The sequence below is a fragment of the Maniola hyperantus genome, chromosome 17, assembly GCF_902806685.2.
Source record: "Maniola hyperantus chromosome 17, iAphHyp1.2, whole genome shotgun sequence".
Lineage (NCBI taxonomy): Eukaryota > Metazoa > Arthropoda > Insecta > Lepidoptera > Nymphalidae > Maniola > Maniola hyperantus.
Genome location: NC_048552.1, coordinates 8188303 through 8326395, shown reverse-complemented (window position 1 = coordinate 8326395; position 138093 = coordinate 8188303). Strand labels below are relative to the sequence as shown.

At 36.5% G+C, this 138093-nt stretch overlaps 1 protein-coding gene across 3 annotated transcripts; it reads right to left on the bottom strand.

Moving 5' to 3' along the window:
* Nucleotides 1–33686: 33686 nt before the first annotated feature.
* Nucleotides 33687–78612, bottom strand: LOC117989989 (zwei Ig domain protein zig-8-like). Of its 3 annotated transcripts, none has more exons than XM_069504057.1 (7): nt 78333–78612; nt 68724–68907; nt 63242–63378; nt 54411–54621; nt 51736–51835; nt 46719–46876; nt 33687–37349 (listed from the first exon to the last, which is right to left on the bottom strand). In XM_069504057.1, exons 2-7 carry the CDS (start codon nt 68761–68763, stop codon nt 37078–37080), a joined length of 918 nt encoding a protein of 305 aa, XP_069360158.1. In that variant the 5' UTR covers nt 68764–68907; nt 78333–78612; the 3' UTR covers nt 33687–37077. The 3 variants fall into 3 exon arrangements, with proteins under 3 accessions (XP_069360158.1, XP_034833295.1, XP_069360159.1); XM_034977404.2 differs by having other exon boundaries at nt 78348–78612; XM_069504058.1 differs by having other exon boundaries at nt 68724–68899; nt 78348–78612.
* Between the last annotated feature and the right edge of the window lie 59481 nt (nt 78613–138093).

The following is a 138093-nucleotide window of genomic DNA, read 5'->3' as shown; positions in this document are numbered from 1 at the left end:
CGTGCTGGGGAGGGCGTGTTTGGTATGCCCAGACGATGCCGCTAACGGTTGCCCATCAGGAACAGCCAAGCTATGATAGTCGAACCCAAAGGTAAGACGATATGTATATATATATGTTGTCACTATACCAAATGCCATTCGCCCCGTTATGTACTTAGACTCAGATGAAAAGTATGTTTACTTAGCACTTTCAACTCATTGAAGTCCCCAACAGCAGCTAGATCCTCCTCTCGTTTCAATGTCGTTGTATCGTACTAAAGCTAGCAATTTAAATTATGTGCTAGTACAGTATTTGCAAACGGTAGCTTACTAAGGTGGTAGCATTCTATCTTGTCTAGATTAAGATATCTAGAGAGACCTATTCCTGTATTAACTAGCTATGGAAGGTATTGGAAATAGCTCTTTGTCCTCGAGTTAGTATGAGGTTAAGTTCATCAATAATTCTAAGAAAGAATGAACCTTGCGTGGCAAAGAGGTAGTTAGTTCCTCTCGTCTATTGTTTCACACTGTCTATTGTCTCTATAATGCTAGGTAGGGTAACTCATTTCACGAAAGCGTCAAGCGGTAAGGGCTCATATCACATAGATAGGTAGTAATAATATTATTACATTGAGCTATAATTTAATCTCTTGTTTGACTCAGACCATAGATCGATGTAGCCCCTTATCTCTTGACCTCTTTTGAAAAACAGACTAATATTATAATAAATGAAAGAGGTTGGTTAATTCAAAATCTATTTATTGTACTTTACTTTGTTAAATGTATTAGTCAAATCTCTGATGGAGCAAAACTCTACTCTGACCACTGGAAGAAAAGTCCTTTATGTTTCTTTTCCCAGTGGTCGGGCACTCTATTCAAAAGCCATGCTATATTTTCAAGGGAAAAATAGAATGCCCTGACCAAAAAACCCTTGGGCTGATGTTATATACACATTTTATATTTAAATTACAATTATGTACATTAATCTTAGAAGTACAGTCTATAAGCTACAGTCCTACGAACCTTTTACATATGGAGACACGAAATACAGACAACATGTGTTATTACAGCGAACATAATAATCATATCCGAGGACATCGTAAAAGCAACCTATCTTGGCTTTCACAAATTTAACATTTCTATGTTAAGTATTTTCGGATCGCGGCTAGGTCTGTAACCACTAACCCATTGGGTGCACTTGACCCATGCTTCCTTGAACATTATACAAGCCAGCAGTATTAAGAAGATTAGAAATAAGCTCAGACAAATTTGATCTAAGCCATTCCAGACTTGAAGAGGTAATTTATTATCCATGTCGATAGTATACTCGCTTCTATTACTTTGAAAATCACGTTCTATATTTAATTCCGGCAAGCAATTATATGTTGTAATTTTAAGAGATCCTCGGATATTACATAATAAGACAGTTTAAGTTGTACATTACCCATAGACTGGAAAGTGTAGACCGTCTTGCTTAACACTGGCTTTAATTAATTTCCACTTATCGACTTTATACAGATATTAAGGATAAAAGGTACCCGGACAAACTCGTTAAACAAAGAGATTTTAAGGAAGGAAGGCCGCTCGGAAACGTAGAGCTTCGTCGTGGCACTCCCGCGTCACACTTCTGTCCCCTTTGCGAGGTTGATTCCAACTGCCCTGTCCGACTCCTGCGCTTCCCCTTGCCTGTCGTCTCCCCCGCTTCCGAGTTTGTCCCCTCTCGCTTCCTCCAAACTATCGCCTTCTCTGTCAACAAAAGTCACTCGGCAGAAAAAATTCTCTAGTTGCAATGGTTAAAATCTGAACCACATCTGTTTCGCATTTTCGTACCCTCGAGCGTAAAAACTGTATTCAGAACTATCGCTTTATGGCGCCTTGCCTATTATTTATTGCTATGAGAACGACTCACTTTGGTCGTTTCTTATTTTTTGTTTGTCCGCGTATAGAGTACTAAAAATGTTTTTTGTTCATTAGGATTTCTAGAAGGCGGCGAAAAAAAAAAAGTTATTGCCGACAGCATTATACGAATGCCTTTCTAGGAACTCAGTAAAATAATAAAATAATGTTTCTATTTTGGCGATGCCGAGAAGGTGCCTACAACACACTCCCCCGAAATAAGTTTATTTTTCCTTTTGTACTATATTCCATACCTTGTATTTTGCAAGGGGTCAAAAAAAAAGAAACTCTATTTCACTAACTATATTTAATTACCTACTTTTTTTTTTTTTTTTTTTTCAAAAGTCAATTCTATGTACTGTTCGCCCCGGCAGACGTGACAGGTATTCTTTCGTGCGCACAAGTCTCAAAAAAAAGCCTCACTCCTTTCTTTCCTATAGTTGTGCTTTTATTTTAAGTGTCTCTGAAGGCTACCTATTTCTTTCCATTGATCTCGTATTACTCGTTCTAACGATGCCCTAAGCAAATTCATTTCAGGACCCGATGCTTTGTTTGTTAAGACATCGGTGGTGCCTGCTATGTGTCGCGATAACACATCCGCCACCGTGTTTAGCTTCCCTTTCACGTGCTCCACAGTGTAATCAAAACGTCCTATGTAATGCACCCAGCGTATCATCCGTGCGCTCAATAACTTACACGTTTGTAGAAATACTAAGCTCTTATGGTCTGTTCTTATCACTAATTTCGCGCCTCACAAGTATGTTTCGAATTTAGACAAGCTAAATATGATAGCCCATAACTCTAATTCCGTCACTGTCCATTTACTCTCCGCTAACGTAAGTGCCTTGCTACAGAAACCTAACACTCTCTCTTCTCCCTCATTATCTAGTTGGAAAACATATCCCGAGACACCTAGGTTACTACTATCAGTTTGTAAATAATAGGTATCCTTCGGATTTGGATGCGTTAAAAGTATCGTATCTATAAATAGACCCTTGACCTTCTCAAAACAATCATTTATTTCTTTCGTCCACGTCCATTTCGTACCGAGTTTCAAAAGATTACAAAGCGGCCTAACTACTTCGCTATACTTGGAAATGAACCTTCTATAATAGTTAATTACACCCAAAAACCCCTTAATTGTTTTATGGTTCGAGGTATGGGAAATTTTAATATGGCATCTACCCGTTCAGGGTCCATACCCACTCCGTTCGTGTTCACTATATGGCCTAACAGCTTCACCTCGTCACATAAGAACCGACATTTATTTAGTCTACCTGTTAACCCTGCTGCTTCTATTCTATCTAGTACCCGATCTAGGTGCTCTAGATGTAAATTGATGTCGCCTTTCGTGAATATTACAATGTCATCTAGGTAATTCACACAGAATTCACGCACGCCTTCCAATATGATATCCATGGCTCTAGAAAAGCCCGCTACAGATGTTTTCAAACCTTGAGGTAACACTTGATAAGTGTAGGTACGTCCCAAAAATAAAAATCCGGTATATTTCCTCGAATCTTTATGTAACGGTATTTGAAAGTAAGCATTGTTTAGATCGATTAATCTAATGTAATTCACCCCGTGAAAAGATTGTAAAATCTCAGAAGTAAGAGGCGGGGTCTCTGCGTCTCCTATCATTTTCTTATTCAACTCGCGAGCGTCTAACAAGAGTCTTATTGACCCGTCGCGCTTCCTAGTAAAGGTGAGTGGGCTGCAATACGGTGTGACATCCTGCTTTGTCACTCCCAAACTTTCTAACTCGTCTAATTCCGTCTTAACCTGTTCCCTATAGGCCAAAGGCACTGGATAACTATGCCTTGTAAAGGGTTCCTCATCTGTTAGTTTGATAATGTGTTCGTATCTGTCTGTTAGTCCTAACTTCTCTACAAATATTTTACAGTGTTTGTTCAACACAGGCAATAAGAATTTCCTATGTTCATTACTTATGTTCGATTTTTCCAATTGGGATTCTATAATTTTCTCACTACCTATGTCTCTACTCAATACTCTCTGATCTATTGTTCCGGAATCTTGATCTAGAATCAAGTTAATTGTGGCTGCATTCGACTCTCCCCCTAACCTTTCAATCTCGCAATCAGAATTTAGCCTAACACAAGACCTAACTCCTAAATGTTCTATGGTCATCGTCCGTTCACTCCCACAGTTAATTATCCCTTTTACTCTTTCTAACCAATCATAACCTAGTATTAACGATCTAGGCAACCGTCGCATTATTAAAATGGGTGCCTCGACTAAAGTGTTTCCCAATTGGAATTCTATCAAAACCAATCGGTTGGTACTCTCGCTTCTAGAACCAAAAGCTCCCTGAATCTGTAAGGATGGAATTGCGATTTCAGGTAGCGTTCCTCTCTCTCTAACAATCGAATCGTATAATTCTCTAGTCATTCCACTAATCTGACTTCCTGTATCTATGAGGGCCCTTACAAAGTTGCCGTATATCTTAACACATACCTCGGGTAATTTAGGCAAGGAATAATCGATACCTACATCGGTAGACTCACTATCGAGGTCGTGGAACATTGTATACAGTTTCACACTATTCCTTACGTCATGCTCACACTTGGCTCCTCTCTCATAACATTCCAATACATTGTTAAACTGATTTTCCAATAAGATTGCTATGCCTCTGTTTTCCTGTTGGGAATCGAACCCGTCGGAAATCGCACTAACTCTCAAGCGTCGTTGAATGCCATTCAACTTGCCCCCCAGACTATGCCCTGGTTTCCAGCCGTTGTTAATTAGAATATTGTAAGCTACGTAAGCCGCATCGCGCCTCGTGGTCCGTTCGCCCCTTTCGTCACAAAACGTCAAAACATTGGACCGCGTGGGTGTGGGGAAATCTAGTTTTTTGCTAGTGTGTTTTCCTCCACTGGTTTCGGTCCGATACCGCTACCGCTTTCCTTCACAAACGCAACAGCCGGTCTGTTGTTTACATTCTCGTTTTTGTTGAATGTAGGTTTACCGTAATACGATCTGTTACCTGCATACCCCCGACGGTATCCACGTCCTCTACCTGCATTAGAGTTACCTACTCGCCCGCTAGTTGATATCGTTGCAACGACGGGTTGTGCCGGGATCGACCTACCGTATTGTCTATCTCTATACGTTCTACCTGACGCGGCCCGCGCAATACCTTTCGACTTCTCGCTAATGTTTTGTTCAAGACTTCGTAAGAAATTTATACCATCCATTATGGTTACCTCGCCCTGTCGTGTAAACCACAAGCGTTGCATGTCTATCGGAAAATGTCTCATGATGGAGTTAACTAAATCTCTTTCACTGAATGCGATTGTTAGTGATTGCATTGACTCAGCATAATTTGCGAAATGTTCCGACATAGACATCCCAGACTCACTAGTATAAGTCGCATTAATCAGTTTATACCTAACTGACTCCTGGATTTGTTCCGTCCAGTAAACGCGTCTAAAATCCGTTTCAAAATCGGTGAAAGTTACCCAATTTTTTGAGTAAAGATCCATGACCTTTCGTGCATGACCCGTAATGCACCCTAACGCGATGTCTACCCCCCGATCAGACCCATTTACTGCCTTAATATATCTATTCAACTTCTTCAAAAAGGTTATAGGATTAGTCAATGGCTTACCATCAAAGTTAGGTTTATTTATAGATGGTTGTACCACATAGACGTTTCTTGTCTCAGTGGATGACGCGTTAGGCGCGTTCGAACCTGAGCTGGTAGATTCTTGCCTATCTAGACTACAATTATCCGATATATTGTTAGCCTCGCTCGATAGAACACTCGTATTATCTACTGATGCTAGGGTTTGCAATTTTTTTTTCAAATTCGCCTAATTTTTTCAAAATCAACTCTAAAGTCGAGTTGGTTACGGTCTCATTTCGCGTATTCGTTCCTATCTCGCCGAGCTCCGATGTTTGGCTAGTGGACGGTCCGGTTTCTACGAATGTCCCTACCTGGACTTGGGTTTGCGAGACCTCTGGTTTTTTTTCTAGTATTACGTTTTACCTTGCTTGGCGGCATAACTATTTGTTATTATATTCTCTTTAAAATTGCTCTACTGTTGCCCGGCGGTTCCGTTACTCCGACAAAGTTCGTTTTGTCCGTTTACGCACGCCTACTTTGTTAGTAGTTAGGTAAGTTGAGTACAGTGTTTACGCTTGGAGTTGGCGAAGTTACAGATGTAATAATAATCTTAAGTATAGATAAAGCTTAGTCTAGGGTTAAGCAAGGAAACAGGTTCCTGGGTACCGCCGCTCCTTAATGATCCTGTAATAGATACATCTTATATAAGATATGCAGCTTCTTTATGCTCCCCCTATATCCTAGGATAGCTTGTAAATGTTATAATACATTATAATTAAAATGACAAGTACACCAGCTTGTTGGAAATTCCTGTAAATTGTACATTTCTAAGCATAATCATTATATATGTAATAACATGCAATCTGTATTTCGTCTCTCCATATGTTGTTTGCAAATGGTCCCTACTGTTTCTACGTTGTGTATATCATATATATATATTTTTTTTTCTTTTTATTTATATCCAGTCGTATCGTTATTTCGAGTACGTATCTGGATCCTGGTCTTGCGGTACCATTTTCTGTGGTGGCCCGGATGCGTGATCGTCAAATTTTCTTTTCAAACAATAAAATGGAAGGACATGTACTTCGTTCAAAGTTAATCAAGTGGCTAATCAATCTAGTCAGTATGATAGATAGTAACTAAATCCCCTCTTTCGTAAAATAATAGGTCGGTGCTCGGTAGTGTACCGGTCATGTCACAGTACAATAACAGTGAGCGAATGCATTCAGGTACCTTGGCGGTACTTTCCTTTGTGAATTCGTTAGAATTCCTTTTCAAAATAGCTGGGTTCCTGGGGTAAACAGTGGTTGGCTTTTTTCGTCCCGTCCCATTATAGGTACTCGCGATGTTATTTAATGAATTTTGCCAATTAGATCTCGCGCAAGCGTAAGACTAAGGCTGATCGAACAAGTATGAAATTAGGGTTTTCCGAAACGGGATGAGGGAGATAATTATGCCGCCCAAGTGCTAGACTAGAAATTCTAGTCTCTAGCCCATTCTAACCATCGTCCCGTAGCATTGAGATTATCCCTACGCTGTTAAAACAGCCTTGATATCAAGTTATGGGGGCTGCACAGAGTTGGTCCTTTTATCACGCTGAGAAGCGGTTATATCCTCGACTGACAACTAGTGCCAGGAGCTAACTATGTGGGCTTAGAGCCCGCCCCATGTACCATGGATTTGATATATATAAATTGTTATGGTATGTTTTTGACTTGGCCAAGTCAGGTCGAACCAACTCATTCGTGCTGGGGAGGGCGTGTTTGGTATGCCCAGACGATGCCGCTAACGGTTGCCCATCAGGAACAGCCAAGCTATGATAGTCGAACCCAAAGGTAAGACGATATGTATATATATATGTTGTCACTATACCAAATGCCATTCGCCCCGTTATGTACTTAGACTCAGATGAAAAGTATGTTTACTTAGCACTTTCAACTCATTGAAGTCCCCAACAGCAGCTAGATCCTCCTCTCGTTTCAATGTCGTTGTATCGTACTAAAGCTAGCAATTTAAATTATGTGCTAGTACAGTATTTGCAAACGGTAGCTTACTAAGGTGGTAGCATTCTATCTTGTCTAGATTAAGATATCTAGAGAGACCTATTCCTGTATTAACTAGCTATGGAAGGTATTGGAAATAGCTCTTTGTCCTCGAGTTAGTATGAGGTTAAGTTCATCAATAATTCTAAGAAAGAATGAACCTTGCGTGGCAAAGAGGTAGTTAGTTCCTCTCGTCTATTGTTTCACACTGTCTATTGTCTCTATAATGCTAGGTAGGGTAACTCATTTCACGAAAGCGTCAAGCGGTAAGGGCTCATATCACATAGATAGGTAGTAATAATATTATTACATTGAGCTATAATTTAATCTCTTGTTTGACTCAGACCATAGATCGATGTAGCCCCTTATCTCTTGACCTCTTTTGAAAAACAGACTAATATTATAATAAATGAAAGAGGTTGGTTAATTCAAAATCTATTTATTGTACTTTACTTTGTTAAATGTATTAGTCAAATCTCTGATGGAGCAAAACTCTACTCTGACCACTGGAAGAAAAGTCCTTTATGTTTCTTTTCCCAGTGGTCGGGCACTCTATTCAAAAGCCATGCTATATTTTCAAGGGAAAAATAGAATGCCCTGACCAAAAAACCCTTGGGCTGATGTTATATACACATTTTATATTTAAATTACAATTATGTACATTAATCTTAGAAGTACAGTCTATAAGCTACAGTCCTACGAACCTTTTACATATGGAGACACGAAATACAGACAACATGTGTTATTACAGCGAACATAATAATCATATCCGAGGACATCGTAAAAGCAACCTATCTTGGCTTTCACAAATTTAACATTTCTATGTTAAGTATTTTCGGATCGCGGCTAGGTCTGTAACCACTAACCCATTGGGTGCACTTGACCCATGCTTCCTTGAACATTATACAAGCCAGCAGTATTAAGAAGATTAGAAATAAGCTCAGACAAATTTGATCTAAGCCATTCCAGACTTGAAGAGGTAATTTATTATCCATGTCGATAGTATACTCGCTTCTATTACTTTGAAAATCACGTTCTATATTTAATTCCGGCAAGCAATTATATGTTGTAATTTTAAGAGATCCTCGGATATTACATAATAAGACAGTTTAAGTTGTACATTACCCATAGACTGGAAAGTGTAGACCGTCTTGCTTAACACTGGCTTTAATTAATTTCCACTTATCGACTTTATACAGATATTAAGGATAAAAGGTACCCGGACAAACTCGTTAAACAAAGAGATTTTAAGGAAGGAAGGCCGCTCGGAAACGTAGAGCTTCGTCGTGGCACTCCCGCGTCACACTTCTGTCCCCTTTGCGAGGTTGATTCCAACTGCCCTGTCCGACTCCTGCGCTTCCCCTTGCCTGTCGTCTCCCCCGCTTCCGAGTTTGTCCCCTCTCGCTTCCTCCAAACTATCGCCTTCTCTGTCAACAAAAGTCACTCGGCAGAAAAAATTCTCTAGTTGCAATGGTTAAAATCTGAACCACATCTGTTTCGCATTTTCGTACCCTCGAGCGTAAAAACTGTATTCAGAACTATCGCTTTATGGCGCCTTGCCTATTATTTATTGCTATGAGAACGACTCACTTTGGTCGTTTCTTATTTTTTGTTTGTCCGCGTATAGAGTACTAAAAATGTTTTTTGTTCATTAGGATTTCTAGAAGGCGGCGAAAAAAAAAAAGTTATTGCCGACAGCATTATACGAATGCCTTTCTAGGAACTCAGTAAAATAATAAAATAATGTTTCTATTTTGGCGATGCCGAGAAGGTGCCTACAACAAGCTTTTAGGCTATAGTCCACTACGCCGCGCTGGTCACATGCGGATCAGCAGACTTCACACACTTTTGAGAACATTATGGAAAACTCTCAGGCATGCAGGTTTTCTCACGATGTTTTCCTTCAACGTTAAAATCAGCGATATTTAATTTAAAGCACACAGTTTCCCTCGTTGATTTTAGCATTATTGACTTTTAAAAGAGATCTTACTCGTGTAGGTACGTACTTAACTATCAATTTTTCGATTTTCGTTGTTTCTATTCAAGTACGAAACTATATGAAAAAAGTATAGTCTAATAACTTAGAGTAACGATAGTGGCCGAGCAATTTACATAACCCTACATATTATATACAGAGAGCAAATAAATATGCGGAAAATACGACGTAGGTAATAACTTTTAACGAGGACCGGGCCTAGATTGACGTATTGTAAGTCGGTGACCCATTTGCTGAATGGAACTCTAAAGTGGGACTAGAGAAGAAAGCTTTCTTTGCTGTATGAACTTATAATGGACGTGACAGCTGGCACAATAATGGAAATTGACTGCAATCATACTAAATTTAAAGACGATTTTCCTGCGGCAGTTCTTTTAGTGAAATTTTTGGCCCCTAATAAGCTTAGATATTATTACTTAAATGCTACTTATCGTCACGTTTTTTGTCGAGTTTTGTGAATATGGTGGAAAAGTAGCTGCAGGGGGTCCACCGTAACCAGCTAAAACGCCTGGAAACCTCTGCTCTACACGCACAGTCTACACGCTACGATTTGTATGTAGCGTCACGGCAACGCTGATAATATAGATACGCTAACAATCACTTCCCCTATCACTACCCCTATTATAAATGTGAAAGAGTGTTTGTTTGTTGGTTTGTTTGTTTGTTGGTTTGTTCTTCAATCACGTCGCAACGGAGCAACGGATCGACGTGATTTTTTGCATGGGTATAATTTAAGACCTTTTTAAAAATCTAAATCCACGCGTAGGAAGTCGCAGGCATCAGCTAGTATTTTGATAAATTATTATTGCAATTTTTATGAATATTTTATTTTAACTCAATGTTTTTTTAAACTGCATAGATGTGTCCAGGTACCTATCGATAGTTGAATGCCGACTGAGTAGAATTTTTGTATGGTAATTAAAATTTAGTGGTATATTTATACGGAAATCCATTTTTATTTACCAACAGAAAACGTATTTACATCCAGAGTGCGAGAGATTTCTATACCGCATTCCATTTTATTGAACTGTGGAAATGAAAATGAGGCTGTATTTTATGCGTAAAATTAGTATTTATTTTAGCATTTAATATCAAATCACTAAAACTCTTCATTCAGTAAAACTTTTCTACATTTAGCTGACCCTTAAAAGTTTCCTATGTACGGAAAAATAAAAAACGCGAAACGTTTTATAAAAGTTTCACTAACGAGTACTATGCGATGTACCTTACCTACTGTTTATTCCTTTTTCATTTATGCAATCACATTTCTCTCCAATTTGTTATGATTTCCTTGCAATAGACCAAATGAATAATGATTTTAGAGGAGTTTATTCGTAGCGCGCTCTAAACAACCATAGCTTGGTTCTCATGATATTTGAATATTAACCAATCAAACTCTCAATGAATTTTGTAGATACGTTCTATATAACGTGTCTGTAGTTTTCCAGATTTCTGATTTACATACATAGCTTTGAGCCCTTGTAACATTCGGTAGCAAATAGCAATACTACTAAGTGATATAAGTCCCGCAAATTGCTAATGCGCGTGGCCGTCATTTTGGTGACGTCAGCACTAGACTGAAGTTTCCAGCTGATGGTATATTTTTACTTAAATATACGTCAAATGACGTCAAAATGACGTCGTTTCGATGTTAATAAGACATGGTTCCAGCGCAATAGCAATTTGCGGGACTTGTACCCGCGCAACTGCCCGTCTGTCGAGGGACAAACACAGGTTTTAGTGGGTGCAAGTCCCAAATAACCCCTCCGTTTCCCTGCCGAGGGGTATTCGTCAGGCATTTCCTGTGCATAAAAAGCCCTTGTAACTTTGAAACTACATACTTTATTTTTGCGGAAATCTGTCAAACCACTGAGATACAGCGCTCTCCATGCAAACCACGTTGGTTTGTAGAGTTCTATGGAAATAATTTTTGATATTTAGGTATCGAATTCTATGGAAATAATATGCAGCACTTTATAAATATGTATAAGAAAAAGCATCAGAAATATCTGAACGAGATTTATTTAGATTTGTTCCGATGAGTACCTACTGGAAACTCATAAATATTCATCAAGGGATGAACATAAATATATAGGGTCCCTGCATGAGAAAGGTAACTCAACGTATGCCATAAATCCAAAAGAGTTTTTGCCTTGCAAGCTATATTAGTAGCCGGAGCCATAACTTACGCTAAACTTATGTGGCTCTGTGTATTTCCTGTTGTTTACTGGGGTTTCCTATAGTATGGACTAAAAGCATGCGCGTGCCAGACCTTCGTTATTTTTTGAAGAAAAAAGCTTATCTATGCGTACTGTCCCCAACACAGGGAGTAACGATCAGCGACTATGAAGTTTGGATCATGGTGGCTTTTCTAATACTATTCCGAAGAAAATATTTAAAAAAAAAGTATTTATACTTTGGCGTAACATTTTTAGACCTTTTTACCTGTAACCTCTTAAGACACCAAACTTAATAGTCGCTAAACGTTCCTCCCTGTTTTAGGGACAATAAGCAGATTAACTTTCAGCTTTTATAAAATAATGAAGGCACGCTCTGTCTCTCTCTATAAAAGTTTCAACTATTAGTATCATAACTAACTATGTGCCATGTGCATGTATTACAAAACTAGCTGATGCCCGCGACTTCATCCGCGTGGAATAAGGTTATTTAATTTATGATGGTTTTTTTTATTGTAGGTTATGATTTTCCGGGATAAAAAGTCAGCCTATGTCACTCTCCGGGTTTTTATCTATACCTACCCATGCAAAAAATCACGTCAATCCGTAGCACCGTTGCGACGTGATCGAAGGACAAGCCAACAAACCAATAAACCAACAAACAAACACACTTTCGCATTTATAATAAAGGTACTGATTATACCAATATCCATCATAGTAATTAATTAGTCTCCAATATTTGAAGACATGCTCACCGAGCCTTGCGTACCGGTAATCGATTTCCCTACTAATATCGCTCACGGCTGACGAGCTATTTATATCGATTAATTGCTCATATCCCGTGTTGGTATAATTAAAACAGTGAACATTATGCAAGATTTATTAGTACAAGTTCGGTCATTAATTCTAGGTGAAATTATTTTGTCTCGTTGCAACTAAACATTATGTGCAGTAGGTACCCTCCAGGAAAGATTACACTTATAGCTTATAGGTATAAACCTAATTTATGTGAAGTTTTGTCAGTCTTAACGACAGAGACAACGCTCTACAAACCAAAGCTGTTGATATCTCTTTCTAAAGTTCCATGTATAATATTATCTGCCTACCTACCTAGGGTACCTACTATAGTTATTAGAGTTGCATGGCCAAAAGAAGCCTAAAAGCTGCACGATTTGTGGCCGCAAGCGGAACGTGTTAAGGCACATACTGAAAATATGTACCTACAGCATCGAAGGTGCCTTAAAAATGTGTGAGCATGCCTTAAAAATGTGTCCCAGTGCCAACCTTTGTATGATTTCTTCAATGTGACTGATGCGGCTGAATTTTGCTGTTGGCGTCACACGCATTTCCATTTGCGCTTCCTGCGGCTCTTACGGCTCTTTAGTCGTCTCGTGAAGCACCTTAAACTAAATACAGAATAGAATAGAATAGAAATAATATTTCTTATTCAAGTAAACTTTCACAAGAAATGTGGATCCTTAAAATATGCATTTACCACTGGTTAGCAAAGCTCAAACTACTGAACGGATCGGGCTGAAATTTGGCATGCAGATAGCTATTATGACGTAGGCATCCGCTAAGAAAGGATTTTTGAAAATTCAACTCTAAGGGGGTGAAATAGGGGTTTGAAATTTGTGTAGTCCACGCGGACGAAGTCGCGAGCATGAGCTAGTAGTCTATAAAAGACTGATTCTGCCTTTTCTATTTCACAGTCCTTAAACTCTGTCAATATAGATGGAATACCTGCAGCCCAAGAGCATTGCCAAACCTCGAGAGAGATCTGACGCACTGATTACACTCGGGCACCTAAACTCTTAGCTGGTTATATTTAACCTCTGTTGATCTACAGGGACAAGTCACTGAACTAAATAGTTGGCTTCATTAGAGCTTATTAATTTTGTAACCATATCACATTCAACATGCCGCGCTGCTCCTATATGTCATGGTTTTGTCAGCTTAAATTCCGTTCACGTTCCTCTAATAGGATTATTAAAGTTGCGTTTGAGACTTAGTCTTTGTTATATTAATAAAGTAAATCATTTCATTTTACCGAAAACGACGTATATTATATTAGCAATTTCTCACGTACTTGACTAAAATTAATTTAACCCAGCAATATTCTCGTGTTAGATAAGTAAGTTAGATTACAAATATTGTAATTGTTGTAACGTAACAGATAAAAAATAAAAAAAATAAAATAAAAATATCTTTATTTAACAAAAACACGTTATTTTGGCGTCGGTTACTAGTGGTCTCCACACTAGGTTAAACCTGTGACGTGGAGACCATATATGATTTCCTAGTGGGTTTTACTGAGGACTAGGAAAGTTTAGCGGTTAGAATATTTTATATAATATTACTAATTACAGTTACAAAGATACAAACAAATATAATATGATGATGAATGAGAGGAGTGATAAATAAATAAACAAATATCTATTTATAATATTATATGTATAATAAACAAATAAACATTTATAATATTATATTTATTGCACATTAGGTATTTAGGTAGGTTACAAAGCATAAGTAGTATAGTTTTAAATAACATATTATATTATAGCTTTTTTGCCGAAATTATTTCTTCTGTGTCCTTGTATGTCAAAGATTTTAACCATTTTGTGATAATGTCAGTTGTCTGTTTTATCGTAAGGTTTTTAAGATGACAAGACTTCGCAACAGAGTTGTAAATTTTAGCTTCAACATATGGTGAAAATCGTCTGGCATAAGCTGTTCTCGCTCCTGGAAGATCGACTTTAAGTACTCTTTTTTTAAAGATTTTGTCCACATTTGAGGATTGGAGTAGCTGACGGTGTCTCATTAAGGCAGCTTTTAGATTGAAGATCTATGTATAGATAAGTGGTATGCTCAGTATTAAATTGCTTACAGTACGCAGCCAAAAGTGATGAACATAAATCGTAATCGTAAATACGTGCTTAAAAAGTTCGCAAAGCACCACAATTAAATTTCGAGTAATTACAGCATTTTTGCCAACCCTCATCATTCTTTGTGTAGTAGATAATAAGGTAAAGCTCTCTGAATGGAACGAAAAAATGAATGTTGTTTGTAGGTTAATTTTTCACCTAGTAAAACAAGGAAATTATAAAACTCCAGATAGACGAAACTCAAACAACTGTATTTTAAAAAAGTGAAAAAAAAACTCGTACAGTTCACAGTTCACACATACCCGTAATGACACAGACTGCATAGGATTCGTTACATAATAACAGAGGGGTGCAGCTTCCCTACATTGGCACATGAAAAATTTTTGCATAGAAAGTGCTGCCATCTATTTTTTCAGGTACACCGTAACTCAAACTGGATGACGATCACTTTACATATATGCTGGATAGATGGAGCTAGTGATAGCAAAAAATAAACATGGACTAATAAACTAAAATTCATTTACTTATTATTCATTCTAGTATATTATTTATAATTCATAAAATAAAATATTACTGATACCATAAAAATATTTTTCACTTTTTCAGTTCTGAAACGGAACGTACATAAAGTATGCGTGAAACGATTTGTCATAAAGTAATGGCGATTCGTTGTTTTTCAAATTGTCAAATAAAATATTTCTTTTCGTTCGTGGGTGCTTCGTGGTTTCATAGTGTTCTTTGCTGTTCTCCGACTAAATTTAACGGATTGTGCTTGTTTTATTGACTTGATATCTGCTATAAACGATTGACCAACGCTGTGTATACTGGACCTTGCTATTGCTTTAACGATTGACCAACGCTGTGCATACTGGAACCTGGAACTTTTACGATTTGGATTTTAGATTTCTCACATAATTAACTTTCAAAATGCCTAGGAAGTCTGCCTTTAAGTGCTATTTTGGATGTATTCCGTATAAAGGTATAGTTTTTATAATTCAATTAAGTACGAAATTCTTTTGGTGAAACAGATTGTCTGATTGCTGATGAAGTTTAATATACCTACTTTAATATTGTTTCTCAGGAAGAGTGCATAACTTTCCACCACCGAAATACCCAAATTTGGAAAAATTTGTTCAATGGAAAATGGTGTTAAATGAATTGGACAAGGAAAAGAGTGATACTTTCATACACGACAACATTCGTTTGTGCGATCATCATTTTGAAGGAAAATACCAAACAGCCAGTGGACGTCTCACTAAAAATGCTGTTCCAACATTGAATTTGAATTTTGGTAAGAATCTATACTAAAATAAAAATCTTCCTCTGTATAGGTACCTACCTATAATATAATTTTCACTTCTCATGATCCCTGTCTTACGAATCTTCGGAACATCATTTTTACAAATTTCTCAAAACTTTAAATACCTATATTTTGAATAACTGTTCAGATGGTGCTTGCTACACAGAGGATTGCTACTTGATGGCTGAGATGAGGTGATGATGAGAGATGAGGCTTGCTACAAGATGACAGTAAGGCATTATTTAAACCATTAAAAACCTTGCTAAATTATAAAGAAAACGAAGCAAGCAAAGAAGACACTGATAATGTTAATGTGGATTCCGTCATAAACCGTTTCATGCAAACATCGGAAACAGAATCAATTAATAATAACGCTACCAGTAAAGAGGCAAAAAAATATGTTACTGGTTACAAAAAAAATAATGAAAAAGATCTGTAAAAAATGCCATACTTGCCGAATGCATTTAATAAGCACAGTGCCTCCGAGTAATCAAGATTACATTTTAGAAAGAGACGTTACAAAAAGATCACTAAATTATCCATCGGAGGCATTGTGCGAGTTTGTAGACGATGTTTGCATTATTATCCAAGCACAACTAAATGACGGACCCCAACAAAAAGGTATAAAGAGTAGAATTAAGCAAATTGCTAATGTTTTTTGTAATTTGTCACCATTCTCTTGCGTGACGCATAAAAGAGATGTGCAGAATTTTCTAATGGATACAGTGATCAATATTATTATAGTTAGCTGGTGCACGAATGTCAACAGATTACTAAAGGGCAAAACAAATATCTGTAATAATAATGGGACAAAAATACAAGCTTTAAATTATTATAAAAAACATAATAGGAGGAAATAAACTTTTCAAATAATAAATATTATTTCATTTCACTTATACATAGGTAGGTACTAGGTACCTACTTAAGTATCACTTTTTTCATTTTGCATTAGAAGATTTCGTTCTAGAATCTACTTTAATTTATTTATAAAATATGTTGATTTCATTTTGATTTGTAGTTTATTTATTTGTGGATTATGTAAATCTTAAGTGTATGGTCCTATTCAAAGTTACTTATTAAAACAAGACTTGACTATCGTGTTGTAATCATAGTATGCCTAGTCTTATTTTATCGAACATAACGCACGAATAAAAATTTCCATCCACAAATAAATAACAAATTACAATGTGGCCAATTCTCTTGTACACAATTTCTAAATTAAACTAAAATTGCACGTCTAAATCTATTGCTATCCCTTTCATAATGTTGCTTGCGAAAAAGGATAGCACTAGATTTATTCCTGTTAATTTAGTTTAGTTTAGAGATTGTGTACAAGAGAATCGGCCCATTAATGCAATCAATGCGATCTACAATAGTATAAATATAATAAGCGACATCTAGCGTCGTAGGCGTACATAAAAAACGGCGCCATCTAGCGACGGTACGCAAAGGGAGTAAAAATAATGCAGCGCCATCTCTTAAACTAGGTACGCCTAATTTACAAAATAAAAACAGCAGTGGCACATCTATCTCTGGTATATAGTGTGTTATCTATGCATAATAATATGTTGCCAGGATTCGTAAAACATTATAATATTTTGAACATAGAGGTCGTTGATATTTTATCTTTATTACATTTTCATCAGCCACATTCTTTTATCGTCTTTTCACTTTTGATAGACTGGTCGTCAGACAGAAACAATCGTTATATAATATTATCTAGAAGCACATAGCTGATTCTTTATACACTTTTCTAAAGTAAAGACAAAACTATCTCTCTACTATCTCTTTCACTCTTGAGCTTTTATCTTCTGTCTATTTGTCAGCGTGCACGAATTTTATACGTACTATATTATCTAATATTATGTAAGTGATATGTCTATGGTATAATGTCACAAGAAAGAAGGCATATAGAGAAAAAGTAACATTACAACAGTATTTAAAGCTTAGATGAATGATTTTAAAGACTGAAAACATCTGAACATCATCAACTGAAAAAGACTAAAAATTTGTCTAAAAATATGATATACTTAAATAAATTATCTCTTTTAAATGCGGCTTCAAAATAAAAACACATTATTTTTAACTTAAAATTGTTTTATTCAAAATCTTGATAGGAATATTTACCGTGTTGTGGAACAAATAAACGGTCATTACTCTGCGGGACAGCAACCGGACATGCCAACAGACGTGCGCCGAGAAGCCATCTATCATTCGCTAGATAATACTAGCATGCCGCTCAAAAGCTAGCTCTGTTTACATCAAGTTTACATTATATATTTTTGTATTGGTAAACTAGACGTTACTCGCGACTTCATCCTCGTAGATTTAGGTTTTTGAAAATCCCGGGGAAACTTTTTAATTTTTCGGGATAAAAAGAAGCCTTGTCCGTCTAATGCAGGTTATCGCTATACCAAGCATTAAAATCAATTAATGTGCCTCTAAATATGCCATAGAAATTTTTAATTTTTCGGGATAAAAGTACCTATCCTTCCTTCTCCGGGATGCAAGCTATCGTTGCATAAAACGTCAAACGGATCGGTGAAAAGGTAACAGACAGACAATTTACGCAAGTTACAGTTTATGTGAGTAAAACTTACATGTGTAATCGCGGCCTAATGCTACGGTGTTGCTACGAGTTCGTAGCATATTCGTATATTGCACAGATTTTCCTAAAAGGTCTCGCTACGAAATCTGAAATTAGGCATTATGTAGATTTTGTAATTGTGATAGTATAAAACTGCTTACTGCTATAGCAGCAATGATGAAGGATCAGGTAGCTTGGAGGGCAGTGGTCTTTGTATAGCTTGTTACAGTGTAACTGTGATGCTGAAGAAATAGACCGTTGCGTTCAATGAAGAGCAGCGCTTTTCCTCCTAAAATGTAGGATTTGACGAAGATTAAGCGGGTAGAACTCCCTTAATATAATAACCAGATCACTCCCTCAAAGATTTCTCCCCTATCAATAAAAATAGATTTTTTTTTGGGATTACATTCTAAGGCTTCTAGGGAGTGCACCTTACATTAACGATCATAATATATGGTCGATTTTCATTCATAGTTTATTGATTGTACTTTTGTTATAGTTCTATATAAGTTTGCATACAAAACTAATTTTATGAGAAAATTCGTCTAGTAGTTCTGCAAAACAAATAAACGGCCAATTCTCTGCGCGGGACGTGTGACGTTGGCGGAAAGTCATTTGTCATCCGAGATATGTCGCTCAGCTAACTTGGTATACCTTGCTCCGATCTACGTTCATGTCTGTACGTACCATCCCATTGAAATAGGATTTTAAAATGCATCTCACTTTTCAGTGTTGGACGTAATTTTATAAGAGACTAGCTTATGCTCGCGACTTCGTCTGCGTGGACTACACAAATTTCAAACCTTTATTTCACACCCTTAGGGGTTGAGTTTTCAAAAATCCTTTCTTAGCGTATGCCTACGTCATAATAGCTATCTGCATGCCAAATTTCAGCCCGATCCGTCCAGTAGTTTGAGCTGTGCATTGATAGATCAGTCCGTCATTCAGTCACCTTTTCCTTTTATATATTTAGATGAAATAGGATTTTAAAATGCATCTCACTTTTCAGTGTTGGACGTAATTTTATAAGAGATTAGCTGATGCTCGCGACTTCGTCCGCGTGGAATTAGGTTTTTAAAAAATCACGTGGGAACTCTTTGATTTTCCGGGATAAAAATTAGCCTATGTCACTCTCCAGGTCTTTATCTATTACACACATAATGTTATGAGTAGACCGACACTTTTGGTACCTATAGTAGGCGACAGGTCGAGATGACAATCAGTGTATGAGGCGTGGGGACGCCCCGCACACTTGCAAGTCACCCGCGCTCGCCCGCACCGCAGTTAGCGTTAGGGCTGTGCGGGTGTGCGGGGCGTTCCCTCCCCGATTGTCATCTCAACCTGTCGTGTACCTACTATACTTACCTATCTTCAGATAGGTAAGTATAGTAGGCACACCTTCAGATAAGTGCCAAGTGAGTCGGGCGTCGTAGTTTCCATAATACTGCTTACATTACATGCCTAGTGCATTATCAATAGCTAAAGAACAATCAGTAAAACAAATCGCTCTCGCGATTTTTATTGCAAAAATTATATCAATAAAAAAACCGGTCAAGTTCGAGTCAGACTCGCACGCGAAGGGTTCCGTACCATCGTACAAGATATACCAAACACTGTTTTCTAGACTGCGCCATCTATATGTGATTTAGTAAATTTTTTTTTCGTAAACATATTTTAATATTTTTTGTGATGTAACCACAAATTCACTGTTTTAGGATTTTTCCCTTTACTTGTGCTTTAAGACCTACCTACCACTGCCAAACATGATTCTAGGTCAACGGGAAGTACTCGTTACATTTTCTTGACAGACACGACAGAAAGATGGGCAGAAGGACGGACGGACAGATAGATAGACGGACAGATGGATAGACGGACAGACGGACAGGCGGACAGACGAACAGACGGGTAGACAGACAGACAACGAAATGATTAACGAATGAACAAGGGTTCTTTTTTTCCTTTTGAGGTACGGAACCCTAAAAACTGTGAACGGTTGTCGCACTGATTGTGCTTGGGCTGCAGGCGATATAGTTGTTCAGCGTAAACTATTATGAATATAAATCACTGCCACTGTTTAATGTTTAACAATAAATTGGAAATATAGAGTGTATTGATAGTTGCTCATCCTTTCATATTGTTTGTCGTTGAGTCGGTAAGTTATCGGACGGTGAACATTTCGATATGTATTTAAATGCTGTTATCGTTTTGCATTCTATATTTCACGTAAACTTGACGGGAAAATCTGAAAAAAAACGTTTTTCCATTCGTTTTCGTGATACATGCACCCCTTGTCCGAATGCATATTGGCTGCAAGCTGAATTTAATATAGGTACATTTTTTCGAGTGTGAAAATACTTTGTGGTGAGTTGACTTTTCTCTATCAACGTAAAGAAAAATGTTGATAGTATAATGGAATCATCTTCCTAAAGGATTTTATTTATTTATTAATAATTAACTGACCCGCCGAAACTGTGGAATTTTAGAATATTGGTGAGGTGGTGGAAATTCCAACCCCTCGGTGGAATTTCCAAAAACCGTGAAACACGTATTTCTTAATTTTTACCATTTTTATATATGTAACTTGAAAAATGGCGGACTTTACTAGACTACTAGATGATGCCCACGACTTCGTCCGCGTGGATTACGGTTTTTTAGGTTTTTTTAAGGTTGGAAGGCCGCTGTGCCTACAACCTTATAAGTCTACGCCTACAACCACGGCCTTCCAACATCAATGCCTACAACGAATAGTAGCCCGCTAGAAACATTGTACATCGACCTTTACAATGAGATTTCGGCTTTGTAGAGCGTTGTATCTGTCAATCATTTCTAAATTCTATGTAACCCCTCCCTGACCTTGACGACCTCCCTGGCGCAGTGGTGAGCGCTGTGGTCTTAATAGTGGGAGGTCCCGGGTTCGATTCCTGGCAGGGGTTTGGAATTTTATCATTTTCTAAATTTCTGGTCTGGTCTGGTGGGAGGCTTCGGCCGTGGCACCCTACCGGCAAAGCCGTGCCGCCAAGCGATTTAGCGTTCCGGTACGATGCCGTGTAGAAACCAAAGGGGTATGGGTTTAATAAAAACTGCCATACCCCTTCCAGGTTAGCCCGCTATCATCTTAGACTGCATCATCACTTACCACCAGGTGAGATTGCAGTCAACGGCTATCTTGTATCTGAATAAAAAAAAAAAACCTTTTGTCGGTCTCAACAACAGAGACAATGCTGTACGAAACCGCTATCTCTTTCTAAAGGTCGATGTATAATATTTTCTGTCGCTTACTGTACCTACCAATTAAGAGTGTAATATTAAGTTACATGAATAAAATTAGAATAGGTAACTCATTGCTATAAATATTTTTATAACGTTAAATGAATATTATCGAATTAATAAGTAAAGTCCTTGGACATAAATCAAAGTTGCACGCCCTGGCTCAGAACACTTAATTTTTACTTCAAACTAAGTAGTTTTATATCTCGGGCTTAAAATTTAAGCCGAGTTTCTGAAGTTAGTTATGAAGTAGAATTTTACGTGGAAGGACAAAAATTAAGCTGGCCATAATACTAACATAATAGCTGATTAATGGCTTAGCTTTGTTATATACCTAATATTTGTAAATATTAAAAAAAACTGATGTCGGTGACTTCGTCCCCATGAGTTAAGATTTTTAAAATCCCATGAGTTATTTTTATTTTCCGAAATAAAAAGTCTGTGTTTTTCCAGGTCTTTAACTGTATCCATGCAAAAAATCACGTGAAACCGTTGCTTCGTTGCGGCGTGATTGTAGGACAAACCAATAAACACACTTTTGAAATTAAAAACGGGTAGTGATGTACAAAGAAAGCACACTTTCTTTTCATAAAAGGAATTTTATGTAAAACGTTGATGGTTTTAAGTAATGACTGTAATCAAGTTGGTATGCTCATTAATAACCATATGAAATACCATTTTTTATTGATTCAGAATAATGGCGCATACAATAATATAATAGCGACAAGTTAAAAGAGATCCCACATGGGCCCTACATAAACTGTACCTTCAGGAACCACCAGAACCTTGACAAGTGTAAAAGACGTAGGTGCTTTCGAACGTAGGAGTACTGTAGGGTTAGTATAAAATTTTACATTTCATTAACGTTGATAGAATACGAGTGTCGAAACATTTCATGCCTTAAAGTAAAATAAAACAGAACTGCCTTGTTTCAAAGCTCAAGTTCGTCTACATACAGTCAGAGCTTCAAGCAAAAATCTTGCGAATGTATAATGGTAGTGAATTTTTGACTTTAAATCAAAGATTGAAGTCAATTTTACTCTAACGCTATTTTATTTCGACATTCGAATTCCATCATCCATCGTTGTGAAATATAATAACTCATACTAAGTACCTGAAAATTCCGGTCACGTTACCAACCTCTGTTAACATAATTAGTTTTTTTCGATACGCGGTAAGTAATGTGTGTCACCTGCTTAATATTATAACTCTCAATAAAAAGTAGGTAGGCCTCCCAGGCTCCGCATTTTTCATGCTTCAATATGTCGTAGATTTTCGCGTCCTCGATTTTGGTATGCCAGATACGAGTAAATATCGATATTGCTTCACAATCTAACACATAATATTAATAGGTTGTACAGAGATAATTAGCTATGTAATTTTTTTCACACCACTCGTTTGACAATGCCTTATTTATTACCTGTTATCTTAACGGTAAAGTACGTTATAACATTCCTATTAGTCCAGTCATTTGGTAGTTTTATCTGGAAAGTTTTCCGGGAGTTTTGAAAATTGGATGATTTTATAGATTTTGACGTGTTCTTTCCGAATTTGTATTTTGCCACCTCGTATCTTCGCTGCTCACGCCGCCATCTTGGAAAAATGGCGCACAAAAACAGTTCATGGACGATAAATTCTTTCCGACTCATTATACGATGAAAATGGTTACAAAATAAATTAAATTAGAGACAAATATGAAGTCTCCTTTTCTTGTAGAATCAATAGTTTTAACGTACGAGCGCCGCAAAGTCCATCATATTCTATCATATCATATATTTTTTGCGTGTCTACAATTAAACTGAATCGCCCATACATTGCGTCTAGCACCCGACGATATTAAGTATACCCTGGTAAGCGTTGGATTGGAATCTGCAAGGCCAAAGAAAGCGCGGACCGCCAGAACAAAGTACAAACACGGCGGCGTACTATTTTGGACGATGCAAAAAAAGATGAGGCAACAAAATCAGTCTCACTTGGTGTGAGCTGAATCATAAGGCGTCAGATAGTTTGACTTGGAGAAGAATATAGCGCGTGCCTCTTGCTGTGAAGGGGAGGACATAGCAATAATGATAGCGTATCTACTTTTGATAGCCTAATATTCAAATAAGAGTCAAACATCGTTTGTATCGGATGCGCTCCAAGAACAGTCCTGTTCATTTTACGTAAGTAGGCTGACTTGCTTACGTCTCTATTTAAGAAACTTCTCTTTAAAAAGCGCTACATTGCTAAATCGCGTTTGCTGCACCTTTATAATCCTATTAACACATCGTGAACATTTAAGCTTACCACATCAGGGAATAAAAATACGATAATATGGTAAGCAGAGTAATATTTATGCGGCTTTGTTCCACCAAATTAAATACTTCCAAATATAGGAAGGTCTATTAGTTTTTAGTGAGTTAAAATCGTTTTGGAATGGAGAGTCCGTACAAAATAAAAAAGTTTACGGCTTTGTATGTGGTTATTCAATCTCAGTTTACTAGATTCATCTATCCTTAATATTATAAAAAGTATGTGAGTTTTTATGTACTTAAAGGGCAAAGGGGGTAATCTCCGGAACTAATGATCCATCCAACAATTAAATATCACTTACTTTAACGGTACAAAAAAACATCGTGAGGAAACCTGCATGCCTGTGAGTTCTCCGACCATAGTGTTCTCAAAGGTGTGTGAAGTCTACCAATCTGTACTTGGCCAGCGTGGTAGACTATGACCTAAATCTTTCTTATTCTGAGACGAGAGTCATGCTCAGGTGGTCCGGTACTGGGTTGAGTTGATGATGACAAGGAAAAGAAGTGTAGGTACAGAGGACAACTACGGGAGAAATTTATCAATTAGCCCAAAATGTCGGAAAATTAAATTAAATATTTACTAAGCTTTAAACTGGAAAAACGCTACATTGCTAAATCGCGTACGAAACCATAATAATCCTATTAGCAAAACGTGATCGTTTAAGCTTACAAAATCACGAAACAAAAAGGAAACACCCTAAGGGAAAATCAATACTAAAAGGAAAGTAATACAGACTTGTTACGTAAATTCGTGGAAATTTAACTGTTTTGAATATAGGCACCCACTCAATTAATTTGCGGAGAAGGTTGTAGAACAAATTGTAAGCTATTACTTTAATAAAAATAAACAAAGCCTTATTGATCACAATGCAAAGTTGAAACAGAAAATTTGAACGAACTTTGTAAAATAACAAGATATTATGCTTATGGAAGTGTACCTGAAAGTATCTGATTTATACTTTAATTGAATTTGAATAAGGTAAATTTTTACAATGCAATGATATTAAGTACTTACGTAGTAGGTACGTACCTACTTTTTTGTTCTGCGGTAAACAAAATAAAGCCGAAGCGACTCTTTTTACTTCTTAAATTACTTAGTTCTGATTCACTTCAGACCAAGCCAAGGCTCTAAATTACTGATCCATTACTGTGGTAGTTTGAAACCGAAGATAAGGTTGGAAAAGATTGAAAAGAATTTTTCTAGCAAAAGCGCTAGGAAACTAAATCGTGTACGAGGTCATAATCACCCTATAAGCAAAACGTGAACAAAATTTAAGCTTGCACAGTCACGGAACAAAAACGGAATACGATACGGAACGGAAATGATATATTGTGAGCCATTTTCGCGGAAATTTAATAGTTCCGGATATTGGCTCGTCGGTAAAACTTTTTTAGTTTTATCGAAAGTGCTACTGTGGCTTTTATTTTCTTTATTCAGTTTCAAATTAACTTTTGAATAATATCTGATCAGGATTTGGGTGACGATATAGATGGAAAAGGCCTAATCTGGAAGGGGCCTTAGCAGATTCTATGAGGCATCGTTCCATAACGCTAAATCGCGTGGCGAATGATAGAATGGTAACTTTCTAAATTTTTCAGAAAAAGAACTGGCTAATTCACTGAATCTAGACCGTCGTATATTATATGAAATACCTACTAGTATTTGATATTATGCCTATACGCTCATGTAAAAGGTTTAATATTGATTGATGAGTCTGCTACCGCGCCCTCCTACGCTTCGCAGAGCTTTTAGAAATACAAGCTTCAATTAAAGCTCGTTTTCACGAAAGGCTTGCTGGTGTATATCGTAATCGATGTTATCGAAATTGTTTTATTATTTTGAACTACAAACTTTGAGCTATAAATTCGTTTTATAGGCATCACGTAAGACTCCACACTGACCGGATAATCAAAAAATTTAATGTGTGGAATGCACAGTAGGTACACGAAGAATAAATACCTCGTACAGTACACCTGTGCGAGGAAGATGCGTGACGCAAGCTAAACATACATAAGTCTTTACTTTTCCATCAAAAAAATTGAAATTTGACTTTGACTTTGAAAATTTTAGAAAACCAGTCTCTTAGCGTGGACACTCGTTTAGATATTATATACCTACATTTCAGTATTGGCTGTAAAATTATTAAAGAATGTTTAAATTCAGTTGAGTTGAGTTTCGTAATAATTCATATAGCGTACAACACTTCGTATTTCCAGTTTTTATTTAAATATTCACTGGTTTTAAAATGTAAATCGTAAAAAATGTAGAAAAAAATGTTGTGTAGTGAAAATAAAAATCCACTGCAACATAGCTAATTGTTCTGAGCTTACAAATCGGCTGTAGCTAATAATATAAAAAGTACATTGTTACGTTCGAGCTATTCGTGTTTCGGCACTGCAGTTAGCGTTGCGGTTTCTAATTAGAGACACCAGTAGAATAATGGCTTTACGAACATTTTCAATCAACTTTCATAAAATTATAAAAGATTCGTCTCTTTCTGTATTGGCGTTTTAATTGCGTATTTAATGAAAAAAAAAACCCGTCTGTATACAGCTCGTCCGCAGCTTGGTATAACTTGAATTATGCTTATGATAATAGACCAAATCAGAATGCCTAATCTCTCATCAATTTTGCGTTTATTACATAGATAAACACAATATTATTTTGTACTTGAAGTAGAATAAACTATATTTTTAAAGTGAAAGCTCGAAGTACCCTGGGGTCTACCGTTTTATTAGCTATACCAAGACAATCCTCATCATTATATGATACAACACACACACACACACACACACAGAGAGAGAGAGAGAGAGAGAGAGAGAGAGAGAGAGAGAGAGAGAGAGAGGGGCGACGGAGAGACGGCGTGGAGTACAGCAGCTAACCGGACCGAGTATATCTAGTAATATCTGAGCTGTTTCGTGTATTTCAATTTCAAGTGTGTGGTAACGCAAAAATATAAAATTTATTACTTGTACAACAGACAAAACATCTAAAGGTAACTGCTTAGCTGCGTCCCCCGGCTTATACCCTGATTACCATCTCGACCTGTCGCGGACTACGTTCAATACCGATAGTATAAGTATACAAAATCTAACAATTGTCCAGGGAAATGGCATGAGCAGGTTTTTATTAACCTTACAGTTGAAGCTAAACTGAAGATATCATATTTCACAGAAACTTTACGATAAACGACGTGTGAGACAGATGCCCGATGATTTTTACTCACACGTCTTTCCATTTTCTCGTGGGAAATGACCGTGTCCATTCTTGTTTATCTAACCTAAGACCAAGTATCCACTAGCAATACAACTTGCAGAAGCCAATTTGCTATCTATAGTATGCTATGTATATATATATATGTGCTATAGAGCCCATTATGTGAGATTGTTCTTACGCAACACCTATACCGTCGATAAAATAAAATCACTCTTTAAACTAAGCAAAGAAAATCACAAAATAAGTCCTGGCGCGAAATAACGCAGGTGAAAATGCAAAGATATTGTGAAATAAGGCACGATGTTTACGCCATAAATATCAGAAAGATTACCTATGAAACTACTACCTATGGTAAAAATAAAGCGCTTTCAAGTCGAAGCGCATTTTGATTTATGCCCAGGCAGTTGCTTGTTAATGCGAAAGTATTATCGAAATTATGGCCCCGTTGCTGTTTATGGCGTTTAATTAATCTCAATGGCGAAAGAAAATTGTTCGGATACGATGTCGTATATTATTTTTAGCTCAGGGACTGTTTGTTACACGTGTTTTTTTTCTTTTTCCTAACTACGAAAATTGGTTCAGAGAATTTTTTTACGGTTTATTAATTGAACTAATGTAAGTACTTCTTTGAATATATCTAACGATAACACGATCTGTCCTAATATTAGATTTATTATTCAATAAGTATTAACTGAGCCAACTCTTTCTTGTCAAAAATATTACATAATTATAAGCTTGGCTTTATGGAATTAAAGCAACAGGTGACCCGCCTGCTCATTTGCTCACTATCTTTATTTTAAAAAAAACAAAGGAAGTATTACAATTGTGTAGGCGACCGAAACACAAAAGTAACATCTTCCTATGATATCAGCGGAAAATTTAGAGTTCAGATTTGGAATAGTATTTGTATTTATATTTATCACGTCCGGGGGCGGACAATGCCCCGGGGAAAACGAGTTACGATCGTATGTGGCAAAAGATTTTTTAGCATTCGCTTTTTGTCAATATATGGATACCTTGTTTCTAATTTGGTTAACACTATTTTTAGGCATACAAAGCGAAAGGTATATTTTTTAGCAAGAATATATTCAGATAGTTTTATTTGTATTTTACCTGAATTCACATACTTAATAATACATTACATAACGAGACAGTAATTTAGATTAGTATCAAGTGAAACTCCATTCCTTATCTATGGATAATAAAAATTTAAATATAAAATAACACTTTTGTCTTTAGTTGCTGTAACATAAATTGAAAATATTTTCTTAAAATTGGTTTACTTTTGTTTAGATTTATTTTTGTTGAAAACATTTCACTTGCTCAACCCAAAAGTTTTGGTCAGTTTAAAATAACGATAGCCAGCGTGATCTTTAATTTAAAAAACTAGATTATAAATCACAAATTGGCCAATTTAAATATGGATTAGCATGTCCGACTGCAGATGAGGAGCTCCTGGGTTCGGTTCTAGGGTCGGGTCAAAAGTATTCACGGGTTTTTCCTCCTAAGAATTTCTCACCTCTAGTCTGGAGTTAGGAAGTTGACAGTGTGTCACCCCTGTGTTTCGGAGAACACGTAAAGCCGTCGGTCCTGTGCCTGATCTCCTGCCGATCGTGTTGGATTGCCGTCCTACCATGAGAGTAAAGGAATAGAGAGTGCATCTGTAGTTGCACACACGCTTGAGCACTATAATTATTATCTCCCGCGCAGATGGCTAATCTCTGTGAACATTGGGCGCCGTGGCAGAAATTCGGTTCATCATCATCATCATCATCATTATCAACCGATAGACGTCCACAGCTGGACATAGGTATCTTGTAGAGACTTCCACACGCCACGGTCTTGCGCCGCCTGAATTTCGGTTGGGAGGACATTATTACCAGAAGCCCAAGTACAGTCAGAGAAACAATGCTTTCTCATAGCTGCCTTAGGAGAGCCATAAGAAATCAAACTAATATTAAGTATACCTAATCAGAGTTGCATGTTAATTTTCACTTTGAATTCACGTTGCGCGTTGTATACATTTTACAGTGGAACCGACGTGTAGGAGTAAACAAAAGAGATATAAACGAATAAACTTCCGTGAAGTGAGCTAGTTAGGCATTGAAAGGTTACTAAAGAGGAAAACGTATTCTGTATATTTAAATACCTATGTTTTATGCAGCGAGCTTGCTTATTCAATCAGGTGTGTTCAAAGCAAATTCTACACTGAAATTGACATAATATTATACAAGTACGCTAGAAGACGTGTGCCATTAAAAATGGCATTAATTATTTTTATGCCGGTCCGAAGCGCCTCACCGAGAGTGTACCGACGAGTGAACTAGAGTGAAGAAATTCTTTGTTTTATCCTGAATCGACAATCTTTCAAATATAAAGCTAGGGGGTGATGTGAAATCAAAGATACCTAGTCATTTCATAGCCTAGCGTCAAATGTAGGTAGCGTTTGAAGCTTCACCTATACTTACAGTATAGGTGAAGCTTCGACGTTTTGTTACAAGTCTCATACTTAACTGTCGTGAACTGTGGTACCGGGAATTATAATAATTATTGATACTTTGTGTCAAATAGTCTTCGTATTGACACTTTGTTGAAAGATGTCTCATTCACATGACGCTCACTGCTGTTATCAGCGCCAAAATGGCGAAATTCAAGTTGCTTCAAAAACAGGTCGCAATCGCCAGTCCAGCATGTATTAATACAGGTCAGTAAAATTCTATCTCTAACGACACTTTTTTGTCAGACTTCGATAAGAGGAAAAGGTTTACCTCAGCTTTGATCTTGTTATAGCAAAGTAGATATTAAGTTCTAACATTTAAGGCTTTGTAATAAAATATTATGCATACAATTTTTCATTGGGGATCATTGAAATATGACACGATACTATATCGAATTGCCTTGGGGAAATCAACCCAAAATCCCGACCGACATACAATATTAGTATTAAATTCATGATTCAGTGCCAAGATTCAATGTAGCATCACTCGGTTCACACACACACACACACACACACGGTTTCACGGACACACAACACACGGTTCGGTCACATTGAATTAACATTAATTATTTCCATCTCAAATTAATGAGTAATATTATTTGGTAGGTACTATGGTCTACATAGATAATTAGCATACTGGAAATTCAAAAAGTTCCTACTGATTTAAAAATAATCTAAGTCAACGCGGGCGGAGTCGTGGGCATCATCTAGTATTACATAAGCGTTACTTTCAAAACATTTTTGTTTGCGGGCCAAAGGCAGGTAATACCATGTTTCCTTTCCCGCTTTTCATTTAGATACGCTTCGATTTCTTTTATCCTCTTTCCTCAATTCCTTCTCCGCCTTTTACCCCAATTCCGACCTACATTACTTAATATAATGATTTTCTTTTGTCTTTGTGTTTCTCTAATGACTGAGATTTGAATTCGTCTTTGTTTGATTTTGCTCACAATAATTTTAATGAGACCGAATATAGGTTTGTATTAAATTTGAGAAGAACCTAACGGCCTTAAGCTTTTGAATTAATAATACCTACAGCACCATCATCCGCCGGTACTCCCGATTCCTTTCAATCTCATATTAAAGGTATGATTCCGAACCACGCTGCACGCAGCAGCGCTGCGCAACAGTGCTGTCACCAGCTGTCACAGTCCTGTCGCGGCACTACTGGTCCCTTGGATGAATGATCTGGTCCCCATACAATCTTTATAAGCTTATATGACATTACATTCCGAGCTAGGCAGCAATGTCGCGGCAGCAATGTAGCGGAACATTACTGCCTAGCTCGGAATGTAATGTCATATAAGCTTATAGAGATTGTATGGGGACCAGTTGTGCCGCGACAGGACTGTGACAGCTGGTGACAGCACTATTGCGGCAGCCCTGCTGCGTGCAGTGTGGTTCGGAATCATACCTTAGGATAGAAAAACAAAAGAGAGGCGTTTGTTATAAGCCCGCAGTAGGTACTATGAGACCTGAATTGCACTTTGTTGCGTCGTGACAAGAGTCGCTATTTATATGTATTAAATATGTTTTTGTGGAGTGAACCTTTTGTACCCCCAAAGGTACAATTAAATTATTCTGTGTCTATGACAAAATAGTAAAATACCTCCATTTAATCTTCTTCTTCAGATGCCTCTCTAATTAGCAAACTTTGACGGGGAGAAGTTATATTTTAGCCTTATCCCCGCGAGGCTAAAAGTTGAGAGTTGCGTAGCACTTGATTCATATCACTGCCATGTTGGACGCAGAATTCTTCTTGCGGCCAATGTGTTTCCTCCCAGCTATTTCGCTCGGCATTGTGAGTTGCAAAAAGGAGAATAAGAACAAGACATTTATTTATTAGATACTAGCTGATGCCGGCGACTTCATTCGCATGGATTTCGGTTTTTAAAAATCTCGTAGGGTTCCCACGGGATTTTTGGGACGGGATTTGGATTTTCCGAGATAAAAAGTAGCTTTAGTCACTCTCCATGTCTTTAACTATACATATGCAAAAAATCGCTTTGCTCCGTTGCAACGTTATTAAAGGAAAAACCAATAAACAAACACACTTTCACATATTTTATAATATGGGTAGCGAAGTGATAGAATAAAATATGCTCAAATTTATATTGAGCTTAAGTATATTATGCTGAAAATAAAATAAAAAAACTTGTTCAGAAAACGTTAGTTTTGTATGCTTAAAATATTTTCTGACTTATATGAAAGGAATCACATCCAGAGCTTTCAAAGTGAACGGTAAAATATATTTTCCAAAATATGAGGCAAATTGTTGTGCGCCTCTAGGGAGCGGCCACTCGGACTTGGCAAATATAAACGAAAATGCTATTCTAAACTAGAAAAATTCAGAACGGCTTTGTGCCAACAGAAATCACTACGCTGTTATAAAACTTTCAAGGCGAGTATTATACCTATTTTGAAAACTAGCTGATCTGCCTGCCAGCTTCACTCGTATGGAACTTCTGATGGGTAATTTTTCTGATGGTTTCATTTCTTGGAGGTCTACGTTAGGACCTACATGCAAAATCTAAAGTTTCTCGACCTATCTGATTAAGCTGTAGATAGGTACGTTTATAAAAATAGAGTTGGTTTTTTAATTTATTCAGAGTTTATTTTTAGTTATATCGATACACACTTATGTCTATGTCTTAAATCTGTGTCGTCTTAACTTTGTTTTAAGTCTGAGCAGAGTCAAAGTACGCTCTATAAATCTCGAGAAATAGATAGTTTTCCAGTAGGTCGTGAGCAAGGAGAGATAGATAGAAGAAAATGTAGGTACTGAACCAGTCGAAAGTTTAAGAATCGTTGTACCTATTTACCAGTTCCTTATTTTTTCTGTATTCCCATAGAAACTTTTAATACCAAGATCTAGATTCAGCGTTAGTATTGGTTTTTAATAATACACTTTTAAAATTTCGATAGGTAGATAATTATTCTAATCCATTTGTAAATCACTACCCCTATTATAAATGTGAAAGTGTGTTTGTTTGTTGGTTTGTTGGTTTATTGGTTTGTTGGTTTGTTGGTTTGTTGGTTTGTCCTTCAATCACGTCGCAACGGAGCAACGGATTGACGTGATTTGTTGCATGGGTATAGTCAAAGACCTGGAGAGTGACATAGGCTACGTTTTATCCCGGAAAATCAAAGAGTTCCCACGGGATTTTTGAAAATCTAAATCCACGCGTACGAAGTCGCGGGCATCAGCTAGTGTATTATATTTTACCAAGTAGTTTATAAACACGAACACATTCATTTCTTATTAAAATACGACGTATAGATAACATCATAAAGTACCTGACCTGCGTGAAAAAGGAAATTTTGTTTTAATTTAAAAGTTTATGGACACTGAGCTGAACAAAGGGTACTAAATTATTTTGTGCGGTTTATTTAAGAACTGCTATTAGACTAGGAAGGTAATGAATGTCACAAACAAAAGTTTAGTCCCAACTCAATTTATTTATATTAAAGGAACCCAAATTACGCTTATATTTTTGTAAAATTATAGGTAGCAGTTTTAATTATTGCTCATGACTCAACTCCAGTGTTATAATATACGCGTATGTCACAAATGATGAATTTGTGCTTCACATTTTTCTCAGGAAGGAAGTGAATGTTTAACTAGGACAACCCCACTCATCGCGTTCTACAGTGGCATGTGAATGTGGGAAACGATTGAGGTTCGCTCAAGTCAACTGCATCCTCAACTGTATCTTACAGCCGTTTTCAGTTATTTTTCTTATTATTATTAAGTAGTTATAAGAAAGTTTGTTTCCACGGACAAAGATAGCTTGCATTCTGAGGACACCCATAGACTACTTTTTGTCCCGGAGAATCAAAGAGTCTGCACAGGGTTATTAAAGAATCATCCGTTTCAAAAATATGATTTTAGTGAAAGACACAGCTTTGATGTACGGAGACAGCTTGCATCTTAGTATGAGTATTAAATAAAACGAAATAATAATTATTATTATCAATAATTTATTTCTATCAATATCCTTAAAAACAATAAGTAACATAGTTAAGTACTTCTACATTTTGATAGTTTAGTACACAACCCTTTTTTCTACTTACTTGTATTTAAAGACAGCGTCATTTTAACACTGAACAATAATATTAGAGCCATAGTACACAGAATATTATAATATAGTACTCATCATTGTTACGTAGTATTATACTCTATCCGCGGAGAGATGTTAGTAGGTATAGCGCTCTCTCTGTTACATAATGCCATACAAATGATAGAGACAAAAATCACAGTGGGTGCCAACCATTTTGTGTCACCAACCTTTCACAAACGAAACTGTGTTTTCTAATTGAATTTAGAATGTTTTTTGAAAACATTTTCGAATCGAATTTCAAATGTTTTTGAAAACGCGTTTGTTATTGGTTGGTGATAACTAATTTATATTTAAGTGAATGTTTATAACATAAACGCTTTTTATGTAGACAACTGTACTTATACGATACAACGTATCTGTGTACCATTAGCTCTGTTGTGTAAAGAAATGATTTTGTAAAACTTTACATAATAATATTAAATAGCTGTCTAAAATTATATAAAATAATTTTTAAGCTTATTTACATTCCAATATTTACATTGTCATTATTTACATTTAATAGAATCTAGAATTTACTGTAAAGATTATGATTAAATCTATTCACAATGTTTCTATTTATTACAATACATAATAAACATTTTTTATAAATAAAATTAGGTTACTATTATTTGTCTTTGACAATTCCAACAATCTTTCTATACTGAAATTTTACAAACTTTCGATTTCTGTACGTCGTAACTTATCAATTTATAATTCCCAAATGTATTTCATAATAATTATTTTTGGTCAAATAAAAAAAATGGCTTATACTTACTTGGTTAAGTACCTAAATAATTAAAATATACAATTTAGTAAAACAAGTAAATAAGAGTTAAAAAAAGAACGGAATATTACTATACTTTATAGTATTATGTTCGAAAAACCATTCGGGAAATTGTAGATCTTCGTTATGACACGTCAGTTAATTGAACCTTAATAAGCTCATTGAGTTTGCATTAAAACTTAAAGTAGCAAAAGCTAGTTCGATGATATCTAGTTCATAAGAACTAGATATTATCGACAATATACAAGAAACATAAAAAAATATTGCTAAAACTTTCATAATAAAATTTACTACTTAAAACTCGCAGCTTCAGAGAAAAATAAAACAAAACATTTTTATGGACTGCCGACTAAGATTTGCAGATGTGTTTTTGTTCTTTTTCCAAGTCGTTTACATTGTCTCGTAAATTTGCTCGCCGATAGCAAAAGGCATGGATAAATAAAAGAAAAATAAAAGAGAGAGCTCGGCTTTTGAGAAAATTTCTAAACAACTGGACTAGTTCGACTCGATGTACCGTACCCTCAGTATCTTTGCAGAGCACTCGGGGGCTGCATACTCAGTGTAGGTTTGTTGAGAATAGTCTCAAAGTATAGACTTTACTGGGAATGTAACGGCCTACACTGTACAAATTGACATCAGACGAGTAGCTTTATTTTTATACAAAACAAAATGTGGTGCAATTTAAACTTAAATTTTGTATGACTTGTAGAAAATACTTGATAGATTATAAAAACTAGCTTATGCTCGTGACTTCGTCCGCGTGGACTACCTACAAAAAATTTAAACCCCTATTTTACTGCCTTAGGGGTTGAATTTTCAAAAATTCCTTCTTAGCGGACGTCGACGTCATAATAGCTATGTATATGCATGCCAATTTTCAGCCCGAACCGTCCAGTAGTTCGAGCTGTGCGTTGATAGATCAGACAGTCAGTCAGTCACCTTTTCGTTTTATATATTTAGATTAAAGATGCAAAAGTAGGTCTGTCTGTCTGTCCGTCTGTCTGTCTGCTAGTTTTAACGGCCCATCCGTTTAACCGATTTGGATGCAATTTGGTAGGTAGGTACTAGGTAGGTATATAATACTTTTGCAAGAAATCATAATATTATTCACATTAAAGTCTGAAACACGAAGTGTCTGCCAACTTTATACGTCACGACTCGTACTTATATAGGTCTGAAATAGATATAGGTACATTTTGTATTAAACTATGTTCAAGTTAAGTAATTATTTAAATTTTTTTACCGAGCCCTCTGTATATTTTCGTCATTATCACTACTATAAATTCTGTTTAACTCAATGGGATACTCGTAGGAAATAATATTAACTTACACCAACTCGGTACCTATTGAAATTATATCATTAGCAAAGCTTACAAAAAATATTTTCATTTTAATTTACCCACGAAAGAGAATTATCAAAAACGAAAGTTCAAATCAATGTCATTATCTTTCAACTTTGAAACAAATTAAAGCTACAAATAAATGAAAATCGAAATTTAATCTAATTGCTTTTGGCTATTTCAATTTAGCCGGTTTAAGCTGATCAAATTGTCTAAATAAATCCTATAAGCGTAGGTATAATTTTTATATTAATTCAGTAATGCCAGTCCAAACAGAACGTGATGATTCCGTATTTTTACTAAGGATTATGCCCAGTCAGTTGTTTCTCGTCCATGCCGTTTACTCAATTTGATAGAAAGGTAAACAACGTGGTAAAGGAGACCGGCCAAGCGATGGCTTAAATACATAACACATAGACTAAGCTTCTTATATTGAATCTCTGCTCATGCCAGATTGGAATAACCAAATCGATTTTCTCTTAATCTTGCTACAGGATTAAGATCGGCGTAGTTGGCTGGAAAAACGAAAGAGAATAAGCAGCGAATAATCGCGTAAAGACTTAGCCTCCAAAGTAAATGCGTAACGTTAATCTTCTTAAAGACACTTATTATCAAAGTTAATACCTCAAGCTTTCGCTTTTTTAAGGCGCTTTTTGCGCTATTATTAAACCCAATTAGACAGCGATAGGTAAACTTCTCATCCCGAAAATAGATTCTTTCAAAATTAGAATCATCATCATCATCAGCAACCGATAGACGTCCACTGCTGGGCATAGGTCTCTTGTAGGTACTTCTACATGCCACGCTCTTGCACCGCCTAAATCCAGTGGCTCCCTGTGACTCGCCTAATGTCGTCCGTCCACCTAGTGGGGGGTCTTCCAGTCTTCCAACGAAATAAGAAAGCAATGCTAAAAATATAATCAAAACCAAACCTGTATAATTAAACTTCAAGTTAGATATAACAAACTTTACCTTTTAAAGGTTGATATTCACTAGCTATTGAGTCGTTGTATTTCAAATACATATCGTTACAAAGATATACCTCGATTGTTTCAGTTGCACTATACATAAAGCAGCTTAAAATTATGCTATCATTACATTTCCAATTAACCAAGAATTTATTCCGTAGTTGGTCATCTCCAAGACCACATGTCTAAATTGTCCATGTACCTTAAAACAGCTTGAAGAATTACAGTGATATAGCTGGCACCGTGGGTGAAAACTGACATAGAGTATAAAATAAAGGAAGTACTTAAATGGGACCAGCTATGTTGTCTATGGTATGAGGACACGGTGGCAATGGTGGCCCAAAGTGTTGGGTTGAAACGTAGAGGTGGCGGACTGGAGCTCTGCATGGCAGCCGGCCGCTCCCCGCTCAATACATGCACGATCACTGACGCAGACTCTGTATAAAACATTTTTAATATTAAAATTCTGATAGAATACCTTCAAGTACATTGAAAAATATCAAGTAAAAAGCGGTGATATTAATAATACACTAGATGCGGCGCTTCATAGTACATAATTAATAGATTACGACTGACAGGAGTGCGGACACCGCGCGATGTTCGTTGGAACATGTTGTTACTATGAAACGCCGCATCTATGGAATATCGCTGGTAAAAAGTAACTTCCAATAACGCGAAGTAAGGCTTAAAGCATAATTTAAGTCTCACGTAAGAACTGCTTAGGTGGCATGTACGGATTATAATCTGTATAACACAATACTAATAAAGCAGTTTTTAATGGCTTCAAAGTTACTAAAAGTTTTTATTTTTATTTTGAAAGTAGACCAATGTTCACAAGTTAGCAAAAAAGGCCAAGTCAGGCTAAGTTACCCCCAAACATAATTAAAAAATAAACCTTCTAATGTGCGAAAAAGTTTTTAATGACTCCAAAGCTCTTAAAAGTTACTCTTCAACAATTCTTTAATATGAAAGTTGATCACTTTCTACTTTAAAAATTGGCAAAAATAACCTACCTAACTTAAATTTTATGTCTAAATGCGTTAAGGTCTCAGGTGGCCAAGTTTCTACTTTTTTATTACTTTTACCTTAGCCACTCTAACAAATTTGATGGACCTCTGAAATTCTCGCAAACGGTACACCTGCGTAAGACGAATTTACTCTAAATTGAACACGGGTAATTTTCAACTTTCAACTACTTTACATCTATTTTCGAAATTTTAAGAAAGGCATATCACCAGAGCATATTATAAATAGAGCATATTCTTAACATTGGCTGACCTTGGCTGAAATTAAAATCATTAAGGTAGTCATTCATCATCATCATCATGATTTACCCATCGCCGGCTCACTACAGAGCTCGGGTTTCCTCCCAGAGTGATAAGAGTTTTGGCCATAGTCTTCCACGCTGGCACGCAAGTGAGGATTGGCAGACTTCACATTCCTTTGAGAACATTATGGAGAACTATCAGGCATACAAGTTTCCTCTCGATGTTTTCCTTTATCGTTAACGCAAGTGATATTTAATTACTTAAAACGCATATAGCTCTAAAAAGTTAGAGGTGCGTGCCCGGGATGCCCTGACCTCCGATTAGGAGGCGGACATCCTAACCAGTAAGCTATCACAGCTTTTTTTTCGGTTTTACAGCATAAAGGTAGTAGCCCTTTGATAATGCGTGAAATGTACTTTAGATTCAAAAGGGAAGTACGAGGACTTTCCATCCATTCTTCAATACTGTAAGAAGTTATTAAGTTTAATAGCTATTCGTGTTTGAACTTGCGTAAGGTCAAGTGCCTGAAGATTTTAAATACTACTTCAAAAATGATCCTCTTATTTTAAGAGGTGACTAATTTCAATAGGTAGGTATTATAAACTTCTCAGAGTATCTGTTAAGCTATATGGTCAATAATACTTGGATGTTTTAAAAATGCGGGCATTATTAAGGCAGAAAAAAGATTATAGTGACAAAGCTTCAGAAAATATTTTATTAAGAAACTCTTATAGATGTGTGAAGCTCAGATTGAGTCTCAAGCACCGATAGCGTAGATGAGATAGGGCACGTAAGCTCCCTACGTATGCTCAAAACAGTTATAACAATGCCCTTATTGTCACACAAGTGTTTGGGGAAAATATTATATTTACGAGTATCTTTAGAAACAAGAAATAATTTTCGACACAGAATAGGGGTTTGTTTGTTATTGTGTTTAATATGCTCTATAACTGTATTTTTTCTGTTTTGTATCAGAAAAGTGTATTTATTTATTGTTTCTTCTCTACTTCGTTGTTTTACTAGTCATAATCATCATCATCATCATCAACACACCGTGCATTGCCGGCCCACAACTGAGCACAGGTCTCCTCTTAGAATAAGAAGGCTTTAGGCCATAGTCCACCACGCTGGCCAGGTGCGGCATGGCAGACTACACACACCTTTGAGAATCCATCCAAAGCCACTGGGCACAAGCAGCTCAAGGCCGTGGTTTGTGGCAATCTCTAAGAAATCTATGTGGGCTATCTATCTATTCTATCTGATGAGATAACTGCCATGAAAATGTTATTTTATTTAAATGTAAGATTTTCGGAAATAACCCCTATTGTACGATGAAGCTAGAATAATAATTCTCAATGAGGTTGTACAATGTATAATTTTAAACTACGCCAGCGATTTTGCTGCAGCCATACTGCAGTAACTAAAAAGCACGTGCGGGGATACTCATAACACATTTCTCTTCTCTCAGTAACCGTTCAGTTAAGCTAAACGCACATTGCCGGAGACGTAAAATCTGCAGAAACGCAAAAGCCTCACTTAACGCATTATTCAGTGCCGCGACTGCGGATAACGCGTTTTCTGCTGTAGCCTCATCCATATTTCTTTACCACGTCTAAACGCCTGACTTGCTAATGTTTTTGCAGTTTTAGGACCAAATGAAAACTGTGTTTATGTTTTGCGCCAATTGTGTATTAACTCGTAATCTACAATCAGTTTTAGTTCATCATCTAAATATGTAAAAGGAAAAGGTGACTGACTATCTGACTGACTGACTGATCTATCAACGCACAGCTCAAACTACTGGACGGCATGCAGATAGCTATTATGACGTAGGCATCCGCTAAGAAAGGTTTTTTGAAAATTCAACCACTAAAGGGCTGAAATAGGGGTTTGAAATTTATGTAGTCCACGCGGACGAAGTCGCAAGCATAAGCTAGTCAACCGATAAATGTTCAGTGCTGGACAAAAGTATCTTGTAGACTTGTAGAGACTTCCACAGGCCACGGTCTTGCGCCCTGTTGCTCTCTGCAAATCGGTTGATGTCGTCTGTCTACCAAGTAGGGGGGCTTTTGACAGTACGAGGTCTCCATACCGACACCTTCGGACTATAGTGCCACTTTTCGTTTCGCAACCAATTCTTCGCAACGTTGGGCAATGTCGGTTATACTAGTTCTTCAACGGATCTACCCATTTGTGATTCTGTTATGTAGCGAAACCCCGAGCACAGCTCTCTAGCTGTCTATACCTCCTATAGTGAAGTCTATAGAATTTGATATTCGCTAACCGTATCCGTATTGCGTTTCCAACATTTACTCACACAAAGGGTTAATTTCCCGAAAGATGCAAATTGTGTTCCTGAAAACTCGTCGGATGTACGTAAATTGATATTGTCAAAGAGTGAAGAATGAAGACTGTCTATAAATAAAATGGGATGAACACTTTATTGCGCTCTTAGATATCTTAGAACGACAATGTAGATACCATAAAAATGTAATTTGAAAAATCAAAAGTTCCCACGGGAACACGTGACAAAACTCAATCCATGCGCCAGAAATCGCAGGCATCGCTTATAGTGTACTAATAATAATTAATCTAAGCTAAATTAGTGCCCCTCTCTTTTCACAGTGAATATTATGGAAGGGACGATATTATTGTAAGTATAGTGCGCGTCAGGTTGAGATGGCAATAAGGGTATGAGGCGCGGGGACGCCCCGCACACCTGCACGTCACCTGCGCTCGCCCACACTGTGTTAGCGCGGGGGCTGTGCGGGTGTTTCCTCCCCGATCTCCATTTCAAAATGTCCGTACATACCTACTATAAGTACATTTATATAGGTACATTTTTTTAGTTTGCGTATTACCGAATAGCACTGGTATGTGAACCTACAATATATAAAATACTAGATGACCCACGACTACGTCCGTGTGGATTTAGTTTTTTTTTAAATCTAAATATGGAACTCTTTAACTTTCCGGGATGTCCTTCCCCGGGATATAAGCTAACTCTGTACCAAATTTCATCGAAATCGGTTAAGCTGTTGGGCCGTGAAAAGCTAGCAGACAGACTGACAGACAGATAGACAGACACACTTTCGCATTTATAACATTAAGTATGGATATGGATAGTATGGATATAAGTACAAAATGACAGTAAATCTAAAAGTAAATACATGCAACCGTACTCATGATTAGTTTCTCTGCATGAAAGGCCAACTAGTTACCGACGTCGGGCAGTAAAGTTGACCGAACTCGCTCTGTGCACGTTGTATCCGCAATGCGTTGCAAGGTTTCAATTTACTAACAGACTAGGTCAAGTTTTCGTCACATGCAAATTGTGTTTCCAAATTCCTGTCCTTTCAGAAGTTAAAATATATCTAACTGATAGACCCATCTATTTGATGATCATGATCTATTTCTAAGATGAATAAATCGCAAAAACCCTCTCGGAGAAATGCGAATGCGATGCAATTTGCTCGGTGCTTTAGACCTTCTGGAGTTAGGTTTTCACTCGTATCATGATTTTATTGTCAATTCGTAGTAACAAGGTCATATGGGCCATGTTTTTTTTTAATTTATAGACTAGCTCTTGGCTGCTATCAGACCTGGTGGCAAGTGATGATGCAGCCTAAGATAGAGCGCGCTTGCCACAAGATGGCTATTCACTCTTGACTTGAAGGTACCCATTTGAAGGGGAAAACTATACTAAAGTATCCGTGGATTTTCGACTACGTAACGAGTGCAGATCTTGGTAATGCCGTGCGGTACGATAGCAGAAAGGTAAAGGAGGAACCAGGCCGAAAAGTTCTTCGACACACTTTGAAATATATCCTGTAAAATACCGATATACAGGCAACTTTGTGCCGATGTTCCAAACTGAAGTTTAGAATTGACCAGCGTTTCGTCACCAATGAGTCTTCTAGCGTGACGGTCTACCGAATGAATGTATAGTGTACCTCTTACGCGTTTCAGTGAGAAACTACTTATTTACATTTTCTTCAAGATTAGGAAAACGGACTATAGATAAAATATATTATTATTATTGTGTAAATGTTATAATACTGATACACCTTAATTTTAGGGATTACCTGTCATAATAATACATTTCAGAGATTTTTAGAAACCATCGCTAGCTAAGCATTCAATTTGTTTTAGCCATCCCATTGAAACCGCGGTTTCAAAGTTATTTATTTTTGTTTATAGGTAAGTACTAGTATAATATGTATTTGATTACGACTACGCTAAACTTTGCTTAAACTTGTTAATTGCAAAAGATATTGAATAACGTTATTAAAGGCCCACAAACATTAAACAATATTGAGTATACGATTACTAACTAAAAGGTACGTGTTATGTTTCTGCGGTTTCCCTGTAAATTTTCCCTAGTTCGGCCTCGAAATTTAGTGTTCGTAAAAGCTTTCAATCTACCAACTACACAGGTCAATTTCGTATTGGTTACAAATAGAATTCTTATACCGTCCAAACGGATGCACAAAGTTGGAATAGTTTCTTGTAGGCAATGTCAGAGAGTGATGGAGAGTAAGCATATTTGATTCGCATTCTCAGTTATTGATTTAGGTTTGTTTATTTGCTAAAATTAGTGGAGGTAGAGCAATAATGTTTCTATTGTATCTATTGAAATGAAATCTAATAATAAAAAATCTAAATGGAACTATTCAAGATACATCGTATTTATTGATATTTATCTGAATTTAAAATCAATGTTTTAGACAAAAAACCTATTGTGGCTTATATTAGATTTGGATAGCTTTCATATAATATATATAGGTAATATATATAGGTATAAATAAGGTAATTTTTTGTTGAACTAAAATATTATTTTAGTTCAACAAAAAATTACCTTATTTATACCTATATTTATGGTATCATTGAATGACAATATAATTATTTGAGTTTAATTAAGCCTCAATAATGAAAAGTTACATCTGTATAAGTACGTAAGTATGGTATGTGCTACCTATCACTGAATTTAAAGTAAACTAACATTAGGTACCTATATTAAAAAAATTGTTGGAAATTCCCAAAAAAATTGCCAAAACCTTTCTTCTGGACAAGTTAGAGATAATTGACATGCACGCCCAACGATTTGAGTTGTAATTTGATTATGTCAGTAAAGTTAGTTTATCTATTAACGGAGCACTCTGCGCTCAGCTTGCATGCATTTGAAATATTCATTGCATAATAATTGTGTGGCACTGGGTAATACTCTATTGTAGTAGTCCAGGGTAAATTAAACGTGCTGTACGGACACAATGCCGAGCTACGATTCGTGGTGAATTTCGAGGCTTTATACCGTTTGTCACATTAAGTAATCTTGCAATTAGAATGCAGCGGAAAAATCACAACTTTGAATTATTATCATCACAATGTACCTACACTACATTATTTCTGTCGAGTCATATCAGTAAGCACATAGCTACACAACAAATTAATAATATAATTTTTAAATATATATCAAAAATTGCAAATACGCACCCGGACGCCAAGATGCCTAGGCCGCGATTCGAATCCTGCTGGTTACGTAATTTTGATATGTATAGTATATGAAAAATATTTAGCCTTGAAGTGTAGGCAAAAACATCATAAAATGTATAAATTAATAATATCTTGATACCCATTTAATATTTTTTTTATATTTTATTAGTAAAGAGGCAAAAATAACGCTGTTTAAAGCATATTGCCAAAATTTCTACTCGGGAGGCCTGTGGGTCAACTATTCGAAGAAGGCCATAGACACCCTAAGAGTGCAATATAATAATGGGTTTAGGATGCTGTTGGGCGTGCCGCGGTTTTTTTCAGCGTCAGGTATGTTCGCAGAGGAGCGCACTGATGACTTATTTGCCGTAATGTGGAAGAAGTCATCATCACTGCTGACAAGGCTGTGCTCAAGTACCAACCGCATCCTCAACATGTTTGCGAGTAAGATGGACTCACCAATGCTTGAACACATTATTCAAGTGTTGGTGAGGCCACAATAGTAATTGTTGTAAATGTTTAAATCGTTTCTTTATCCCCTACTTTATTACTAACAATAGTTATTTAAGAATTAAAATTGTCTACTAACAACTGAGCCCTAGTTGCTTTAAATAAAAATTTATTTATTAATATTTACGTGCATCAGATAATGAATAGGCATTTTCTAGGCAAGCGCGCAGGCTCGATCATTATTTGCCAGCAAGTCTGATTGCAGCCTAGCGCAAGTGCAAGATACGCCACAATCGTCACAAGTAAAGTCTGTTTACTGACATAGTCTCGCTACACCCACAGGCGCACTTATTATTTTGCTTTTATTATAAAATTAAATAAAAGCTATCTATCTATTTTAAAAAATAAAATATAATTCTATATAATTCTTATGGTTATTGTAATAAAATACGAATAGAAATAATAAACACAAGTTGGGTAGCAATACTAGGTTAGTGAACAGACTTTTACGTCACTTGTAATAACAAGGATATAAAATAAACTCTGGCTACAACACTATGAAAGTGACCACAATTCTATTTTATTAGTTAGAAGAAAATACGGATACTTGTTTTCGGCGATACCAGAAATAAAAGGCCACATAAATAGTTGTAGATACCTACACTTTCTATGATTGTAACAAATCAATTCAATTCAGACTTTGTGCCTACATACAGTTTGTTCCCTGTTCCGTGAGCAAAGTTGAACAGTTACCCGCCTTTGTTACTGACTTCTGCTTCATTTAATTCCCCTCTACTGTACCCTGCCTAGAAAATGAAGCTATTTTAACATCACGTACTGAACTTTAGTATCAAATACTGTGACTTTAAATCACAGGGAAATCGATGGTAAGGAGATATTTTGTGAGCGATTTTTTTTCTAATACATTGGCGCACCACTGTGATAGGTATCTAATCAGGTATATTGAATATTATTATAAGTATTGATAATCAATACTTATAATAAAACTGTAACAGGTCAAATTCTGTACATTGAAGATATTTTGAAAATTTTTATTCGAGGGCACTCTATAATCGATACTGAACCCAAAACTGTAATTTTTTTCATTTTTGTCTGTATGTCTGTCTGTCTATCTGTCTGTCTGTCTGTCTGTCTGTCTGTCTGTCTGTCTGTCTGTATCACGGCCGCGCATCACGCTGAAACTACTGAATGGATTCCAATGAAACTTGGTACGATTTGAGGTCATACTATGAGGAAGAATATAGGATACTTTTATCCCGAAATTCAGCATGGTTCCCGTAGGAGAGGGGATGAAAGTTAAAATGTATACTGAGTTGTAATTCATTAACGCGTAGTCCGATTTCATTCATTCTTTTTTTGTTAGAAAGGGGATATTTTAAAAATTATTCCGTAAATATTTCAAGGTCATTGGTTTTTAACCAACTGTCAAAAAGGAGGTGGTTCTTTTTTCTACATCGATTTTTTCGAGGTTTCTGGACCGATTTGCAAATATTTTTTTTAAATCAACAAAAAAAGTTTTCGTGGTGGTCACATAAAAAATTCTGGATTCAACTCCTTAATCCTGATGCTGCAGGGTTACTGCCCGCCTGAGTTACCAAGATTCAGGAAGTGTTCATAGTGAATTCGTATTGTAGGTACCAAGCAACGACTTTATTCTCAGACTTCAAGTCTCAACTCCTCAACCCTGATGATGTAGGGTACAGCACTCCTAAACTATAATGTTTCAGGAACTGCGGATGATGCAAAATTATTTTAGGTACCAAGCATAGGCTACATCATTGAATTTCGGATCCTAACTCCTCAATCCTGATGCTGCAAAGTACTGAAGTCCTAAATCGTGGGGATTTTAGAATTTATGATAGTGAATTGATATTTAAAAAAAAAAAATTTTAATCGACTGTTAGGCGGAACGAAGTTCGCCGGATCAGCTAGTCAGGAAATATGTTTAAAAAATTCAACACTAAGTATTTAGCATCTTTTTTAGTGTTTTTTACTCAAACATTATTTTAAAATCGTGAAATATCAGAGCAGATATGTTGCCGGAATCGTGAGGTAAAACAACCTCTATGAGCAGTCTTTCAGTACAGATGGTTCGTTGTTCATTTTCTAGGCTGCTGTGCCTAGTTGAAGCCTTGCTCACTTGATTCCAGAGTTTAAGTATAGTCGGCGACAGGTTGAAATAGCAACCGGGGAGGGAACGCCCCCCACACCCACACAGCCCCTGCGCTTGCCCGGTGCGGGCGAGCGCGGATGACGTACGGGTGTGCGGGGCGTCCCCCCACCTCATACCCTGATTGCCATCTCAACCTATCGCGTACTATATACCTTAAAACCTTTGAGTTGTAGTGAATACTCACCAGAGAAGCCTTGCTCACTCGAATCCAAAGTCGTCCGTGAATAGTCACCAGAACTTCTCAGAGCGCGATTCTAATTACCGGGATCGTAAAGTGAAGCGCAACGAACAGTTCGCTGTTCAGTTTCTAGGCTGAGCGCACTGATACCCCTAGTTGAAACCTGGCTCACCTTGATTTCAGAACTTTCCTTAGAACCTTTGAGTTGTACGTGAATACTCACCAGAACTGCTCGGCGCGCAAGTATAGTTGCCGGAATCGTGAGGTGAAGCGCGCGCTATGAGCAGTCTACTCGTTCGAGTTCTCTGCTCAGTCTCCACGCTGATGCCACCACGCTGTGCGTAGTTCACCACTTGTTCACCCCGATACCAGTATATAAAACTGCAAAAAAGTGATAACTTTTATAGGCTTACTGTTAATAGAGCCGGTTTCTAACGTACGTGCGTGGTGAGGGAGGGGTGACGGCGAATTAATTGCTTGAATCCTTCACCCCTTTCACACTGCACACAACTATCTCAGACCATAATTTAAATAATTTTAAAATAAATAAATTAATTAAATGAAATAATTTATTTTGTATGAAAATAGTTATTTTGAGGCTGACGTCAAGTTGTTCGAATCAAATTCAAAAAAACTAAACTAATCTCCTCTTAAATTTTTGAATTTGTTTCGAACAACTCAGCGTTAATGAATTAAATATCCCCAATTGAATCAATTGGCTTTTATTATGTACACTACCGTAACAATACTCAAATTATTAATTGACTAATGAAATTCGAGATTACTAGAACAATCGCACAAAGGACAGCCGTAACCTCCTGTCTAACAAGATTTAATGTAGTACACTAACCGTAATTTACTTGGTCATCATCAAAATTTCAACCGTAAAGTGGGTTTAGCAGTAAAACGCCTAAATGTCGAGATTACTCTGATGGGAGATCTTAATACCTACGTCGCAATCGTATATTAGGGAGGCTGCGTAGGTACTGGGTACTTAAAATTTAAGTAGACGTCGTTTTAAGTACACCTCTGAAAAGCTTCAGAAAGACTTTAAATACATCTTAGGTATCGTATGAGGCTTAAGACTTTTACTTTACGAGGTTTGAAAGCTGTAAAAGTCACGTGATAAAATATTTTTATAAAATCTTTGAAGAAACTCTTTGCTTCTTATTATGCACATAAAGTTTGAAACTCAATATCTGCACCACAAAACTGAATAGCTATACCTACCTTACTTTTGTTGGCACATGTACTTTGTACCTCTAAAAGCATTAAAAGACAAGAATATTGTGCTTGAATAGCGATTCAAATTTGAACAAATTTGAAGAGACAAAGAGGCACGGCAAACAGTTCTTGTTGAAGCACTCCCATAATCTCATTCATATGAACATCCTTTGTCTGAAGCCTTTCAACTCATTTGCCTATACATACGTTTAACCTCATTCCAAATACGCAAATGAATCTCGGATGAGACCATTTTCATAATATGAAGCTTAACAAAAAGATTTTTAATATTTTAGTTATAATGTAGGTTTTAGGTTTTCTGAAGAAATATAGAACTCAAGTTTTCAACGTTTCTTAATGTTATCATGAACTAGATGATGCCCTCGACTTTTATGTGAATTTAGGTTTTTAAAAATCCCATCAGAACTCTTTGATTTTCCTGCATAAAAAGTAGCCTGTGTCCTCCCCCATCCCTCCATCTCTGTACCAATTGACCATGAAAGCTAGCAGACAGGCAGATAGAAAGATATACATACTTTTACATGGCGAAATGAGACTCTAAAATTTACTTGGGAGAATTTGTACTTTGTCTGTCTGTCATCTATATTTTTTTGTTATAATTTTATTCCAAAAGCGTATGTTCATTTCAGTAATCTTGTACGTACTAAAACAACAAACGTAAGTAAATTATAAAGTGAAAATAAATAACACTCTTAGGAAGCAAAGTTTTAAGGCAATATACACGAAAATCACCAGCTTAAATATTGTATGCAATGGTATTCAGCAAACGAGTAAAACTTCGTTGATTTAATATCCAATAAATTATCATTTCGGTTTTATTGGACAAATAAACTGATATTTGCACTCAGTTGGATACAACAAGTCTCTATGGAATTCCTCGTTAATTCATATTAAAACATCAGATGCAATTACGGGAAACAACATTGCGGTTTTTATTTTTATCGTTATCGTAACAATCGATATCATCATTACACAATAGTATCACATAATAGTTATTTTAAGCTGAATATTAATTTGTAATACCTGCTATTATAGAATTCCGGCTTTCATTTCATTATAAATGAAATCAATAATAAAACAGTTTTAAGAGGGATTAATAACTTAAGCACTATCCACGATATCAATTCATAATTATTACAGTTTTCCCGTCTTCATGGTTTGTCTAGAGATGACCACATCTACATCACGATTGAAGAGTTGGAACTCGAAATTCAAAATTGAAGTCTAACCTTGGTATATAAAATATCAACTCACAATCAGTCACGGTGGACAGTACCTACCGCTGCAGCATCAGGATCAGAAAATTCCATAAGCATCGATTCAAGGTACCCCTTATTGGTTTCTATACGGTATCGTACCTGCCGGAACGCTGAGTCACTTGGTTGCACGGCTTTGCCGACATCTACTCATGCGTTGCCGGTAGGTTGGTTACTGGCCATAGCCGTAGCTTCCTACTAGCCCAGACTAGATGCCCCTGCCAGGAATCGAACCTGGGACCTCCCATTTATAAGACCACAGTATTCACCACTGCACCAGGGAGGCCGTCAAAAGCAAGATATATTTTTCATAATATGAATCAAAAATAAATCCTGCCCGCCATCAATATCGTGAACATTTTCATTTTACTAAAACCCAATATATTTTTTCACGCAACCTATTTATTCTCGCATCCATAAACATGATAAGCTTATTTTCTGATAAAAGGGTCGGTCGAGGTCCCTAAGTGAGGCATTCTTTGCCTATCAGCATTTAATGGCACCATGTGCCCGGGATCTTTCAGCGGAGGGACCTTCAATTTGAATATTGATGGGGTGCTACGCTCCGTGAGAAACTCTGTTTCTTTTTATTTAAGGAAGCTCATTAGTTATGTATGAGTAAACATAGGATTTTTCTCAATACATTTACCATAGAGTAAATGAGTTAAGGAAGAAATCTTTCGAAGTCTTTGAACACTGCATGTTACCACTTAGGTATACCAGTGGGTCTATTATAAATTCCATGGTAGACATTAAATTTCGTGGTTCATGTTGATTCTACCGTATACTAGTATACGATATTAGTTATTAGTGTTTGTAAAAACAAAATCAAAAGAGTATCTAATAAAGTTTCACTTACGTATACCTACAATCTATTGTTTCAAATCTTGCGACGGGTTTTCAGTTACTTTAGTGAATCGATTCTAGTGAAATTCGCACAGGAATACGAATTTCCTTGGTACGTTGGTTGGTTGGTTTCCTTGGTTGGTTGGACGGTTGATATGGTTGGTACCCATTACCAACGATACAAAAATATAATGTAAATTCCAGTTTCCATAATGTTGTATTGTCAATCGTCGTCAATAACATCAGGAATCTCTCAATCCTGATGTTGTAGGGGTACCTACTGCGAGTACTGTATCCATCAATATAATGAATTGATACTTAGGTAACTTAAAAGAATTAGTTAATTTACTATTTTTAAACTATTTACCTGAAACAGGTTTCGTAAGTAATTTAAATTCGAAATAATTTTAACTGGGATTTGTTTTTTCATTTCGCGATTGCAAAGATGCTCCCAAAGGCAATACTTCATTTAAAGTTGGTCTCGTCCTTTCATTACGGGAAAGCTCTATCTGATGCAGGCGTACCCTTTTAGAGTGATGAGATAATTCAACTCATGGATATGTAATCCAATGAGAGGATACGGGAATTTTTCATTAAATACTCGTAGCGTGTGATACCTACGAGTATATCCAATATAAATTCCACATTTTTAAAAGTTTTAATTTAATATCTTGGATTACCAATTGATATATCGCGATTGAAATAGCCGGGTCCACATAAAGCGCGTCAGTGATGCTCGTATGGATTAGCTTCTACCGAGGCAAAAGCATGCCCGTCGATTGAGGCAGCACGGCGGCCCGTAGACGCTAACTGGGATTCCGGATATAGCCTTATTATGAATAGAATTAAGGTTTTTTATTCATATATTTGTGTAATGTAAACCCAAATCCGACATTTTTCCTTTTCTCCTTTTTCTAAATTTCCTGGAAGAGGTCGCTTCTTAAGGATAACTATTGTACAGTAAATTAAAGTGCATTTCAAAGAAATCTTGTTGCAAACTAGCCTCGCTATGTTGCCTCGCTTAGTGAGGACCCTGCTATAGGTACGTCTGAAATGACTAGCTTTTATTTACTTACTACAAATTTTTTAAGGGTGAATACAGGAATGGTTTAAGTATTGTTTTAAATGTGCGATCGGATTTTTTTTACTTTTTATCAAAATTATTAAATTTCGTTTTGTAATGAAAATATTAATAAATATTACGGCGACAGTAATATTTTGGCCAATCGTTGCTATTTTTTGCGTCTTGGCAGATTTTATTTTACGGTAGGTATGGTATACCTACCTTTTTACCTAATTAAAAATGAGTGCTGTATCATAATCATCATCAACCGATAGACACCCACTGCTGGACATAGGTCTCTTGTAAGAACTTCCACACGTCATGGTTAGCGCCGCCTGAATCCAGCGGCTCCCAGCGACTCGTCTGATGTCATCTATCCACCTAGTGGGGGATCTTCCAGCGCTGCGCCCGCTATGCAAGGTCGCCATTCCAGCACCTTGAGACCCCAACGGCTGTTTTTCCGAACTACGTGCCCTGCCCATAGAGTACTTACCTACTTATTTATAAAAAAATGTTTGTAACTAGGTAAGTTCGTTAGCACAAGATCCCTTCGACATCAATACTCGCAGGTAGATAACCTTTTTACGTAGGTACCTACGTATTTGTCTAATTAGACTAGTCTAGACATAGATTTTTTATCACCTTGACCTTTCAGATCTGATTGTCACGATTATGCTCTTTTGCAACTTAAGTCACTATTTAAGAAATATTTAATGCAGCGCTACTAGATTTGAATGCACCTGAAGTTTTTCACTAGCTTCTCATTATTGTAATGGAAAAGTGGAGTAGGTATGCTTTTATGCTCTTACATAAATGAAATCTAAACTCACCTTGGCGGGTCTGGGGCGTGCTTCGCGACGCAAGTGAGATTGATATCCGAGCCCGCTCGTACGAACAGCTCTGGCCCGGATAAAATTTCAGCCTTCGAAACTGTTGACAAGAACACACTTTATTGATATAAACTACCTTTACGTTTATATTAAGATTGAGCAGCTCTTGTGAAAGGATATACGTGTTTTGTTTTTACAGCTGAAGTTTTAAAGTTCATGCGAAGTCTATAAGAAAGATCGAAGTGATCAATTTTAGTCATAGCACAGCTAAAGTACGCGATAGGTAAAGATAGCAATCGGGGTATCAGGCCAGGGCCGCACACCTGTCACCCGCGCTATCCCACACCGCGTTAGTGCGGGGCCGTGCGGGTGTGCGGAGTTGCCCGATTGCCATCTCGACCACTGTCGCGCACTATACTAAAGCCCGGCGCGGTGCCCACTGGCGGCACGGCACGGCAAGGGAGTTTTCATGAAATATTTTTATTTTATTTTATTTATTACTAGCTGCCCCGGCGAACTTCGTACCGCCTAACAGTCGATTCAAATTTTTAAAACTTTTCTCTCCGTAAGAACCATCCTCGTACTTCAAGAAATATTATAAAAAAAGAATTAGCGAAATCGGTTTAGATGTTCTCGAGATTTGCGATCAGCAACACATTTAGCGATTCATTTTTATATCTATATATATAAAAGGAGAAGGTGACTGACTGACTGACTGACTGACTGACTGACTGATCTATCAACGCACAGCTCAAACTACTGGACGGATCGGGCTGAAATTTGGCATGCAGATAGCTATTATGACGTAGGCATCCGCTAAGAAAGGATTTTTGAAAATTCAACTCCTAAGGGGGTTAAATAGGGGTTTGAAATTTTGTAGTCCACGCGGACGAAGTCGCGAGCATAAGCTAGTTAGAGAATAAGAAGAATGTGTAGAAAAAGAAGATACACAACTTTTTTTTGGTTTAAATAAAAATGGCAACATAGCAACCTTACTACATATTATAGAACACATGTTTAAAACATTGATAATATAAACGTGGTGTTATTTATACCTACGTGCTTGTGTTTAAATACGCAACCACGTAAAATTCACTTTAATTTAAAGACAGATCTGTAGTCTGTACGGATCCAAACAAAATATTAAAATAAAATCACCCTTGGCCGAAACTTTACACACACTCATTAATTATTCCCTTTTTATATATTTTTTAAATGAACAAATATATAATTAAACATCAGTTTGCTTTGCGAGTTAATATACTTTAAATAAATATACATTTTACCCCAAAATTTCATCAAAGAGACTTGTAATTACCTCTCAACATATAGGAAAATATACGGTTTCAATAGGCTTTTTGGGCTGTAATCAACGATTTCAATGTAATAATAATGCCTACGTACCTATTATATCCAAACCAAAAAAATACTGATTAAAATAAAACGTATATTATGTTTTATTATTTAAATATTATGAACTTTATCTCTACCTTTAGATACCGATAGTACGCGACAGGTTGAGATCGCAATCGGGGAGAGAACGCCCCGCACACCCGCACAGCCCCCGCGCTAAACCGGTGCGGGCGAGCATGGGTGCCGTGCGGATATGCGGGACGTCCCCCCAAAAGCTGTCTAGGACATGATTGAAAAGTTAGCGTATATAAATGAAAAAAAATGTGAGCGCCTTTTTAAATAAATTATTTTGGGATTGCTGTTTTATGTTTTCAATATGCAAATACGATTACAACGACACGCCTCGACTGACACGACAATACTAAACAAGTAAACACTACGAAAATGTATGGCATCGGCTTCACGCATTGACGCGGGGTGCTCGAAAGTGACTCCATTTTTTTAAAAATAAAGATAGCGAGCAAACGAGCAGGCGCGCGGGCGGGTCACCTGATGCTAAGTGATTACTGCCGCCCATGAACATTTGCAGCACCAGAGGAACCGCCGATGCGTTGCCGGCCTTTTAGGAATTTGTTGGTCCGCCCCTTGAATAACCCCATGTTGTAATCTAGTGCGAACACCGCCGATGGGAGTTGGTTCCACAGTTTGCGTGGAAAGGAGGATCTGGCACAGCGGACGGACATTATACTTTCGTAGTGCTTAGACGTACGCTAAGACGTCAGTCTGTGCCTCATGCAAGTCTACCATGGCTGTCTTTCCACCATATGTGAGCTAAGTGATGAGCGAAGGTGAAACTAAGCTGCGAAACTAGATAGGTAGGTATGTATCTATTTCCACCAAAGCTAAGTGGTGCAGCGGAATGGGTAAGATATTGACTTCAACGAGTACGTAAAAAACTTAGTTTCGTTGAACTCTTGTATACCAGAGCTATGCTATGAAAATCAAATATCATATTAGTTGATATCATGATATAATATGTACATTGTACAGTACGCGACAGGTAATAATGCCAATCGGAAAGGGAACGCCCCGCACACCCGCACAACTCCTGAGCTAACCTGATGTGGACAAGCGCAGGTGACGTGCGGGTGTGCGGGACGTCCCCCCGCCTCATACCCTGATTGCCATCTCAACCTGTCGCGGGCTATAAATCCCTTCGCTAGGTACACGGCTTAGTACATCTCTGGTGGAAAGATGGCTTTACGCTAAGGTTAAAGTTTCCCTAACTTTATATCTCGTAGCTTAATCAATTTGATACTAACCGACAACAGTGAGTCGGAACGACAAACTAATCTTGGGCTCTGTGGATACTTGGCACTCGTAAACCCCCGAGTCGCGCGGTTGGGCGGGCGCCACCCGCAGCGTCCACTCGTCCGACCCGTCCGCGTGGAGTGCCGCAAACCGCGCGTCGCTGCTGTACGTGTGCACCCCCACAGTTAGTATGTGCAAGTCTCGCTTACGGATCCAGGATACCTAGAAAGATAAAAATAATTAATTACTTTGCCATTACGAGCACATAAACTCTAAAATCCATACTAATATACTAATATAATATCCATATAAATGCGAAAGTGTGTCTGTCTGTCTGTCTGTCTGTCTGTCTGCTAGCTTTTCACGGCTCAACCGTTCAACCGATTTTGACGAAATTTGGTACAGAGATAGCTTACATCCTGGGGAAGGACATAGGCTACTTTTTATCCCGGAAAATTAAAGAGTTCCCACGGGATTAAAAAAAACCTAAATCCACGTGGACGAAGTCGCGGGCATCATCTAGTATTATTATAAATGCAAAAGTGTGTTTCTTTGTTTGTTTATTGATTTGTTGGTTCTTTGTTTTGAAACCTAAATCTACGTGGACGAAGTCGCAGGCATCAGCTAGTGCTTCATATTTAAAACAATAAAATAAGTAGGTACATTTAGTATTTTGGTTTAAATACCTATATGAAATTTATTTTCAAGAAATAGCATTATTTGCAAGATGTAAAAAAAGTTCAGCTTTCCAAATGTAATATTGGTTTTTACAGAATATTAAAATGTATAGGTAATAAAACCCCAGGTAGACTAATAATATGAATTTTATAATTTAGAAGTGAAACAACTTAACTACGTACAAAAACCAAAAAGTAAAAACCAATTAGCCGTAATTGTAAAGTTGTTTAAAATCTCGCGCGTTGTGCCCTAAAAGCACCTTAAAATCTGGAACACTTAAGACGCGACTTGGACAGCGTACAATGGAATTAGTCCTCGGATTGAAACTTTCTCGTGAAACGATAAAGAGAGCTCTAAATGTTTTAATTGGATAAAATCCGATAAAACGAATTTGACAAGAAAGCAGATTAAACAGCCAAGTTAATTGAAAATTTGTTAGAACCAGTCTATTTTTATGTTAATAAGAGCTAGATCACTAGTTGCAAGTAGTTACTGTTGCGATTTGAACAAGAAAATAACTATAGGTAATTTCATTGCAGCGAATTTTCAGATCCGCTGGCTATACACGATCAAGTTCACCGGTCAAGTTTGCAGCAGACTTCTAATAACTTGACGGTGTATGGTTATCACTTGACTGGAAACCGCTTAAAGCAAACTTGATCGTGTATAACCAGCGTAATATCTATTGCATTTAAGGAAAGAAGCTATGAGCTGCAGGAAGGTACGACGATCGATTAGCAATTAAAAAAGCGAAAAGGCATCGGCTATAACTAAGCTCAACAAGAACATCAGCTACAGTTAGGAAGGATAACTAAAACTTTGGAAAGGTATCCTTTTTTTTAGAGTTATACCTAAGTGTAACAGATATGTACAAGGCATAGGTAAATTAGTATCTTGTGTTAAAATGGCGCCTAAAGGTCGTTTTGTTTACTCAGCCGAGTAAAAGGATTACATTGAATAAGCATGATTGATTCGCAGAAGAACAAATACATGTTAGAAATGTGTCTGAATTGGCAATACAGACGAGTCATGCGGCGCAAAGCTGATCAGCCAAAGAGCAAATAAATGTATTTTACCAGGCATCAGACAATTACGAGATATACGGGCATATTTTATTCAACATAAATTATTATGCTACTTTGAGACATAAACGTAAAAGGAATATTATTTTATTACACGCTAAAACGTATTTCTTGTAATGAAAGATTATTCTACCGTTATATAGATCACACGAGCTTCGAGTTTGATTAAGTTTTCTAATAAAAAACCTTAATATCTTGTCATTTTAATGTTTTAAAATCATATAACGTCATATCATTGTACATAATATCGCCGATTCACTACTGAGCACGGGTCTCGTCTACGAATGAGAAGGGTTTGGCCATAGCTTAAAACGCACATAGCTACGAAAAGTTAGAGGTGCGTGCCCGCGATCGAACACTGGGCCCCTCGATTAGCTTTTTATAAGAAGATATACCTACACGATTTGTCAAATCATTAGATTCTAGCACTCTTTCGACGTTGGGGTCCCAAGGTGCTGGAGTGGCGACCTCGCACCGAAAAGCGCAGTGTTTGGAAGACCTCCTAGTAGGTGGACAGACGACATCAAAAGAGTCGCATGCTGGATTCAGGCGGCAGCAAGACCGTGGCGTGTGGAAGTCCCTACAAGAGAACTATTTCCAGCACTAGAATATTTATCGGTTGATATGATGATGATGACTCTTTCGACATAACATCGTGTAGAAATGGCAAGTCTCTTGTCGATGCAGTTTTCCTAATATCGACGTACGACGCGGCAGTTTAAATTTCGCACATCAGGAAAACTATTTTCATAAACTGACCCACCCGGGATACGCTGCAGCATTCTAAAAGCTACGCCTAAAACCAACGAGGTCGGTAACTCATTGAAATGCAAAATAAAAATAGCAGTAGCGGCATAACATTTTTATTTTATTACCGAAAAAAATTGTGTTTTATATTCTCTGACGGATAAAATTGGGCAGATAGCTAAAAATTCTACCAAGCGGACCATATGCACATAACTTGTAATATCAAATTTTCACGTTTCAGGTTCGGTATACGATGTAAATAAAATTATACATTTGGAACGAAAAGTTGTATCTATTTTACGGGCTGTGCCACTAAAGAATTTCTAGCCTATTTTTAAGTCTTACACAATGACGATTTCAAAAATACTTGAGTAAATAACGCAGTGCGAGCACTATTTCACGATTCTTAGCCTTTTTTTTAAATAAAATAGGTCTTTTTAAAATTTATAGACTAGGGATTGGTTGCAATCAGACCTGCGGCATGTAATGATGCAGCCTAAGATGGAGTGCACTTGCCTTGAAGATGCCTATTCACTCTTCTTCACTGCCACTGCATTTAATTTTTGCCTACCAGCATCAACATACTTCAAGGCTACAGAGCGGAGCGAGACCAATAATTAATCTATGGTTACTGATAAAATTTAATGTCACAAAAACTTAATAACTATTTTCTTGGTACCAACCTGGAACTTATGTCTTTATGATCGGCAGTCAAATAACCTAGCCATCACTGTTATGCTAGACAAACATCTTCATAATAACACTAGCTAACCCGCCCCGGCCTCGCTCGGGTAAAATTTAGAAAATCGAGGTGGGGGTTGAATTTCCAAAAATCCTGGAACACGTATTTCTTCATTTGTGACCGAATTAGCAATTTTCATGCAAATAACTTGAAAAACGACGAATTTTCATACAAACTTTCATCCCCAATTTAACCCACTTAGGGGAGGAATTTCGAAAAATCCTTTCTTAGTGAATGCCTACTCTTATAAACGTGTACACCCTCAGAATTTCATGTCTCTAGGACCAGCGGTTTAGGCTGTGCGTTGATATATAAGCCAGTCAGTCAGCCAGGACTTTGAATCTACACTAATATTATAAAGAGGAAAACTTTGTTTGTTTGTTTGTTTGTTTGTTTGTTTGTTTGTTTGTTTGTTTGATTGTACTGAATAGGCTCAAAAACTACTGGACCGATTTTAAAAATTCTTTCACCATTCGAAAGCTACATTATCCACGAGTAACATAGGCTATATTTTATTTTGGAAAAAAATAGGGTTCCGTAAGATATTTGGGTTTTTCGGACACAAGGTGTAAAAAATCAACCAGAAAAGTTACTTATTTTGCGTACGCTGCCTAAACTATAAAAGATAGAACCATAAAATGTTCTAATTAATTGTAGATCTTATAAATATCTACAAAAAAGTCCGCGACACACTATACCCATCTATGTCGAGTGAGGCACAGCAACCATTTTTTTATTTAAAAATCTTGAATTTTTTTTGGACTACATTTAAACGCGTTTATTTTACTCATGCTATTAATCCTTATCAAAATAAATGATTTCATCACTAAGAACAGTTTATGGAGATAATATTTGGTCTTTGAATGATTAAAATTGGACGTTTGGTTTTGAAGTTATGGCGAAATTAAAATATTACGATTTCTGCTGCACGGCCCGTTGTATTATATAAAGAGGTAATGTCGTTAAGTTTGTTTGTAGGGGGTAATCTTTAGAACTACTGAACCGATTTTAAAAATTCTTTCACCAGTAGAAAGCTACATTATTCCTGAGTGACATAGGCTATACGGGATCTTTAAAAACCTAAATCTACGCGGGCGAAGCCGCGGGGATCAGCTAGTTTTATATATAAAGATAAGTACCTCGACCGTATAATTATTTTCAACCCCGACGTATGCGTCCACACATTAGTTTGTTTGAATACCAAGACCTAGCATTAAAGGTACACAAATTATAGTTTGTCATTTCACAAATACATACATTTCGTTTCTAATATCGTTGATATTTAGATTTGCTTATTTAGGGTAAGGATGGAATATTTTAACACTTGTTTACTGTGACTTAATAATTGGGTTGACATGAAGTAGTACACATCGACCTTTAGATGGAGATAGCAGGTTTGTAGAGCATTGTCTCTGTCGTTAAGATCGACAAAACGTCATGGTATGAGTGACAGAGATAATACGCTCTTACATAGCCGAAATGTCATTATAAATACCGATGTACATTACTTTCTGCCGCGTACTACATCTCCTTGAAAAGAAAATGGAATCTTTTACGTGATTGCTCAATCGCAAAGTGATTCTCTGTATTGTTCTAGATTTGCAGAAAAACTTTTTACGCTAATATGTATATTGTATATGTATATATAGGTAACCCGGACTCATGTTAGATCTTCAAACACGTATATATAGCTGCTGCAGATGTAGATTGTAGAAGCTCCCGGCATCTGCATATGCCCCATGCGTATAATTGTACTAATACTGGTACGATATTATAAGCACCTTGGCCATATGGAATGTACGGACCTAACGTTTTTTAGGTTTTACGATAAATGTAATATTATAAATGTCAACTTATAAAATATCTTACTCTTTGTATTATTGCCTATACTATAAACGTCATAAATACAACCCTATTGGGAATTTAATTCGAATTATATATGCGGCACGTTGCACCCCACGGTTTTAAAACTTTCTTCGCGCCGCGTTTAAAAGCATCGCGGCGACGGAATTCAACTAACTATAACTGCATATTCACAAACTATTCTTTCGCTGTTAAAGTTTTTATAGGTCAAGCCCGGATCAAGTGGCATTAAAACTCTCTTTGGAAAAAACGCAATAGTGACGATGTTTTATTGCAATTTATTTTGCAGTCTCTATAGGGAGTAAAAGATGGCTTTTATAGTTTGACATAATATTTTAATACTGGTTATACCATAACTCCTATTTCTTCTTTCTACCGTTGGTACCGGCTTATACGCCAGGATCTGGTGATCCAATTCAACGTCGATCTCGGGCAGTTTACATTACCACGCCTCTGATAGGTAAGTATAGTTCTAATCTATCTTTGTCTTACTATTCTTGGTTTTAGTTTTATGAGGATTCCTCCAAAACGTGCCAATATTTACTTCCTACGTCTACGCTCAATTAGGTCCTAAATATATAAAACACTAGCTTATTCCAGCGACTTCGTCCGTGTGGACTATACAATTTCAAACCTATATTTTACCCCCTAAACGGTTGAATTTTTAAAAATCTTTTCTTAGCGCATGTCTACGCCACAATAGCTATCTGCATGCCAAATTTCCTGTAAAATAAAATAAAAGTCCTGTAGTTTGAGCTGTGCGTTGATAGTCAGTCAGTCAGTCAGCCACGTTTTCCTTTTATATTATACTAGCTTATGCCTGCGACTTCGTCCGCGTGGACTACAAAAAATTTAAACCCCTATTTTATACCCATATTAGATAAGATAGATAAGTGTAAATTACAAACTTTCGCGATTCTAACTTCAAAACTGACAAACTTTCATACAAACTTCAAACCCCTATTTTACCCCTTTAGGCGTTGAATTTTGAAAAATCCTTTCTTAGCGGATGCCTACGTCACAATAGCTATCTGCATGCCGAATTTCAGCGTGATCCGTCTAGTAGTTTGAGCAGTGCGTTGATGGATCAGTCAGTCAGTCAGTCAGTCAGTCACCTTTTCCTTTTATATATTTAGAAGATAGAAGATTCTTGGCATTTTGACGGACCTGTTTGAAAACATGAACAGCACTGCACTGCTGTGAATCGAAGCAATCTGCGACCCGAATGAGTCAGCCCGCTAAAGCCCTTCAATAGACAATTTGGCTACCATTCACTCGCCGCTCACACCGGAAACCATGTAAGAGATTATCCATTCCACTGAATTTATTCCGGCCTCGTTTAGTGCTAAAGCCGAAATACATAAGTAAAAAACATTTACGTAAGCGCACTTTTCGTTGAGTATACTTGAAAATCAGAAATTTACTACCAACGGAATAGAACATGTAGTTTTTTAACTTCTTTTCAATAGTACGCTCAGCATTCAAGAACTCTCAGATCTGCAAGATCTTTCAAGATCTGCGGCACGTTATCAGTACCCTTATTATCAATGCGAAAGTGTGTTTGTTTGTTGGTTTGTTAATTTGTCATTCAATCACGTCGCAACGGTGCAACGGAATGACGTGATTTTTTGCATGGGTATAAGATAGGTATAAGAAAGACCTGGAGAGTGACATAGGCTACTTTTTTGCCCAGAAATTCAAAGAGTTCCCCCGGGATTTTTAAAAACCTAATTCCATGCGGACGAAGTCGCGGGCATCAGCTAGTTATTAATATTTCAGCAGTAAAAGTGATAAAATCTTTACCTTAATTAATTGAATTAATTGTAGATAATTAGTTAAATTAAGTGTATTGGAGACAGTTATGTAGTGAATAAATTACAAAACGCATAGCAGCTATATAACATACGCTGTAATGTAAAGCTTAATATACCTATAGCGGGTTAAAAAGCCATTCCATTTGCAGAAACGGTATCTCTGCGGACAACAACCTCATTTTGTTAGTGACCCCAATTTAGAGCGAGGGGATATGTATTAACAGACTAATTTTGTTTTACTTGTAAAGTAAAAGTTTGTTTTTAACTTGTTCACATGCGTGTAAGTAGAGTTCGGCAATACAACTCATTTTAAATTGGTTTCTTTATCTAAACATTTAATAGGCATAAATATTAAAAGTTATGGTGCCTATAATTTAGGTTAGTGTTAATTCTATTTTGGACTTAAACGAATGGCTAAGAATCGTGACTTTCAGTGCTTAATTTCAAGCTTTCAACGTTTTTTTGTTGATAATCGCGCTAGGAATAAAGTTTTGCTTTTACGATGTGTTATTTTGCACGAATTCACTTAGCGATTCAGCGATGATTCCTTTTAATAAAAACGTTACGTGTTCATTTGGAATAAACCTTGGGGCTGACAATCGATATGATTACATAAACGTTTAATTGAACAACGTTTTTGATTGCTGCTATTTTAGGACAATAGTTATAGGTTAACGTAATAGGTTGAGGTTTTTAGTTTATTGACTGGGTAAGAAATAATTAAAGCTATAAATGAATGAATGAACCTTCCATAACTCAACTTTTTTATTTATTTATTTGTATTTAGATACAAGTTAGCCCTTGACTGCAATATCACCTGGTGGTAAGGGATGATGCAGTCTAAGATGGAGCGGGCTAACCTGGAAGGGGTATGACAGTTGGTATTAAAACCCTTTGGTTTATACACGGCATCGTATCGGAACGCCAAATCGCTTGGCGGCACGGCTTTGCCAGTAGGGTGGTAACTAGCCACGGCCGAAGCCAGACCAGACCAGAAATTTAGAAATTATAAAATTCCAAACCCTGCCAGGAATCGAACCCGGGACCTCCCACTAATAAGACCACAGGGCTTACCACTGCGCCAGGGTAAGTCTTTGTCTCCGGGTGGACAAGAATCCGAAACCCGTAGCTCGTAGGTTCATACCCCAACCATTGCACGATTACCGTATCTACTTCTAGCACAAGCTTTACGTTTGGTGAGAAGGGAAAGAAGGGTAAGTCTAGTAACTGGTATCTTGGTGGTTTGCTAAATTTTCGTAAAAATATCTAAATAGTTTTTAAAGTTTAAAGATTTGTATGTAAATCCTTGGCCGAATTTAGCTTTTTCATTTCCTCCGTGCTTCGGAGTGTGTTCGTCCGAATTATTATCGCTAATATCTGATAATAACTGTAAAACCATAGTCAAAATCTCGTTCTTCAAGTCATATTGTACCTATGTAGAACGATCCACAATATCATTCCAAGAAAACTCCTACCCGACACGACAGTGGCGTTCATAGGGTTCTAAGCAAGGGTAGTCATTAGTTCCTATTTATGTCCCTATGACCTGCACACCACTAGTAATATTGAAAAACTAGCTAATGCTTGCAACTTCGTCTGCCTAGACTACACAAATTTCAAACCCTTATTTCGCCCCCTTATGAGTTGAATTTTCAAAAATCCTTTCTTAGCGGATGCCTACGTCATAAATTTTAATAGCTATCTTCGTACCAAATTTCAGTCCGATCCGTTCAGTAGTTTGAGTTGTGCGTTGTTAGATCCATCAGTCACATTTTCCTTTTATATATTTAGATGATTTTTGTGCTATTCCAATTAGGGTAAGCAGTGCTTTTATGCTTCTATGATCTGCACACCACTGACACGACCCTAAACAATGAAGAATACGATGCGAGAGAGAATAACTTTATAGTACTGACCGCTCTATCAGCTAAGTTTCTGACTCTGCAGTGGAGGTACGCAGGCTGGCCCACGGCGGCGGTGGCCTCGCGCTTCGTGCTGTTATCGAAGTACGGCTGCCCCAGAGGCTCCCAGCCTCCGCCGCCGGCTGTTACACCTGCAACAAATACAAATCTTAGCTTTAGGGAATAGAGTTCAAAATTGTAATTTACAGATCGAACCGCCCGATAGACTCTACAGTTACTCTTTTCCAATGACATTATTCCATTGATGTGCTACAGCACCCGGCAGGAAATAATAATGTACACGACCTTTAGAAAGAGGTTTCGGCTTCGTAGAGCGTTGTCTCTGTCACTCATATCTTTGTGACGTTTTGTCGGTCTCAACGACAGAGACAACGCTCTACAAAACCGCTAGCTCTTTTTAAAGGTCGAGGTACAAAAAAAGATGACGATACGTGACGTAGTGCTCGACAAATGTGAACCATTTAGATGCTTTAGTAACATATAAACTTCTCTTTTACATAATGTAACAACATCTTTTCTCAATACAATAACATGATATAGTCATTCGTCATCGAATTCCCTCCATATAGCGGCTAGTCTCATCGGGGAATAGCAAACTACGTAGGAGATATTAATTATGTACATTAAGTATGTAAGTATGAACATTAAGTGTGTGCGCGAACATAGATGCGCTTTCTATTCCCTCGCTCTCATACTCCGAAGAAAAAATCTAGTAAGTAGGTAAATGAATAGTCGAAATGTAGGACCATAAAACCTTTATTTCATTACTGTACCACTAATAAGGAGTTTGTAAGGATTATGTAATTACAGCACAATTATCGGCTGTTCACGATAAGCCATAATAATAATTGTATTGCGCTCTGCAATACAATTATAATGGCTGCCATAACACATGCATTGGGTTCGTAATATTTTTTTATTATTAAAAGAATATTAGCCAATAGTTGCTGACTAATATTCCCTTTTCCCCTCCATGCTAATTTGCGTTTACTATTGCTTATTATAAACGTTTACTGCATTTAATTTTGGCAATAACCTTACATTTATGGAACTTTAATATAGTGTAGCCATTTTAACTAATAAAATAGATTTGGAATAAACAAATAAAACTGACTCACTAACATAATACTATTATTGTATAGTTCAAACGGCTGGGCCGTGAGGTCGCAGAATTTTTAAATTACTTATCTAAATATATAAAATGAAAAGGTGACTGACTGACTGATTGACTGATCTTTCAACGCACAGCTCAAACTATTAGACGAATTGGATTGAAATTTGGCATGCAGAGATAGCTATTCTAACGTAGGCATCCGCTAAGAAAGAATTTTTGAAAATTCAACATAGCGTAAAATGTATCCCACTAAAAATATTTCATGTAAATTTGGTTGCCAAGACTCACGAGTTCATAATGCTTTCACTGTTAAAAAGTTATGAGATCTCTAGTAGAGCCAAGCCCCTAGCTGAGCTTCGATTTGTGCTGCCCATGGGGCTTGTCCCAAGTCCAAAGTATATAGCTCTTAAGTGCTCTTGACTGTATCACATTTATAATATTAAATAACATATAACTCTACTTATAAGCCCTGATTCTACAATTCCTACATCTTGGTAAAAAAGTATGGCTTGGCCGTTTGTTTAATGTTGGAATCTCGAAAATGTATAGTGGGGGGAAACGGATTAGACTTAAGACAGAGTTAAAAACTATCTGTGTACCAGATTTCGTCGAAGAAACGGTTAAGGGGATGAGCCGTGAAAAGGACCCAGACAGACAGTCATACACACTTTAGCATTTTATAATATTACTATGCAAGTGTGGATAATGTTACAAATTCGACATAGCTTTGCCATTTCCATACGCTATCCACTAGAAAACGAGGTTCAGTAAACCGCAACGTGTGAATAACTTACAATGATTACTGATTACATAAATGATTTGCTCGCTGTAAACGGGCAAGTGCCGCGGCAATAATTGCGAATACATTTGCGCACAGACGGGGTCTGGACGTAGTACAGTCTAACGTGAATTATGTTATAGTTACAATGTCATGCTACTCCATCCAGGCGCGGGCTCAACGTAAGACAAATCTGTACCCATCAGTCGTTGGTCCTTTGCACCATTTTAGTTACCTGGATCCTAGCGATCTAGTGGCGATAAGGCCGCCAAATTGTACCTGCCTATATTTTTGTTTAGCTGTGATAGCCTAGTGGTAAGGACGTCCGCCTTCTAATCGAAGATCGGGGGTTCGATCCCGGGCACGCACCTCCAACTTTTCGGAGCTATGTGCGTTTTAAGTAATTAAATATCACTTGCTTTAACAGTGAAAGAAAACATCGTGAGGAAACCTACATGCCTGAGAGTTCTCCACAATGCTCTCAAAGGTGTGTCATGTCTACCAATCCGCGTGGCCAGCGTGGTAGACTATGGCCAAAACTCTTCTCGCCCTGAGACGAGACCCCTTCTCTGTAGTGAGCCGGCGATGGGTTGCTCATGATAATATTTTTGTTTTGCTTAGTATATGTTTTTCTGTACTAATTTTGTGGTGTACAATAAAAGTATATTTATTCATTCATACCCACTCACCCGTAAGATCCCTCTGTAAGAAAAATATCACTGTTTTACTTCGACAACTTCATTTCGGCATACCGTATAAAGAATGTTTATCTGTATTTTTCTAATAAGCCAACAGAGAAAAAGAGCAATGAAGCAAAACATTGAATAAACGAATAAACAAGTTCGTGTGTAGATATAGGAATTTTTCCTGAATCATGCTGAAGCTGGCCGGTTTCAGCCGGCTCCCTTCGAAACACCGTCCCTAATGGCGATCCCTCGGCGATACAATTGTACTTTGTTTCCCGTCACGTACCGTTGTTTTTTATTCCTAAAGCGTTAACTGAGGTATTTTGTAAATATTCCAACAATTACTTTCCAAAATGGATTGTTTATTGTGCAGGCAGATGACGTCTATTGTTTTAGCAAGTAAATTAATGATAATAATTAATATATCTACATACTAGCTGATGCCCGCGACTTCACCCGCGTGGAATTAGGTGTTTTAAAAATCCCGTGTAAGTTCTTTGATTTTCCGGGATAAAAAGTAGTCTCACTCTCCAGGTCTTTAACTATATCTATGCAAAAAATCACGTCGATCCGTTGCTCCGATTGCGACATGATTGAAGGACAAACCAACAAAACAACAAACAAACACACTTTCGTATGTATAATAGGGGTAGTGATATTGTTATAAAGAAGAACTTAGATATGTCATATTATACGTATCTAAAGTGAAGACTTTGGTTCACATTCGTGGAGCGCTATGCGTGCTTATATCTTGTCTTACTCATCACCGAGCACGAATTATACATATAATGTTACGCAATATGAACCTAACACGTCTATAGTAAATAGTGTAATTGAAGTAGACAATAAACATTAACCCCTGATATTATGTCAGGACTTGGAACCCAAAACTCAATGACTAAGGCTGAGCTCTATAAAGCGTACTGTGACTTTGCTTAAGCTTATTTCACTCTACGAGATATAAATTATATTATAGTTCAGTCAAAATAGACATTCAAGGTTAAAATAATTCGCATAGGGCTAAAATTGGTACAAATGTTGGGAACACCAATATACAAATGAATTGTGAAAGTTATACCCATTGATTTATTTTTATTTTTGTAACGTTGAATGTCGTAGTGTGAAATGAGCTTGGATAGATTTATATCGGTGATATAACACTGTTTCCTAGTATCATTTAGTAGTATTTAAACAGGACTGTCACCCGTAGTAAAAAAATGTATGTGACGAAGCAGTTAATTTTTAAATATTTTAGCGAAATAAAGCAATAATAATATAAATATCACTCAAATAAAATTTTCAGTCACCTTTTTGCATAAAATGTTTCACAGTTATATAATTTTTACTGAAAGAAATACAAAATGAAAATATACTGGCAAACATCTACAAAATGTGTTTTAGGTACGTGAAACTGAATAAAATAGGAATATACTTTGGTCTTCATTTTGTAAAAACATAGCATTTGTTCTCTAAACTGGGTAACAGAACAAAAATGGAGATGCTATTCTCTAAGCAACTATTAGGTTTCGCCGAAGTGCCCGCTTCTAAGGGTAGAATCGTTATTATCCCCTTTGCAGGAGCGTTTACAAAAGCCTTTATCTTCTAATAGTAAAAGTTTATTTGTATTTGCCCAGAGGGCTACATTACGTTTGTAGGAAAGATAGTTTAGCTTTGGAAATTACTTTTGAACAGCATCGCCATTTTCTTATTACCTACCGTGTTTTGACTATCATTATATTTTATAGGTACGCACAGAAAATATAGAGCTTTGATCACAACGTAAGGCGTAACCGTTGTTTCCTTGTATATATATTGTTGGTTGGTTGTTGTAGGTATATTGTGTATATTTTTATTAATTGTAGTACTTTATTTTGGTGTTTAAACTATCGTGAGTGATTTCCATTATAAATATAGAAGAAACCGACTTAACTCACGTATTTAGTCGACATTAGCCTGACTAGTTTTGAAACCCATCCGGGGTCATGTCTCACAAGACTCAGTTCACAAACGCGTCGCAATTGAGACTGCGTGCCACACGCGCCTCGACCCGCGCGGCCGCGGCCGGGCTACCGTCGACTAAATACGTAAGTAAAGCCGGTTTCTTATATATTTATAATTGTAGTACTTATTCTATGAATTCATTCACTATGACCTTTATTATTTTACAAGACTTTGCCATGAAGTCGTTTAAAAATTCCTAGACTAAAAAGTAGGATCCTACGTCCGTAAGACGCCCATGCTATAAATATCGACGCGACGGTTTAGTCGTATATTCATGAAAAGGTAACAGAACACACCCACTCTCACATTATAAACATAATAATTATATCGTAATGTAAAAGACAGTAATGAATATATTATGTGTAAAAGTCATAAGACCCCTTTCACAGAAGTAGTATTAACACTGCACGTTTTTATTACGGGGTAAATTTTACCGAAACGCAGTGTGCGTTCTTTGCAATATAAACAACGTATCTTCAGTTCGATACTTTATGTACTTGTACTGCGCTTGAACGCGGCGAAAATATTGTACATCGACCTTTAGAAAGAGATAGTGGTTTCGTAGAGCGTTGTCTCTGTCGTTGAGACCGACAAAATAACACATTGGTATGAGTGACAGAGACAACGCTCTACAAAGTCGAAATCTCATTCTAAACGTCGATGTACAATTATTCTTCATGGCTACTCGGTATTCGGTAGATGAAATTTTGTGTCAGGATGTAAGGATTCTTAGTATATCCTGTTCATCCAAATCTGTTCAGGTACTCAGAAGTCATGGTGGAACAAAGAAACACACATACACACAACACTACAAATACAAAAGTATGCTCCTTTTTTCGTGTAAAAGACGTGCGGTACAAATGCCGTATGAGTGGGCTCTAATAACTCTGTACTCACCGAATAATATGAAAATACAGCTTAACTCCGCCGCCCACATCGCGAACGCTTTTCACATCGTGTCCACTCTAATAAATACCACTTCACTGTAACACCAGCCACTTAGACTTGGCATGTTTTTTATTAATTGCTCGTATTACGCATTTTATTCACTTGCGTCTTATTATGTCCAGTTCCTGTAACACTGAATATTTTACGCGTAAAACACTAATTAAATGTTAGGTATATATTTATGCTTAAGTAGGTATTCTATCTTCGTTTGAACCTATATATTTCAAATAATGTAGGTAGGTATTTATCCTTGACAAGCTTTCAAACGTTTTGCGGCCTAAAATTAAATTAACGCCTCTCTTTTAATCGCGTACACTGTTGTATCTTAATTATCTCTGTCCCGAGGAAGTCCCTACACGAGACCTATGTCCAGCAGTGGACGTCTATTGGTTGTTGATGATGATGATAAACTGGTTTCCAACGACATCAACACCTAGTATCACACGTTTATTTGGCAGGGTAAATCTTACCGTATACCTAAGTTACTTTGGGTATAGAACCATTCACACGTTATTTGTACTGCAAAAATACGTTCACAAAGATTTATCCTGCAAAAACGTGCAGTGGTAAGGTCGCGTGAAAAGGGCATATTATTGTTACGCAAGAGCTATCGAAGGGCGGGTCATCCCCTATAGATAAGTTACGATAATATATTTCTTTTTTTCTTACTAATTAATTCTATTTTAATTTTTATGATTATATTAAATGTCATTAACCGTAAATTGGGTCAGGTTTATACCTAAACATATTAATTATTATGCCTACCCATACCCACAGAAAATCACTCGTTGTAATTAATTTTAATAAAAAATAAGTTCATTAAATTTAATGACCTCACACGATACAAAAAATACTGCTATGTTTTTTTATGAAATGATCAATAAAAAAATATGTTAAACGCATATTCAAATTTTATAGTCACAATAAATGGCTTGTAAGTCATTTATGAAAATCAATTAGCTGAGGGCAATAATTTTAAAAATGACTGACCAATTTGTAGATAAGAACCGTAATGAGTTTGTAATGGATGCCACCTCGAACGACCGCAAATGAAATGTTTGTATAACTTTCCGTGTTTCTGTTATACCTAGTATATAATTAAAAAGTACTGCTGAAAGCCTCGGAACGTCTATAAAGAGATATTTATTATGAAGCGATATTTAAAATAATGTGTAAACGTTTGATTGATAGGTCAATAAAAAACATTAATCGTTGAAAAAATTAAAACATTTATATATAGTTTTTGAACTTTTCAGTTTAAACCAGAATTCAATTTTTGATTTCAGTGATTACTATTATGTTTAGAACACTTGTTCTAATAATATTATACCTAGCTCAATAAATACTTGTTAGTTGACTGATAGGTACCAATTTGGTAACTGGTGAGTAGTGGTGAGTAGAGAGTGAGATAGCTACTTAAAGCACAATCGCTACAAATGCCTGTTTGTCTACTTTATGGCTATCAGAGAGGCTAGAGTCACTCTAACTTCTTTGATAATGTCTAAAAAGGATGCTTAAGCATGTACAATAGCTCGAATCATACCCAAAAGCTTCCATTCTGACGATCAAGCTATCTCCAAGCTATCCCCAAAATTGAAAAAAACTCTTTGCTGCCATTCAGTCGGGCGATAAAAGTTTCAGACCTTAGGCATAATTTTTATTTGGCCAGTCAGGGTACGGTTTGCAGTAAGACTAAAAATAAAGCACTGGCTCCTATACCATAGAAGATTCAACTGTAGGAGCCAGAAACATTGCTAATACATAATATGGTTTGTTTTTTCTATATGATAACCTTGTAATTTTATCACATAAGGATTGTGATTTAGATCTACCTACGCTTCTATAAAGAATATGAGCTGGAATGGAGAGTGCTATTTGCGCTACGAGGTGCGAGATAAAGCTACGAGGTGCCCTGAAGCTGCAAGGCGTGAAAAGTATGCGGAGGCAGACTTATTATTCATGAATCCGAGGTTCACGCCCGAGCCGTGGACATAAGCCAGCACTTATACGAATAACACTATCACAACACCCTCAGCAAAGTCTACAAAACAAGCAATTCGACAGTTTGTACAAAAAATAACACTCTGATCCATTCTCCCAAGAGAAGGAGAGGCTTTTAACGTCGAGCGCCACCGTTTTTATCGAGTTTGAATATTTTGTTTTTATCAACGCTAGCCAGCTTTAAACAAACTTCGTTTATTAACTCGCACTGGATGGTGTCCGTGACTTTGTCCGCGTTGATTTACTCTTGATTTTTCGGAATAAAAAGCAGTCTGTGTACATAACATAATAATTAAGTACTTAGCTTATGCTTTTTAGGCACGGAACAGAAAGAACAGTTTTTTCTGTTCAGAAAGAACTGTTTTTTCTGTTCCGTGTTTTTAGGCCATAGAACATTCAAAACTTGGACTATAGGTAATACCTTAGAGACTCGGTATCGACCTTCAATTAAATAGGTAAAATCGCAACTGACTAGCAAAATACTCTTCTCAGACCAACATTATCAAGGATACGCTAAAGAAAAATACTTAATAGAGGTACTTAATTTTCTATTTGCAAGGCCAAAAAAATACATTTTTTGCATGCTAAAGTTTGGCATGCAGATAGCTATTATGACGTAGGCATCCGCTAAGAAAGGATTTTTGAAATTCAACCCCTAAGTGGATTAAATGGGGGTTTGAAAGTTATGTAGTCCACGCGGACGAAGTCGCGAGCATAAGCTAGTGTTAAAAAATACTTACGTAAAGTAAAATGCGGGTAGTACATAACGCAACGCTTCCATATTATTACATCAATTTCTAACTCCCTAACTTTGTAGATGTGAACAAATGATTGAGCAATTTCCACCAAATTAATCAAACGTACGGTTCGTTGAATGTTGGCAACAGAATCGATGGTGGTTTAGTAAATATTACAATGCTATTGTTCCCCCTTCTATAGGGTTCCGTACCTGAAGGGTGCCAATACCTCCTTGGAGTAAATGTGTTCTGTGGCCAATACTCAGCCTCTACTGTCCGTCCTCCTGTCTGTGTGTCTGTCTGTCTGTCAGCGAGCTGCACACTGTACCTACCTTGGATGAATGATTACCTACAGAGTAGAATTTTTTTTGACAACGACTTTAGGCGTATCAAATCTGGAGATTGACTTTTGGAGCGAGTGTTTGTAACTCAAACCACAGACTAACTTGACGTTAGTTTGTAATTAATGTATCATTTGCAGCAAGCGCGAGCGCCGCGTTCTCCACTCGACTCGCGACGTTGGTTTTTTCGCGAATTCCGTTTGAGTGAATACATTACGAGTCAATGCAGATCCCGTAAGCGCGAAAGCAAATTGCGAAAAAAAAGCGAATGCCGTAAAATGGACCACACTAGAGCCAACAGCTCGAATGTCAGCTCAGTCTGTGTTGCACCCCCATGGTAACAAGATCGCCTCAAATGGTACATTACAAACAAACGGTACAAGTCAATCTTCAGCTTAAACCTCCGCAACGTAACAAATAATTGTATCCTACATAGACAAAGAGAGCTTAATAGATTTGTAGCAAGTGCTCAACTCTCTAGAACTCAAGACATAACGTCTTTATTTGCGGTTCGATGTAACTTCAATCCACAATAGTACAGGATGTATGGTTCGAGAGAGAACTTCCTACCGCCCTCAAGGAGTTTAATGCAAATATGCTTCGTGCCTTCATGGTCTTGAGTACATAAAGCGAGCTTTGATTATAAAATACTACTTATACTAATGCTATTTGTCATAATAGCTTATGACAAATAGCACCAAGCGGAGGATAGAAGTGAGAGGGGACAGAATTGAATATGTCCAGGAATATATTTACCTTGGCCAAATAGTTTCTTTTCAGGCTCGCCAAGATAAAGAAATCACAAGGCGTATCGAAAATGCCTGGAGAAGCTTTTGGTCATTGAAAGAACTGTTTAAAGGCAACTTTCCATTACATCTTAAGCGAAAGCTCATGGACATGTGCATTCTGCCAACTCTCACGTATGGTGCTCAGACTTGGTCCCTGACAAACTCTCAAAAGTCCAAGCTCAAGGTTTGCCAAAGAGCCATGGAACGCAGCATACTAGGTATAAAACTAGCAGATCGCGTAAGGAATTCTGCTATACGTTCCAAAACGCGAGTAGCTGACGTTGGCCTTGCAGCCGCTTTACTCAAATGGGACTGGGCAGGTCATGTGTGCCGTATGCCAGATGAGTTATGGGCAAAATCTGCTTCTTTTTGGACGCCCCAGAATCATCAACGCCAGCGTGGTCGGCCGAGGCGACGTTGGCGTGATGAATTAGATAAATTTACAGTTACGTGGCCTGACGAGGCACGAAATAGAAAATTGTGGAAGGATCGGAGGGAGGCCTTTGCCCAGACGTGGGACAGCACAGGCTGATTTAGATTTAGATTTAGACTTATACTATATGTATCGACCAAACCAAGCTTCCAACGTTCTCGTAAAACTTTACCTATTATTTGTGCGATTTCTATAGAAGCAGTCATTATAAGTTTCCTTTCAACAAAATATTACCCTGCATATCCGCAACAGGTCGAGATGGCAATCGGGGTATGAGACGCGGAGACGCACCGCACACCCGCACGTCACTCGCGCTCGCCAGCACTGGGTTAGCACGGGGGCCGTGCGGGTGTGCGGGGTGTTCACTTGCCGATTGCCATCTCGATCTGTCGCGTACAACACCTATTCCTATAAGTATAGAAGTAGAGGTAGTGCTAAATGTTAAAGCAATACCATGTATATAAATGTGATACAGAATTTAAGAAAATGTATATCGTATAGATCATAATAATCCTCTGAGGCACAGCGCACACCGGCAGATTAAAGTGGAGCCAAAACGAGGGCCTTTCTTGAGTTCTTGATAATAACTCAAATTAACGCTTATTTACGCCTTCCTTCCACGTTAGTAACTATTTTTCGTACGTGGATGGATGGAAGGTATTTACGCATAGGCAGCGGTGAGCGGCTCGCCTTGGCCCGTTGAGCGTTCTTTGAATCTCCTCCGTGTTTTGTTTTTAGCATTCCAATCCCATGACAACGTAGGTACTTATATAAAAAACTCTGTTTACTACACCCCGTCAGTATGTGCTGGCCCTTATAATGTGTGCGTCAATTACTTGCATTTCGTCAAAATATCGGTAAAATAAATACAGATTTTTCTGGGAATTCTATAGTAGGTACTAAGCGTGGCCCGGACCAAAGTTTGCATCCTGGAGATAGACATAATATATTTTTATCCTGCGAAAATAAAGGATTTTCACAACACTTAAAAAACCTAAATCCACGAGAACAGAATCACAGACAAAAATATACATAATATTATATACCTAATATGTAGGTACCTATTTAGCTACAGTATCATTATTAAGGTGAGCCCTAGTAATAAGAAAAGTAGGTAACACCCTCACGAACTTCAAGGAAATATTGAGATTAGTAAAGTTTCGTTCTCGGTAAGTGCCAATTTAGAAGAAAAAAATTAAACATTTTCTTTTTACACTATAAAATACTGTCGTTAGAAAAATGAAAGTTAAAATACAATGAATGAAAGAGTTAAAAATGAATATCTCCACTCTATCTACTTGAAAATTTGATTGCATAGATAGCAATAGAGAGAGAGAGGGCCAGCGCGTGTCATACCTTCGTTATTTTATAAAAGCTGAAAGATTATCTGCGTATTACAAACATCCAAACAAACGTTTCTTGCAGTGTTCGGGAAAATACACAGAGAAACTTTTAGCTTTTATAAAATAACGAAGGTCTGTCACGCGCTGGCTCTTAGTCCACAAGTTTTCTATAATTGCCAGTAAGCGTATTGGCCTCGGTCTATTTGCGTTGAGATATAATTGCATTTCATTATACTGAAAAGGGGTGTAGTTGGAGAGAAATTGTGAAAGCCCTGGGGGATTTCATGCAAATACTGAGACTTAGCAAGTTTATAGTTGTTTGGGCTCTTTAAGTAAAATATCATGACCTACAATATAATATAATGAAGAAACTAACACAAACTACTACAGAAACTGTTGTCTGAATTCGTTTGCGTAGAATTTATGTTTTTCATAAGATTTATAGATTCAGGTATTCCAATATGTGTTCAAAATACTAGGTACTGGGTACTACTAGTTACTAGGTAAAAGGGTTCATCAAAAGCTACATCACCAACGGTTGGGTTACCCCGTACCCGCCGGTTACTTCCCAGCCGTCGTTTAAACAACCGTTCAAATATTTACTGTTCACCACGTAAAAATTTAGCATGGTTACTGAATCAGCCGAAGACCATCTGCTGTTCAAAGCAAATAAACGAATGCTAAAAGGCAACGGATTAGCGAAGACACATTGTCATTACTATTCAACAGTGCAGAATCAGCTTTCTCTTTTTTAAAAAACCGGGCAAGTGCGAGTCAGTCTCGCACAACAAGGGTTCCGTACTACAGTCGTATTTTTTCGACATTTTGCACGATAATTCAAAAACTATGATGCATAAAAATAAATAAAATCTGTTTTAGAATGCACAGGTGAAGCCCTTTCATATGATACCCCACTTGATATAGTTATCTTAGTTCGAAAATTGAAAATACTAATTATTAGTTTATGACCACAATTTAATTTTTTTTGTGTGATGTGACCACAAATTCACAGCTTTCAAATTTTTCCCCTAAAGCCAGCTATAAGATCTACCTACCTGCCAAATTTAATGATTCTAGGTCAACGGGAAGTACCCTGTAGGTTTCTTGACAGACAGACGGACAGACAGACAGACAGACAACAAAGTGATCCTATAAGGCTTCCGTTTTTCTTTTTGAGGTACGGAACCCTAAAAAGTCCTCGACTAATTTAAAAAAAAACGATTATATACATAATCGAAAACTTGCGAGATTACGACTATTTTCACAAGATTTATTACAAAAACATCGTAAATATAACAGTGGTACATTAATATGACCATAAAACGTCCACGCTGTGATTAATAACGGTCTGTAACATAAATATAATGGCGGAACATTATCATTATCAAGTAGTAGTTATTATAATAACTATGACTTAAATAGGTCGTAACTCGTCATACTAGAACACTCATTTTAATAACTAAGTATGAAAACAAAGCCTCAAGACGAATCTTTAATGAGTGTGTCCTTCCTGTGATGATGTATGGCGCTGAAACGGGGACACTGACATTTGACCTTGTCCACAAGTTCAAAGTTGCTCAGCGTGCTATGTTAGGTGTATCATTGAGGACCAAATACGTAACTAGAAAATCCGTATTCTGTAGGAGAACCAAAGTGACCGACATACCTCAACGAATTAGTCAGCTGAAGTGGCAGTGGGTAGGTCATGTCATGTCACCCAGAACCGATGGCCGCTGGGGCAGACGTATTCTGAAGTAGAGAACGCGTACCAACAAACGCAGTGTGGGACAACCTCCAACCCGCTGGACTAACGACCATAAGAAGCTAGTGGGAAGTGGGTGGATGAGGATGGATGAGGATGGCGGAGGACCGTGTGCGGTGGGAAGGCCTATGTCTAGCAGTGGACGCAAACAGGCTGATTAAATTGAAAAATGAATTTAATGAAGACTTTCTTTTACCTCTTTGTAGAACTCCCTTAGTTTGCTTTATCCGAGAATGGATCGAGATAGCCAACGTAGCACAACTTTTCCGTGTACCTAAAGATAGGAAATTATATTACGACGAGATGACGGCCACACTCTGATAGTGGAGAGACTCAAAAATAAGTTTGCTTTAATTTGTAAAAAAGACAAAATTTCTACAGAAAGAGAGACCTTCAATACCACATCATAAAATCGCAGTTATAAAAAAAACTTGTGGACATAATTGAACTATTATGGCACCTGTCAGCCGACGATCATTTCAAATAAGGGCCCTGTGCTTAGATGAATGATTACCTCTCTAATGGCCCTGTGGCATTCCGGAACGTTGCACTATGTTGCTCTGATGTAATGAAGCCTTAAGCTTCTAAGTAAGAACAGATGGATTGAAAACGTTTATAGTTTACCACAAGATTAACATCGAAATGAAAGATCAACACAATGGGGCGGCCTCGAGCATGATCTATCGGGCGTATATTATACAGAAGTGGCAACTGGAAGAGACGTGGTGTGGACCAAAGATATTATAACCCTCCAGACAGGCAAAGCTCATACGTATATAGATATAGGTATTATTTTTCATCTTTAGTGGTGGTAGTATTCAGCGCTATCTATGAAAATTTTATCGAACGTTGTCCTGAAACTTCCTCATTGTATTTAAAAAAAGTGAAGACGTACGCTTGTGTGCTGACACATACGTGTAGCGACACAGAATACACAGATATTGGTCCAGGATTTACGCATCTTCTGACACCTCCGAGCATGGTTCAAAAATGGCGGTCTGTTACAAGAGCTTGATGTGACGTATTAATTATACTATTGATGTGGTAGCGCCATAGAACGAATTGCTCCTTTCCGCGTTTACTGTACCCACTGAAAATACAAGTGGAGTCAGAAGCATTGGACGCGACGTAAAGATACGCAAGGAAAGGTTCAGCGCCAACCATTGCAGATGTCATAAGCATTTCATCGATGCACCTGATGCGGCCGAATTTTTCCGCTGATGTCATATTACCAACCAAAAATTGAGTAAGTCCTAATCTATCACATTATGAGCTGTATTCACCGTCAGCTACTTCCGCACAGTAAGTATAGAAACGTGCGTTAAGCGTTTCATAAAGGATCAATATTTATATCGTCATACTTATGCTACCTACTGCATGGTGACAGTGTCAATGTTTGCTTTTCTTGCAAGTATAAACAGACGGTGTTGCGTCATAGCTAAAGATTTCTTGGTCTTTGGTGTCTCTACACAATATGGCAACATTTTCACGTGCAGTTACACGTCAGATACAACTAAAACGCGCTGCGAGTTCAGCCTGGCTTATATATTTAACTCTGCATATACTTGTTATGGAATTTGAATGGCTGTCGAAATACATTCGTAAAACGTGTATTGACTATGCGTGAAATTGTTCTCATGTGCAAAGGTCCTTATATGAAAAGCTGCCTTTTCATTAGAGATATAATAGACGGATCGGGCTGAAATTTGGCATGCAGATAGTTATTATGACGTAGGCATCCGCTAAGAAAGGGATTTTGAAAATTCAACCCCTAAGGGGGTTAAATAGGGGTTTAAAATTTGTGTAGTCCACGCGAACGAAGTATAAGCTAGTATTGTAATAAATTATTTTTAAATAAAAGTTGGAGAACGTTATTAAAAATATCCTAATTAACTCTAAATTTATGAATAGTTTAATATAAACACCGTAACGACTTTTTTTTAAAGAGAGTTACTTAAGTAATTAAATGTTACGGAGTAAATATATTGAATGTATAAGTTTCAAATCTTAAAATTACTTACAATTATTTTTCTAAAACCAGAATTAATTAAGCGTTAAGAGCATTATTTACTGCTAATGAATAAAATGCGCTTTGATTTAAAATAATAATGTACTACTAGTAATAATAATAATAATTAAATATGTAAATAAACCGTGAGTTCTATAACCTCTCCGAAAATGCAAGCACTTATTTATTAAAAGTTTATTTCAATTTTTAAATGTGGCATTATTTCTGCACAACGCTTGAAAGTTTTTGTAATTAAAACTCTTTCGTTAAAAACTTTTTGCACTTTTCTGTCACAAATCCATCGCACTTTTGAAAATGAAATTTTTAGAACGCAGTCGCACGGGGGCCACGGTCGCGGACACAACGCGTCCCGGTGTTACGCGCGGACTGGAGTGGCGTAGGCCAGGCAGCGGGCGACATAGCGCGCTCGAACATGCGCACTTACAATCCTTTGCTTTAAACCCCATTGTGAAATTCGTCGTTGTAAGCGTTCCCACATTGGGTTAAGATAAATTTAACGTTATACACCGTTTTATTCGTTATCACCAAATATAATTTACATAGCACCACATCGACATCGACAAACGATTTTTAAAAGAGCGAAAGATTTTTAATAACATTTTCTGCTGTCATAATGTAGGTACTTGATAAGGTATGCTATTAAATTAAATTAAATTAAATTCTTTATTTAATAAGGCAACAAAGACCCATATTTTGTTAGTACAAATAAGGCTTAAAAACTATGTTAGTATAATCATCCTATTATTATTTTTGTTTTTACATCAGCTATCATAATAGGGCGCAAACAATTAGATTTTGCTATATTGAAATAGCATTACTCAAGACGAGGAATACGAGAAAAAAACTCAAACTATTGCAGATTATTTCGTCGAAACTATGAGGACAAATTTACCACGTGCCCGTAATAATTCACACTTATTCTCCTTTGAAATTGTTGCCCCTGACAGCTATGCGATATATTATAATCTACTAGGTATAGCTAGGTATAGCATTATATAGTCTGTGTTTTTTCTCAAGTGATTAAGTCAGGCATAAGAAGATCGGTAGGAGAACCAGAGTAACCGACATAACTTCGAGGGTAGCGAAGCTGAAGAGGCAATGTGCAGGGCACTAGTTCGTAGAACCGATAGACGTAGAGGTCCCTACTCCCAATATACTAAAATAGCGACCTCGCCTAGGTAGGTAGGGTATAGGAGAATACAAAAGAAAGAAAGAAAGAAAAGAAAAAGATTTCTTTTGGAATTTCTCCTACATTGCCCTAAGACTTTTTGGGTAACTAAATATATTTCCTGTCGATTTTATATTTTTTATAATTTTCCTAAAGGTTATAAATTTTCTGTCTGATCTCTTATCAACCTGTACGCTTAGTACAAGATTTTACGTCTCACCAACGTTGCTAGGATTCGAGAGTCGAAACACAATAACTTCATCAACGATGTGTAGACAAACTTGAGCTTTGAAACAAGACTACTAAGATCCAGTTTACTATAACGCAGAAGTGTTTCGACACTCGAATACTATCAACGATGGTGAGACAAGATCTTGTACCTACTAAGCGTATTGTTCTAACTCAGACCATGTCTGTTTTGACGTCTGTGAATACGACGAGATAACGGGGTCGGTTATTACTCAGTTACCATACGAAGACAGAAGTTGTATTTTAAGTTTTTCCAAAAAGAGAAGAGATAGAATAATTTTGAAAAGTACTCGTAATTTTGAAAAAACAAGCAATTAGAATTTCAGTTAATCAATCTATTGTGTATTACACAGTAATAGTACACGTGGGCCCTTGGGATAACCGAAAGTTCATGACATTTCAATTAGGTAATATTGGAATTTCTCAGTAACTCCAATTATCTGTTACGAGTACCTACCTAGTCATGCAAAATGTTTCGCTCGAAATTCTAGTAAGTAGGTAGTCAATTACTGTTTGTAGCTAATGACTACAGTGAAGTACTATTTGATACAAAATAATTTACTGGAATCACGGATACTTTCAAAACCAACAAACCCTAGTAGAAATATTGACGTCAATTCGATAACTCGTGAATCTAAAACCAAACTGAATTGACATGACTATAAAATACAACCCGACCGACGCCGATCGGGTTGTATTGCCGGACCGGTGGTATACATGTATACCACCACGTATAACTAATGGTTTAATAAATATATATAGTCTGTTGTAGGTCGAGATGGTAATCGGGGTATGAGGCGGGGGGTGCTCCCGCACCGGGCTAACTCGGGGGCTGTGCGGGTTTGCGGGACGTACCCTCCCCGATTGCCATTTTAACCTAACTACAGGTCATTCAAAGCATTTACATCGAAATTCGAATTTATACTAACTTTAGTAAAACTGTAACTGGCGACATCTGTCTAATGTGTATGTACATTAAATATATTTTGAAAATATTAAACGGATGAAGGTTTATTAATCGATATAAAACATTAATTATTACAGTAACTTAACTAAAACAGTATTTTTTGTCTATCTGTTTGTGCGCGTTTCACGCTGAAACTTCTGAAAGGATTTGAATTGCATAAAACTTGGCATAAAATAATTTTAGTTACAAAAATAACACAACGTCATAATTAATCATAATTAATTGTTACTTGTACAGCAGCGCATCGTGTTGTATTAAATATACGAAGTTTAAAAAAAAATACTTAGTGTGAATAAAAACAAACCTATTCTTCTATAAAAAAGAACATCACAGTTACCTATAGTGACAAAAACTAAATAACTGCACGTAGTCGGTGAAAACATTTTAGAAAAGTTTTCAACAAAGCTGACGTCCACGGTCGTCTTTTTCCTTTTCCACTCATATTATCTGAAATGTTTGCTGAATTTTCATTTTTCCACGCCTTTTAACTGCTCAATAAAATAAACATCTTTGTTTGGCATCTCCGTAGATACTCGTAGTATCTGTATTTGAAGGGAAAGTTTCTGACATGTGAAAGCTGAGAACTAAAGCAATTGGTTTTTTTTATAGAGATAGGTTTTTTATTATCTACCTATTTCATCATCATCAACCCATCGCCGGCTCAATTCAATAAAGTTCAATATTATGACGTATTAAGACGTTTGGGAATAACTCAAGCTTCATAATGAACAGTAAGTTCTTGGAAGCAATTTCGGTTGTTTTTATAATTGAACTAGTTGACTCGCCCCGGCTTTGAACAGAGACTAATGTGGATTTGGTATAGGTACTACCTCGTAAAATGACCTGAATTATGGTTTAAATCGCATTGAAAAGCATATACAGATAGATGACTATTGCCACTTTCTTGTATACCTACTACTTACTTACAGACTTCACACACCTCTATGAACATTATGGAGAACTCTCAGGCATGCAGGTTTCCTCACGATGTTTTCTTTCACCGTTAAAGCCTGTTAATTTAATTTTTCACTGGGCCAGCGGGGCACGCTATGGCCTAAACCCTTTTCATTCGGAGAGGATACTCATGCTCAGAAGTGGGCTGGCAATGGGTTCTTCTTCTTCTCGAGTCGACGGTCACCTCAAATACGGGCAGTCCAAAAAGCCGCAACAGCGATAGCTTGATCGATAGCCTTGTGTAGCTCCTTCTTCGTGCAAGTTGTCGGGCACGCAGGGCACCCAGTCATGTGTGCAATGGTCTGTCTCGGATGATGGGTTGGTCATGATGATGAAGATAACTTACTTAGAGAAGAAGAGAAAAAGTAGAGAAAATTATGCCTTATCATTTTAAAAGTATTGCTCACTTGTGTGGAAGATATTTGAAAGATATTATTTAAGTTTTTCCCATATTATATTATTATAGTGTCTGTTCGTCACCACAAAATACTACTGACACATTGACACCCAACGATCAGCTACTTACGTAAGAAAGCTCAGTTCTGACTGGTTCTGATCCTGTCATAACCAGTTTTCATATATTGAACTAATATTTCATACATGTTCAATACCAACATGAAGTATATTTTCTTTTTGCGTTCCATAACTTTTGTACATACAGTACGCGGCAGAAAATAATGTGTATATCGACCTTTGGAAAGAGATAGCGGTTTTGTAGAGAATTGTCTCTGCCGTTAAGACCGACAAAACGTCACATAGGTATGAGTGACAGAGACAACGCTCTACAAAGCCAAACCCTCTATTTAAAGGTCGATGTACATTATTTTCTGCCGCGTATTGTACGAATTTTATATGCCATGTAGTATTAACATACAATACCCGGCAGTAAATGTTGTACATCGACTGTTAGAAAGAGATAGCGGTTTTGTAGAGCATTGTCGCTGTCGCTAAGACCGTACAAACGTCACAAAGGTGTGAGTGACAAAGACAACCTTCTACAAAGTCAAAATCTCATTCTAAAGGTCGATGTTTATTATTTTCTGCCGCGTACTTTCTTTTGGCGAATGGAAATGATAGCACATAGCACAGCTGCATGAAGTACTTACTTACGAGTAGGTACAAGAGGTCATAACTACACGACGCAAGTTTATAGGCGATGGAGCACATTTTTATGGTTCCGTACCCGAAGGGTGCCAACAGGACCCATTTACTAAGCCTCCGCTGTCTGCCCGTCCGTCCGTCCAACAGTCTGTCAGTGGGCTGTACATGAAACGTTCGGTAGAAACTTGAAAATTTCACAGAGTGTTTATTTCTATTGCCACTATAACAACAAACAATAAAAATTTCAAAACCGCCATGCAAAAATTAAAATGTATTATTTCTTGTACGATGGTACGGAACCCTTCGTGTGTGCGTTCGACTAGCACTCGACCGGTTTTTAGTTAGACAAAGCGACCGGCGAAAGATCAACGTGGTGCTGGAGACTCTTCTTGAAAATAAAATAGACCGCACATCGTACAAACGTCTCCATTCTCAAAGAACTGAAAATAAATCAAAGGCTTTCTGTACTACTACAGTTGCGAATCCTCAAGTTCTTTGAGCACATCACAAGGAAGAGTGGTACCATCGAAAACCTCGTGGTACAAGGTCGAGTGGAGGGCTTACGTCCACGTGGGCGTTCCCCAACCAGGTGGACGGACTTAATCCGCTCTGCAACAAAACACGCCTGTCTCCGTGTGTGGCGTGTGTACTTAATGCTACCAACAGAAGTCGCTGGAGGGAGATCGCAAGATCAGCAGTGAAGAATTTATAGCCACCGTCACTAGGTCAAGAGTGAACGATTGAAAAGAAGAAGAATCTCTAACAGTAGATTGCTTCCAGATGGCGAATACTGCATGGACCCAGGATCTCGACGGCAAAAGATTTTCATATTATTATTTCTATTGACGCGTTATAATAATCTTCATAGTAAACACAGGTAGGCCGCTTACATAACCCTGATACCTCGTGAACAGATTAATGCCGCCTCCCTCCCAGCAGCTTGACTTAATGCTCTAATGAAAATAGCAGCCTCCACCCCCAGCTCGCTTCTCCTTCGCAATAACAATTTTATTACTCCGTACAACGACAAGATATTGTGAATGATCATCAATAATCATAAATAGACAAGCTTTATGACGATATAAAACAGTAGCAGTTTGCGTTATTATCGATAGAAACCATGGTCTTAACTATTATTTTTGTGAACAACATAATCGTCATCAATATAATATGACCATTAAGTTGAATAAAATCTATTATTACCTATTAGCTGATGCCCGCGACTTCGTCCGCGTGGAATTAGGTTTTTTAAAAATCCCGTGGGAACTCTTTGATTTTCCGGGATAAAAAGTAGCCTATGTCACTCTCCAGGTCTTCATCTATACCCTTGCAAAAAATCACATCAATCCGTTGCACCGTTGCGACGTGATTGAAGGACAAACCAACAAACAAACACGCTTTCGCATTTATAATAAGGGTACTGATGTCATCTAAATATATAAAAGGAAAAGGTGACTGACTGGCTGATCTATCTACGCACAGCTGAAACTACTGGACGGATTGGGCTGTTTGCATGCAGATAGCTATTATGACGTAGGCATCCACTTAGGGATTTTTGAAAATTCAAGTAAAATGGGGGGTTGAAATTAATGTAGTCCACGCGGACGAAGTCGCGAGCAAAAGCAAGTAAATTATAAATCACTAGCAACCCGCCCCGACTTCGCACGGGTAGCTTATTACAATTTTCGTAGGGATCTAATTTTTTGAAATAAAATATAGCCTATGTCACTCAAGAATAATATAGATTTCTACTAGTGAAAGAATTTTTAAAATCGGTTCAGTAGTTCCAGAGATTACCCTCTACGAACACACTTGCAAACTTTACGTCTTTTTAATATTAGTACATAAATAGATTATACGATGAACTTGCAATCAAATCAAACACTCGAATAATATACATCTTCTTTTATAATATAAAAATGAATCACTAAATGTATTACTGATCGCAAATCTCGAGAACCGCTGAACCGATTTGGCTATTCTTTTTTATAATATTCCTTGAAGTACGAAGATGGTTCTTACGGAGAGAAAAATTTAAAAAATTTGAATCGACTGTTTGGCGGAACGAAGTTCGCCGGGGCAGCTAGTTAATCATAATACTATTACTGTTTACTTATATACTTATTTTCACTGATTAAGAGTTCATACATGTTTGTCTATTGACGAGTTCCGCCCTCAATTTCTTAAGGTTTTCGTAAAATATTCTCCAAAACACCTACAGCATTCGGCAGAAAATAATGTACATTGACCTTTAGAAAGAGGTAGCGGTTTTGTAGAGCACTGTCTCTTTCGTTGAGACCGACAAAACGTCACATTAGGTATGGAGTGTCAGAGACAACGCTCTACAAAGCCGAAATGTCATTACAAAGGCCGATGTACATTATTTTCTGCCAAGTATTGTATAGACCACGGAGGAGAATTTTCTCCTTTGTGGTATAGATACTAAGAATGCATAACCTATCAAATAAAAGCTAGGCAGTCAAGTCAGTGTTTTAGTACGAAAGTCTAAAAAAGAGTCATTCTTTGTTACTGTTCCTTGTTGAATTTGGTTAAAAATATAGTGTTATCTCGTAGATTTTCTTTTAAAATCTAAAAGAAAATGAGGGTTTGCCGTAATACTTTAAAGCCCGACAAGAAAACTACAACTTGAACATGGCGCAATCTCGTACCTATCGAACTAAGCCCAAATAAACTCGTTTTACAAAGTCTTTTTATATAGCGCCGCCCGATTTATCGGCTTTGATAATATAAAATAACTCACATTAACTGTGTGAGCATAAAGTGTTTGTTTTGGTAATAAACTGTACTGGTTATTACATTTTATCTATTTAATCTTGTGCATTAATTTTATTTTTTCTTTAAGTCAAAATTCGAAAAATTTACAAAAAAAAATGTTAAAAAATCTCCCGTCGAAATCACATATAATTATTTATGGTTTATTTATTAATTAAACAATTTAAAATATAAAATTGCTTTAAAAAGTTAAATGTAAAATAGTATTATTTTACATTTACTTTGGCTATATTATGTGAACTTCGTAAGGTTTTTAAAAAAATAACTATTAAGTAATTGTAAAATAATAATATTTAGGACCGGGTGTAGTGGCGCTCTGTAGGGAAGGCCTATGTCCAGCTGTGGACGTCCACAGGCTGATGATGATGATGATGATGATGAATTGTAAAATACCAGTACCTACATAACATTGTGGATGGTCTTTTTAAAGTATTAGTAAAAACAAGTGTTGCCTAAAGAATTTAAAATTAACAAACGTACAATATAAAGTTACAATAATTCTCTACAATACATGAAAATTACAATGTAGCGCGGAGGAAAATTTATTGCGCTTTCGTGCGGTTTAATATTAGGGTCCCGTGTATCACTTACTGGAGTTGTGTACCTACTTAGTTAAGTCTTTTATATGTTAGCAGTTTACATGTTATGTTTAAAAAAAAAAATTCATATATGTCAGCCATGTTACCGTGACAAATGTTCCCCTTTCCCCTCCAAGTAAGCGTAAAGCTTGTGCTAGGAATAGGTTCGACAATAGTGCAACAGGTGGAGTTTGAACCGGCGACCTTTCGGAATTCAGTCCACTTCGTAACCGTTGAGCTACTGAGGCTTAAATTTAAATACGCTTTGTTTTATTGAGTACTTTCAGAAAATACAATGCCATGATGATGAGGACGGAAGTTTGGTACCAGAAATACCTATAGTGGCATATGACAGGATAGTCGTGCACAATCCTTTTTATTTTTAGTACAAAAATACGTTGACTTTACAAGTGATTTTCACTTTCAACTTTCGTAATTTGAAGCGATTAGTCTCCTGTCATGTAAAACGAAAAATATCCTGTAAAAGGTATGGAGCTACAAAAAGATTATTTAATGAACCCGACTAACCCGCGGCCCTTTGAGCTCATTACCTTAAATTTTGACTTAATCTTGACAACTTTAATTATTTTGTCCTGTATTAAAGTTAAGGAATTGGGTTGATGTTTTCTTTTGGCGCGGTTTTTTAAGCCATATTAATTTCGCTAACAACTTTGTTATGTTCCCAACATTATTACATTTTTGTAAGTGAATTTAGTGGAAAGTGTCACACCGCCCCTAGCTGCCTGTTAGGTATTGAATAAAATGATATAAAATAAATACTTAGGTACTAAAACAAACACATAACCCTCCTTTGGGCTTCTTGGCACTTGGATGATAAAGTCTCCCACCGCGCTGAGTTCGTCTTTGTTCGGTCTAATCCTAAAAACTACTGATGAGATTTTCATACGGTGGGTGTTTACCAGTAGAAAGAAGGAGTCTATAATTTAAGAGAATTTTGCGAGAATAATTGAGAATATTATGGGGAACGCAACGCATACAGGTTTCCTGGCGATTTTTATTAATAGCTTAAAAAACACATAACTCAGAAAAGTTAGACATGCGTGGTCGAGAACCCCAGACTAGGAGGCCTAGGTCTTAATCACCGAAGAGGTCTAGGTCGAAGTTAAAGCGTATTTGCTTAGAACATGTTTTTTCAATCTTGCATTGAAGGTACTATTTAAATTAATTAAACGTGTACTATTTATTATTATTTGTAGAAAATTTGTAGGTATATACAAGTAAACTAGTAAATTAATGTATGCGATTTTGTCTCTCAGATTCATGGTAAAGGATGACCAAACTTTCCTTCGGTTTTAAGTGGATTTTGACGTAGCTGTGAAATATGTACAAAGTCTGGCTTACAGTCGGCGAAGTTTAAGCCGCATCCACCTATTTGAAGCAAAGCAATGCTGCCTCAAACTGAAAATCCTATAATTGATTCTATATTCAAAGCCTTTTGCTTCGGGTTTATTCAAATTCCACATGCGAATGTCTTTTAAACCGCCGTAACATAAATTAGGTATTAATAAAATACATGACAATTTATTTTCTAAAAGTAAAGTAAAGTAAAATATTCTTTATTGTACACCGAAACCAAAACAATAGAAATATAACAAAGATGTTTGCAAGTACAATAGACGGCCTTATTGCTAAAATAGCGATCTCTTCCAGGCAATCTTAGGGTAGAGGATATTATAAAATTAACATTTTTTTACGAATTTATATGTCACGCGTTTCCTATTTTATTTACAAATAAATTATTACTTTGTAATAAATTAAGCTGATTACTAGTTCCATTAATTATAACTAAACTATCTACAAAACAGTTTCACTTAGGTACAAGGTTTTGTTTTCAGCAAACAAAAATAATATTTTCAAATACATTTAGAAGAACCGCTTGTATAACTAAAAACGTAAGTGCAAAAAATAGAAATGACCCAGTTTATAATTTAACTTGGTTTTTGTACTCTGAAATTGTCTTTTTGAAATATTTAAAACCAGAAAAATGAACACAATATAAATTGGGTTACCTAAAAAACCTTCAAAAGAGATAGCCTTGTAGTATCATTGTCATCGCCAGGGCTCATTAAGACCTGGTTAATGATGCACCAGCTTTTTAGCGCACTTGTACCGGCACCTCGTAAAAATGCTTTCGTTATATTATACGTTGTTCCGTATTTAACTGACGTAGCTGGAGCGCTTAGTGTTTTTTAGGGTTCCGTACCTTAAAAGGAAAAACGGAACCCTTATAGAATCACTTTGTTGTCTGTCTGTCTGTATATCAAGAAACCTATAGGGTACTTCCAGGGTAATTTGTGGTATACACAAAAAAAATTAAATTGTTCTCATGAACTAATAATTAGTGTTTTCATTTTTCAAAGTAACTATACCAAGTGGGGTATCATAATATGAAAGGGCTTCACTTGTGCATTCTAAAACTGTTTTTTACTTATTTTTATGCATCATAGTTTTTGATTTATTGTGCAAAATGTCGAAATAGTACAACTGTAGTATGGAACCCTCGGTGCGCGAGCCTGACTCGCACTTGGCCGGTTTTTGTAAGTTAAATCCTGTTGTTAGACTGAGTATTGCGGTTCATCTTTCGAGTGTCACTGGGGAAAATTGTTTTTAATTTTACGGTTTGGGTCGCTTTAAGGGTGGTGAGTGTCAGCTTGGAATATAAAAGTGTGTACTAAATATATACCTAACAAGTTATTGTTTTGTAGTAACAAAGTATCCTTGCTACTTAGAATTTACATAACTATATCACATGTAAATAAATGCTGTATATAATAACGTTGTAAATAGTCTAGAACTAGAGGCACAGTAAGATACCATACATATTATGTAAAAATAAATGCGTATAATGAAATTTCTTTGACAGTATATGTATATAAGTTTGAAAGCGTCTTATTAAAGTTAAAGAAAAATAATTACTTACACTGTTCATATTTCATTATTAGACTATAGTCCGCGACAAGTCGAGATGGTAATCGGGGTATGAGGCGTAGGGACACCCTGCACACCCGCACGTCTCCCGCGCTCGCCCACGGGGGGTGTACGGGTGTACGGGGCGTTACCTCTCTGATTGCCATCTCGACCTGTCGCGTACTTATAGGTACTTAATAAATTATTAATTTTTCCTTCGATATGACGAATAAGTCTTAATAATTTATAGCTAACCTAACAAGACGATTGGCAAACTTGGTGAGTAGGTATCTATAACAGAATAATTCTTTAGGTAGGTACTTGACAGTACCTACCTAAAGAAAAGTAATTTGTAAGTAATTTGGTAATAATAGACGACCAAATTTTATGCGTTAATATAGTTTGAAGATTTCAGAAATTTTCAAGTGAATATTTGTCTGTGTAATGGTCTCAAAGTTTAATTCGGGTCGTTTATCATACTTTGCTCCTTATTCAATGAAAACAAATTTTCATTCCTGACCTTGTTTTTGATCTGACAAAATCTAAAAGCTGTTTGTAAAGATGCTAGCTAATAATGTACCTAATAACTTTATCATGACCTCTGTCCCTCAGGAATTTTCGCCTTGATAATAAATAATTGTTACTGAATACTAAACTTCCGAAAGCTGCGATGCACTTGTTTGATCGTGTTTCAAAATACCTTAGAACTCTTTATTCTGTGCTTCGTTGTGCTATTTTTAACATTGTTTATTCGGTGTTTGTTATTTTTGTTATCTACCATAGTAGGTCAGCAAATGAAACGTGTTCACTTCTTTTACTACGTATATTTATAATAACATTTTATTCAATTTTCAAATAAAAAGAATTCAATTTTCAAATAAAAAAATTTATAATAAATTTTATTTAATTAATAAAACGAATCTAAACAATTGAACATAAAAATTACAGATCGAAAATATCATCTAAACCACCGCAACGCGGCAGGGTGCCCAGAACGCTGGCAGCGTTACCTCGTATTTATAATTATTCTAATTAGATTTCATTTTAACTAATGTTAGATATGCTGAAAGTATACCTATCTACTTAATCAAGTCAAAAATAAGAAACCTCTAAGAAAAAAATATATTCTTACTTTTTTACAATAGCTAAGGCTTTCTTGTAACCATAAGGATACTTGTAGCAAAAGGAAAATAGTAAACAGAAACAGCTTAACGAATTATAAAGCTGAAATTATGTACGAGGCACAATCTCGTAGCTCGAAGAACTAATGGACCAAACTATTACGACCCCGCAACTGAAAACGCAGCGTTGTGTAACCCCCTATCACACTATGTGGATTAACGATATCTTGCAAGTCGCTAGGAATCACTATATCTACCGATTGTAACAACGCACGTTAGCCAAACAAAACTAAGTTACGTTTGAATATTACTAAAAGAAGTTTTAGATAGTTTGACAAAGTAATTCCAGATAAGAAAAAGTGTTAAGAGGGATATATGGCGTACATTCTGCATAGCTCTATTTATCCTCCGCAGACATTTCCACTGACTTGAGATCTTTAAATATCTGAGGGAGTGTGAAATGTGTTGGCAACCAAATATTTGCTGCACTCCATTTTATACGTGCATTTTGCAATAGTTGTCTGCTTCAGACATGAATTTAATATAAATGTATTCCAGTAGAATATTGTTAGGAATTTGTGCGCGATATTAAATTCATTGAACACTTCGATTTTTCATCTTAGAAAACGTACATGGTATATTTTCTTCCAATAAAGCTAACTTGCCTCGGCTTCGCTTGGATAAGTTTTATTGACTCCAATGACCAATGAAAATAATTCCTTGGGTGCATAGGTTGCATGCATTTAGCAACTAGCGTACCTCGAATAGGTTTTCTATCGATTAATGAAATTATTTCTTAGATCGAAATCGAATCGAAAAGTAATTAGCGATTCTGCGACTGCATTGATACTGCATCGCGTTTGATGACGTTCTGCATTCGATCGCTGAATTGAAATTGTACATTTTAGCGTTCAGATGCAGCATAGAGCTTTTGGAAATCGACTTGATTGTCGATTCATGATACTAAAATATTGTGTCTACAAATTATAAAACTATCCTCATTGATCGAGAGCAATCATAAAGGTATAGATAGGGTTACATTTTCAGAAAGTATACAAGCGACTGGATAACATTGTAAATGTACCTAAGTTCAGACAATGTATTTTCGTGCTCTATTTCATTCCCTATCAAATCGTCGACAACACTAGTAAGCCAAGAGTTCCAATCCGAATACGGTTAATGTGGCGGCGCGGGGAGTCGAAGCCCGTATCCCTTTTCGATACAGGGCTTCGCGACAATGCGACAGGGGAGCTTGTGGACTGTAGTTTGGTGGGTTTGACTGCGTAAGGGACTTGGGAATCAGAAAAGGAAATCGGCGTACCTTGACATCACAGCTGCGGCGTTCTCACATATCCTTGCTGGCCTTTAATCTTCCAAGACACCTTTGGCGATTATTTCACGATGGACACAGTCTATTTATAATTATTTAGATTTGGGCACACGCGTATTTCACGGTAAATTTGGTCTATTATAGCGGTTTGGACAAGAATGCGGATTTTTCGATAATAATTAAACTAGCGGTGCACACACTATGTCAACTTGATGTCTCCGATCGCCATCTTCGATCTTCCATCTTGCGGGTTGCGCGGGGCGCGGGCGATCTTCTTCCATATGCAATAATTCTGTATTTGAGACGCGTAGCGCCATCTCGCGGTAGATTGCAAAGTTGCCGATATAGGTAAAGGATTATAAAAGGTGAATAGGAAAGGATTTTTGGAAATTTGATTATGGCGCAACCATTCCCCGCGGCTTGAAGCATTGCCTTCAAAATTATAACGCGAAATTTACGAATTGAGAACAGATAATGAAATTTTAATTACGAACCTATTTGAAAACTATATACAACTTAACTAAAGCGAATCCTAACCTAAGCGACTATAATATACTAACTAATCTTTAGGTAAAGGACAAATACGTACTACAGGACGCAAATAAGAACCCGTAGCAGTACGAACGCGGACAACGCGAATAACGCCGTTAGAACCCGGGAAGACTTCCTCGATCAGCCCTAACGGCCAGTGAAGTGGTGGTGCGTTATCGACTATAAGTATTACGACGTCACCTTTCGCGACTGGGTTAGATTGCACACGAGAAATTGGAACCCTTCGCGAAAGAAAACGTTTAAAGGCTCCAAGAAAGCTAGCTGTGCTTAAATCGCCAGCAACCTCTATGTGCACAGCGCGGGTAGTCAAGCACACGAAAATACACACGTGTGCCTTCGTCGAACGAATTCCATGACCACGAGGGGTAGTGACTTTAAAAGGGCTTGCGTAATCAGTGCCCGTATGCACAAAGGGTTTAGTTACTTGCGCGACTCGACAGGAGCGGTGGTCTGCCATTTCCGAAAAATTCGGTTTAGCATTAACTCGAAAATAGGGAAGGCGTTTATGTACCCAGTTCCGAATAAAATTGCGACCGGATTGAATCCAATTCCTTTGACGCAATATTAAGCCTTTAGCGTAATCTAAATCTGACGCAACTATAGCACTACGTAATGGTAGGAGTTTTGCAAAGCGGCAGATGAAAACTACGCAGCGTAGGAGTTTCGACCACGTCGAGAAGCGATCTACGAGTGAAATTATTAAGTTCGCTTCACTGTCGTCAGCAGCGAGAAGAACATGTTTCATTTCCTCTGGGGGCTGTGCCACCGTGGAAAAATTTAAAGCGGTAACAGGCCAAAGATTTGGATCTGATAGGATCCGTTGAGGACTACAAAACCAAAGCGGGTGATCAATATTTATGTGGTTGAATTGGAATCTGCGGTCACATGGCCGAATCCCAATACTAAGAAATATTTGACGAATGTCAGCGGCAAGAGCGATGCGGTATAAACGAAAATGAACGAAAATGTGAAATAAGTTCCCTTGCAGATTCTGGTCAGCATGCAGAATATCATTGAGGGAAACTTGCGGAGTCATTTTAGAGCTAGTGTCCAGTACAATCCGCAATTTAGAGGTCACTTTATCTTTTCTTACCCCGTGGTGAGAAATCGCACACGAGGGCAAATTCTGCGTTGTCACCGTATCTAGTGGTGCAAGCGAGATGTAGCTCTTGTCCAAATACTTGACCATGACGCTGTCGTTGGCCTCCTTTAGCTGAGGTGAGGCTAACATTTCGAACTCTAGGCAAAAGAAGAGGGATTTCGCCTTCTGAAAGGAATCCCCTAGCGACATAACGTCCTCCTCAAATGGGAGTGCGACTTCATATCGTCCGTCTGCCTCGCGAGTAGTCGTGCTATTATAGGACTCTTTAGACGCCTTGTCATCTGGACTTAGTGGTTGCGGAGCGTTCATTTCGTCTATCTGCCGGAATTTACGCACAACAGCAACTAGCGGATATGCGGTACAACAATAACAAACTGACTCGAAACTATCAACCCGAGCAGGGGCAGAACCGACGATGACGTAGCCTAGAACTGTTTCTAAAGCTATCGGCGAAAGACATTCAGACTGACCTTGAACCTTGCGAGACAGTAGAAGATGAGGAAAGATTGAAGCTCCTATCAACAAATCAATGTCTCCCGAGTTAAAATATGTGTCGTCAGCTAAAGGTAAATTATTGAAATTTATTAAAGCCGAAATATCTACCGACACAGTGGGCAAGCATTCTGTAATCTTGTCTACAACGAGCGAATCCATGTCGAAGCAAACACTAAGATCGAACCTAGAAAAGAATTTTATGGGTACCGAACCCTTTATTGGTTTAGTAGTACCCCCAATCCCCTCGACTACAGAACACGTGGGGTTTTCATTTAAATCTAAACCTAAACGCTGGCATAGATTCCGACTGGCAAAGTTACTTTGTGAGGCACTGTCCAATAATGCGCGCACCCTATGCTCCTTCCCTTGCGAATCAAAGACAACAACGCCTGCGGTAGCGAGCAATACCGTAGTAGGTGCACGGGAAACATTGCAATTTGATAGGGAACATAGCGTGACATCATTGGAGTGCGCGGGCGTGATTGCGGGTTTCGACTTGTTCTTATTACTAATAACAGGCGAACTAGTCGTAGCGGCGATGCGCACGGCTGCAGCTGGCGCCAGTCGAGGCGCACTGTCACCGGACGCGGAATCTGCGAGTGCGGAATTCACTAGTGCGGAATTTGCGAGTGCGGAATTAACGAGTGCGGAATTTGCGAGTGTTGAATTAACGAGTGCAGGATTAACGAGTGCGGAGTTAGCGAATGCGGAATTAACAAGTGCGGAATTTGCGAGTGCGGAATTAACGAGTGCGGAGTCAACAAGTGCGGAATCCGCTGGTGCGGATTTAGCAAATGCGGAATTAGCGAGTGCGGAATTTTCGAGTGCGGGATTAGCGACAGTGGAATTTGCGGAGACAGAATTCGCGAGTGCAGAATCTGCCGAATTTGCGGATGAGGAATATTTACTATCAAAGTGGATTAGGGTATGGTGAGCTAGGCCGCACCGACGGCAGCGTGCGGTCGAGCCGCACCTAGACAGTCTGTCTAAATATAATATGATGTTGTAAAAGAGTAGTATATATATATGGTGCAACTTTTCATTGCATTATTGCATCATCCTAGTGACAATTAAAGTTTCAAAGAGAGTGCACGCGTCTTTTATTAAAAATCACACTCTCCAGTGGAATCGAGCAAAACTCATTCCTATCGCGTTGACATATGGTCCAATCGAACAGATCTTACGGCCGGCGACCGAGCGAAGTCCTAGTGCCTACGTGACCGAACGGCAGTTTTTTTGTATGAAGTTCGCCACGTTGTTCCGTGAAACGAAATTGCAAAGTAAATGTCAGTTTATTGCGATTAAAAGTATAAAAACCACGCGAGTGAGATTTAAAACAAGGATTGAGTTATTATACAACGTGTAAAGTTAAGTTAATTACGTTTATTTGAGTTGAGTTTGTTCACCGTAATTAACTACGCATAACCTATACACGTACCACAATGGAAGAGTTGATCGCATACCAAAACGAGTTGTTAGAAAACTTGAGGCGCTCTGATAAAAACTTCAAAAAGTCACCAAGAGAGAGATTAAGACAGTCATATATTGAGTCACGCCTCGAAATATTGGAACAATTATGGAAAGAGTTCACGGAAGGGCATAAAAACATCATTTACAAAGCGAGTCGTCTGGACAAATCTGTCACCGTGAGTTATCTTAAGGACAACACGTACGAGATTTTTGAGGATTTATACTTACAATATAAGACCGTGTTAAAAGAAAACTTGCAGCCTCATTGTTTAGAGACAACAACTACTCAGCCAACTACAGAGAAATCAAGCAATGAGGTTAAGTTACCTGTCATTCAATTACCGATATTTAATGGAAAGTACGAGGAATGGCAGACTTTTTATGATCTATTTTGCACATTAATACATGAAAACAAACGATTAACACCTGTACAAAAATTACACTATTTGAAAAGTAACCTAAAAGGCGAACCTGAGTTAATGTTACGCAATCTGCCTACAACGGACGCCAACTACCTAGAGGCATGGAGTCAACTAATCAAAAGATACAACAACAAAAGATATAATTGTAATGAAATTTTGAAAATTCTTTTTGGTCAAAAAATGATAAGTATAGAGTCTGCATCTGCCATCAAAAACATAGTCGACACCACCTCAATGTGTATAAAATCATTGAAAAGCCAAGGAGTCGAGACGGAGACCTGGGATCTGTTCATAAATTATGTAGTAGTGTCAAAATTAGACACAGAAAGTGTCAAACTATGGGAACAAGATCTCAGCAAAGGCGACGATGAGTTACCAACATGGGAGCAATTAAAGGATTTCTTAGAGGCAAGATTCAGAGCTTTAGAGATGGTAGAGACCAGCAGGGCAGGGAAACGGTGGACACCTCCGGCTAAACCCAAGGCGTTCCATGTCAGCGTTGACGAAGATAGTGTAAAGAGTGATCAAAAGTGCGCGTTTTGTAACATTAATAATCATTACATTTTTAGGTGCAAGAGATTTAGTGAAATACCGACCAAAGAGAGACAGGACTTTGTACAGAGGAACCGTTTATGTTTCAACTGCCTTTCTCCTTCTCATTCAGTCTATAAATGCAGAAGAATAGCAAACTGCAGACGGTGTGGAAGACGACATCACTCACTTCTCCATTTTGAAAAGGAAGAGAAAGAGCAGAAGGATGAGAATGCAAAAGTGGCTGAAACAACTCCGACAGGTACTATGAGCGAGGTGCAAAATTTGTCAAACTCTACCGACACACATATTGTAAGTAACTTTTCTAGTAAGCATGTAACAAATAATGTATTATTAGCGACTGCGAATGTATTTGTTAGAACTAAAAATGGCTGTAAGCGAGTAGTGAGAGTTTTATTAGACCAGGGTTCACAAGCGAGTTTCATTTCAGAATCAACTGTACAGTTTCTTAATTTAACGCGTAAATCAGTCAGTGGTTGGGTGTCAGGTGTGGGAGAAGGGCAAACGAGAATCAAACACATGGTTTCACTCATCGTGGAATCACGCCACAATCCCAGAGCTTCAGTCTGTGTAAATGCATATGTATTGCGTTCACTAACAACACTGTTACCCACTACTAACCTTAGCACTCCTGAGTGGTCAGAGTTAGAGAATCTAGAGTTAGCGGACCCAGGATACACAACACCAGGAAGAATAGATATTCTTCTTGGAGCTGAAGTATATAGTGATATATTGTTAGAGGGCATCATAAAACACCCGCAAGAAAACTTATTAGCTCAGAAAACAATTCTTGGCTGGGTACTATCAGGGAAGATGTCAGAGGAGTCAACTTCAGCGAGGAGATATTTTACAAGTCTACATATCAACGTTAAAGAGGATGAGATACTAAAACAATTTTGGGAGTTGGAAAATGAGCCTAATAGTATAGTGAAGAAACTATCAAGGGAAGAGGAAAGATGTGAAGAATACTACAATTCCACAACCGTTAGAGATGAAGAAGGAAGATACATTGTGAAATTGCCATTTAAAAATGAAGAGCCAGAGTGTCAATATGGAAATTCAAGAGAAATAGCAGGTAAGAGATTAGAGATTTTAGAAAGAAAATTAAAGAAGAATGAGCAACTTAAAGGAGAATATACACAGGTGATGGATGAGTACATAAATTTAAATCACATGATAGAAGTTGATGCTAAGGAGGTAGATAATCCTAAGGCAGTATACCTTCCTCACCACGCCGTTTTGAGAGAAGACAAGACTACATCTAAGGTACGTGTGGTTTATGATGCCTCGTGTAAGGACGGAGTCAACGGTGTCTCTCTAAACGACTGCCTACTTGTTGGGCCTAAACTGCAACAAGATTTGCGACATATACTAATGAGATGGAGGGTGCATAAGGTATGTCTTGCTGCAGACATTGTGAAAATGTATCGAATGATACGTGTAGCTGAGGAAGATACAAACTTTCAGAGATTACTGTGGAGATCCTCACCTGATAAACCTGTAATTCATTTTAGACTGTTGAGATTAACATTTGGAACTGCATGTGCACCATATCTGGCAGTGAAAACTCTACAAAGATTAGCTGATGATGAAAAAACAAAGTATCCTATTGCAGCCGAGATTACAAAAAGAGATTATTATATTATGGATGACTTACTGACCGGCTGTGATAGTCGTGAAGAGGCCTTACAGATTTATGAAGAAATGAATAAATTAATGACTTTAGGTGGATTTCAACTTCAGAAATGGTGCAGCAATGATGATACGCTACTAACCTACATTGGACAAAATAAAAGAGATGATGATTCGATTACACTTAAGGCTAATAACAGTCTAGTCAAGATATTGGGAGTGAGTTGGAATAGAATAACAGATTTAATGATAGTTCTAGCTTGGTTAAAGGCTGGGCCGAGTCGATGCAATACATTTGTTAGTAACAGAGTTTCAGATATATTAAACATACTAGATTATAAGCAGTGGGGTCATGTCACTACAGGTACTAATCCAGCTGATTGCCCCTCACGAGGAAAGGGTGAGTTTGTTAATTGCTTTATCACATACCGAGGAGGATCTTAGTTGGAATAAATATTCATCTCTATCAAGAATGTTGAGGATAATGTCATACTGCAGAAGAATTTTAAATTTAAAATTACCAAAAGAAAAACGTCCAACTTTTAGTAAAATTGTTACACTGAGGGAAATGAATGAGACTTTAGATAATTGCATCAAACAAGTTCAAGCTATTGCATTCAACGAAGAAATAAAGCAATTAACATTTCAAGGGTGCATACCCAAAAGGAGTCAGCTGCGCAAGCTTTGTCCCATTTTGGATCAAAATGGGATCCTAAGAATCGGCGGGCATATCCAAAAATCTCAAGTGGAGTTTGATGTACAGCATCCTATAATTTTGCCAGCTAAGAGCCGTCTTAGCAGGTTACTAATTGTAGATACACATCAGAGAACTAAGCATAGAGGTCCTCAAATAATGATGAGCTATATGAGATCAAAATATTGGATTCTAAGTGCAAAGGCCCAAGCAAAACCTACCAAGAGTGTGTTACATGCATCAGACATTCAAGAAACCATGGTGTGTAGCACAAAAGGCCATTTTTTAAAAGTAATAAATAAAGTAGTAAAGTAGTAAAGTATAGTATAAGTAAGTAAGTAAGTAATTTAAAAGTAATAGGAGACACTACACTAACATATGAGGAGCTTGCTACAGTGTTAGCACAAGTGGAAGTTTACTTAAATTTAAAACCCATAACTTTGTTAAGTGATGATCCGGAGGACCCCCTCCCGCTGACACCTGGCCACTTTCTGATAGGTGAACCTCTAATAAATATCCCTGATGAAGATTATACTCAATGTAAAATATCAAATTACAAGGAATATCTTGTCAACCTCAATCTTAGATACAAATGGAATACAAAAACTCCTGATCCAGAAATCGATGACATAGTTATTTTAATGGAGGATCACATGCCACCTTGTAAGTGGTTACTAGGTAGAATAATACAAAAACACGTTGGGCCAGACAATATTACTCGTGTAGTTACAGTTAAATGTAAAAATGGTGTCTATAAAAGACCTGTCAACAGAATTTGTAAAATAACAAAACAAGATTGTGATTCTTAACTTCTTTATTATTAAAAAACACAAAGAACAGAGTTTCTTGTACATTATATGAGTTGATTCTATAAGTATACTATATAACTTTGTACATTATTGATGTAATCATAGGCTTAAGATATGAGTACTGTCTTCGACTTACTTTGATCAGCACACCAATATTTCTTATAAAATTTAGCACTAATTATCATTATTTAGTATAAAAATGAGTTGTAAAAGCATAATTCTTTGTATAAATTGGTATGGTGATCAGTCAAACTTGTTTCATAATAATGCTACAAAGGTTCTTGTATTATGTTCTAATTCTTAGGACTAAAAACTTATGTTAAATTAATTTACTTTAAAAATTAGGTATCAATTATGTCTAAGAGCTAATTTACATATAACTGAGTACTTATGAACTAAAATTTAAGGCTATTTGATATCTAAATTATCTATATGAAAGTAAAATGATCACTTAGGTACTAGATACTTACAAACTGTCTATATTATGGCCTAAATGATTATTTGCTTAATACAATGTACTTAGGTACTTATGCATACTTCTAACTAATAATCTGTGTAGGTAGGTACTTATACTTAAATCTAAGGTGTGTGTTTAACTTAATTCTAATGTAAAATTGTATAAACTTTATAGGTATTTAGTACTTACCATATACTTACTTTGAAAACCATTGATATACAGTCCACATAGATACTTCTTGTTTCAAGTTGTTTACTGAGTTATTGATATATGTATTATATTTAGTGTTGTATTCTGAAAGGACTGAGTCCTTTGGCGGGCGGAATGTCTAAATATAATATGATGTTGTAAAAGAGTAGTATATATATATGGTGCAACTTTTCATTGCATTATTGCATCATCCTAGTGACAATTAAAGTTTCAAAGAGAGTGCACGCGTCTTTTATTAAAAATCACACTCTCCAGTGGAATCGAGCAAAACTCAATCCTATCGCGTTGACACAGTCTATGGTTTCCTAGGCAACCCACGCATAAATTATTCGCCTTAACATATTTAAAACGATCATTAACTGGCATATTATGAAAGGCGGAACATGTGTACAAATGTTCGTGTTGCGAGTTACACAGCGAACATAGAGGTTGCGTAGGCGTAGTCGCGGTATTTAAGTATGTATGCGTCGATTTGGAGGGTATTGAAGCTTTCGATGCCGTATCCGATTTCTTTTCTGTGCTTTTCGGAACTTCAGGTTTTCCAGACGTGCGTTGTAATACTTTAATATGCTCGCGGAGAAAAGAAATGAAATCGTCATACGACGGTATCTCCGTACCTCGTTTATTCAACTCGAATAGGCGAACTGTTTCAGAGTCCAATTTCTTTTGTGCAATGTATAGAAATATAAAGTCAGCGAGGTCATCCAACTTTAAATTTCGAAGAGCGGCGGTGGACGAGGCAAACGTATCTAAAAAACTCTCAAGATTATTTGAAGTTGCGGTGGATATCGCCTTAATATTATAAATTTGATCTAAGTACGATGTAGCTAAATAACGTTTATCCTCAAATTTATCAACAATTGTTTTGAAAATTAATTCATAATTTTCCGGGCACGGCGTAATGCCGGCGCAGGCTAATTTCGCCTTTCCGGACAATTTACCCAACAGATAATATAGTTTTTCGGCGTCTGTAAGAGACTTGTTCTCATGTATGATAGTTTTAAAATTAGCGTAAAAGAGACTCCAAGATTTTGTGTCAGTTCCGTCGAAAGAGACTAGCTGAATCGGCGGCAGATATGGCTTAAGTCGCCGCATCTCCTCGCTATCAACTTTATTCGAACCTTCGCCGTACTGCGAAACCAAACGTTTAATTCTGCCATAAAGGCGCTCGAAAGAAATTAAACATTTCAATTCCGGAGTCGCTTTCGGATATAACGACAATAATCGATTATTGTAATCGTCAACGATTTTGCTGAATTCGGAACGCAATGTTTCGATATTGCTGCTAGCATCGAGGAAATCCTCCCGCAGCGACGGGTTATTCGCTATGTCTTTTGATAGATCGTAAATTTCTTGTAAACAAGCAAATATGGTATTGCGTCGCTGTTCCAATAAAATAAGTTGCACATCGGCATTGTCTTCCGAATCTACGTATTTATCATTTTTCGGCATTTTAATCGAATATTAATCGATAGTTAAATCGAGAGAATATTAATGTGTAAATATCGTGCCTAATGATGATGATGATGATCATCAAACAGTAGGTTATTAATAGGTACAATACAAGTTAAGCGGGAAGAAGTAAAGTTACGCGGACTAAGTATATAATTTTATTATTTCGAATCGAGTACATTTATTTAAAGTATGTGGGTACTTCGGTTACCTACAGAATATTTTCGAACTAAATTGTAATAAACAACTCAAATAAGTACCTAAGCACTTCAAATGGTTAGCCACGAATAATATAATATGTACCTACCTATCTACTTTTGAGGTAGGTATATTATAAACTATGAAACGTTGACCTATAAAATTATAACCCTATTTCTTAAGCAGCGCGGGATAAACGAAATAATTTGTTTGCTTAAGTTATAAGATTTTATATAGCGGGACGTTAATTAATAACTAATAATAGGTAATTACGTATATTTTAACAAAATTACGTGTTCATCCGGCTCGAAGGACCAAAAATGGCGGCGCGGGGAGTCGAAGCCCGTATCCCTTTTCGATACAGGGCTTCGCGACAATGCGACAGGGGAGCTTGTGGACTGTAGTTTGGTGGGTTTGACTGCGTAAGGGACTTGGGAATCAGAAAAGGAAATCGGCGTACCTTGACATCACAGCTGCGGCGTTCTCACATATCCTTGCTGGCCTTTAATCTTCCAAGACACCTTTGGCGATTATTTCACGATGGACACAGTCTATTTATAATTATTTAGATTTGGGCACACGCGTATTTCACGGTAAATTTGGTCTATTATAGCGGTTTGGACAAGAATGCGGATTTTTCGATAATAATTAAACTAGCGGTGCACACACTATGTCAACTTGATGTCTCCGATCGCCATCTTCGATCTTCCATCTTGCGGGTTGCGCGGGGCGCGGGCGATCTTCTTCCATATGCAATAATTCTGTATTTGAGACGCGTAGCGCCATCTCGCGGTAGATTGCAAAGTTGCCGATATAGGTAAAGGATTATAAAAGGTGAATAGGAAAGGATTTTTGGAAATTTGATTATGGCGCAACCATAATGATTGGGTTAAACGTAATAGCTAAAAGCACTCGATGCTTACAAATCTTGTCGCTCGCTTTATCGGGACACCAAACTGTTAACTTCGTACTTAGTGCCAAAGGAAATTCGTTTTAAGGAAAATATTGTCCGTTTCCTACGAACCTTTTGTTTTATTTGTTCACACACGATTCTCTTCTTCTACTTTATTGTATTGTTTTCTTACACGATTGAGGTTACGTACCTATTGTGTTGGGTTGGGATTATGAAATGGAATCTTTTTGTTTATTCATGGAGCGACGTTACTGAATTATGAAATAAGACGGATCTCCTAGATTTTTGTTTTATTCGCAACTCCGTTTTATAATAAAACTAAATGCCCCCACTTTGTCCGCATTGATTTAGATTTTTTTAAAGGCGATGGAACTCTTTAAGTTGATTTTTAGTAGACAAGGCAACACTTTCGCGTTTATATAAGTAATATTAAGTAAGAATGCACTAAAGAATACCGAAAATAGTCGTAAAATCCATAAGTTCATTTTTCAGTACTACTTAATAAAAATATGAGTCAAAATTAATAGGATTTAGAAGAGTCGTAAAAATGCATGAGGAAAAACTAAGTCAGCGTTGACCCCCGCTAACTTGATCAGAATTTTATTGCTAAATTGCCCTTGCTGGAAATAACCCCAGGATCTTCGATTTATAAGACCAGATTTATTTGATAGTGTTAGGAAATGTAAATTCCCGCAGATCCGTATCAAGCTTGCTGCTTGACACTTTCTGCAGACATCCATGTCAGCTTAAGCCTCTTCGATATAATACAAATTCTTTTCCACGACGAGAATTTCTGTTGTGTTAAATATAGAGAGGGTCAGTGTGTACCAGACCATCGTTCTTTTATAAAAGCTGAAAGTTTGCCTGACGCCCTTAAAGTTTTAAAATTTATTAAAGTTTTAGAGTGTCTGGCAATGCATGAAGTGACTTCTAATACTATTCCAAAGAAAATATAAAAAAATTAATTAATTAGACTTTATACCTTGATGACGTAAGATTTTTTACACCTTTATCTTTATTACCTGTTATCTTCCAAAGCCGCCATGATCCAAACTTCATAGTCGCTGATCGTTCCTCTCTGTGTTGGGACTTGGGGCTAATACGCAGAGAAACTTTCAGCTTTTAAGAAAGTTTCTAAATATAACGAAGGATTGGCACGCGCTGGCTCTTAGTCCAAAACAAGATTTTTAAAACCCTTTTATCGTTCAACTCTATACTTTAGATACTTTTTAACGCATCGAGGACGTAGACTTTATTTGTAACTAGAGGATGCCCGCGACTTCACCCGCTTGGAGTTAGGTTTTTTAATTCCCGCCTATGTCCTTCCCCGGGATGTAAGCTATCTCTGTACCAAATTTCGTCAAAATTGGTTTAATGGATGAGCTGTGAAAGGCTAGCAGACAGACAGACAGACAGACAGACAGAAAGCCAGACAGACACACTTTCGCATTTATAATATTAGTATTACCTACAAGTGATGTAAGATACATAAAGATATATGGATAAGATTCTTAGGTAGGTAAGAGAATTCTTATTACCTACACAAATTACAGCTATTTTAAAATGAAAATAGCTATTTTAAAACAAAGGAAGGGAACTATTTTAAAATCCGAATAAGACCTTCTTACTCAGCTAATTACAAAGGGTAAATACTGCTTATACTTTATGGAAAATAAACTTATTAAAATACTAACATCCTGCGCCAAATAGGTTTCAGGCATTTTTTGTTGTTAAAAGAACGTTTAAACTCTTTAGTGATGTGTAGAGCCAAAAACATGATTCTGCCTGATCAAATTAATCAAAAGGTTAACTTGTTCTTACTAGCATATTACGTGGATTTGAATTTGGTATTTACTTCACCATTGTTATTACTTCACGAGGAAAATTAATTTATCTTTCTGATTACTTTATTATATGAAAATTAATAACTTCCTAATTTTCCTAATAATATTTGAGAAAGTTTAGTTTTTGCTGAAAATTAGAATGGACTTATTTTGTACCCTGAAAAAAACTTCAATCTAGCCTGAATTAACACATACTTATTCTGCTTTTTAGCCCAGAAACCAAATGGTTCTGCAAGATTTTTAAAAGATGTAATCTATATAGAAGTGAATGAATACGCGGGCATTATCTAGTGTATACATTCAGAATAGAAGAAAACAACAACAAAATGTTTTAAATATTACATAGACTTTTTCTCTGTACCACGAAACATTACAAAGTTTCGCAAGAACAAAATAACTCATTAACATATTAAAAAAACTCACTTAAGCACCAAATCGGTAGCGCCAAGTAACAAACACAGTTCCATTGCAAATTTTACTACAAAGCCTTTGTTTCGTATAAAACAGAAGAAAAAAGGAAAGTTTTTCCCACAGTGAGATTGTTCTATTCACACTAGACCGTGATTAACATTCAGCCGCGCTCTTGCGATGGTCTTTAATGGCTTCAATTGTGAAGAAAATTTTATTGCATTCAATGAGTCCACGAAGAGTTTCGCCTAGAATGAAATCTTTTGAATCGCACCTTTCTTGGGTTCATTATACAAATGGAAATACTAATGGATACGATCGAATATTTTAAAATCTATATTTTTCTATAGATACATTATTTAATGGAGGAACTGATTGACTGATACAAAAACATAACCCCTTGAGTCTAGAAACTAGAGATTTTGCAGTAAAAAATACTCTGTAATGTATTCTTGTAATGAATTTCTGAAAATCCTTTCTTAGTTTGAGGTTCTCCCATCAAGAAAGGATTTCTAGATATTTTACCCGAGCGAAGTCGAGGAGATTTAGTAAGTAGGTAATATAGGTGTTATGAATATTCACCTACATCACTTCCGCGCAATCATTTTATGTAAACCTACTATACTTACTTATGTGAAGCATCTGTAACACTCTTGCAAGGAAAAATTATATTTTATCAGTGCAGTCTTATTTAGACTGTGATTATATCTACAAAAGTAAGTAAAATGTAAAAAATGTAACTTAATTTATTATTACTTTGTAACTACAATTTTAATTTGTACATGAATAATAATAATAAAGAAAAAAAAATGGTTTTCAAAAGGTCAACAACTTTTATGTACAGTGAACTCTGAACTTCAAACTCTACTTAGATCTATATGATAGAGTTATCAGTATTAATTCACCACCCTGTTTCATTGTAGGTCCTTCTTGTCTATAGAAGATCACTTTTAATGATAAGGCCGCCTTTGTGAACTTTATTTTTCTATTTGGTTTTGTTATTTTTATGTAATGTTTTATGTGACAATAAAGAATTTATCTATCTATCTATTTCGGAAATATGATTGACGCAAAGCGGGCATTACAAATAAATTGCAAAATAGTGAAGGCAGTTTTATGTAGTTTGATTAGCGAGGTGAATGTTCGAAGCGCTCGTCAATTTTAGTATCCAATCGATTAAATACACAGAACAGTATATCAATGTATCGTATATTTGATCGTATTGTAGGTGTGTAAATCAAAATCTTAATTGCGCTACACTGCACAATGTAATCAATCAATTGGAATAATTAATTTAACCAATAAAACAAGACAAATATTGCGACATACTGCTGACGAGAACGTTATTAAAACCCCCTTAGGACTTGAATTTTTGAAAATCCCGCTTAGTGCATGCCCACGTCATAATAGTCATCTGCATGCCAAATTTCAGACCGATCCGTTGAGTAGTTTGAGCTGTGCGTTGACAGATCAATCAGTCAGCCAGTCAATCACCTTTTTGTTTTATTTATTTAGATTAAAAAAGCTAAGTACATTACTTCCAAGTTAGCATGCTTTTATCTTCGACTGCATCATTACTTACCAACTTACCAACAGTTGAGATCCCAGTCAGTATTGTCTACGAGAAAAAGGTTTTACATCCACAATAAGTAGTTTTATCTCTCAATATCGTGTCTTTGTGAGAAATTGTATGTAGGTATGTTGCGAAACACAGTTTCTTACATTTTACGGGTAGGTAGGTAAAATGATACTGTAACTAGTTCACGTTCGCGTGTGTGTAACGTCGCGCACGTGTGTGTGTGTGGCGCGCACCCTTAGACAAGATCTCATCTTGTTCTTGTCTAGCTAGTCTGGGAGCTTATTAGTGCCAAAAATTATAATATCCGTCGTAGTAATTGTAGCTGCGTAGCACTTGACGTAGCACGACCTCACACAGCGTAGGTCGCGGCCTACGCTATCATGTTACTATTTTTTTAAATTATATTTATTTGAAAATAGAAATTTTATTAAAACGATACGAATATTAATTACTTTCCACTTGATTCCAAACAGAGAAATGATATGACGGCTTGTTTGATTTAAACTTTCGCTCGGTTTGTGAATAGGCCTTTAATTGAAAACTCTTGCCGTCGACAAATCGTCTCGATAAATTGATCTATTGTTTCAGTACGATTTATCAAATATTAATATTAAGAGCCAATTTTGGGAATAAGTTGGAAGTTTTGACAGCTTTTGTGTAAGAAATCTGTCTTTATCTCGAAGTAGCTTAGAAAAATTAGCCCTGAAGTGTAAAAAAATATTATATCAACATCAAGGTCAAAATAGAGTTACCTTACACATACTCTCCTTCTAATTTGTTAGTTGAAGTGGTTATTGGGAGTGCCCAATCCAGGTATAGGTGTAGGTATAGATATATGCGCATTGCTTAATTTTGTCTAAATACGGAAAATAGATAGGCACCACTTCCACTTCTTCTTTATCCACTTCTATTTTTTTCTCAGTAAGGTAGTCCAGACTCAGGAAGCAGGAAGCAGAATAAGATTCTGATAGTAACTATGGACTCATAATTTTTTCATATTCGGTACTTTTACGAAATTTTTGATTAAACAGACTAAGCAATTAAAAAAAAAGCCTCAAGTGTAAAAAAATATTACATCAACATCAGGGTCAAAATAACGTTATCTTACACATACGAGAGTATTAGCCCTTGTAAGTATAATTGCTTATCACGCAGTAAGGGCCTCATTAGAAGCTGGTTAATGATGCAGCAGCTTGTTAGCGCAATCATGCTGGCACCTCGTAAAAGCTTTGTATGTGTTCTTTAGTAGAATTGGACTTTCAAGTATCTCGACTATTTTATGTACTATTAGAATGAAAACCACTTTGATATACTTTAGAAGGCTTTTTTTATTCACTGTTCACATAGTAATTAAATTTTTTTTAAATAAATTTCCGATATAACTTATTTTATTATTACTTTGTAACTACAATTTTGGTACATGAAAAATAAAAATAAATAAATAATAATTATTCATATCAACACAAGAGCAAACACCTCCTTTTACGCGCCATTTTAGAGTGACGTTTCGCATAGATGCTACTCCGCAGAACCCGCTACAGATAATAAAATCACCTAGTTTTTATCCGTCTAACACTACATGTTAGACATTTCTAACTACTTGTACCTACCTAGATTTTCAATTCGGTGAAAACATTATTATAAGTATTCTTATTCAGCAGAATGTATGAAAGATCAAAGAGTCCTTTGTATCCTAAAATAAGCAGATTATTTTAAAAGTGAAATTCTGTTTTTATTAACTTAAGAGTAAAGCAATTAAATTCATATGCCTACTCACGAATTACTATTTATTTACATAAAACTAGATGCTGCACGCGACTTCATCTGAATCTTCGTAACTCTGGATTTCCAGGATAAACTGTAGCCTATATATCCGTTTCCGAGATGTAAGCTATATCTATACCAAATAGATGATGCTCACGACTTGTACCACTTGGATTTAGGTTTTTTGAAATCCAGTGAAAACTCTTTGCTTTTGTAAAATGGCAATGAAATAAATAGTCTATACCCGACCCTGGCGTGCAAACTATCTTTCTACCAAATTTTGTCAAAACCGATTAAACAGATGAGCTGTGAAAAGCTAGAAAACAGACAGACACATTTTCGCATTTAAATTTCGATTAATATACAGTATGCGACAGGTTAAGATGGCAATCGGGGTATGAGGCGAGGGGACGCCCAGCACACCTACACGTCCGCGTCCCCCGCGCTATCCCGCACCGGGGCAGTGCGGAGACTTGCGAGTGTGCGGGGCGTCCCCACCCTGATTGCCATTTCGACCGGTTGTGTACTATAATAAATTATTATTGTATTTATATAAATCATGCTCTACAAAATAAACTACATTTTTCTTATCTTAGAGAGAGCTCCTAGAGCACTCTGATACTCTGATACTGAGCATGATATACGATTTCGTATATAAACATAACCTTGATCCGACAGAGCGGAAAATAGAGTGATGGAGTTCCGTTAAATCTCTCTAATCCGCTTCAGGCGTGACAGTTTATACACAAGCCGCTGTCAGTTGTAACCCTAACATAAAAACACTGTTATTATTACCCGACTTTAAAAAAGGAGGATTCTCAATGCAACGCGTATTTTTGGGCGATGTTACTCCATATCTCCCTCAAATCTGAAGTGATATGTCAAGAATAATATTTTTGTTATTTATAAAGTCGTCAAACAATCTCAGTACCAAGTACACGATGCCCGTAATTTCATCCATGTGGTTTTTAAATCCCGTGGGAACTCTTTGATTTTTCGGGACCAAAAGCCTGTCCTTCCCCGGTATGCAAGCTATTTCTGTACCAAATTTCCTCAAAATCGGTTAAAGATGTGCTGTGAAAAGCTAGCAGACAGACATGCCACTTTCGCATTTATAATAATACTAGCTGATTCGGCGAACTTCGTACCGCCTAACAGTCGATTCTTTTTCAAGCAATTTTGTAAATGTTTCGCTCCGTAAGAACCATCCTCGTACTTCAAGGAATATTATAAAAAAAATTAGCGAAATCGGTTCAGCTGTTCTCGCGATTTGCAGCAACACATTCAGCGATTCATTTTTATATATAGACAAGATAAAGTATAGATTACACAATGTGGATTGCTATAATAATTGAACCTTGAGCATGCTTCTGTATTTTGAAATAAGAGAAACAAAGGCATACTGTAATAAGACAACTTACAACCGTACATGGCATCACGTGCCTTGGTTTGTTGGAAATATGTCTAGATAGCCTTAGGAAGTACGTGAAGATTGCAGAAAGACGATATTGTAACGTTAATGTAAATTCATGCTATTTCAAACCTTTAGCGTATACACTACAGGTGTAATTTGCATGAGTTAGGCCTTATAAGACTGATAAAAGAATCACGAAAATATATATGAAAATTATGTATGTTAGACATGGGTAGGCTCACTACAATAAAACAACAGTATAAATTCGTGGTATACTTACCTACATATCTATTGCTTCTAGTTATCTTTCACATAATAATATTATCCTATTGTATTTTTAATTCCATTATATTACAAGTTAACCTTTGATTACGATCTCACCTAGTGGTAAGTGGTGGTGCAGTCTAAAATAGTACCGGACTAACTTGGAAGGGGTATGGCAGTTTTTATTAAACCCATACGCCTTATCAGTTTCGACGACGCGACGGCATGGTAGCAGAACTCTCTATCGCTTGGCGACATGGCTTTGTCAATAGGTTGGTAACTAACTACGGATATAGGCTTCCACAAGACCAGATCAAAATTGTGAACCCCAAATTTGCCCTGCCGGGAATCGAACCCCACGGTCCCAGACTCCCAGTTATAAGACCAAAGCGCTCATCACTGCGCCAGAGAGGTCAGCTCAAATTATTTCATTAATTATTATTATTACAGGTCGGTTTTTGGGAAATTACTACAAAATAAATATTTCATGTCCCTAAATTACTTAACTAGAAATGCTCAGATGAAGTAATTATTAATTTATTTTGTGTCATGGACATCCACATTCCACAAGATAGTAAGTACCTCTAAAGTAAAATAAGTGCTTTTTCCGAGAATTTAGACTCGCTTTACCCGAATGTCCATTGTATTAAAGTGATTTATTATCAGATTTCCACTAAAATGGTTTGTACGTTGAAACTTTGCTAGAAGAGGACTTTAGTTTGACACTTCATACGCGCTTGGCCACACAAACGTATTGCGCTGATTACTCTATTACATGTTGATCTAGCTCTAAAACTAAGCTAATCATATAGACCTAAAAAAAATATACTCATAGTAAAATTATATTTATTTTGAAAGTTAGGATACCTGAAATACATAGATATTTATATCTATTTAAATTTAAAGGTCAATATTGAGGCTACTTCGTGCATAAAATAAACCAGGTAAAAAACAACAAAAATGCAAAACCAGCGACTTTAAGGCAAATACTTAATTTTATTCAAATCTAATCTAAATTACCCTGTACCTACTGTCCCACGTCTTCAATTATTATGTCAAAAAATTAAAAAATATATATATATGTAAGGTTTGTATAAAAATATTGATTAGTTTTTAAAATAATAACGTAATACCTAACGTTGATTTGCGTCATCTCTTGAGTATTAGGTTATGTTTATCGGAACAGCTCACGCTCGACTTGGAGCGACCATCGTGATTTTATGGACAAAATATTTTCATCCAATAATAACTTTTATATTGAAATGAAGTAAAAACGAAAATACGACTTTATATTCGCCATAGGAAAATTAGCAAAATATTAGATTTTGGTGCTAGGCGAGAAGTGTCATCTTCGTTGAGGGCGCTTTTAAGAGTCGACCGTAAAGCCCTCTTATATACTTACATATTTTTTCGTCGCTTATTAAAAACAACTTACCTACCTTCTTTATTAATATAAACTGTAAGTACGGCTTTTGACGAGAGGTGAAAAGTGTCATCTTCGCCAAGGGAGCTTTAGTATTAGCTTAAAACATTATTTTTATTTCGTCAAAGTTACCTTATAAGCGATTACCTTATACTTGCGACTTCGTCCGCGTGGACTATACAAATTTCAAACCCCTATTTCACCCCCTTAGGGGTTGAATTTTCAAAATCCTTTCTTAACAAATGCCTACGACATAATAACTATCTGCATACCAAATTTCAGCCCGATCCGTCCAGTAGTTTGAGCTGTGCGTTGATAGATCAGTCAGTCAGTCACCTTTTTCTTTTATATATATTTAGACTAGATTATGCTCACGACTTCGTCCGCATTGATTTAGTTTTTTGTGGGGACTCTTTGATTTTCGGTGATAAAAAGTAGTCTACGTCTGTCTCTGTCATGCAAGCTAGTCTCAAACTTCTACCAAAATTTGTCAAAATCGGTTAAATTGAAGAGCTAAATTCCCGTGTAAGCAATCCATTACCAAATTTCACCAATATCGGTAAAACAGATGGGCCGTGAAAAGTTAGTAAGTATACATACGGACAGACAGTTTTAGTTTACATTTATAATATTAGAATGGAGAAAGGAAAGTACGGCTTAGATAGATATCATCAAGCAAAAGAATTAGATAATGTGTCAGTTGTTCTTCAGAATGGGTTTTTTATAATGTCTGTTTTGTTTTAAAACGTTATTCGATTAAAAGATTACGAAAGTGTTTAAAATAATTTAAAAAACATTCTAAAAATGTTAAATTAAAAAGCATAAAGGGTTTTCATAAAATTAAACAGCCCAAAATCTCAACTTTATTTGAATACGCTCGGGGCTCTCCTCCAATAGCTTCAATTTTCCATCTCAACTCTTCGATGTCACATTTCATTAAGTACTCATATTTGTTGTACTTTTTCCCAATGTGTACAAAACATGATAATATTAATAATTCTTCTTCATAATATAGAAAAACGTTATCTGAAAAAGTTTAAGAAACGATCAATGAACTATTTAAATTGATTATGTCCTTTCAATACATTTTTCCTGAGCACTATAATTGCTTTTTAAGTTAAAGCAAGATAAAAAATGTAAAAATCCCTAAGTTAAATAAATTAAATTTTAAGCTCGTGTTTGTTTTCTTTGTGAACTACAAAAAACGAGAAGGTTTTACATTCGATGTATTTTATTGGCGATTTTAACTCCGTCAAATCTGAACCGGTTTTATCAATAATTATTTTCTCTTTGGTCATGGCTTTCACAGATAGAGAATCCAACTCTTCAATAGTAGGTATATCGATATCAGCGTAAACAGACCATTTTCAACTATATATGACACTCATAAGTACATTGTTATGTACTATTGAACCTTTATATTGAAGTGTTGTAATTTTTTCTTTAAATTTGCATCATCTTCATCTTCATAGCAAACTGTAGACTTTAACTGTGTGTTCTAAATATTATCTGACCCGGCTGTACTCACGTGTTTAACTGTGTATATGTAAAGGTCTTCACTAATGGACGCCACTGCCCACTACACCCAGTCTTCAGGCTTCCTAATCCACCCTCTTTCATCCTCGCCGTATCGTCAAGCCATAGTGCCGAAGTTACGAGTGTGCGAGTTCCACTCCTAGAAAGTTACTTGGGCTTTTCGGCTCCAACCGCCATCACTCTTACAGCAAGTATGGCCCACCCATTGTACTTTAGCTTGCAGATGCTTAGATGCTTCGAACTCTTTTTACTTCGGTGACCCACGCTTTTCGTGCGGGTTTCTTTCTTTTGAGTCTCTTTCAGGGAATTGTTTGTAATACTTTATATGCGACAATACAGTTTGTGAATCAAACCGCTTGTAAAAATTCCTTGTTTCAGCGCTGTAAAAAATCCGACTAAATTAGTTTATACTGAACCATAAGTATCAAAGACGCAAAAATAAAAGTAAAACCAATTTTGAAAAGCTGAGTAGCTAGCCAGCTACTGCCCGGAAGCATTTCACTATTATTAAAGGCACGTTAATGAGCCTTGGACTCGCTCTTGAATTTTTTTCTTTCTGCTTAACATCAAAAGTTTCCCTTTGCAAAGTGCTAATGAGAATTCTCATGTTAATTGCCTTCCGTTGCCTGAATATATAATTATATGCCATATTGTTTCTCTCATTTCAACGATAAAGAAAATGAGATTTCGTGTATCGTAGTAGTAGTACTATATTTAGTAACAATTTTCCTAAAAATTCTTTCAAGAGTTACTATTTAAATACCTATACAAAATGCATTGTTTTTTATTTAAATAGCTCTTGAAATAAATAGTTGCTTCAATAGTGTAAATTGTACAAAACTATCAACTCTTAATAGGTAGCACGTGCATAGAGAAGATGTTATTAAATAACCGATATAACCTCTTACGAAGCCAATAATAAAATTACGAGTGAAATAATTGATCTCCCAAAATCTCTACCAGATGTAAGGGTAAAATATGTAGCTGATCCAAACATATGGGAAGAATCAGAAGATGAAGCCGATCCAAGCGATCCAAGCCGATCATCAGCAGGCCCAAGAAGACTTACCTGCCCTATCTGTTCGGAAGATTTTGAAACAAACCATTTGAGTTCGACCTGCTGGGGGCACATATTTTGCTTAAAATGCCGTGAAAAAGAGTATTTAAAACGTACTAAAAGTTGTCCCACTTGCACAGCTTCGGTTGGCCAGAATGAATATCATCCAATCTATTTCAATAATTAAGCTGTTAACTTGTAGGCATTTATAATATACTTAGTTTATTAATATGTAAGCCTGAAAGTTTAAGATTGTTATTTTGATTGTTATTGATTCCTTTTTAAATTAAATCGTCACTGAGATATTTTATCAGGCATGATTTTCACAACATTATTGTTAGAGTAATTATAGCAGAACGACAAAAGTTATGCATGGATATAGTTACCTGACGAGTGTCATGGGATACTTTTTATCCCGGGATATCAAAGAGTTCCCATGAGACTTTTAAAAAACTAAATCCACGCGGACGAAGTCACCGGCATCATCCAGTAAGTAATAAAAATAATAAAATAATAAATGTTACTGTTTTTCGTAAATTGTAAATGATTGTCCAAATGATTATTATTAGGTAGGTATTCAAGCGAGTTACCGGCGCCGAGCACGGCGGTGGAGAACACACACGTTTTTCTTAATAATCGTTATTACAGCGGGACTTACGAGGCAATGTTTTGCAAATCCAGCGCGGGCTAAATGGCCCATTGTGGGCGGATGCGGATTTCTGCTGAATTAACCTAATAGCAATATACTTCTTTGTTTAATTTAATGAAAAATTTCACACAATCATACTTTATTTTCATTTTATCGTGAGTTACAAAGAAAATAAAGTTCCTCTAATGGCAAATTAGCTTTAATTTATTCGTTTGTTATGTAGAATTTTATTCAGATTAGCATTTAGCAACGAATTTTCTCATTTTCATGATCATCTTCTCGATCGATGGGTCCACAGTTTGACAAATGTCACTAATATAGGGATTTTCATAGTCCACAGTTTCCACGGTAGTGACTCGTTTAGTGTCGTCTCTCCAGTCTCCACTAGCAAAGAGTCTATCAATACTACGCTTTCAGGTGCAGAGTCACCATTTGACATCCTATACAGAAGTCCGGGGTTCCATCCTGGGCACGCCCTCTAACTTTAGCAGATAATGTTCTCAAAGGTCACACACCTTTGAAAGGAAGTCTGCAAATCCACACTTGGCCAGCGTAGTAGGCTACGGCCTAAACCGTTCTCATTCTGAGAGAAAACCCGTAATTATTATTAGTAAGCCAGCCATGGGATGATGATGATGATGATGATGAATAGCAATGAAACTTGGAAAAAATAATACAAGAAAGCCAGGAATTATAGTAGTAAGCAAGTTGCAAATGATAAAAAGAAATAAATGTGACCTAGAAGCGAAAAAGCTCAATGCTTACTCGCATGACCTATTTTTCTACGGACAACAGTGGTCAATAATATAATAAGCGAGATGTTTATGTCATCTGAGTTATAAGGGTCAATGTTAAGTATTATATACATAGCGATTGTGGTAGAGTTCAACCATAACAGCTACATAATAATTATTATCTTCTGTAAGTAGGTAACTTATAGTAGGTATAGGACGAGGGATGGGTTATTTTATTTAGAAAAGCATACAAGAGTGAAGTAACATGCCCTTATACCTATTCAAATTTCGCTTAGCGGTTTTATTGTCATCCATTAAATCTAAATATATAAAAGGAAAGTGACTGACTGACTGATCTATCCACGCACAGCTTAAACTACTGGACGGATCATGCTGAAATTTGGCATGCAGATAGCTATTATGACGTAGGCATCCGCTAAGAAAGGATTTTTGAAAATTCAACCCCTAAAGGGGTGAAACAGGGGTTTGAAATTTGTGTAGTCCACGCGGACGAAGTCGCGAGCATTAGCTGGTATTTTATATAACTTTTATCGATGTTTTATTTCATTTCAACCTGTGAATTTATAAAAATATGGCTATTTATTACTGAACTATTATTGATTTGACATAATAATAAGAATAGTTAGATGAGTGAGACGTTAAACTACTTAGGTTTCGCTATTAAACTTTTACAGGAACTTACATTATGTGGTAGATGTTTTCAAAAGTTCTAGGTGCTGGGACCTACGGGGAACTTTCACAGATAGCTATTTGGCAATGTTATTTCTGTAAGCGTTCAGGATTTTGCTAAGTCGACTTATAGTATTGCAAAGTTGGTACATAACTATTTATAGCCAGAACAAAATGGAAACGGTAGGTATGGGTATGAGGTTGGGGGTGGTTGGGGTTAGAGCTTGTGTGTGTTTTAGTTAGTTTGAATAGGTTTAAGTGACTGTGCGTGTGTGTATTTTAGTGTATTATACTAAATGTGTATTTTCTATAATGCACTAAAATAGTCGATTTTGATGCGGTTTTCCACATTAAGTAGGTTATCATCTTAGAGAAGGTTTTTAGATTCTTAGACATATTTTACTGTTTTGTCTACCCGGGGTCGCTGCAGACGTCGGTTTTTATTTCCTCTTTCATTTAATTAAAAGTAAATAAGGATATAAAATTATGTTTAAAGTAACGATCAATGCTGCCTGTATTGTACTAAAACTCTTTGACAGCAAAGAATAGGCAACAAGTAATATCGGGCACATTGATGTTGGAATCCCCCTTATTATTCTAGGATCGGGCATGCCTTGATTGTTGATGTGTTTCTTGTTGACTAAATAAAATATATTGAAATCACTACATCTTTCTGCTTGCAGATTCTCGTGTAAGGTTTTCCTTAATACTAAGTACTTCTAATTTATAAGTTAGGTATTTAATATTAAATATTTATTACTTAGTATTAAATATTTAATAGAAATGTAAAATAACAGTTTCAATAATAGTTATGCTGCATCCGGCATTGCTTTTCTATTAGAATAAATCGCATCCACACTCCTGTTATTCAAACAATGAAAAATTGGATTAAGACCAATAGGATTTTTGAGAAGATAATATATTTGTATATAAATATAAAAAAATAGACTGTATACTTTCACGTAGGGTTTTTTCAACCTTTATTACCTGTTATCTCCTATAGCCATCATGATCCAAGCAAACATCCAAACAAATGTTCCTCCCAGTGTTGGGGACAATATGCAGAGAAACTTTCAGCTTTTATACAATAACGAAAGTCTGGCACGCGCTGGCTCTCTCTCTATACAGATCATCATTTACCCACCACAGACTCCCAAAAATAAGAGGCAATAACAATTTTATTAGTTTCCAATCGGACTCTGAATAAAAACTAAATTCAACGACTACTTTTACGATTCAGTTTATTGCTTTTCATGTCAACTCCGAGCACCGAGTTCGACTAATAAAAAGTTATCAGGGACAAGCGGATCTGACTTAAAATAAAATGGCTCTAATCCGTTGGCAAATTGGAAATCGGGGATACAAGAGGGTTTTATCCATCCTACTGAAAATGTTAGTGAAATCAGTAGCATGGGGCGTGCCGTAATTTTTTTAACTATTTACTAATTTCAAAACAAAACATTGGTTTCTTCGTGCTCATCATTTGGTTCATTGCCGTAAGTGTGTGTACTTAAGCAGAATTAAGTCACCTCAATGCTCCTCTGCTCTCTCTCTCGAAGAAACTCTGCTGCCGACGTCATCAGTGTTTCTTCGATTCGATCGGTGCGGCTGAATCTTGTTGCCTTTTGCAGGTCTTGTATCCCATTAATCGATTAATCGATTTGTTGAATGTCAATACGAAATAATGTATGAATTACTAGCAAATGTCTCTTGTGTTTGAAGTTTGAACAACTCGCGCGCTACCTATTTAAGTTGATAGTAAGTAGTACTACGTCAGAAACATTTTGTGTGAGTTCCAACAACAAATGTACAAAACTTTTACTCAATCTGTGCGTAGGTACATACTTGAAACAGACAAACATAACGACTAGATGTTATAGTTTTATTAGATACTATAAGTATTTCAATTAGGCAAAAGACCATCGGCAACGAACTTTGAGGAAATTTGCATAAGTATCTATCAAACTTGACCACCAGCAACAAAAAATGTATGCTTTGTAAGCAGTAAGGCTGCCTTTACATATTATGTAGTTTTAAGTTAGCTATATTTCATGTACCTACTTATTCTCCAACTTACAATAAAGTATTATCTGTATCTTTATCTGTATTAAAGAAATCTCGACATTGTAATATTTCAAGTATGGTTTAATACTCTTTAAAAATGAATAAGTAGTAGGTACAACAAGATACAAACTCATGATAATGATATTCCTGTTTTAATCTGATCATATTTTATTAATTTGCATTGTCAGCCTTTCATTGTGACCACAATGAATTCCGAACGGGCTTCGCTCGACAGATCTCGCAAGCGTAAACGTATAAACTCGTATGAAAGCCACACATAAAAGGCTTGAAATAATATCAATTTATTGTTTGAATTTCGAATAGAATGTTATGTATTTTTCAAACAAAATAATTAATCATATACTACACTTTCAGCCCGATGCAGCCAGTATTCTTTTTACTATTCCACGCGGGCATGATTTGTATAGTAAAAGGATAAGGCTAGCTAAGTTTTATTGTTTAGTTTGATATGTATCGGCACTCTGAGCACTATTAAAATAAATATGTCGGTACCTTGAAGTCTTTACCCATCCCAAAATCGCCCAACGCACCTAAAGAAGTTTTCACTTCAATATAGCAATATTTTTCTTTCCTTTGCTTTCCGCAGCCTGTAAACAATCAGTGTGACACATCTATCTCACCGCTTTTGCCAAGCTTTATCGATGAAAAAGCCACGAACAAGCCTAGAAAAAGTGTTATGACACTGATTGTGTTTGAGAGTGAGTATTAAAAGTTGGTAAAACTGCATTAATTTTTTTTAGAAATAATCTTAGTATCTATAACACAAAATGGTTTCTACCTATGTCCCAAACCAGTATCATTAGAAAGGCAATAATGCGAGGTTGTTTTTAGAGGATTATTTTAGCATAGTAGCACACGCCGTTTTGTGTTAGCGTATAATATAGAATACATAAAGTTTATTGATGTTTACAGTCCAAACTTGTATATACATATAATAAAGAAGAGATTTTAATCAGTCGTAGTTAGACTTAGGTACGGATATAATGTCATTGAAAATCTTTTTAGATGTTATAACTTCCTTTATCACAAAATACAACCTACAACGTTTAATTTGCCCTAATGAAGAAGGCATTCTATGACGGAAACCATAACACAAACAACATGAAATATCTACCAGTGTAATGAAATATTTTACTAGAATGTACCTACAGATGGAAGCATTCCTCTATCGGCAATTATTCTGATTGATGTGCTCGCCATCTGTCGCGGTGACGAACGATTGGATGGGTTATTGATCGTTAATGAACAAAATGTTTGTGATTATGTGCGATCAGGAAAATCATTTTGTCTGTACTGAGCCGTAACACAACTTCCTCATTACTAATACCAGCCCCCCAATTGTGTAACGATAGCGTTATCGTAATCGTCAGCAAATTCTGCCCTTTGATTGGTTGATTCGCTGTTTACATTTTTTCACAGCCAATCAAGTGGCAGAATTTGTTTACGATTACGATAACGATGAAATCGTTATTCTTGCACAATTGGGCGGCTGGTCGAATCACTACCTATGGGTAGTGATTCGACCAGCCACCCAATTGTCAAAAATAATGGGCCTATTATAAATGCAAAAGTGTATTTATTTCTTGGTTTGTCCTTCAATCCGCTGCAACGAAGCGACAGATCAACCTAATTTTTACATAGATATAATTAAAGACCTGGAGGCTCTTTTTAACCCGAAAGATTAAAAAAATCCACGGTATTTTTTTAAACATCCCACGAAATCGTAAGTAACGGGCATCATCTAGTACCGAATAAGCTATACAATGAAATAGTATAGAGGCTATTAATACTGTTAACAATTATTATTATTAATGTGTACCTTACCTATGATCAATACAATTACTGTAACGTAAACTAAAGTGGTAACGTAATATTACACTTCCATGAATGAAGCCTATTGAATTATAGCCTACGCCTTAATTAAAACGTTTTGATTTAATATCCCGCCGTAGGTAGGTAGGTACTTACCTAATGGTTGTTTGTTAGGTCCGACCATAAGTTACCGAAGACGAGCTATTAGAGAGGTCTGTTATATAAATGAGCGGATATTATAGAAAGTTTACGGGAACATTAGTTACAAATCTATGCTACGCGAAACTTTTAAAGTTGTTCAACCGTAGTTCCCATTAGTTTAATAGCGGTAAAGTTAACAAGCCATAATAACACCTTAGGATGGTAATCTACATTGATTTTTAGATATTACTTTATTTTCAGAAAAGGTGATTAAATAGACCCTTGAGGACAATCAGATTTTTTTTCATTTCCTTGTGATAATCCATTTTTAATGAGAAGTCCATTTTTAAATTCCTTTTTGTTATTAAAAATTATGAGGATGAAATCTGGAATTTCATTGAAATATATATTTTGTTTCTATCTATTGCTGTGGAGTATTTTTATCTCTTGAAAATTTTCAGTTTAAGATTGTAGTTCAAATTGACCTACTAATGGTGTTGGACTAACGATGGAACTTAAATTTGAAATTAATTTTGAACTTTCAGTCATTTGTTATAAAAAAAACATCTCACTTGGTTGTAGGTTGACTTTAATAGCATTTTATTTTATTATTTCTCACGATACAAATTCAATTTTAAGTTAAATTCAGGTGAACAAATCAGGAAATAATTACCTGTCCTACCTACGTTATCCTAGTGGGCTTCCGTTGATTTCCGACGCTGGCCGATTTGCCTACTTTTGTGGGCTTTCGAAAAACATAAAAGGTAAATTAAGCGGTGCCAGGCATTGAACTATTATGTACTGGAGCCATTACACTTTACTGTATGTTGCCTATAGCCCTAATAAGCAAAGGTATTTAATAATGCCTATAATATTGCTTTAAAACAAAACATACTTGCTATTTTTTTGAGCAATGATATAATTTTCCATTCAGGGGAAAACTGGTAGAAATCTTAAGTACTTAGACCTTAACTAAGATTTAGACAGGCTAGGTACTATTACTCATTCGAAAAAGTGTATGCCATCGGAATATAAATCTTATAGCGATCGTAAAACTGTCCTTTAACGTAATAAAAGTAATTACTGTGCTTCATTGGTTTAGAGTCTTATCATTGTCCTTATACAGTCCGAGAAAAACTCAATTTCTGAGATTTCCGAAGGGCTTAGCTTCATTTCCTTTTATGCCTCCCTAGATACTAAATTCACCCAGCCAATAGTAAAAATTGTCAGGGACAACCGGTATACGATTTATAAAGAACCGTAGGTATGTAGCTGAGTGTCCTTGAAAAGGTCTATTCTTAATCTTATTATTACTCTAAATCTAGAAGTCCTAGAGTAAATTTTCAAATTAACAAACCAAACATCGTTTAACGTACCTGTCTGTAAATATTTATTGTGATTCGTATTTTTAATTACTAGGTAAGTACTTAGGTAATAGTGTAATTGAATAAAGCCTTTGAACTTTTGACAGATTCAATGACTTTAGTCAGTAGTATTGTTATTATTGTTACCTTTTATTGATTTTATGCTTACTACAAAAAAAAACAGTATAAATAATGGCTCATAGTTTTAAATTTTTGGCCGGAAGGCACTTTCTCCCGCGGACTGTTGTCGGGAACTATTGATGTGTTGAACGAGATTTAGTTCAGTTTTAGTATGAACGTTGGTACAGAAATTCAGTTTTATATGCGCATATTCAAATTACTTACTACATGGTACCCGCAGCGTCATCCGTGTGTATTTAGGTTTTGAAAAATCCCGTGAGAGTTTTTTTAATAATCCGGGATAGAAGAATCCTATGTCCGTCTCCCAGATGCAAGCTATTTATGTACCAAATTTCATTAAAATTGGTATAGGATGAGCCGTTATAAGGTAGTAGACAAATAGGTAGACACAGTTTCGCCTTTATAATATTGAGTATAGATTAGTATGGATACGGATATTAGTATAATATGGATTACATGCATGCAATGCCTTATACCTGTTTGTATGAATGACTGGTGCATCACCTATTACTACCTATTTTACCTATTGTAGCTGATATAGTTGAAAGCCTGAAGAGTGACATAAACCTAATAGATATATTCTCTTTATCCTGGAAAAGTAGAGTTTCCACGGGAGTTTTATAACCAAATGTTTTATAACGTGGACGAAGTCGCGGACTACTTAGATGATCTTAATATTATTTCAGTAAACAACAAAAGATAATGATTGTACAAGGTGTAATAGTTTCTTAAACATAAGCAGCTAAAAGTTTGCGAAGCACAACACAGTCGCGACTTTAAGTGGGTAAAGTCTAAACTGTTTGTTGGCTTATGGCCTCGCTAGACAAAGCACACATGACGCGCGACTTCAGTAGCACGGTGGAAAATCATACAGAACCTACGTTTTATAATGCAAGAAATTGAATATCACACGGCAGTTCGCTGTGGCGGAACATCTCACTGAACGCAAAAAGAACAACCAACTGTTTTACACTACACTGCAGAATGCGACAGCGATGGTGTGCGGCCAAATTGTGAACGACTTCATACAATAGCCTTATTATAAGAGTTTACATCTCATTCTATAATCTCAACAATGTTAATACAAGCGTTGAAACACTTTAGCGTAAAAGAGGACTTTGGCAGCTATCGTTACAAACTCAAGAGGTCAAGAATTTTTAGTTCCATTTTACTCTGACGTTATTAAGACGCTCAAATTCTACAAACGTTAGTAATATGTAAAATCTGAAAGGTAAGCATTAATTATGCTGTGATAAAGCTCATACTAAGGACACAGAGAGTAACATACAGTTATTCTTACGTCAACTTCTAGGAACCATGTCGGACCGTTTTCCATCGCGCGTCACTACCATCACGTCTATCGATGCCTTTAAAATGCAAATTACAAGCGAGGCAAGCGAGCTTCCAGCCCCGCAGTATTTGATACACGGGACCCTAATATTAAACCGCACGTTAGCACAATAAATTTTGTCGCGCTACGCATTACATTGTAATTTGCGTGTATTTCGTTTTGCAGCGTTTAACTTTTAAGGCGCTATGCGTCCCAAAAGACACATTTCGGTTGTTCAAAGAATCAAGTTTTAGCCACAAAAACTACAAGTTTGTTTATTTATTTTGTAATATTATAAAAATTAAAGATATTCTTTAGTGAATTACGAGAGCCAAAACACGATTGGCACAAATTGGCTCGATACAAAAAAAAATCGCAAAGTTTCCCCAAAATACGCATTTTTTACACGACTATTAGGAGAAAAACGTTTTGTATTTACGTTCAAAATTTAATACACTATGGGATTACGGTACTATTTTACAGTAACAGAGCACATAGAATTTGAAAAATAAATATTTATAAAAAGCGTGCAACAAATTTGCACTCCGGCGGCCCAGACTTTTCCATAAATTTCGCCTTTGTGATCCCATTTCGCCTCATTTTCATTGATCGATAACTCAGCTTACGAGATGTCGTAAGCGATTAGAGACTATAGGGAAATTACTAGCCGTTCAAATACCCAGTTGATAAATAACTGTTTCATGTTTTAGTAATTTTAGTAGTGGTAGAAATGAAATTTACAAGTTCACAAAACCACCAATGAAATTTACAAGTTCACAAAACCGCTGGGTATGAAATTTTGTATGTAGGACGTAGGTAGAGTTTGTATCATATATTGTCACTAAAAAAGAATTTGTGAAAAAGTTAAATACACGCGGACGATATAGCGGGACAAGCTTGTGCTATAGTATTATCATAAGTATTATCATATTGTGTTTCTGAGTGGCCGATTAATTTAACTGATATTATCATCAAAATCGGTTGACGATGACAATAATAATGAAGACCACCATCTACATAAAGATCTTTTAAAAAATTTGATGAGTAGAGTTTATACACAAGATATTATTGTACAATGTGCATAGTTAATTGTGATTTTTAAAAAGTTTTAAATTCATGTAAACTTTTAAAAAGTTTACATGAATAAAAAACATTTAAAATGTAAATTAAAACCTTCGTGTAGGTTACCGAGTTTCTACTCCCATGATACAAGGGACCCTAATATAAAACCGCACGGAAGTGCAATAAATTTTGCCGCGCTACGCGTAACATTATAATTTGCGTGTACCTATTTCTTAAGGTGACGCAGTACGCTCGACTGAAATAGTCGGCGTACGTAGGTGACCTGTTGGCTTTTCACCTAAAATTGTATGAGAAAGGTAAGAGGCAAGACGATTTTCACCGAAACAAAGCCCGCGAAAAGAGTTTAGGAAAAGTATTTTTGAAAAAAAAATACTAAATATATGTTTGCAAAGTAAAGATATTTCAAATAATAATAAATAAACTATATCTAAAGTTAAATTGTTTTAGAATTTTCGCACTCCTAATTTCATTTATATAGATACGCCCAAAGTTGTCATAAATTTAGTGTTATAAAGTAGGAATATTTCGAGGCTCGTAGCTATAATTAATATTTTTTTCAATGTTTTATATATCAACTAACTTATGATCGCGACTCGTCCGCGTGGACAACACAAATTTGAAACCCCTATTTCACCCCCTTAGTGGTTGAATTTTCAAAAATCCTTTCTTAGCGGATGCCTACGTTATAGTAGCTATCTCCATTCCAAATTTCAGCCAAATCCGTCCAGTAGTTTTTGCGTAATTGAGTAATAAAACCTCCAAACATCCAAACATCCACACTTTCACATCTTCTTTTTATAATATAAAAATGAATCACTAAATGTGTTGCTGATCGCAAATCTCGAGAACAGCTGAACCGATTTCGCTTATTCTTTTTTTATAATATTCCGTGAAGTACGAGGATGGTTCTAACAGAGAGAAAAATTAAAAAAAAATCGACTGTTAGGCGGAACGAAGTTCGCCAGGGCAGCTAGTTTATAATATTATTAGGATTCTCATGGGCCTGGGGTTTTAAAAAGTTTTTTAAGAGGCTTAAACGAAAATTAAATCGTATAATACGAAATCCTCATTAAAAGCGAATTAAAAAAGTAGATTTCTATTAGGGCAATTCAACAAAAATCCGCATTCGCTCCGCAATAGGCAATTTACTGCGAGCTGGGTTTTACAAAGCGTGGCCTCGTGAGCTTCTATAATAATGTTTATTATGAGAAACGTGTTTATTCCCACACCCTTATTTGACGCCTAAATAATGTACAATATGACGATATATCAACGATTAGTGTCGCGTACGTTACCTACGCATATGTTATTCTTATTATGTAAGTGATACACGTTGCTTGGTGTCCCAAGGTGCTAGAATGGCGACCTCGCACGGAAATCGCAGCGTGGGTAGACTTCCCCATAAAGCGGATAGACGACTTCAAGCGAGTCGCAGAGAGCCGCTTGATTTTGATGTTTGGTTCTGAGATAGTTTGCATACCGGAGAACATAATATAAATTGAGGAGCTGGCAAACAGAAGGGCTTAATTACTCATCTGACCAAAATGTTTACTTTTTTTCTTATTCTCTGGTCACTGAATGCAAATCTGATCTCATTTCCAAGCAAAACGGCCTAAAACTGTAAGTACTGTAATGGAGTCCAAAGATCTTTATTTCTATCACTGAATACGAATTTATTTCTAAGCGAAATGGCTTAAAATCAATTATTTATTCCGAAAAATCAAAGAATTGCCATGGAATTTTAAAAACCTAAATACACGGACAAAGACATATAACCTAACATTAACTATATAATATATTTTACAATATTCCCAGTAAAAAGGAATCGTTTGTGAACAACAACATTCAAGAAACGAACAAACTGTGAGAACAGCAAGTTTGATACCGTTGAAGAACGCGAAAGTACGAAGCAATACAAACTATAGCTTCAGCAGCTTTAATTAAAAGCAAATTTGTAACTGAATATACCAGTTAATTGGACAAGTTAGTCTCTACTTTCTAAATACAAAACAAAGTTTATTTGTAAATGAATAGGGAATAGTTGGCGATAATTTTCTGATAAATAAAATTTAAGAAAATCTAGAAATTCTCCGAAAATATATGGTTTTTTGGTTTTCATCATCAGTAGGTACAAAGTATCATGAGGCATTTTCTTTTCGATGTTTCTTTTAGCTATTTTGAGGTAGGTACATACATATGTATACCTATCTATGTGCTAACTACGTAACCTAACAACTACACACTAATCAATAAGCCTCAAAATAATGTATTTATACTTTTATCGGAAAACAGAAAGAAAAACTTCAATACATATAGTAAAAATAAGAACATAAAAGTAAGGCGTGTATTTGCGAGACAACAAAACAATACCTACAGTAGGCGGCCGAAAGTGATGAACATCAGCCTTTAGAATGACATTTCATCTTTGTAGAGCGTTGTCTCTATCACTCATACCCATATGACGCTTTGTCCGTCTTAGCGACCGAAACAGTGCTCTACAAATCTGCTGTCTCCTTCTAAAGATCGATGTTCATCACTTTTGCCCGCGTACTGTAAGTACATCGTTTTTGACTTAGGACTGAAACACAAAAATGCGATGCGCCTCTGTATCCTAAAAATCTACAAACTCACAAGACGCTTCGCAATCACTAACGAATAGATCCGCATCGTGTATTTTTCTGGTATTACTTCGGTGCAACACGCTTTTAGTCATGCATGCCACTGGAAAAATCCTCAATAACAAGAAATACATCCAGTGCCGATGTTGACCCTGAATTGTCTGAATAAGAAGCTGGTTATCAGAACCACGGCAGCATGACGCCTTGCGGCACAAAACCGTATCGCATCCAATTTCTGCGCTGCGTATTCGCATCGCGTTGCAACTTATGTATTTTAGCCCTTTGCTTTCGTAAAATCTAAAGGCATGTGACGGCATGTGACGTCACGTGCCTTGATCAGAACCCCATTTCACTACCTCGACCCAACTACTACATAAAATTTATTATAGGCTCATTTATTGTAGTTTCGAAAATATTCAAACTCACACTGGTTTTTTTGTGAGACAAACACACCTAAGTACGTTTTTTAACAACTTTCCTTCGTAAATCTAAAGGCACGTGACGGCACGTGACGGTCAATGTGTCTTGATCGGAACGTGACACCTTATTTCTCTATCTCGACCCAACTACTAAATAAAGTCGGACTCATTTATTATAGCTTCCACAAAGTATTCAAATCCATACTATTTTTAGGGTTAGGTTTGAAATGAAATGAAATAAAATGATTTATTTACCATTTAGGTACCAACGGAACTCTTCGGTGACTATTACTAAGACTCCGGTGTCCGTCCGTCCGTTCGTCCATCTGTCTGTCTATCAGCGGGCTGTATCTCGTGAACCATATAATAGATAGAACTTGAAATTGTCACAAAATGTGTATTGTTATGTGTGTTGTGTAATGTTTAACGACATATTTTAATGTATATAACAGGTACATACCTCGATTAATTTTTGGTTTTATTTGTCGATATTATAGACATATATTATATGCCCGTTATATACATTAAAATATGTATTTCTAATGCCACTATAATATGAGAACAAATACTAAAAATTTCAACATTACCGCCACGAACATTTAAAAAATGAAGGAGAGTTATTTCTTGTACGATGGTACGGAACCCTTCCTGCGCGAGTCTGACTCGCACGTGACCGATTTTTTTGCTACTGGTCCAACGTAGGTTTCACCTTATTTCATAAATCAAGCGGGCGGCTACGTGGCGTCACGTCCAACGGCCAACTTGGTCGGAACGTGACAAAACACTTCTCATACCTCCATTTACGTGTACGTTTCGACGTCCTCTCAGGCGCAACGGTACAAATTATGACCAACCCGTCAAATAAGGGCTCCCGTAGCCAAATACTATTAAAATCAAATGCTCTAGTGTAACTTTTCAGAGTATCGTCAAATTTGCATTTATTTGTATACTTACAGACTTCCGGATTAGTAAATATTGACTGACAACTAACAATTATTATATCCAAGGTATTATAAATAATGGACTCTTAAAACAGTTCACGCTTTATGTGACAGGAAAACGGCACTGGCCACGGCAAGGTAGCATTTTACACTATACAGGCATAGCAAGTGATTAATCAAGCTGCTCATAAAAATTCATAAAATCGTGAATGTACGTCATATCATTACAATTTTTCCCCTGAGCATAACTCATGCAAATATGAACCATGTTGTATCCATGTAAAGTGCTACGTTTTTACATCCCTTATTTTATAAATTCTCACGTGCTTCCTAAAGCTATCTCAACGTATTTCAAACGGTAAATCAAGGCACGTGATTTCGAGTTGTCTCATTATGCTCAAATTTTGCTTATTATCTCTCTCACGGCATAGCATTACGCTGAGCATTGCTAAGGGTCGTGAATTACTATTCCCTTAATTACACTATGGTGAGGATTTTCCTACGATAACGATGCAGATGGGATCCCAAATTTTTTGCGTTCGACTGGAGGAAAGGATGTCTTATGTTTACGAGTATTGTTATTTATTATTAAATGTTAGTATAATAACCGTGACCAACGACGGTTTAACTTGCTTTCCGAAGCACGGAGGAAAGGTAAAGGCCAAACTCAAATTCCAAACTTCACGCCACTCATCCAATAACCTACTTGAGTCAACGTTGCTTCAACACGTTATATTCGTTTCTAGATGATGCCTGCGATTTATTTAGATTGTTAAGAATCCTGTAGGAACTCTTTAATTTCCCAGTATAAACAACTTAACCTCCAATCCGGGTTTATTAGTCTTGGGATGACCCTAGTATGAATCAAACGCAGTTCCAATGTCCACAGTCTTATATTCAGGTACACTTGTCACATCCACTTAGTTTATATCTAGCTTAATTAATCACCTAGTACTTATATCTCGCTTAATTACTTTTATCCCGTTCCTCTTTTACTCCCGCGCGCTGTCACACCTCCACTGACGGGTGACAGATGCCAGGTTTTCTGTGTTGCCCACAGTCGTCCATCCTGCTCCAGATATGTCCCCATATCTGACCACTCGGCCTTCCAACCGAGGGTAATGCCCTCATACCCATAACTCAATAGGAGCAACATAGAATACCTTAACAGTCCTATATTATAATTAATATGATTAGTATAATAATTCCTCTAACAGATCAAAGCTAACATTGTTAGATTTAACAAGTGCACAAAACAAGTGCCAATGAGACCTACAAAATACTGGTATCAATAATCATTATGTACATTGTAATCAACATCTGTAAGTCTAATTCTTATAAATACACAACAAATCACACTGAGATAAGTAAATAGTAAATACTATAAGTCATTCTGATTTAAGCTTGATATTAAGAAAATTCTATAATCTAGTTATTGTTAGTGATATACGTATACAACCAATTCACAATAGTATAATCAAATACTGAAATCAACACAATTTATGTTAATACTTAATACAAGGAAATTATAGTGAAATCAATAATTTAATTTTTAAATATTATTATGAACTACATATTCTTCAAGTTTGTATTTGTATTTAGTAATACGTGAATAAATATTTGCATGGCAAATGTGGCAATACTAATTATGAGAATTATAAAACATCTTTGGTAAATTGCATTTAAAGCGAATAAAATATAATCAAACTTAAACAAAACAACAACGAGGAAAGAAAAGAAGGATAGTGAATTATCACCAACTTGAATTCTGAGTGCTAAGTACTCTATGATTTTAAACCATGTCACTATCAGTTTTCAATTAAAGTAAGTTTGTTTGCCCTTTCCTTCTTACCACTGTAATGACATGAATTCTAATCCTACATAATGCTCTAATGCAACACAAATACAATATTTTCACTAGTATAAACATTTTAAGAGATATGGTAAGAGTGGTTGGATCCCATTGACCATTACTAACACTTTATACAAAATTAATCACAAAGTTCTACAATATACCAATGAACCTAACTACTTCTGTAGACTTCATAATTTCTTTAAACTTAAAAATAAATTAAAAGAATATCTTATAATCCAATTTTCTCATACAATTGATGAATATTTGATATGAGTTGACCTTGATTATAATGTCTTTGTAGTGTTTCATGAATTATCAATTTGACTATCGTGAATTGACATTTAATTATTCTCAAGTGGTACCTACTGATTGACACCGTTGAAAAAAATAATAATATTACAATATAAGTATGTAACGTAAAACAAATAATAAGAAAACAATATGCCAATCTTTAATTGCATATATGTAGTATTATACTAAGCAATATCGGTAAGTATATGAATAATGATTGTAAAATATTTTTGCAGACCAGAAAGGCAGAGATGTCGGCACAGATATTATGTGACCATATTTTGTACTCTACTTGAATAACAATAAAAGATAATTACCTATCAAATTGAATTATTGAATATTGAACCAATATTCTTGATGTCTACGAAATCAAGATAAATAATATGGTTAAATGTAGTTGTTATTATTAATAAGTACTAAGATCGAAACAAACCACAATGTATTCTAAGGAGAATCCAATAATCATATTATTTCAGAAATTTAAAGAAACATGAATCCACTAATTGATAATGATACACAGTACAGATCACTATGAGATCTACAATGTGCACAATGTAATCCTATATTTTCAAATAACTGAGACGACTGCCTCTGACTGTATCTCGATTGTAGTACAACAAATACTATTATTAATATAACAAAATAAGTCACAATGATGTTAGCCAAGGTATTATTGTATTATTATAAACTCGTTACCCGTGGTGCCCCATATCATCCTTGCACTAGGGGTAGATGCATGCATAACTGCGTCTACCATAAGCCCCGTAAGTGCGATAGAGAGCGCAACAGACGGCGTTTTGTTGCCCCATTTTATTGTCTCGCAAGCAACGAGTCCTTGATGGCACTATAGACTTAATTGATGTAACATACAATAAAATCTGATTTCTGGAAACTTCCATTCTTGTACATTCTTGAGCGCGTAAGGACGAACGATGCCAGAGACCCTCGTCTTCTTATGATAATATGGTTAACTTGAACACGGTGATTGAGGACAGACAGCACCCAACGCTGCACCAACCCAGCGTCATGCTGAGCCGTGAATTGCTGCATCGGTCACCGTTGCTTGTCTCGTGTCAGTGTGTGACAAATGAATGACAAAGATGTAGGAAATTATTTCGTGATACATTGGTGTACTTATACGCTTTGATAACATATCAGCGATCCATACATTAATACCTAGCGAGTGAAGCAAGCAAGCCTTCGTGCGCGAACTGCTTATATAGTCTATTGGAATAGATGTTACTTGAAATAGTATTTAAGAATTTGCTCTTTACTGTGCTGTTTCCACCAAACATCAACGTAATACAATGAGTGACTGCGAAGATGTGCATTAACATGAACCGATATTTAGCATTTACAATCAGCATGTCATTTTAGATCTACTTTAAAGGGTCTATACAACTTCTACTACGTACCGAATTCAGCAAGACATAATTAATATATTATTACTGAATACGTCCATTATAAGAACTTTAATTTGAATTTAAGTAACCCTTGAACATTAGTAAGTATCTGCTAGAACAGGTAAAGTGATTTCCAACCATGATATCTACTTCTGTACCCCTATTCTGTAGATAAATCTATTATTATTAATAAAAAGGATACACCCTTTCCACTTGCCGACCCCGATTTAGTCTGCTTGTTTTCCATCAAATTAACTGGACTCCCTCTTGTCACCATCGCGACCCGATCAGTTGCTGAAGTTCATACTGAAGATCACCGTCCACTCGCATCGGGATTATCGAATCAGGTTTTACCAGACTATTATTGTTCGTCATTTTTCAGACGCTTCGTCAGCCGTTTTCCAATTCGTTTGTTGGTTCTTACTAGGACCAGCTTTTGTCACCGGAATACGATCCATTGTTTACGTCAGTATTGCCCCCTTCCATTTGTCATTCTTGATTCCTTATTCTTAGGTTTATATTATAGTCAATGCTGCCCTCCTTTGGCACGATTGCTTTGACACAATTGGGACAAGGTATATTACATAAACTATTCTCAGCAATTACCGCTTATCACACCAGGAATAAGTCCATACATAAGTCGGTATTCTTTTCTCCCATTTGCCACTTGGTTCATCATAAAATATTCTCAGGAATCACCGCTTATCACACCAGGAATAAGTCCATACATAAGTCGGTATTCGTTTCCCTTATTTGCTTGTTGGGTTATCATAAAATATTCTCAAGAATCACCGCTTATCTCACCAGGAATAAGTCCATACATAAGTCGGTATTCTTTTCTCTCATTTGCCGGTTGGTTCATCATAAAATATTCTCAGGAATCACCGCTCATCACACCAGGAATAAATCCATACATAAGTCGGTATTCTTTTCAACTATACTCAGGAATCACCGCTTATCGCACCAGGAATAAGTCCATACATAAGTCGGTATTCGTTTCACTTATTTGCTTGTTAGGTTATCATAAAATACTCTCAAGAATCACCGCTTATCACACCAGGAATAAATCCATACATAAGTCGGTATTCTTTTCAACTATACTCAGGAATCACCGCTTATCGCACCAGGAATAAGTCCATACATAAGTCGGTATTCGTTTCACTTATTTGCTTGTTAGGTTATCATAAAATACTCTCAAGAATCACCGCTTATCACACCAGGAATAAGTCCATACATAAGTCGGTATTCTTCTCTCTTATTTGCTCCTTAGGTTATCATAAAATACTCTCAAGAGTCACCGCTTATCACACTAGGAATAAGTCCATACATAAGTCGGTATTCTTTTCAGATATTCTCAGGAATCACCGCTTATCGCACCAGGAGTAAGTCCATACATAAGTCGGTATCCTTTTCTCTCATTCACTAGTTGTCAGTTTGTTTAGAGTCTAAAAATAATAATCACATTCATAACAATGACACGTTATATCATAACAATATTAAACACCATTTATTTTATTTTTTTAATTCGCTTCCTCAAGACAGCCACCAGAAGCGATTATTTGTGTACAGTCAATAGAATGAATATTATAGTGTCAACGGTTATGGCAAACCCGCTAAGTGTTTGCTCCCTTAATACCTCATTTGATTAATCTTCTTCTTAATTTGCTTTATGGCTTTTAGTAATTTGATTAATGATTTGAAAGACTAGTTATCGAGACTACTGAACTCAATACTCAAATCGATATTCTCAACTATTTGTGGGGTATCTACAGTAGTAAACATCTTTAGTTCACCGTGGGCTCTACCGCGGTTGTTTGACAGCTACAATGTCACGATCGCAATCATCTCTGATTGGTTAATGCTCGCTCACTATTGGCCACAATGCATTGTTGCAACAAGAATCGCACAAATTCAGCCAATCAGAACAATAATGATTGATGCAGGTTTTAGACAATTGCCCTACGTGTAATGTCTGCAAGTGATAATAATTGTGCAACTCGTTTGAAATTTTAATATAATTTAAGGGCACACACACAAGAGAGCAATCCGTCTTTTGTTTATAATGATTATATTAATAATTTATTTATTTAGTAAAAATATGCATCTCATAAGCTCCTTTTTCCAAAGTCAAATAGCTAGTCAAAATTTGGGCAGTAAAAGTAGGGAATCCGTTTCTCCGCTATTTATCCGATGGGGCTTGCAAGGTTAAGATTTACACTTCTCTGTATACTGACAATTTCATTTCTTATTTCAAATCTAAACCTAAGTCAGAGATCGAATTATTCGTGCATTATTTATACCCGAGAAACAACGATATGATAAAATTATGTGTTAGTAGGCTATATAAAGAAATTGAGCTATATATAGTATAATACAACAATCCAGACCCTGTAATACATAACATTGCCACAGTCATTGCCACTTCATTTAATAACACCTTCGTAACTCTCTTTTGTTATTAGAGACACATGTTTCAAAGTTTCCTTTACTCGTACATAAAAATTGAACTTCGTAACTTAGTATTTCTTTCTAATTTCTATTATTACAGCAGATAGTATTATCTATTAAGTTGGTAAGCCAATCCAATAATAACAACAGTAAATAATTTATGATGTACTTGGTAGTTAACCTGTTGTTCAGTGCGTGTTTTTCCGAGGTAGTAAGTACCTAAAGGCTTTGATTTATGGTAGCAGATTGTACAACAAGGGCACCAAACAAGCCACTTGAGTCGAGTTATAAACACTGCTTTTCACTTCGATTGCGAGGAAATGTAACAATAATATTACTATAAGTACATATCTATAGATTGTCCGAAAAGAGTAGGGATTAAATGAGGGTGCTGTAATGAGTTTGTAGGTATAGGTCGCAACCTCAATACAAGTGCAAAAGTTCACTGGCACCATAGAAATTACATACATTCTTTTTCATCCATATGTCATTCAGAGAGACTGTTGTTTACCTATAAATACCTTGTGCATAACAGCATGAAACGCACTTTAGTCCTCTTATAGCCAGCGTAAAATAGAACCTTACGAGCATGAGAAGTGGAAACGTATTTTCATTTTATTATTATTTTTATTTTCCGAATTCTAAAAATCACGAATGCATGTCATCTATTAGTATAAGAGGATGTCAGCTACTAGTGACTTTATATGAATGTGATAGCTCATATAATTTTACCTTTTTAATTATAAAACTCTAAGAACATTTGAAAGAACCACTGTTAGTTATGCTGATAAATAAATATTTTAATTCAATTCCATTTATTTATTTTCATCTGATCTGATCAGTTAAATTCACTTTAGGTTAATATAATAATGATTCAATTCATTTTCCTTTCATAACCTCACCTCTCCTTAAATGGTAGTTGCAGCCAATGTAATTTATAATTTTCACAAGGGTGAGCAAACGGAACAAAAGTACATACTAGCACTTAATATAAATTTTATTGGTATAAGAATCAAATAAAATTCCAACATCCACATGGCTACTTTCGTGAGCATAAGTGGTGTATGTCTTTCTGTTTCTGGTATGTACATAGTTAGATTAATTCAAACCTGATATTTCATACCCTATACCTACTAGGTATTCAAAGTAATCTAATAACTCTAATTTGGTCGAATAAGTAAACCTACAGATTCAAAATAGGTTCAATGTTACCTACTTTATCTAGTGGACCAATTAATTATTTATTAGCTGATCCACCCCAGGTAGAATTTTCCAAAATCTTTTCTTTGTGTCCAGTAGTAGCTTAGTAGAGAACTCAAATCATATTTGATTATGCAGGGCCTGCGGGTTGATCTATGTCTGTCAGTACATAATACAGACTATTCAGTCGGTAGATAGGTATTAAGTGGGTGCATCTAGCAATCGACTCTATTAGTCTCCCTATCACTGTCTATCATTCTCACAACCATACCATGCCTACCATAGACCCAAATCCAAAAATCTTACATTAAATGGTAGGTAATGAAAACACATGCACCTGACACATATTTCAGGCATTCTATCCTTAAATTGTACTAAAATATTACTATGTGTATAGTTAAGTATGTAATTATTTAATTAAACAAGAATAACTACTCATATTGAGACTATTCAATTCAAAGTTTTAAGACTTTATTTTAGTTACTAGGTAAACTAGATTTGCTTCAATTAACCATAGTAGTATTCAGATGTTTCTTACCTTCTTATTACTGTATTACATAACAATACCTTGAGGTTACACCCTCCATCATAATGAGGCAGCCCGGGATAGCTTTTTTTTTCCTTTTGTATCATTATAACAGGCCTCACACCAAGAGTTACTGTGTTCTTATCCGATCCATGCAGGTACATGACTGCTTCTAATCACAACTTGAAGGTTATGTGCACTTCTCCACCACAGATGCCGGCCAAAACCACTTGTTCATCTCACATTCGTCGACCTCATCGTCAAGTCGGGGTCACAGGGTCGTGTACATCATCAGAAAAGTTGTCGAACATGAAAAAAATGGTAACAGTTGAATAATCTCGGAAATATTGCATTTAAGCGACACCAGTATCAAGTACATACCTACTTGATTATATCAGACCCCTGTATATAACCCAAATTTTGCACTAAAACCATTGATTGACCCATTGATGTAGATATGACCGTTGTTATTGTAAGATTATTATTTCTATTTTTAACTAAAGCACATGTACATATTTCTTTTTTTAAAATGATTGTTGAATGATTTAAATTAAGACTTGAATAAAATTATATTGTCAACATTACTTCCTAGATAGATAAAGTTATATATAAATGAGTTAAGTAGATATTATTCATTCTAAATTTTCACATTTTATTATGCTATGATAATGTACTATAGGTAATAATTTGCACACTCAGTTATTGGTTGAATGTGTTAGATCAAAACAGATTTAAGACCAAATTGTACCACATTCTAGCAAATAAACTCTACTTTTTTATTTCTACACTAGCTCATGTATCAAGTACTTACCTACATAATAATCTAATTGTTTTCTTGATTCTACTTTAATATAGGTAGGTGCCTATTTGGTTTAAAGTATTTCATATCACTTATTACCTTATTTCGATTTTAAAATACAAGGTGTTAGTACTATGGTGCGTTGCATCCAGTCTTGAAATTAATACTAATACTACTTATAACTTCATAGATCAAATCTAGGGCTAGGTATGTCTCTACATAATAATCCATTAAAGCGGTCAGAATAAAACTATAATCCCTTACTTTGAACTCTCAAATAAGTCATAATGCTGATATCTACTTACTATTAATAATTATAGCCTTCACTTACTCTGTTCTAAAAGTATCAATTGGTAATATTGTGACTTATCAAATACCTACTTAGGTATTTTGATGCAGTAATCTTACATTAGGCACTCTTAATATTCACCCATGCTTTAATGAACATCCACTGTAAGAAGGTAAGTACACAGATTCACCGCTTTCAATACAACCTATGGATGCATTGGACCCATCGACCTACGTACTTCTGCTTGTTCCAGACAGTATAAGGTGCTTTCCTCCAACCAATCTCTTGAGTAGTTGCGTTGGAGACAAGTCCTCCAACTCGACACAGGTCTACTAAAGTACTCCCAAAGTAATAGTGTAGCACCATTGCAGTTTGTATGTATTTCATATTCACTTTGTTATTCGTTCAGGTAGGTTTCTTCATATAATTTCCGATATAAGTACCTAATAAATATGTTGCTATGCGTCTTGTACAGGCACTTTTAACATCTTCCAGGATAGACCCGCATTTTTGGGCATGAATCACATCCAATCTTCTGATATAAACAACTTAACCTCCAATCCGGGTTTATTAGTCTTGGGATGACCCTAGTATGAATCAAACGCAGTTCCAATGTCCACAGTCTTATATTCAGGTACACTTGTCACATCCACTTAGTTTATATCTAGCTTAATTAATCACCTAGTACTTATATCTCGCTTAATTACTTTTATCCCGTTCCTCTTTTACTCCCGCGCGCTGTCACACCTCCACTGACGGGTGACAGATGCCAGGTTTTCTGTGTTGCCCACACCAGGATAAAAAGTAGCCGATGTCATTCTTCACGTCTTTAAACTAAATCCGTGAAAAAATCACGTCAACTCGCTGCTCTATTGCAGCATAATCGAAGGAAAAATTAAAACGAACAAGCAAACACACAATCTTATTTACGAATTGGATAGTCATAATATTCTCTATCGCCACTAAGCAACTGCCATTATCATAATTTCAACTTTATATGCAGATAGCCAATTAGCACCAACGAAGTTCAAGCATGTTCCTGAAATAGAATAAAAAAGTAATATTAATCTGAGACTTCTCATAAAGAAGTTCGTATGAAGAAAATTAATTAACTAAGTTATTAAACATAGAATAAAGATGGACTTATAAAGTCATTGAACCTTGGTGAATTTATAGGGTGGCCGATTACTTCGTGACCTTCAAGCTTTTCTTCAAAAGCCTATTCTACCTCGCATATGAGTAACTTGTATATATTATGAATATAGCCTTCTAAAAGTATTTTATTCATGTCTGGGGTTTGGAGTTGTCATACCCACATCAACATCTTGAAACTTAGATTAGAAAAACAAGAGGATAGGTCAATACACGAGTGGAATGAAGTTATCCTATTGTAAACCTTTTTTCTACAACATAATATTAAATTACATCGTCGAAATATCAGCTATTTTCAATATATAATGTTATGAAAAAATATCAGCAATGGCAACGAATTCTAAGTGCCTACTAAAAGGGTCATTTTGAAGAAAAATATTTTCTTTTGCTTATAACTTGATAGTCAGTGTCATGATAATTTTGACAGGTTAAAAAATCAAGATTTTTGTTCAGAATGACCTATCTAATACATCTGCTCA

Excerpts from the sequence above, each read along its gene's own strand:
- LOC117989989 (XM_069504057.1), bottom strand. The coding sequence starts at position 68,763 with ATGTGGGCGGCGGAGTTAAGCTGTATTTTCATATTATTCG. Across the intron at positions 51,836-54,410 it reads GTTCCGACTCACTGTTGTCG|TTTCGAAGGCTGAAATTTTA; the intron begins GTTAGTATCAAA and ends TCTTGTCAACAG. Across the intron at positions 37,350-46,718 it reads TTGCGCGCCGAGCAGTTCTG|AGTCTGCGTCAGTGATCGTG; the intron begins GTGAGTATTCAC and ends TGTTTTATACAG.